The following is a 144,179-nucleotide window of genomic DNA, read 5'->3' as shown; positions in this document are numbered from 1 at the left end:
TTTGGGGTTTTTAGAGATGGTATCTCCTCCTGTGTGCAGCAATCATAATTCACTGCAACCTCCAACTCCCAGGCTCAAGCAATCCTCCCTCCTCAGTCTCCCAAGTAGCTGGTACTACAGGTGTACACCACTAAGCTCAGCTAAATTTGTTTTTTGATTTTTTGTTTGTTTGTTTGTTTGATTTTTAAGAGACAGGGTCTCACTATGTTGCCCAGGCTATTCTCAGATTCCTGGCCTCAAGCAGTCCCCTCACTGCAGCATTCCAAAGTGTTGAGATTACAGGCATGAGCCACCACATCCAGCCTAAAAATTTTGCTTAATTGACATTTAATGTGGGGCTAAAGCTGCATTCATGGTATTAACCATCAGCACATTTTAAATGTTTCAGTAACTGACTGTCTTTTTCTTTTATCCTCCACATATCTGGCACCTAAGGATCCAATACATATTTGTTTTGTTTTGTTTTGATTGTTTTGTTTTTGAGACGGAGTGTTCCTCTGTTGCCCAGGCTGGAGTGCAGTGGTGCGATCTTAGCTAACCACAACCTCTGCCTCCTGGGATTAAGTGATTCTCCTGCCTCAGCCTCCCTAGTAGCTGGGACTGCAGGCACGCACCACCATGCCCAGCTAATTTTTTTTTATTTATTTTTAATAGAGATGGGGTTTCACCACGTTGGCCGGGATGGACTCGATCTCCTGACCTCAGGTGATCCGCCCATCTTGGCCTCCCAAAGTGCTGGGATTACAGGGGTGAGCCACTGCACCCAGCCACATATTTGTTATATTAAGTAAAAAAAAATTCAATCTACATCAAGTTTATGATTAAAATACATTTGGGCTGAGCACAGTGGCTCACACCTGTAATCCCAACACTTTGGGAGGTCGAGGCAGGCAGATCACATGATGTCAGGAGTTGGAGAACAGCCTGGCCAACGTGGTGAAACCCTGTCTCTACTAAAAACACAAAAATTATCCCTGCATGGTGGAGCACGCCTGTAGTCCCCCACCTACTCAGGAGTCTGAGGCAGGAGAATTGCCTGAACCCAGGAAGTGGAGGTTTCATTGAGCCGAGACCATGTCATTGCACTCCAGCCTGTGTGATAGACTCTGTCTCAAAAAAAATAAAAAATATAGATGTAATTAAGACACTCAATAATTTAGTTGAAATACCCATACAAATGACTTTAAAAATACGTCTTAAAAATGCATATTTGAGAAATGCCATTCAATTTTTATTGTAAAAAGACAAACTAGGCAGAACTAGATCAACATTTTCAATAATTGTATATTGTCATTCATTTATTCATTTGTCATTCATTTATTCATTTGTTCATTTATGTATGCTAAAATTTTAGAGGTTAAAGGGACCTCAGAGGTCATCTACTATAAGGACTTCATTTTACAAATAGGTGTATCAGGACACATAACAGAGAATTGCCACACCTCACAGAATTGCACACCTGTTTTTCAGCAGAAGGTCTACAACTAGGAACCCGCAAGATCCAGCTTTCAACCCAATGCTTGTCCTGTACTGTAGATCTGTCTTAATAAAGCAGGAGAAAATAAAGGAGAGGAGAGAAGATATAGAAGGCAAGCTCTCAGCAATCTGTACAAATTGTTGATACATTCAGACATTTTGGCATATGAAGAAATGACAGGATGTTTCTACTACCTTCAATGCCCAGGGTATAATTTACGTAGTGTACTGAGGCTGATTGTATAAACATCAGAGGCCAGCCTCTTGGGAAAACTTCTCATTCTGTTAGATACATTTGGGACAAGAACTTTTTTTTTTCCCTAGTAAATGTTTTCTGTCATTCAATGTGGAGATTTAGAAACACACTCATTAACATTCATATAAAAAAGTATGATTTTAATGAAAACAGAAAATTATTTTAGGACTGAAGCAAAATTGGGCTAAGATGAGATCAGTCTCTGATAAAACATAAGCAGAAATGGGATTGGGATCATGAAGATTACATTTAAAGTAAGGAAGGCAATTCTCATGGACAAGTCATGATGTGAACATGTCATCATACAATTTCTAAGCCATGAAAAATAGTTTTTAGTTCTCACAGTTCTCTCAAACCCAGTCTGAAGTTATCCTGGTTAGCGTGAAGGGGTAGGGATTGGGAGAAAGTACTAGCATTTCTATGGGATACATTCTTCATTGCAGAAGCAGAAAAGCCTAAAAAGACATTTCAACTCAATTAAAATTGTAGCGACATTCAGTATCTTTGAGGATATAATTTCAAATTGAAAAATAAATCAGAACAGGTTTTATGTAAAAGAATGCCTAATGACTAGGAAGACTTTTCCAAAATAGAATCAGAAATATTGGTCAGATAAGAAGATATTTGAATACACACATATATGGATAATCTTAGTCATATTAGTAATATCTGACATTACAAGGGAGGGCAGGTTCTTTTTTCTGTATTTTGCACATAACCCATTATGTGGAAGAGCAGATCTAAGCCCAAGGTTGTGTTGTCAAGGGAGGCTGGGGACTCTCTCCTTGGGGGTCATAAATACAGTTTTCCATCTGCCTGAAACTGTTTAGGTGAAACATGCCTGAAGTCAGGGGCTAGATCAGATGATCTCTGGGGGTCTCTTCCAGCCTTTTGAGTCTTTGAGAGAAATTCCTAATCAGCATGTTAATGAGTACTTTAAATTTGTATTCTGATTTTCTTGAAGATAATTACCAGAAATACTAAATAGAGAACAGCATTTCTACATGCCCATTTAAAAGAAGAAAAATAAGAAAGAAAAAGAAATGGTTTCTGCTTACAAAGAAAAAAAGATGTGACCCACTTGATGTTACAAAAGGCAATTACCTGGAAGGTAGTATGGTTCAGTGGTCTTGGAAATGTCTAAGAAAGTCCAAGGCTACTGGATCTTTTCCCTTTTCTTATGATGTCTTTCTGTGTGACCCAGGGCAAGTCACTTGACCTTAGTTTCCTCATCTGAAAACACAAGAGTCTGGGAGTTGTGCTTGATTACCTGACTAATATCAAGGTACAGGAATTGAATGAAGAATGGAATTTCATTTTGGGTTTCATCACTGCTGCAGAGATGACAGATGGGAATCATATGAATTAGGTTAGCCCCTGCGCTTCATTAACTGACAGAAAGAAAGTCAGAACAACACGGATGGCAAACTAAACTTTGAAAATCCATTAATAAATCTTAATTTTAAAGGATAAATGTTGCAAAGATTTATTTTGCTCTGCATTATAGTAAATTAATTGATATATTATCCTATGTATTCAGTTAACTGAGTTAGTACAAAATTGGCCCTAGAAGAAAAGGAATTGGTAAAATGCATACTCAGACCAATACCTTTTCTTCCTGTACTTAGGTTTTTGGAAAAATACCTTTTTATTAATATTGATATATAGCTGTTTTATAAAAAGGAACAAAAGTATATCAGTCCAAATTATTTTTCTTCCTCTGTCCTTTCTTTATCAGTAGTCAAAATATATTTAATTTGAATTTTCATGTTTCTTGGCATAAGATGTGATTTACTCTGAATGATTAAGCTGACAGGTTTCCAAACCTGGCATGTAGGGTTAAGCATTTAACCTGAAAACAGAAACATTTTCTAACAATATTTAATTACCAAAATTTTCATATGATTTAACTTCATGCACGTTTCAAAACCTAAGAGGAACAACAAAGGAGAAAAACACATCCTGCCCCTTGAGAGTGTTTCAGTATCTGTTATGTGAGCGGTCAGCTAATACTGGATGCTCACTGTAAGCTTATGCAGTATTTATTATTGAATTATACCTTAATTAAAAGACTGAGCACTGTACTTTATGGAACATTCTATTTTCAACACGTTATTTCCACCAGAAATCACTGCTTGCTTTCAATAAACCTGCCCCAAACAAGAAATCAGACAAGAAAGGAATTAAACTTAAGCATAACACAGAAGATAATACTTTCTAAAATCAACCAAGAATTATGTTTCTGACATACTCTTTGAGGTAGGCAAAAAACAAATTTTAAAATAAACTAAGATGATAAAAAATGAATTGGCATTACATCTGTGACAAAGCTTGATAGAATCTTTGGTAACCTGATCTGATAAGATAATTGATAACATTACCTTTAGTGTACTGAAGTGAAAGACCAAACCCATTCTGAAAATGTAGTTGGCATTTTGATTTGAAATTGAAATTATATGCAGCCTTTTGTTCATGAACATTAAAGAGAGGGCAGGGATATCACAGAAAATATTGCTCTACGTGAGGTTTGGGGAATCATAAATTCTGGTTTCAACTCTGCTATTAAGCTTTTAGATGGCATTATACCTTAGTCCCACCATCTGTACAGTATGAATAATCATATTTTGTTAACTCACAGGTGTGTTGTAAAGAATAGAAAATAAAAAGTAACTCTGAACATACAAGCATTCTCTGAGCCAAGACAGTAAACAAATGGTTAAGAGATACAAATAAAATGGATTGAACTTTATAATGAAACTCTATGAAGGATTTAACCTGAAAAGAGCAACATTTTCTAACAATATTTAATTACCAAAATTTTCATACGATTTAACTTTTTGCACATTCCAAAACCTATGAGGAACAACAAAGGAGAAAAACACATTCTTCCCCTACAGAGCGTTACATGAGGGACCAGGTAATGCTAGATTATCTCTGTAAGTTTATGCAGTATTTATTATTGAATTACACCTTTAATTAAAAGATTGAGCACTGTATTGTATATCTGAAGAGGAGATGCTAGGGCAACTGTAAGCACTTTGAGGAACTCCTCTTTTTGTCTAGATACTGATATTTATTAGCAGGACCCAGATAAAATGCCCAGCAAACCTTTGTGTCACTTCCTTGTAAATGTCTAATTCCAAGATTAGCAAATCTGTATTCTTAATTTGGGTCAAATGTCTACCCCCGTTATTCAGGTCCACTCAGAATACAAAGCACTGAGTACAAATGTAGCCACTAAGTAATGGGCTATATCCAGTTATGAAAGAAATTATTGTGAATCAAGAAATCACTTCTGTTTGTGATTTCTAAAAGCATGTTACTAAATGTCCTTTTGCCTATAGGAGAAAGATAACATGCTCACTTTGTTGTCTTTATGCTTGAGAGAATATTTCTTACCTGATAAATGCCTTTTTGTCTTAACGCCTTTACCATGCATTAAAGAAAATCAATTTGGAAATAGAGAGTTGGAGAGCTATATGTTTCCAAATTATTTCTTTGTATGACTTCCTGGTAGGAATTTTCTTTCAATATACCATTTTCTTTTACCAACTTCTCTTAGTTTCTTCCTTTTGTAAAATTTGAGCTTATTACAAGAAAAATAAACAACACAAATAAGTAAGTTAAACTACCCTGATTTAGTGTTAGGAAAGTCAGAAGGAAACAGAATTTCAAGGATGAGTAGTCAAAACTGTTAAATATCATACAGAATGTATAAAAAATATGAAATGGAGAAAAAGACATTTTATTTTGTAACTATAACTGATGACCTTCAGAAATGCAGCTTCATTAATATAGGGGCAGGAAGTCAAAATGCACGGAATTAAAGACCAACTGATGGTGGGAAAGGAAGTGGAGGCAGCAAGGATCAAATACACTTCAAAAGTTTCAGAGTAAAATGAAAGGAAGTAGATAGTTTCCAAGACACTTGAAATGAAATATAACCTCACCATTGTGCCTTATGATGTCTGGTGGTGTGTATAGCTCCAGTAGCTCTCTTTTAATTTATTAGATTCAAACACACATAGCTTATGGAGAAAGGTAAGAAACTGTATTAGATTTTATCCACAGCTCCCTTTAGTCCATAGTCTACCAGCCTTCAATGAGTGCCCAGAAGTACCTTTACCTTTTATCATTCACAGATTTTTCTCTCATCTTTCTTCTTATTCTTCTCACCTTCAAAGGATTAAAGTCAATAGAGTATTTTGCAGTCAAGGCAACTAATACTCTTGTTTTAAAGTTTCATGGTGTCCTCAGTTTAGAATAGTTTAGAACATCTGTATTCTTTTGAGTGTAACATCAAAAAGACAAACAATTTTCTACTAATAGTGATTACCTTAAAGGAAGGGAACAGAAGGAACAGAAAACTTATATTGCCGCCTATGTATACTTATAACAAGATGATAACTCTCAGTGGAAAGATAGTAGCAACATTATTTATTAAACTGATCTGGAAACTACCTTCATCAGTCACCTGGGGTGTTAGCTATGTACACAGATTTGCCAGTCCAAGAGCCAAAGAGAGAGTTTATCCCTGGAAAGGAAAAAGAATATCTTTGCCTTTGAGATGTAAGCAAAGGAACAAAGGCCGGATGAGACACATGAGAACATAAGCAGCTTACTTATAACACCTCTAATCTCTATGTAATGTAGAAAGGGAAGTCATCCAGTGAGAAAGAAGTAAATGGGTGAAATTGTCAGTTGAGAAAAAAGTAAAGAATTTTTGGAATTTTCATGTTTCTGAGTTTTCTAGGAATCAACAATATTTTGTTGTTGTAAAGCACATTTTTTTTCTAACAGTTTAATAGCTGAGGGCAACTTACAATCACTGCTGGCTAAATCTTGATGGAATTGTTATTTCCAGCACATGTGGGAACTCCATTATAGCTATTCTATTGTCACTTAAGTTGAGTTATGTGCATTGCTAAAAATGTCATCAAAAAGATTACTCTGTGATTTGGCATTAAAACAATATGTTATTGTGTACTTAGAAGGACATGAAAACAGAGCAGTGGGGCATAGACTTGATAATAATGAAGCAAATATTCATTAGAGGAGGAATGAATACAAATCCATAATTTCTTGTAAAGAATAACCAAAGCTTTAATAGGATCCACATATATGAGATATTCACATATTTATTACTGAGATGTTTGTAAAAAGAATGGCTATCATATAAAAGGCAATGCAACCCAAGGTAAGGGAAATTGCTGTGTATCTCAGAGTAGATTGATGAAATATCAAAACAAATGAGAAGCTTGTGTGACTAATTCAATTGTAGCACAGGACCATCTTTAAGGTGTTTGATAGCAGCTTGTCAGAAATTTTCAGCTAATTGAGTAGTAGCATTTTTACTTTGAGCAACATGTGATTCAACTGAGGAAAACAATAAATATAAGTGTAGTCAAGTAGGATAAGCCAGTGAATCTTGGAGCTCTTTAATATGTCTCACAATGATCCTGTCAATATTAAAGACACTAAAAAGTTGAATATTATGAACATAGATGAAGAAAGGCAATGTTATCATTGTGAAGCTTTGCATAACTGCCAATCACCAAACATTTCTTCTATGTTGAATTTTTGACTTTAAAATACTTCTGAAGAATATCTTCCCCAAAATGTTATTCTGTATTTTCATGCACACACAAGTGCACACGCACACATACACACACAATTGGAGGATAATGACTGAGCTAATGAAGTGCCTATTGTTATCTGAAACAGGCACAATCCGCTTTTAACAGTTGTCATAATTTCACTTTTTGGTTGTAGTTAGATAGTGGATATACATCAGCTGTGTTTAAAAATAAATATACCCAAAACTATATAGTTGTTATTGCTGTTAGTAAGAGTGGACAACAGCAATCTCCAAGTTTTCAATCAACCAACCATCAAAGGACCATTGAGAAAGGGTGTAAGTCCTTGTTGTCAAAAGAAAAATACCTATTGATATCTTCCAGTAAGATTAATAAAGTGACAGATATCAAAACCTGTAGAACAGGGGTCAGAGTTAAGATGAAAATCTTGAAGAAAATAGTGAGGTCATAAGGAATAACTGTGCACCAAATAGTAATTGGTGGGAAAACATGGTCAGTGATGAGTGAGTCAAAAAGAGATTCAAAAGAGTGGGACTCTGACTGTGAATATATTGTAGGAATTTCATAACCAATTGAAATTGAAACTTAGAAAAGTCATGTAATCTGCCCAAGATGATATAGTCTGCTTGCATTTTTCTTTATGTGTATACATAAAATAATTAAAAGCTTTGTAATAAATAATTTTAAATAATATTTCAGAGTCTAAAAGACCTCTTTCACTGGGCATGGTGGCTCCTGCCTGTAATTCCAGCACTGTTTTTTGGGTTTTTTTGCTTTTTTTTTGAGACAGAGTCTCACTCTGTGCCCAGGCTGGAGTGCAATGGCACAATCTCGGCTGGCTGCAACCTCCACCTTCCCAGTTTAAGAAATTCTCTGCCTCAGCTTCCCGAATAGCTGGGATTATAGGCACGTGCCACCACACCCAGATAATTTTTTTGTATTTTTAGTAGAAACGAGGTTTCAGCATCTTGGCCAGGCTGGTCTTGAACTCCTAACCTCGTGATTCACCCGCCTCTGCCTCCCAAAGTGCTGGGATTACAGGCGTGAGCCTTTGCACCTGGCCAGTTCCAGGACTTTGGGAGGCCAAGGCGGGAGGATTGCTTGAGCCCAGGAGTTCTAGACCAGCCTCGGCAAAAGTGAAACCCTGTCTTTACAAAAATTACAACTGTTTGATAGCACAACAAGGTGACTGCAGTCAGTAATAACTTCATTGTACATTTAAAAATAACTAAGAGTGTAATTGGATAGCTTGAAACACACAGGATAAATGCTTGAGGGATGGCTACCCCATTCTCCATGATGTTACTATTAATACCTAGAATTTGATAGCATAACAGGATGACTATAGTCAAAATAATTTGATTATAGATTTAAAAATTGCTGAAAGAGTATAAATGAATTATGTTCAACACAAAGGATAAATGCTTGAGGGGATGGGTACCACATTTCCCATGATATGATTATTACACCTTGCATGCCTATGTCAAAACATCTCATGTACCTCACAAATATATAAACTGGCTATGTACCCACAAAAATTAAAAATTAATTTTTTAAAAGTTACAAAAATATTATCTAGGCATAGTGGTGCATGCCTGTGGTCCCAGTTACTCAGGAGGCTGAGGTGGGAGGATTACCTGAGCCTGGGAAGTCGAAGCTGCAGTGAGCTATGATTGCACCATTGCACTTCATCCAGCTTGGATGACACAGGGAGACTGTCTCAAAAAAAAGAGAAAAAAGGCTGGGTGTGGTGGCTCATGCCTGTAATCCCAGCACTTTGGGAGGCTGAGGCGGGTGGATCATCTGAGGTCAGGAGCTTGAGAACAGCGTGGCCAACGTGGTGAAACCGTGTCTCTACTAAAAATACAAAAATTAGCAGGGCGTGGTGGTGCATGCCTGTAGTCCCAGTTAGCTACTCAGGAGGCTGAGGCAGGAGAATTGCTTGAACCTGGGAAGCGGAGGTTGCAGTGAGCTGAGATCATGCCATTGCACTCCAGCTTGGGCAACAAGAGAGAGAAACTTTGTTTCAAAAAAAAAAAAAAAGAGAGAAACAAAAGAGAGAGCTCTTTCAGCAAATATAAATAAAATTCTTAAATCTGTAAGCTTTAGAAAAGCATATGTCGTGGCTTAATTGAGCTGGAGCTCTATCTGAAATATCTTATTTGCAATGATGAAGAGCTTGTAGTAGTGGGAACCACTAAAGACCACTAAATGTCCTCAGCATTTGAACCACTTTATTTATTTCATTTTTTATTGTATTAAAATACATACAACATAACATTTATCATTTGTAAGTGTACAGTTCATTAGTATTAAGTGCATTCATGTTGTAGTGCCAATATTTGATTTTTTTTTTTTTTCTGAGACAGAGTCTCACTCTGTCGTTCAGGCTGGAGGGCAGTGGCGCGATCTCGGCTAACTGCCAATATTTGATTTTTGAGAAGACAATTGTATGGAAGATAAGCTGGGAGTGCAAATCCACTAGATAAAAAGAAATGAATTGAATATTTCAGTTGAGTTATGATAGGTCCAAAATTAGAACTGCAGACTAGTAGATAGAGTAAATTAGGATAAAGATTGCAGAAGGCACATTATTTGAGGGGAATACAAATGAGTTCCACCCTAGACATGCTATGTTTCCTATGTATGTGAGACATCTGTGTGAAGCCCTCCAGCACAGAACTGAAAATAGTTCGGAGCTCAAGGAAGATGTGAAGCTGGAGTCATCAGCTTTGTTCAAGTAAACTCTCCTAAGGAACATTCAAGGAAGTGAGGAAAATGGAATCAAGGATGGAACTTTGATGAGATCCAGTATTTAGCAGCTCATTAAGAGCAAGTATTCAACAATGAACACAAATAAGGAATAAGTAGAGGGAAGAACTAAGAGAGAGGAAGACATTGTAAACATCAAATAAAGGAAGTATTCCAAGTGGCAAGAGCACCTAACGACATCAAATATTAGTAGTAAAGCAGAACAAAAACTTTTCATGTAGTTCATTGGATTTGACAAGGTTGTTGGTGACTCTCACAAGGGTGACTCCATAGAATTATGCAGGATGGGTTTATGGGCAGAAGTGGTTATAGTGGGTTGAAGAACAATAGTAAAAAAAAAAGAACAAAAATATTAAGGAATAATGATAGATAATATTTATGGGGCATTTATACTATATCAAGTATTGTGTCAAGTGTTTTATAATATTATGCTATTCAATTCCTCTACCAATTTTGCACAGTGGGTAACAACATTTTATAGAATAGGAAATTGGGACTTAGAAAACTTATGTAATCTGCCCAAGGACCTATAGCCTTCTATATATACTCAAGCCAGATTTTCGCTTCCCTATTTACCCCTTTACAAGAAATAAATAAAAATTTAGGATACAAATAAAAGGAAGTCTAAAGTATTCTTTCAAGAAGTTTGGCCAAATAGAGAAAGGGCATGAAGGGAGCTAAATCAGTAACTGCAGGAGGTAGTAACATGGAGATATGGTTTTTGTTGTTCTCTGGAAAAAGGAGTCAGAGTTGTTTTTGGATTGAGTACAATTTACCTATTTTAATTAGGTAAGTAAAAGAGAATCTGTATAATGCAAAAGAGAAAGAGGATAATTAGTGGAGTGAGATCAACAGAAAAGGAAAGAGAATATAATTTCTAGTTCATAGGTCAAAAGTTTGCTGTCTGAGAATTGGAGGAGTTTGATCTCAGACACAGAGAAGGAGAAAAGAAGTGGGTGTGCCGCTCTGGATGTGGATAACTGAGCCTGGTAGAGAAGTTATGGGATTTTTGACTGATGTGCATCTTTACCAACAGTGTGGGATAGGGATATGCTTGGGGATTTGAAGAGCATAGTAAATATTTGGAACAAATGTTTCAAACAATAGACAAAAATGTAATTGTAATAGGAAGCACCTTATTGATGTAGTTTAAAGTAGAAAACGCATTTTTGTGTGAATGCTAAGGGACGCTGTAATGTGATTCATCTTCACCAGTGGGTGAGACATCCATCATAAAAGAGGATTAAAGGTGGGGCTTGTATTGATTCATGGGGAGTAAATAGTTTTGAGAGTGTAGCAGAAAGATGACAAAACAAGAGAATCCAGGAAAGTGTGGCAAATGCCATTATGTTAAATTCAGCATTGAGCTGCAAAATAGAGTAGGATGAATTATTGAATTCCCAAGTTGAGGTTAAAGAAAATATGTAGTGTGGAGAAAGAGACTGAAAAGTCTGAAAATTTAGGTGGTTGTGAGGAGTAAACCACAATTTAAGAGTTGAAGCTTACAAGAGCACTCCTGACAGTTGACTAATTTGAGTGTTCCATCTTGAGAGAGTTTTGCTAAAGAAAAAAGAGTGAGAATTTCCCAAATTAAAATGATAGTAAAGTAAATAGAGGTTTTAAATAATGTGAAATTTTACTTCTGGTGGAGTAATTTTTCCAGCATATCATTCAACAGTGGCTTTGACAGAGAAGAGCAGTACTCAAGAATACAATTCCACTAAAACAGAAATTCCTAAGCCAAACTTTTTATTTCATTAAAATTAATGTGTTTTCTCACCACTCCCTGAAACAGACCCTCTTACCAGTATATAAGGTTGAGAGTAATTCCTCTTTGAACTCCAGTTCTTGTTAATACGGATGCTGCTGCGACTCTGTATCTCAGAGCCTGCATCTCCTTCCAGTTAAATTTTGGATCAATGAGAATGTGGCCATTGCTCTTTTCCTCAAGGGTTAGTTTTTTGTATTCATAATCAGCCACTGATGATTGGCAACCATTTTTGAAGAATTTTTTTCATGTTTTCATATCTCTTCATTACTAAGACTACATTTAAGTATTTGCATAGTATCAATTTGCATAATGTACTCCATCAGCATTTATGTGACATTTTACTGTTTCATCTCTTCTATTGTCTCGTTGCCCTCTGCCTTTCATTGTCACATGGTTAAAAAAAAGAAAAGCTCATTTCAATGACAAAGACATCTACAGTTGGAGCATAAACACATGTCCAGGCTTACTATTACTATTTTAGATAAAACTCTGGGTAATAAGGCAAGGATTTTTTTACTTGGTTGCATCTGGTTCACATTTTTTTTGGTGTTAATCAATAAATATTGAGCTACCTGAAGGTGATTGACGATCAGGTAACCTATATTTATAATTTTTCTTCAAAACTAAGTTACATTTTTGTAACTAACTTGTAGCAATATGGGCCCTTACAATGCTTCCTGACCCAGTTCAAATGCTACTTATCATAAAATCTTTTCTGATTTCCCCAGGCACAGTTAATTATTTCCTCGTCTGTGTTAGTAAAGAACTCTGCTCATATATGTCATTTATCATTTACCACATTGTGTTGTGCAATCTGTTTGCAGGTCTGAATCTTTCCTTAGACTTTGACTTGCTTGAGGGTTGAGGCTGTCTTCTTTATCTTTCCTGCAAAAGCAGTAAATGTGTGATTCATAAATGTGTGATTCATAACATTTCTTAAATATTTTATTATGTTGTAAAGTATATAAAGAAAAATATACAAATTATAAGTGTACAACTGGATGAGTCACAACGTGTATCCAGCTTTGCCATGAAATGGCTGCTCAGAATCACTCTGTCACTCTGAGCATCCCCTCAGACCCACCCGCTCAACTCCTCAGTCACTCTTCCTTCCCTGTGTGTCAGAGTAATCACATTCAGACTTTCAGTACCGAGACTAGTGTTTTAGTAAATAGTAAAAATACTATTTTACATAGTTTTTGGATCCTATATATTTTGGGTAGTTTTTTGATTTCTTTTTCTTTTTATTTTATATAAATATAAATAAAACACAAACTCATAAGTGGAAGACCCAGCATAATTTAAAATTAATCAATAAAAATGTCCAGTAGTGTTAATAATGCTTATGTAATCTGAACACACAACGAAGATATGTGATACACTAAAAAGTAATTGACAATTATTTATCTTATTCTTCCAGGAATATAGGAACAGATATTTTACTTCTTGTCTCAACCAACATGCAATTTCTAAGCTAGAAATTTAATGGTTGTTGTGAACCGAATATTTGTAACCCCAAAATTCGTATGTTGGTGCACTAACCCCCAATGTGGTATTGTTTGGAGCTGGGACTTTTGGGAGGTAACTAGGGTTAAATGAGCTGTCAGTGTGGCCCTCATAACGGGATTGCCTTTATAAGAATAGACACTAAAGAGGTTGTTTGTGCCCCCCACCCCCACCCCATTCACCAAGAAGAGATCATGTAAGTACACAAAGAAGAGGAAACTATCTGCCAGCTACAAAAAGAGCCCTTACCAGACCCCAACCATGTAGCTTATTGGCACCCTAATCTTGGACCTCCAGCCTTCAGAACTGTGAGAAAATAAATTTCTGTTGTTTAAGCCACTCACTTTATGGTATTTTGTTATGGGAGCCCAAACAGACTAGGACAATGGCATTTCAAAAGTTTTGTGATATTTGAATCATAAGTTTTTGATATATTTGTAATATTTCAATTTCCTAGAATGTATATAGGAAATATGTGAGAAGCCCAGCTCTATCTTGCTATCCATAATATGTATGTTGCAACTGAGAATTTGGTGATAGTTTCTTTTCCCAATGTTAATGATGTAATTACAATATTGTCAAATTTACATTAGGTTTTTCACTTAAAGCAGTGGTTCTCAATGAGGGTGCTTTTGTCCCCCCCCAGCGACGTTTTTGGTTATCACAATTCATGTTGTGTTTGTGGGGTGAGATGGGAGCGCTAATAAATCTAACAGGTAGAAGTCGAGGATGTTACTAAAAATCCACAATGCACAGGACAGCCTCCAATAACAAAGAACTAGACAACCCTAAATGTCAGTAGAGTAAAGGTTGAAAAAAATTGACCTAAAGAAATTTTCATAGATAAACAACATCTTATTTATCTTATAATTTTATACCCTAATATTATTTGTTGGATTTTATGATGCCTGACCTTTTAAAATTGTTGAGTGACATGCATATGCTGTTTTTTTGTTTTGCTTTGCATTTTTAATGTCAAGAGGATTAATATCAACTTAAGATAAATTAAACTCAAAACACCTGGAGACATTCAGTAACTAAAAATACTCAAACATCACTTGTGGTGCATTCCGTCTTGTAAGTTTCAAGGAAGAAGCTGTTTTTGCTTAAATTTACTTTGGACTATACTCAGTACCAGGTAGATATTATTATTTACAACAATAGTTATAGGTATTCTTAATCACAAAATAATAAGAGATGAAGATTCTTCAGTTATTAACACTGCTGCTTTTTGTTTCATAAATGATGATACCATAGTCTAAGTAATATTTGCATTCTCTGGCTGTGAAAATTAACAATATGTGAAAACACCTTTCGTATTGGAAAAGATACCAGATTTAATTTACTTTCTAAAGCATGAGTCATAGAATATTCTTATATTTGAATGTTGTGTTTGGCTTTTAAAAATGGTTACATATAAACGGTGATTTTTATATGACTTTGCCAAAGGTAAAACTCCAACTGAATAATGTCACTTTAGTAGAAAAATACTGTTGTTCACTTCTTATCATGATTTACAATAAGGCATGTATATTAGTAAAGAAGGAGAGGAGGACAGGCAAAGAAAGAGCAGCAGAGGAGACAGATTATACCCAGGCTGTATATATTATCACTCTGAAGTCAGTAGGGAAGGCTGCTAAATGCTCTTACAACTGTAATAGCCTATCTCATGTTAATTCTAGCCCGAAGCTTCCTGGCACTTCTTGTTCAGAGATAATGGGGACAAACCTACTCTTTTTTTTTTCTTGGTTGAACAGCAGATTTCTTTTTTCCCAAGGATGTCAAATAAATTAAGCAGTCTTTGCAAACAGCAACACAAAAGCCCTTTGCTTTGTAGAAATTCCCAGTAATAACATGCAAGAGTTATTACCCTTGATACTTAGTGGATTTTTTAATGGCTGGCAATAATCATTTTGATTGAATATTGGCTTATAATAGGCTTGTAAAGGAATTTAAGCACCCTTAACTGCTTTCAACTTTAGCTTCATGTGCCTAGGGAAAATCCCTGAAACAATAGATCTTGAAGTCATTAACATGGAAATATTTTATAAAAATGAAAGTCGTTATCTATTGACCTCAAAAGTAAAGCAATTAAAATGGACTATTTATATTATTTTTTAATAATTCAATATATTATTGATCCTCTTCTTTGAAAGAAGAAATTATTTTATAACAAGTTATAATTTAGTTCCTTTGGACATTCAACTTTCTTTTATGCAGATCTTTCATAATTTTCATAATTCTTGGCATACAAATCAACTGGGATTTTGTGTACTGAATCCTTAATCTAAATATTCCAGAATTCTTCAACCAGTTGGGAAAAAAATGTTGGGATGCTTATTAAAAGAAACCAACATTGTTTGAAATATTGGAAAGCAAGGCTACTTTAAAATTATTTTGTTTGATATTTATGTCTCCCTAGTGAGGATGCTTGTAGGCTATACTCTGTTTTACTAGACTTTGTGAGTAAAAAAGAAATACTCCAGAGGCTAATCTACTGAAAAATATGTGAAGTGATTCCACTCTGAGGCAATAGAATCCACTAAAACTCAGCTTCCATAGCATGAATGGACTGCAAGAGAAGCAGGTTTGAGGCTAGATTGGACTCTGAAGAATTATGAAAAATGATTTCTTACTTGTTGTTTTATCACTTCCTATCTCTCAGGGCAGGATAGTATTGGTAATTGAAAAATTCACTAGTTGAGACCCTGGAGTCCTACTGCCCAAAGGAGACCATAGCGTAAAGCTATGGGAAAGATGGTTATAAATTGTAGGTCTGCATCTGCTGCTCTTTTGCTGCTTTGATGAACTTGCTGGAGAAAAAATGACAAACTCCCTTAGATTGCCAAGGAATTTCCATTATTATCATTTTTTAAGCCACTGAATGAAGTACTTCTGGACAGCTCTTGCTATTTTACTATGTACATTTTAATGCTTCTTTATTTTCAGTGGTTGATTTCAATTTTATTGTATATGCGAAGCGCTTACTATGTCTTTATTATATAGAAAGAGTTTATTGCCTTCTTGCATATACACAATTTCATCAGTACATAAGCTTTATTAGGGCAGGAAACAATATAATAGACCTTTATTTAATAGTTACTGAATTAATAAGGAGAAGCTCACATCTTCTTGCACATTTAAACAGACCATATGATTGAAACAATGCTGAAAAAAGTATTAAACACCCATTGATTATAATTTTCAAATATACTTCTTGATTTTTATGTACAAAATGAACAGAAATGACCCACAATCTATAGAATGTGTATGTTGAATGACAGGAACATTTAATATATTGTACTGAATATGTTGGTTGTTTCAATATACCCAGCCCGATATGGGTTATGCCACTTTCTTTACTTATCACAAGGGCACATTTGTAAGATTGACTTCTGAGACCAACGGCAAGGTCTGTCACCTTAAAATATAACCAGTGGAGTAGGGAAACTACTCATGATATAAATCAAGCATATGGCTTTAAGCTAATTAGTATCATATTCCAAATAGGCATTTAAACATAACAGTAAATTTCAGATTATTCACAACATTCATATTAATGAGTGATCATCTGTCTTAACGTTCTCTTCCTCACCAGGATTGCTTCCCCCATCCCTCCTCAGTGGCTTTTCCCTGCCACTCTATAACTATCTTGGGATTACAAGCCTCTCTTCTCCTCACTACACACCCCCTACAACGATGTCTCAGGCCAGACTCTTTGCTGACACCTGCACTAATAGCAGGGTAGATTATGTACTGTTCTTAATTATCTCTCCCACAGCTTGCCTCCATTAGCTTGGATAATTGACTGTATGTATAACATTCATAAGCAGAACAATGTGCTATAGAAAAAAAATAAAGGAGAGAAAAAAATGAATCTTTAGTTTATATAAGATTAGCTGTGTATGGTGTCAGACATTGTACAGCATCTGGAGTTTTGGGGGGAGCATCTGTTTTCTTTTGTTGGGGAAGTCATTAAGAATTTTAAATGAGATTTTTCAATGGATAGGAGGAAGTTCTGTGTACATGTTTTCACTGGAAATGTATTCAAGAAAGAGAGTGTCTGTAATCCCAGCACTTTGGGAGGCCAAGGTGGGTGGATCACCTGAGGTCAGGAGTTCAAGACCATCCTGGCCAACATAGTGAAACCCCATCTCTACTAAAAATACAAAAATTAGCCAGGCATGGTGGCAGGCACCTGTAATCCCAGCTACTTGGGAGGCTGAGGCAGGAGAATCGCTTGAACCTGGGAGGCGAAGGTTGCAGTGAGCCTAGACGGTGCCACTGCACTCCAGCCTGGGCAACAGAGCAAGACTCCATCTCAAAAAAAAAAAAAAAAAGAAAAGAAAAGAAAAAGAAAAGAAAAGAAAGAAAGAAAGAAAGAAAGAGAATGTGAATGATGAGGGAAAATTATCTTCTCATGAGTGAGAGTACTCAGGAAGCAAGTAATGATGAAAACTGATGAAAATCAAAAAGATCGGCCACAAGTTCCAGAGCTGTTTGGAGGTCTACAGAAGGTAAGGGCATGAATTCAGGGGAAACGGATTATCAACCGAAAAATTATGAAAGAAGAACAAGTATCTTTTCTGTATTCTTTGACTCAGTCCTATAGATTGCTCCTGTAATTGCTATCTCTACAAGACAGGAATAACAGATTTCTCTACTGCATAACTAACAAAACTAAGTGTTGAATAGATTTAACAATTTCCCTTAGTTGACAAATGATGAGACTGAATTTCAAACCCAGGGAACATCATAGTTGAGGATGAACTGCGATCCAGAATTATATTTGTACCATCTGGACTATTTCAAAAATCAGAGATGAAAGTTGTATTGCTTTAAAAGTAAAAAAAAACAACAACAAATACATATATGTGAAATTATTACAAGTCTTAAGTATGTAAATGTTGAATACTATATAACATATCAGGATAATTAGAATGAAAATAAACTTCTGATTTAGTTGTCAGAGCACTTCTTTAAAAGCCAAGCAATCTCAGGATTAATTAGGTATAAACAGGATTAGGGAATTATTCAGCTATAAAGTTATGATACATTTTCCCTTTCTTTGCATTAAATAACGGTGCAAATTTCTTTAATTTTGCATATTTTCAAATTAATTTTCACAATCGAATAAAGGCTATTTCTATACTTATCTATCTGAGCACTAAGACTGCCTGGAATATTATTATTGAGGTTCTAGGAATAAAAGGCAGAATTTTGCTCTCTCATACCTATCATTCCTCTGATGGGTTGACCTCATAAAAACGAATGTGCAAAAAGGAAACTGTACTTTGAAGTGATTTATTAATTGAGCTTGTGTGAGACATAGTTGTTTAAAGCTGTTTTAAAAAATTCAGATTTCATCTTGCTTTGTTCAATTTTCATGCTGGTAGAAATGTTTAAAGCTGAAAGGTTTTCATTTGTGTTTCTGCTGACTTGCACATTTCACACAATAGGCCTTGTTATCAAGGGTCTGATCATGGTCAATGCAATTTGCAGTGTTAGCTAATTTTCTAAACTAGTAGTGAATTTAAAATTAATTACGGACCATTTTTAGTTCATTAGTGCCCATGTTTTATGCCTGTTTGTTTGTTTTTAATTGAGTACAGGGGACAAAGACAAAAGTGCTGCTTTCTCTCGTATGCAGAAATAAAGTGGTAAATCTTCAACTGAAACAATGAACATAGTAGCAGCAAAGACAATAGAGTCATATGATTTGGCAATGGGAGAACCTATGCATCTATCCTATTTGCTACTTGTACGTCTTAAAGCATGGAGTAAAGTGGGAGATAGTAAAATAATCAAGTGAAAAAAAGAATAAGTTTTGCAATTTCATGCATATTTACTAAAGGGGGTCAAAGTTCTAAGCATTCCATATAATCAAATAATTTATTAGGTTTGTGAGGTTAACTGCTTACAGCTAAGCAACTTGTAGCTTAATTGCTTCTCATACTACAGGAGAGTTAGAAATATCTTTCTGGCCCCTATCCCCAAAGCGGGAAACCCAGCCCGAGGCACTGAAAGTGCTATACAGGAAACAGTAGGTAGCATAATTCAGCCATGTCAAATTAATGTTGCTATCCTGGGAAAATAGATAGCATAATGAAGGAAGAATAAGGACATTTAGGAGAGAGAGTCCTTCAGTAGGACATCCCTATTGGTTTCTATTTATGTGCAGAAAATAAGGATTTGTCTCCCATTAAAAATAATATTCTGGAAATTAATTCTGAAAGACTAGATATACATTTTAGATTTACCCATTCCTACTTTGTCTTCATTATCTGGTTACTTTTCTCTATTGTAGCTAAGTTTCCAAAAGGAGACAGGGAAGGAACATTATACATAACTTGAGCAAGGAAATGTTGAGTTGAATATATTTCTCTGTGTGGAGTTCAACTTATAAATCTCCTTGTAAGTCAAATCTGTGACTGCTCTTTGCTCCTGTGGTTTGAAGCCATCCTCACTCCTGTAAGATGATAGATTATCAGCAGAGAAAAACGGCAGGTTTGTGTTCACAATGATAGATAATGGGTGGAATTAAAGTGTGTTCCTGAACTTGGTTGAACAACCAGCCTCATCACTTGAGACATTTAAAAATACCTTGTATAAAGAAAAAGAAAATGCCCTTCAGGGTAAATCATTTCCTCTGTGCATAGATAATCTGTCTTTTCAAGATTGTTCTTTGTATGAAAAGTGGAACTAATGGTATTTCAACAGAAGTATAAGAAATCTCTTTAAACTCACAAAAGAATAGCTAACAACTATGAAGTGAGTGACAGTGGAGAAATGACAGTCTGTCCTCTAACACTGGGCATGCAGTGACAGGCCTAGGAAAGGCTCAGTTTTACCCATTGCTTGTCACTTAACTGAACATCTAGTGGTGTGTTCTATACTAATTTTTAGCACCATTTTTACAGCTCATAGAAAAATAATAGAAACTAGAGGTCATGCCAATAATTACAAAATGATCTATTAATAAAATGGCAAATAGAGGGAATTTTATTTTTCTATAACTGATCATATTTTTCCATAGTGTGATGACGTGTCAGAATTACCTCCTTGATGTAACAAAATACATAGTCTTGATAAGTGAGAGTTCCTAAGTCACCACTGCAAAAATACTCAAAGTAACAGTTTTCAAACTATTTCATATGATCAGTACAACTAGAAAATTATATTTATTCAAGTATTAAAGTATTAGTTCTATTTCAAAAACAGTCTTAGACACAAGTGCAGTGATCAAATAGGCAGAAAGCCATCTTATCCTATTATTTGTTTTAATCAGCAATAGCAAATGAGATATGACCTGTTCCAGATATTTGGATTTCTTAATGTGTTGTAGTAAATAGATTGTTGTTCATATTATAATAGATTGGATTCATTGAGCAGGGAGGGGAGACTGCATTATAATTAACATGTTGCCAGAGGGGTTACCACAGAATATTTCCCCAGGTTCTTAAATTCCTTGACCCAGAGAGTTTATTGTGTTTTAAAAGATTTATTTATTATTAGTGAGAAAACTTCTCAGGGGGTTTGATGTTTTATTTTCCTTTCTGAGAAAAGCTCTAGGGCATTTTATATTACCTGTTCAAATACATGGAGTACCTATGGCTAAGAGGAGCTTAGTTCTATAGTCCAAGGAACCATCAAATGCTGCAAACGTATTTCATCAAATTTGTATAAATTTTAGAATTTTGTATATAACCACATTCTCAAAAAACTTTGTAGTGTTTCTGAGAAAGAAAGCTTGTATTAGAAAAACTTGTTGTAGCATCTTTTCCTGATTCCAAAACTTGCTTTTACTTCCCATTCTCACTTTCCACAGTTCTTTGCCAGGGAGATAAGGAGAATTTACCCAGGTCAAGGATCACCTTGCTGTTCCACACCCCTTCCTAACATTCATCTCTGGGATGGCCCTGACTCCCTTCCAGGTTAATGACTGAAAGAGGAGAGATGTAAGAAACAGGAAGGAGCTTATTGACAGGCAAAGGTGTAATCCAGTGGATGGTGCTCTCTAGATGTGGTTGTTTGCTAATACCAACACGCCCTGCTAGATGCCTTCCTGAGTTCCTCAGGTACATGCACAGCTGGGAACTTCTGATTGAGTTGCCTTTGAGGTGTGCAATACTGTTCTCACGTAGTCCATTTCACTCCACATATGACCCCTCCTTCAGGCCCCTACCATGAGCATCCAAAGGCCCATCACTCTATTGGGGTCATATAAACCTACTAGGTAGTCACCTGTAGTAGCACTTAAAAGGGCTTCAGGCTGCACATGATACTTATGTTACCAGCCAGAGAGCATCACATACCTTTTTTCTGCCTTTAATGAGATTTGTTTCCATTGTAGCCTCTTACCTCTGCCATTCAGTCTATTCCCTGTGGACTTTTTAAGGTACACATCTGGCATCAGCTTCTGTACCGAACAAACTTCAAGGGCCAAGTCCTATCACTTGACTTACATCAAGAGGGAAGAACCACCTCTTTTTCTTTCCCAGTGCATGGGGGTGTGTTTGTGTGTGGGTGTGTCTGTGTATATCCAGAAATGGAGGGAGGGTGGATGGTAAAGCACTCCAGAAAATTTATCTACACCCTCAGCTTGGAAGAGGGTGACAGGCTGAGAGTTGCAAATCCAGTCTTGCCACTCTCTTAGTAAGTCTACATACATAGTGCATCACCTCATATTGGAATGTGGCCACATATAGCATGACGGGAGGCACCTCTTCACAGAGCAGCAGGAGAGAGAATGAGTGCCAGCAGGGGAAATGCCAGATGCTTATAAAACCATCAGATCTTGTGAGAACTCACTATCACTAGAACAGCATGGGGGAAACCACCCCCATGATTCAATTGCCTCCACCTGGTCCCACCCTTGACACATGGGGATTATAACAACTCAAGGTGAGATGTGGGTGGGGACACAAAGCCAAATCATATAATTCCATCCCTCACCCCTCCCACATCTCATGTCCTCCCATTTCAGAAGACAATCATGCCCTTCCAACAGTCCCACAAAGTCTTAACTCATTCCAGCATTAACCCAAAAGTCCAAGTCCAAAGTCTCATCTGAGACAAGACATGTCCTTTCCACCTATGAGCCAGTGAAATCGAAACCAAGTTAGGTACTTCCTAGATACAATGGAGGTGCAGACATTGGGTAAACACAGCTGCTGCAAATGGGAGAAACTGGCCAAAACAAAGGGGCAGTCGTTAAACCTTAAAGTTCCAATATGATCTCCTTTGACTCCATATCTCACATCCAGGGCATGTTGATGCAAGAGTTGGACTCTCACAGCCTTGCATAGTTACACCCCTGTGGCTTTGCAGGGTAAAGCCCCCCCTCCTAGCTGCTTTCCCAGGTTGGCGTTGAGTGTCTGTGCTTTTCCAGATGCACAGTGCAAGCTGTCAGTGAATCTACCATTCTGGAGTCTGGAGGACGGTGGCCCTCTTTCACAACTCCACCAGGCCCTGCCCCAGTGGGGACTCTGCATGTGGGCTCCAGCCCCACATTTCCCTTATGCACTGCCCTAGCAGAGGTTTTCCATGAGGGCTCTGTCCCTTCAGCAGACTTCTGTCTGTATATCCAGGTGTTTCCATACATCCTCTGATATCTAGGCAGAGGTTCCCAAACCTCAATTATTTACTTCTCTGTACCTGCAGGTCAAATACTACATGCAAGCCACCAAGGCTTTGGGCTTACACCCTCTGAAGCAATGGCCTGAGCTATACCCTGGCCCCTTTTAGCCAATGCTGGGAGGCAGGACACCAATTCCTGAGGCTGCACAGAGCAGCAGGGAGGCCCTGGAGTCAGCACATAAAATCATTTTTCTCTCTTTGGCCTCCAGGCCTGGGACGGGAAGTGCTGCTGTGGTTTCTGACATGCCCCGGAGACATTTTCCCCTTTGTCTTGGTGATTAACATTGGGCTCCTTGTTACATATGCTAATTTCTGCAGCAGGCTTGAATTTCTCCCAAGAAAATCTTTATTTCTTTTCTATCGCATCATCAGACTGCAAATTTTCCAAACTTTTATGCTCTGCTTCCTCTTGAATGCTTTGTTGTTTAGAAATTTCTTCTGCCAGTTACCCTAAATCATCTCTCTTAAATTCAAAGTTCCAGAGATCTCTAGGGTGGGGCAAAATGCTGCCAGCCTCTTTGCTAAAGCATAGCAAGAGTGACTTTCACTCCAGTTCCTAACAAATTCCTTATCTCCATTTGAGACCCCCTCAGTCTAGACTTCATTGTACATGTCACTATTAGCATTTTGGTCAAAGCCATTCAACGAGTCTCTAGGAAGTTCCAAACTTTCCCACATTTTCCTCTCTTCTTCTGAGCCCTCAAAACTGTTTCAACCTCTGCCTGTTACCCAGTTCCAAAGTCACTTCCATGTTTTGAGGCATCCTTATAGCAGCACCCAACTTCTGGTACCAATTTGCTGTACTAGCCCATTCTCATACTGCTCTGAAGAAATATCCAAGACTGGGTAATTTATAGAGAAAAGAGATTTAATTGGCTCACAGTTCCACATGGCTGAGGAGGCCTCAGGAAACTTACAATCATGGTAGAAGGCACCTCTTCCTGGGGCAGCAGGAGAGACAATTTGTGCCAGCAGGGGAAATGTCAGATGCTTATAAAACCAAATCTTGTGAGAACTCATTATCATGAGAACAGCATGGGTGAAACCACCCCCATGATTAAATTATCTCCACCTGATCCCACCCTTGACACATGGGGATTATTACAATTCAAGGTGAGATTTGGGTGGGGAAACATAGCCAAACCATATCACTAGGTTATTCATTATAGACAGGGAATAAATGAGAGGAGACATTAAGAAAGAGTTCTAGGTTTCTGTCTTAAGTAACAAAACAAAAAGTGGTGCCATTAATTGAGACATGAAATATAGGAGGAGGAACAAGCTTGTGTGAAAGATGATAGTCAAGGATCCTTTTCATTGTGTAACAAAGACAGATATGTGTCTATATACATATATGTGTGTAATCTACACTCACATTAACTGTATATGATATAGATTTTTCTCAACTAATTCTTTCTGTCACTTTTATAGAGATCCAAAGTTGAAAGACTTTCACAAAGAAGCACAGGAATTGGAGTCTTATCTTCATTGCAAACTGCAGGTAAGATTCTGGTGCTTAGAACAGAAAAACAAATAGTAAGCACTTACTACATTTCAATAGAAGTGACTGGAGCCTTCTAAATTGTTGCATAAAGACTTTTAGCTATGGATTATAGGCACATAGCTGAAATACTAGCTTAATACATTATTTTGCTTCAGATTGGGAGGGCAACTCAACTGAAGCTCGACAGAGTCAGTATTTTTAAATGAACACACTTTACCATTGCAATGGCTATTTCCATTCAGCTAATTTTAAGTAAAGGAAGTATAGGAAGTTGACTTATTAACCTGGAATCAACAGTCTTTAGTCTGGAAATCTTTTCTTGTGAATTAACAATTAAGTGATTTAGTTGAACCATGGCTAAAAAATCTCAGGGCATTCTGAAGACAAGGGGATTGGCCCCTTTTTTCATACTTCCATCACCTGACTAACATTGCATATGGTTTTTGACTTACAGTGGTTTGATTTAAAATTTTTTACTTTACGATGGTGTGAAAGCAATATGCATTCATTAGAACCACACTCTGAGTACCCATACAACCATTCTGCTTTTTTACTTTAAATATAGTATTTCATAAATTATATAAGATATTCAACACTATTATAAAATAGATTTTGTATTGGGTAATTTTGTCCACCTCCACGTTAATGTAAGTGTTCTGAGCATGTTTAAGTTAGGCAAGGCTAAGCTATGATGCTGAGTAGTTTAGGTAAATAAAATCCAATTATGATGTTTTATATTTTCAGTTTATGATTGGTTTATTGGGACATAAACTCCTCATAAGTTGAGGAGCATCAGTATATAGAGAAGGTCTCAGAGGCAAAAACAAAAAGAGCAGTTTGTTGATTATAGAGTTCACTGTACTTAGATTAGGAATGAGCTCAGTTAAAAAATAATATTTATTCCTGAATTACCCAACATGTCAGTGCCTGATTGCAGAAATGACCTTAATTCTTTATAGCTACTCCATTCAAGTGGTGAAGTTTATTCTTCCATTCCTCTAATCTGGTTGGCTTTGTAATTTGCTTTGGTCAACAGAATTTGGCAGAAGTGATGTACTGGTTCTGAGCTCAGCCATCACGACATTGTGTGTGTTTTCTCTCCTTTCACTATTGACTAGCATTTGAACAAGCCTAAACTAATTTCTATATGGTGAGAGAATGGGTTAGTTATTCTTGCTGCCCCCAGGAGATGTCAGTGGTCCAATATTCAGACATGAGTGCTACACTATCCCAGCTAGTCAGAACTGGCCATCACACTGGCTGACTGCAGATACATGCATGAACCTAGCTAAGATCAGCAAAGGCCAGCCTAGATCAGCAGAATCATTCAGCCAACCTGTGTAGACTCATGAGCAATAATAAACAGTTGTTTTAAGCCACTAAATTTGGGCATGGTTTGTAACACAGCAAAAGCTAACTGATATAGGAATTATTCTTACCACATTATTGCGTTGCTTAATTTGCCCCAGTCTGCTGCTTTTGGAGGCATTTAGACTAGGTCTTATTGCATGTGTATATAAATGACAGCTATATGATCCAGTTATCAGAATAGGTACAAAGTGGCAGTTCTCATGTAAATAAAACATTCTTATTTTGACCACAACTCTAGCTTTTTAAATTTGTGTTTTATTTATAATTTATTATAAATTCAGCAGATATAAATAATTGGGATGCTATTTTCTAACTTTAGAAACTTAGAAATATAATTTGACTATTAACAAATATCAATGGTATCAATATCCTTAAAACATGAAATAAGATAATTTGTTTTACTGTTTGCTTTATATTTTAGAATTTATTTCAAAAACTGGGGAAAATTAAGGAATTTTTTCCCATATTATTTATTACAGCTATGTGATAATACATTTCATCCTAAAATTGTATTTTGACCAATATTTAAGAAAAAAATGTACATTGAAAGACATTTTTGAAAGAATAGATGAAGAGATACAGAGTAATAGGGCCACTATTTACACTCGTGTTATTCTGTTCCTTATTAGTAGTTTCGATTTAGCTAATTTATATTGGGATCAGCAAAGAGCACACTGTGACTAATTATCTAATCTATACCTCCAGGGTTTTAGTTATGGTCTCTTGTTCAATTAAAAATACTCACATGCAATTCAAGATTTTTTTGTAGCTTTTCAAAAAAGTATTTGGTACATTGACTAATAAGCACAGTCAGTTATATCAATTGATACAAGTCTTATTTGGAAAACTTCCAAAAAGCAATTGCCAGTATTAAAACAGATATTCTCTTTCGGCGGAAAGCATTCCTTTTTATTTATGACAAAACTGTGGATCAAATTCAACTGAATTCATTCTGACATTATTAACACTTAGTAAAATTATTTTGGAAATAATAAAGCAATAAAGATTTTATGATTAATTAGCATGAGCATATATTTGGTCATCTTTCACAGTTTCAAGCCTAAAATGAGCTAACATAAGCATATTATAATTTATTCCATGGGAGACACTATTATAAGTGTTATTAATATTAGCTGATTTAATTCTCATCAACAACCTTACAGTTACTATTATTATGTTCATGTTACAGATGCAAAAGTTAAGACAAGAGAGAGAAAAATTAAGGCAAAGAGAGATAAAGAAACTTGACCAAGGTTACATGGCTGACAAATAGCAGAACATGGACTTTAACTCAGGAAGTCAGAGTCTATCATCCATATTTTTAATGACTATTCCTCAAGCATGTTTGCTTCCTGAGTTCATCACATTGTGGGTGTCATTAAATATTTGGTCTCCCATTCCAGAAATGAGACAACATTTCTTTTTAAAACTATGAGATAATATTTTATGTGTGGGCTGCTTTTACTCTTTCAGCTTTTTAATGATAGTGTTCTCACAATACTCAGAATTTATTTTATTATCTTTATAGACATAAAAGGAATGCTAGATATTAGATGAAGCCTGGAAATATGTTTCAAACGTTTGAATATTTAGTCTAACCCATGTTAGGTACAGAAAAGTTCTTGTGTGCTTGAGTAAATAGCATTATCTATTTACTGTAGTATATAATGTATATGCATATGTATACACATGTATTTATTTAAAACAAAATCTAACAGCACTAAAACATCCAAATACTCAAATATTCGATTTGCCTAAAACTGAAAATGAAGCAACAGATGGAGGGGAGGATATGGAGAGTTGCCAGGGGTGCTTACTAATTATCATGTACTACTCTAGTCACCAGCACTGTATATAAATTGTCAGTTGTGTATTATATTTATCACTAATGGCATCCTTTATCTGCAGGCTATTTTCAGAAGCTAAATACTCTGCCCAAACTATTAGCCACTTCATTTAGCCCAAAGTGGAAAGGGGGCTTTTATGAGTACAAATATATAGAGGTAGCAGTCAAATTCATAATTTAGTAATGCATCATGAATCCTTAACTTTCCCATTTAAATATTCTACTTTGAGGGCAAATATAGGTTCTCTTTCAAAAGTACGACCATAAAATATTATCTCCAGGAAATAAAAAATTATTCTAATGTGGAATAGCACCAAGGTATTATTTCTCAGTCAACTTTTAGCTACATTTTTCCTTAGGGCAATATTTAATGTTGTCATTATAAAATATTTGACAGAACATAATTTATGTAAACGTAAATGCTGCAAGGGATTTTTTAAAAAGATATACTCAACTTTATTGTGGAAAAATCAAATTGGCTTTTTTAAACATAGGAAGTTATGTATAATAGAAGGAAATATGACTAATATCTAGAAAAAACAATACATTTTTGGTTGAAACAACATGGTTCCTGCCGTATTATATTCAGAACACATCCAAACTTCGTATGTTAAAGTGGAAAATGTAGCCAGACGATGGCTAGAAATACAAATGTGGAATCATTTAGAAACTAAATATTTTTTAAGAGATTGATATTAAATAGCAAAAGAAGTAGTGCTTGGAACAGTGGGTATTCTGGAAACAAGTGTTCGAAGACTCTACTTGGTAAAAGTAAGAGCAATAAAGATCCTGTTTGGGTGGTACAATAACAGTGGTGGAGGGATGTCTGTCTGTTCTGCCACCTGTGGCAGGAACAGCCTCAGAGTTCTTACCTCTTTTCCTGTGACTTATCTCCTGACTTGCACCTTTGAGATCAGAATTAGGAGGAAAGAATGAGAAGTTTGCTTACCTTTAGGGACATTATACGTCCCAAACACTTGGAGAGAAGTTAAGCAGATTGTCAGTGTTTCAGAATTTCTTTTTTTTCTGGTAGTATTTGTAGGTTACACAAGGATCAGCTGTGGCTTATATGAAGTCGATTGGGTTTATTCTGATGGTTTACAAGCTTATACTCTGCCAGAGCAGTCAATAACAAGTAATATAAATTTGCTACAGCAAGCTGGAGAGAAAACAAAAAGCAAAGTTGTTATTGTCTACATTTCAAGAGAAAACCTGAAGAAAGATTTTGAAATGAACAATGAGAAAATATGAAAGATAAAGAAATCAGCATGAGGAGGGAAACTCACTAAAAGGGAGACACAAATAGCTAGGATTCAAGTAAATGCAAATTAAATCATAAATGATATATTGTCTTTGCCCATCAATATGAAAATATTTTTAAATGGTAAATTAAAATATTAAGAATGGTATAGTACAGGGGTTCTCAATGATTGATCCAGGAACCTTTGGGGATCCCCAAGAACTTTTCAGGAAGACTATATGGTCAAAGTATTTTCACAATTATATCATGACACTATCTGCCCTCTCACTCTCATCTTTTCCCAAAATGTTTTGTAGAGTTTTCCAGAGGTTACCTAATGTGTGATGGGTCATCACTCCGATAACTAACAGAACGTGAGCTTGTGTGTTTATATTTTTCTAATTTTAATTTCTATAATGGTAAACAAAGACAGTAAAATCTCACATAAACAAAAGCCCCCTGGGGTCTTCAATAAATTTTGAGTATGTAAGAGACCAAAAAGATTGAGGGCTGCTAGTGTAGTTATAATGAACACATGATTTTGTAGAGAGTGTAAACTACTTAATTTGAATCAGGAATCTTAAAAATAATGATTTACTTGGCCAGGCATGGTGGCTCATGCCTGTAATCCCAGTACTTTGGGAGGCCGAGGCAGGTGGCTCACCTGAGGACAGGAGTTTGAGACTAGCCTCAACATGGAGAAACCCTGTCTATACTAAAAATACAAAATTAGCTGGGCATGGTGGTGCATGCCTGTAATCCCAGCTACTCAGGAGGCTGAGGCAGGAGAATTGCTTGAAGCTGGGAGGCGGAGGTTGTGGTGAGCTGAGATCGCACCATTGGACCCCAGCCTGGGCAACAAGAGCGAAACTCTGTCTCAAAAAATAATAATAATAATAATAATAATTTCCTTGACCTAACGTTCACTTATAGCAATCACATCTAACATAATAATCAGAACGTAGACTAAATATTATTTATAATAAAGACAACACAATATTAAAATAGTAAAGTACTGAGATTATCAAAAAAAAGGAAATGTTTTAAGAAATGTTACTAACAGAGAAATCAAACTTTCAGGGATTTAGGAAATGATTTAAACAATTGTTTTAAAATAATTATGCATTAGTAAAATTATTGTAGTTTATTTGCCTATCAAGGAAACAGAATTCTATAGTGGTTAGAAGCATGCCCTTGGTAGGCGGGGTGCCTGGGAGCTTACCATAGCTTAAACAGTTGGCTCTAATGTGACATTTAACACGCAACAATCTCTTTAAAGCTCAGACTCTGTATCTGCTAATTGGGAACTGTCATCATAGTGCCTACCAAACAGGGTTGTATTAGATGAGATGCTGCATGTAGCATTTAGCATGAAGCTTGATATATTGTTCAATAAATGTTAACTATTGTAAATACCCATGTAAAATATTGGAAACTAAACTAAAAAAAGTTACTCATTCGGTAAATGTTTATTAAATACCACCAATGTTCCGTGCACTGTTCTAGGCACTTGGCTCAGATCTTTGAACGAAAGAAACAAACTGCTATGTTGGAACACACATTAAATACAATTTTCTTTGAATGATGGGGTTGTAAGTAATTTTCTTTTTCCTATTGACATTAGCATATTTTCCAAATTTTCTTCAATGAACAATATTAATTTTAGCAGAAACTAGAAACATATATCCAACATAGAAGAGGTGAGTAGCTTCTGTTCCTGATCCATTTTTCCATTTTTAAGTTCAAAAACCTAAATCTGTAAAAAAATTATGTGGTTTATTTTCAGAAAAAGAAAAAAATATATATATATAGAGAGAGAGAAAGTAAGGAATTATGATTGCTAATACTACAGTCTCTAGTCCTTTCAAAATGTTAAAACCAGTGGAATTAAAATAATTATATCAGACAAATCCAATTTAGTGATAGTTGTATTCTATGTTAAATAAAAATCATATGGCTAATTAAATAAGAACATGGTATTTTAAGCTTTCTGGAAAACAGTTTTCAATATTCATGAGATACGAGAAAAGTTTATACCCTCTGACAAAGTAATTCAACTTCTAGGAATTTATGACAAGTAAATTATCAGAAAAGTTTGAAAACACTTGGGTAAAAAGATATTTATCAAAGCACTGACGTCTAAATGGAACCAAAACACATGCACACACAAAACAGCAGTAGGTAAAGAAACAACCGAAATATCAAACAAAGAGGGAAAAGTTAAATTAATTATGGGTCAGCCATAAAACAATCTAATATAGCCACTAAAATAAACTTTGATGATGCTGAGGAACATTTCTAAAGATAGGTAAATGTTCATGATATAATATTAAATAGAAACTCAGATTGCAGTATGGTATAAAATGGGATCTCTATTATACAGAGACATAGAGATAGATATGCATACTCATTAACTGTCCCAGCCCCATATGCTTGGAAAGAAAACCTGAAAGAAAATGCTCTCAAATATAACAACAACTTTATTTTCAAATGTTTTAATGTAAGCATATATTATTTTTATAATCTGTGGGCATAAGAACGAAACTACCTTTAATACATCATTTATCCTGAAGACTATGTAGTTCTCTGATTTTTATGTTAGAACTATGCAATAGATCTTTTTGAAAGAAAAACAACATCAGGATTGCAGTTCCCATGACAAGACTGTTACCTACAATCCGTCTTTCATTCTAGACATCCATAGCCAACATGCCAGTACGTCCTGTCATAACCTTCTACATATTTTCAAGTAGCTCCCAGTTTTGTTCTCTCCCCACCCTATATTCTCCTGCTTAGCATGGATCTAAATCCTCAGCCTTTTTCATCTGGTATATTGCATCTAACTACTCTCCCTATCACATTCTCACCCTCTTCCATCCCCAACACCAAGCCCTCCTCCATAGAGTTCTCAAGATGACTTCTAAAACACACCCATCCACTCATGGCTCTTCTTCACTCCCTTGACTAAAACTCTTCAAACATCCTAATTACATCTAGAATAATATTCATGCAACATACAAGGCTCTTCATAATCTGATCCCTGCCTACTTCCCCAGCTTCATGTCTCTCCTTCCCTACCTGCAGTCTACCAAATTATTTGCTTACCCAATCAAGCCATATCTTTCACTCTTCCATGCCTTTGTCCTGTTTATTACTTCTCCTGGAATGTGTGTCAGCACCAATTTAGCTTAATTAACAACAGCTTAGTGTCTAAGATTCAGGGAAAACTCCCTTCTCCATAAACGCTTCTGGGACGCCTCCTAGGAGTAATGTGGGTGTTCTTTCTCTACGCTCACAAAACACCACCATCATAACTTGGCATTTTCCCTGTGGCATTATGATTATTTACTTAGCCATCTCTCTTACAGCATGTTTAAGCTTCTTTATCTCTAGAACTGGGAAAAGTATCTGGTGCTTCGAAGGTGCTCATGAAGTATTTTGACTTCATAAATATTTTACATTTTCTCTGCTTTCTTTGTCTTCTGAGCCTCTTCCTCTGGGAGAAGATACTGCTATCAAAATATACCAAGAATATGGGTGCGTGGTTAAAACAAGCTAGCTCCCTTTAAATGTGCAGTACCACTGAGGAGGGGAGAAAACGGAGGGACTTCTTAGTGAGTAGGGACTAGAGGCTCCAGAGACACTGGGGTGAAAACTTTAGATACACAAAAATAAACAGACAAGTTTAGACAATTCTAAATAGGGAAATAATATTCACAGGAAATATGATAAAGATTTTATATACTCAATCTTAAAACCACTTAGTACTTAGAAGAATATAGAGCAGCAAGCCCTTAAAAAACTGGTAAGATGCCGCCATAAACACTTTACATTAAAAAAAGAATTAGTAAACATATGGAAATACATTGACTCTCAATAGTGATAAAAGAAATGCATTTTTAAAAAATCATAATTTTTTGGTAAGATACCAAAAATCTGAAATAATTAGTATGTTCTTTGTTTATGGGAATGGATTGAAATTTTTAACTAATACATTTTAAATTGATAGAACTCTTTGGCAAAGCAATTTAGTCTTGTGTTTAACATTAAAAAAAATGTTTAGTCTCTTACCCAATAATCTTAGTCTTCAGAAGTTCCTTGCTTGAGAAGGGGTGAAAAAGAGTCTCAATATATACTTATTAAGTATTCTAACTAAAGATGTTTCTTTTATAGAGTATATGCATTATGCCTTTGTCAAATGACAAGAGAACGTCCTGTTTTCCTTATTTTTTTACAGGCATACCTTGTTTTCTTGTGGTTTGCTTTATTGTGCTTCACAGAGCCCATTCTTTGTTTTTTTAAAATTTTTTTAAGTAGAAAATAAATGATAAAAATATTTTTTAAAATGTATAGACCTGGGTGAAGGGGGCGGGGGGGTCTCATTATGTTGCCTGGGCTGGGCTCACAATCCTGTGGTTAAGCAATCTTCCTGCCTCAGACTCCGGAGTAGCTAGAACTACAGGCAAACACCACTGTACCTGGCCAGATACTGTTTTTTACAAACTAAAGGTTTGTGGCAACCCTGCATAGCCAGTCCGTTGACATCTGATATGGTTTGCTCCGCTTCCTCAGTGATGATGTTGAATTGCAATACTCCGTGTTGGGGGAGGGACATGGTGGGATTGGATTATGGGGGTGGATTTTCCCCTTGCTGTTCTCATGATAGTGAGTGGTTTCTAATGAGATCTGGTTGTTTACAAATGTGTAGCATTCCCCGCTTTGCTGTCTCTCCTGCTGACCATGTGAATATGTGGTAGCTTCCTCTTCACCTTCCACCATAATTATAAGGTTCCTGAGGCCTCCCCAGCCATTCCTCTTGTACAGCCTGTGGAACCATGAGCCAACTGAACCTCTTTTATTTATAAATTACCCAGTCTCAGGTAGTTCTTTATAGCCATGTGAGAATGGACTAATATAGCACCATTTTTTTCAACAGCATGTGCTCAATTTATGTCTCTGTGTCACATTTTGGTAATTCTTGCAATATTTCCAACTTTTTCTTGTTATATCTGTTATGGTGATCTGTGATCAGTGATCTTCAAGGTTACTACTGTAATTGTTTTGAGGCACCACAAACTACACCCACATAAGATGTCTAACTTAATTGATAAATATTGTGTGTTCTGAGTGCTCCACCAACAAGTGGTCCCCTATTTCTCTTCTTCTCCTCAGGTCTCCATATTCTCTGAGACACAACTGTATTGAAATTAGGCTGCTTAATTACCTTACAATGGCCTCTATGTGTTCAAATGAAAGGAAGAGTAGCACATGTCTCACTTGAAATCAAAAGCTGGAAATGATTAAGCTTAGTGAGGAAGGCATGTTAAAAGTCAAGACAGGCTAAAAGCTAAGCCTCTTGTGCTAAATATTTAGAGAAGTTGTGAATGCAAAAGAAAAGTTCTTGAAGAGAGTTAAACATGCTGCTCCAGAGAACACTTGAATGATAAAAATGCAAAACAGCCTATTACTAATATGGAGAAAGTTTTAGTGATCTCAACAGAAGATCAAACCAGCCACACCATTTGCTTAAGACAAGCCTAATCCAGAGCAAGGCTCTAACTTTCTTCATGTTCTATGAAGTTCTGTGAAGGCTGAGAGAAGTAAAGAAGTTGCAGGAAGAAAGCTGGGAGCTAGCAGAGGTTGGTTCATGAGGTTTAAGGAAAGAAACCTTCTCTATAGCATAATATTGCAAGGTGAAGCAGCAAATGCTAATGTAGAAACTGTGGCACATTATACAGAAGATCTAGCTAAGATCATTGATGAAGGTGGCTACACTAAACTACAGATTATTTGTATTTTTATTTTCTTTAAGACACAATCTTGCTCTGTAGCCCAGGCTAGAGTACAGTGGCGTGATCATAGCTCACTGCAGCTTCAAACTGCTGAGTTCCAGGGATCCTCCTGCCTCAGCCTCCCGAATAGCTGGGGCTACAGGTACACATTACCACACTGGGCTAATTAAAAAAAAAAATTGTAGAGATAGGATCTCTTCGTCTTACTTAGGCTGGTCTTGAATTTCTGAGCTCAAGCAATTCTCCCTTTTTGGCCTCCCAAAGTTTCTGGCCAGCAACAGGTTTTGAATGTGGATGAAAGAAGCTTAAGATGGAAGAAAATGCTATCTAACACTTTCAGGGCTAGGGAGGGGGTCATTGCCTGGCTTCGAAGCTTCAAGCACATGCTTACTCTTTTGTTGGGGTTAGCAAAGCTGGTGACTTTAAGGTGAAGTCAATGCTCATTTACCATTTTGAGAATCCTGAGGACCTTAAAACTTATCCTAAATCTACTCTGCCTGTGCTCTGTAAATGGAACAACAAAGCCTGGATGGCAGAGCATCTTTCTAGAGCAGGGTTTATTAAATATTTTAAGTCCTTTGTTGAGGCCTACTGCTCAGAAGAAAAGATTCCTTTCAAAATATTACTGCTTACTGACAATATACCCGGTAACCAAAGAACTCTTACGGAGAAGTACAAAGAGAAAAATGTGATTTTTATGCCTGCTAATACAACATCCATTCTTCAGCCCACGGATCAAGAAGCCATTTTGACTTTCAAGTCTTATTATTTAAAAAAGGCTATAGTTGCCATAGATATCGATTCCTCTTATGGATAGAGGCAAAGTAAATTGAAAACCTTCTGGAAAGGATTCACCATTCTATCACAGATGTCATTAAGAACATTCATGATTTATTGGGGGAGTTCAAAATATTAACATTAATAGGAGTTTAGCAGTTGATTGCAAATATTATGAATGACTTTGAGGGGTTGAAGATTTCAGTGGAGAAAGTAACTATAGATGTGGTAGAAATAGCAAGAAAACTAAAATTTGGAGTGAAGCCTGAAGATGGGACTGAATTTTTGCAACTCATGATTAAACTTGAGTAAATGAGGAGTTGCTTTTTATGGATGAGCAAAGAAAGTGGTTTCTTGGGATGGAATCTGCTCCTGGTGAAGATGCTGTGAACATTGTTGAAAGGACAACAAACAATTTAGAATATTACATTAACCTAGTTGATAAAGCAGAGTTTGAAAGGATTGAACTCTAAATTTGAAAGAATTTGTACTGAGGGTAGTTCCATCTAACAGCATTGTGTGCTATGAAGCAATCTTGAAAGAGGCTATCGATGGCAGTGTTGTCTTATTTTAAGAAACTGCCACAGCAATAAAGTTTTCTTTAGAAATAAAGTATTTTAAATTAAGGTTACACATTTTTTTAGACATAATGCTATTGCATGCTTACTAAACTAAAGGATAGTGTAAACATAACTTTTATATGCACTGGGAAACCAAAAAAATTTTGTGTAACTTGCTTTATTGTGATATTTGCTTTATTGCAGTGGTCTGTGATCCACCTCACAAAATCTTTCAGATATGCCTGTAATTTAATTTGTCATTATTTCAGATTAGTATTCAAGTGGCTTAATTAGACTTTTCTAATAAATTCTGGATGAAAATAGGTTTTTTTAATGTTTTTAAATTATCTATAAATTTCCATTTGAGGACTATACTATTACAGATTGAATTTCTTTTTTGTAACATTTTAAGAAATCATCATAATTGTATTTCTAAACTAGATTGTGAGCTCATTGCCAGACTATTCCCCTCCGGACAACAAAGTTTCTCTCATTTATCCTTAACCTTCTGTGCCTAGCCAGCTGTCATGGAGAACACACATAATACATGTTTGTTGACTAACATATGAAGAAACAATTTCTAAATATTAATCTCTTCCATTTGGAAATTTTGCTTCCTATTTTCTTCTTACAATATATGTTTGTATTTTAGAGTGGCTGTTCCTATTTAAATATACTCAGTCCCTAAGGGATTAGTTCTACCTAATTTTATTCAGATGGTTCCAATCTTAAAAACAAACACAATTTTTCAAGTCATCTACCGTTACTGATTTTTGGTAATTTTCCATATTTCCTTTTCTTTATCTTAACTTCTGAGATATTTTAAGGCCTAGTTTTTTTAAGCCAGAGCTTTGTCGATAGAATGAAGATTTGGGAAGGATTTTAGAGTCCCAGTAATTCACATTTAGAGATGTAATAACTGGGTGTCAAATAATTTGTTCACAATTTACAAACAACTTGTGGCAAAGTCAGAGCTAGTGCCCAGATCTAGACAGCATTGCTGCAGTCTTCTTCCCACTAGAATCCTAAATTTTGAGTTGTTCTCTAATTTTTTTCTTTTAACTGTTCTTTTATTCCAGAACAATATATTGAGGACATATTATTGCTTGGCCCTGTGAGGGTCCCCAGTGTTAAGCAAGAGCAGATGGGAAGGTCAGCATTTATGTGAAGTGACCCACTTGGCAGTGAGGTATATGGAAATGTTCTCTCTCTCATGTGTCATACTTCTCAGATCTTTTCAGATCTGTTGTTTGGTGTCTTAAACAAGCTGATTTAGCATAGTGTTCTACACTGAGTTTCTTCACTATTTTTTAAATTATAGCCTTCCCTTGAGAAACTTGATTAATTCCTGTTGCTGAAATTATCACCTTAGTGCAAATGACATATGGTTTCATTCTGTTTCTAGTCTCCCTGGTTTGGAACATATTTTTGAAACACTAATAGATTTTTTATATTAGAAGCCTCTTAATACTTTGACATTAAACATAGGCATTAAAAAATGTAGCAGTGTTAATTGAGAATGGTAATCAGGATGTCACCACTGGGTCCTATTTCCTGCGAGTTAATGTTACTCAATTATGTCTGCTGTCCTTAGAATGAAACTTTAACAATGAGCTATTGTTTTAATTTCATATTATTTCTACATAAAACTGTGCTCTTTATAGACTCACAGTATTTAAAATTTTCAAAATATAAGAAATACTTAACTGCTACTACAGTTGATGTTAGTGTCTATCAACATTCTTAATGTCTTTATTTTTAAGCTTCATCTTTTTAAAGGGGTATTTTGATTGTTAAAGGCACAGACTTATTGTAATATTCACATTTTTATTATTTTATTGTATCTATACTATTTGAAGAATAAAGTTTGCTCTTAAGTTTGAGAATTCAATTAAATATTTTTTAAATGTCAACCAAAAAAACACCAAATAGTAATAATAATAGCTGATTGCTATTATTTTTTAAATATGCAATTTAAAAATTAGAACTTAAATATAAGACCCTTCTATAAGAAATTCACTTTATCTTTCCCTACTCTACCTTACTGTTTATATCTCTGAAGTATAAAACTGGTGCCAAGGGTAGAAACATCAGTGCAGTTGAGAGGACTGTTCAAAAGAGACATTGAGTTCATTGTAATGAAAATCATCAAGGTCAATGCTATTTGACTATAGTAGAATATTCTACAACCTGTATCTTTAAAACCAGTGATGACAATGGAAATGGTGGGTGCAAAATCCACTCCTGGAATTCTGTGAAAACGGAGTTTGATCCCAGAAAATCATTTGGGCTGATTTTTCCTTTCAATATTTGACCGTGGCTCTTGCCCATGTTTTTCCTCCCTTCCATTTTTGTTTTGTTTTGTTTTTAGAGGGGGACTTGGGCATCTCATGCTCTGTTTCCTCAGTGATCATTTTCTTTCCTCTCATCATTATTCCTCTACTTATTGCCATTTGGAGTTGGTCTCTCTGTTTACTTGCCCCAGTTCAACTCATGCAATGTTTTCTAGCTTTGTGCCTTCAAAGACCTGTCTTTTATTTAGCAAAATTAACCTAGAGAACAAATACTTTGATTCAGGTCCCGGACTGTGTATCAGTTCAGAAACCTTCAGCTACAAGTTACAGAATACACCAATTTATAGTGGCTCAAACATTAAGGAATCAAGAATGTATTTCACATAACCACGGTTCCTAAATAGAACAAGACATGGTGCAGCATGATCAGATGCCTAGGTATCTGTGTTTGCTCCAACATTCTGTCATGCTCAATGTCTACTTCACACTGAGGCTAATTTCCTTTGTGATTGCATAATAAAAGAGAATGATGGTAATATTTTTGGAAAGAAAAACTTTCACCAATATGCTCATCTGACTTCTCATGTCTCACAAATCTAGGCTGGACATTGGACATAGGATTTCCATGATTGATTTAGAAAATTCATTGGGGTATCAACCAATAGCATAAGGACTCCCAAGAATAGACAATGTCTGACTAGTTTGTGACTATATTCTCAATGCTGAGATTTTTCTGGCACATTGCAGGGCTTCAACATATCATCTTGAATAGATATTCAGATCCCCATGACTACTACATATGGTAGGTAACTACAAGACTTGCAGATAGATGATAATGCTCTCAGGAAATCAGCTGAAAGCCATCTGTCAGTTGTCTCTCTGTGCAATCCTTAGCTTTTCAGATCCCTATTCAAACATTAAGCCCTGCCTTGATTCCTAGACCAATAAGGTCTTAAGAGTTTAAGCCAGCCTTTATTTTGTATTTAACTCCTTCATCATCATAATGGAAGTAATAATGCCCACCCAAAAAGTGCTTGTGAGGATTAGAAAAAAAATGTGTGCAAAGCAATTGGCACAGCATATAGAATGTAGCATTCTGATAGATGGTAGATTTCCTCTCTGAATTTTTTAGTATTGAACTAGGCAAGATCACTATGTCCCCACAAGCTCAATCTCATATTACCAGTAATATTTGTGGGAAACTTGACTTGAGACCATGGACGACAGAACTGACACTTGGGCCTCACATAGTTTTGAGCCTTCTGTGATGTTGTTGCTCCAAAGATGTTTTTGGTGCCAGAGCATCTACAGCCAAGGTCCTGGATATACTTGTCATTGACCTCAGCTTCTGATTTTGTTTCCATTTTAATTCATGCTTTCATTGCCTGTCTAATTCCCTAGTTCCTCTGGGACAATAGCCTTGCTTTGCTCCTATCTGCTCTATTATGTGGGAGCTGGACACTGCCTCAGAACTCAGTTGGTGACTTGGGCTTCATATTTAAGGACTGATTTCCTGAAAGCCATATCTTCTTCTCTACCTGTTCTTTCAAGTGCCATCTAGCTAGATTTCTCATCCTTTTGAGTGTCTATCTTGCTGGTATATCTTATGACTAAAGCGTCAAACCTCAAGCCTAGGTATTGTTTGAAAACCACCATAGTTTGTAACTCTAAGCACTACGGACCCTGCACAATGGTTAATAGGTACCAAACTGAATTGTTGCATTCAGCTTTCCATTGGGGATATTTAATATTTCAGTTTTTGGCTCTGTCTCAGTTTGGGTTGTTATCTAGGCATTCACAGCTGTGTCTTATCCCCAATTTTGCATACTTAACACACCTCACTCTTTCTTTAAATGTGCATTGATGTAAAGTTATAGAAATTACTTCTCAAGGCTTACTTTTTAGAGAAAATATGTAAGACTTCAAGTATGGAAGAAAAAAACATAGAAAGAGACAGAGGGAGAGGAAGGTAGAAGGAAAAAGGGAGAAAGCTTATAGTTACAAACCTTGTAGTTTTTTTCTTTTTTTTTCTGTTGTTGTTGATGTTGAGACAGGGTCTCACTCTGTTGCCCAGGCTGGAGAGCAATGGTGGCTATAGCTCAATGAAGCGTCAAACTTCTGGGCTCAAGAGATACTCCCAACTCAGCCTCCCAAGTAGCTGGGACTACAGGAGCACACCACCACTTTGGGCTATTATTTTGTAGTTTTTGTATAGAAGGGGTCTTGCTTTCTTCCCCAGGTTGGTCTCAAATTCCTGGGCTCACGTGATCCTCCTGCCTTGGCCTCCCAAACTGCTGGGATTACAGGTGTGAGTCACAGCACTTGGTGGTAAGGCTTGTGGTTTTTAGTATTAACAATTATGATTGGTAATCTCCAATATAAGGCAGTTTTTAATTATTTCTATCAATGTCTTTCTTGAAGTTTTTTTGGAAGTGAAGACAATGCTGAAAAAATAATTCTGCATATCTTAGTTACAAATAGCTGAGCTTTTCTTACTGTGCAGGGAAAGCAGATTTAGGGTTTGTCTAGTAGTAAATAGCTGATAACTAAAGGGCATCTCATCAGGTATAGTACTAACTACGGGGACTTTCTGCTCAGTACTAAGGACAGAAATATTTGCTATATCTTCATGGTATCTGATAATGTATTGATTTGCATTTTATGTATCCCTCTCCATCTACTTTTATTTTTCTTTATTATCTTGTCAGGAATCTGTTTCTGTGGTTTGACTAAAAGTATCTTTTGGATTGCTATCGGTTATAAGAATTATGAGAGAGCTTCAGGAAAATCCCCTACATGTGTCATAAGAGCCTTTCTTATTATGAAAGGTAGACTAAATTGACAAGCTCATGACTCTTGTTCTCAAATAAGATGACTTCTATTTGTCTTCTAAGATAGTCTATACAGAAACCACACATACTCTGTGAACATAGCTGCATGTATGCATATATATAAATTATATATGAATGTACATGAATAATATATATTAATTGGCATGCTTCGATTGCATATACATCCATATGCTATTTCTGTAGTTAGACCTATTTATATATGAAGCTGCCTTAAATTCTGTTTCTTTCTTTTGTATATATTTGCTTTCTTGCCCATGCTAGTCTCAACTCCTGGGCTCATGTGATCCTCCTGCCTTGGCCTCCCAAAGTGCTAGGATTACGGGTGTGAGCCACAGCACCCAGTGGTAAAGCTTGTGGAAACACACTGAGTAAGAAGCAAATAGTTCCAAATAGTTCCAAAACTATTCCGTGAAACACACTGAATAAAAAGCAGCTGAGGCGAGGCGTGGTGGCTCACGCCTGTAATCCCAGCACTTTGGGAGGCCGAGGTGGGCGTATCTTGAGGTCAGAAGATCGAGACCATCCTGGCTAACATGATGAAATCCTGTCTGTACTAAAAACACAAAAAAATTAGCCGAGAGTGGTGGCACACCCCTGTAGTCCCAGTTACTCAGGAGGCTGGGGCAGGAGAATCGCTTGAACCCAGGAGGCGGAGGTTGTCGTGAGCCAAGATCACGCCACTGCACTTCAGCCTGGGCAACACTAAATCTACATCATTTTTAATATAAGTACTCTATGGAGGTCAAGAGTCTTGCTATCTTTGTTCATTAATAAATCCAAAATACCTAAGTAAGTGATTTATGTACTTTGATTGAAGGAAAGAATGTTGTTGGTGCTTTATAAAATGTTTGGAAAAGCTTGTCTATCTGTGTTCTAATAAAAGAAAAAGGAGGTTGTGATTGATATATTTTTACTTTTAGTGAAATGGTAGTAGTGGTTAGAACATCTCTTCCCTCATCCCAGCCATCCAGTCTTCTCACAGGAGCTTAACCTATAGGTCTAGGGGAAAACCCACTGCTGTCAGCCTGTAGTGCACTTGGAACCCACAGGATCTTGGATCTTGAGGCTCTTTAGAGAGTGACTGACTCTTACTCTCACGGACAAATCTGAAATCTGTGTGGGACATGCCTGTCTCTATGTTTAGTAGAAAACAAAGGGAAACTAAAATCTCCTGATTTTTCTATTTAATTATAAATGATTTTTGTTGATTATGATTAAACAATCAAAGTAAAGTCTAACTCAGGGTAGATAGCCCTAATATTGTTAAATTTATAAGTAAATTCATATATAAAAACAAAAGGTTTGCATTTTTGAATGGGTGATGGAGTATCCAGGTATTTCTTAATAATGGCTATGGATTTCAGAATATTCCAGATCTAATTGTGTGATGGGAAAAAAAAAACAGACAGAAAAGAGTGTCAAAAGTCTAAGTGCAACATTAGAAAAGCAAAGCTAGTAAAAATAATGCACATATGAGTTCCTGGGACTTCTGGTGCCAATTGAAAAGAAAACAAAGTGGATAAATATGTGATTGGAATAGTCAGCTGCTTTTTATTCAGTGTGTTTTTTTTAATTTAATGTACAAACTTAGTTCCAATTACAATACCAGAATGAAATTAAATATAGGTCACTCTTGGTGGTGGGAATTTAACTGGTAAGCTTATGTCTAACTTTTCATTTTCAATACAGGAATTTGGAGTATTTAAATAACCCTTTTCCTTACTCATATATTGCTCAATTACTAACTTTATTTGCAGAGGTCAACCCACTTCTGGTTATACAGATAGAAAATGGTACAGTGCTGCCTGCAAGCTTGCATTCTTGATATGCAGTGACTGCACCCTCTTCCTTTTTTTACGGCTGAGGACATTGCTGGGCATTCTACAAAAAATTCAACTGGAACCGATCTTCAATCGGCTGTCTATATTTGACTTTAGTAACACACCCTGATTCCAAAAAAAAATGCTGACATGTGGAAGATTAGCATGAAGGTGAGAGGGAGGAAAGAAATCAAGCCAGTAAGCCCTAAACTTGTGTGTGTTGAATATTTCATGGGGAGCTGCATATGGGATTGTGTTTTTTTTTAAGTATGTGTAACATCTGGTTCTTTTTTCCACTGAAATCATGTGCGGTGATTTTTTTTCCTACTTAAAAGCAGATTTTCTATTGTTTCATAAATAATTTTGCATTTGTACCAAAGGCATTTCTATTAATTCAATATGGTGCAATAAAAGTATTCTGTGGAATGGATTTGACCATATTGTTTATTGATCTCTTCTCTTATTGGCTTTATGTTCATCTTTTGCCAAATATCACATTAAGTTTTTTATATTCCTCTGAACACAGACATTAGATATTAAAGGAACCCCTACTATTTATGTCCTTACCTCCCCCTCCCACACACCCGGGGTTTTGGAAATCAGTAAGTGGGAGGAGAGAAATAGAATTTGAGGCAGCTTCATTTTTGCAAAGCAAGAACATATATACATACACACACACACACACACACACACACACACACACACACATATGTTTCTGCTGCTACTCTCCACCTAACAAAGGAACAACATTCTTGTATCTGAGACTCTCTAGGAAATAAAAGACCGGCAGAAGAACTCAGTTCCATCCTTGAGGTTGCATTTTTGTCACTCAAATTGACTTAAAATGGACTTGAAGTCTTTTTGAATATGTGGGAAGAAAAAAATGGATTTAAAGTTCAACTTGTCAGTTTTTAAATTAAAAGATCTATTATTGTTTCAATTTCATGATAACTCTGACTTCTTTTTACACTTTCAGTCTTAACTTCCATTATGATTCAAGATGAGGACCTGAATCAAATGGCTTTGCTCCATGATCAAGCTGAAGACATGTAGAGGTTGCTAGGGCTATAGTGTACACGTAGGCACCCTTGGGGATGCCAGTCCTATATGTCCACCTGTATGCTAAACTTCTCTTCTGCTCCACTGTTAACTCAAAATTAGCAGGCCTTAAACTGAAATCAACATTATTTCCCACTAAACTAATATTTTCTTCAACCTTCCTTAATTCTAACAATGGCCTCATTACTTCACTGTTTCTGCTGCCACCACACTTCATCTAATCCTCATGACTTTAAGGCTTGAAAAATTCACCTAATTCATACATTCTTTACTGACCACCTAATCCCATTCTACTATGTAATATTTATTGTCAAGAATCACGTATTTAGCGTTACAACTTGTTGTCATGAATTGCTATTTATTTTTATACTGATGTGTGCTATTGATTAGATTGTTCATCTTGAGTAATAGGATTATGTCTTATATCATTTTGCTACCCTCCATTTTGTACAATCACTTTGCACTATGCCTATTGCAGATATCCTGTAAATGTTTGTTGATGATGTTAATGATCCTTTAACTTCATCTGTGGGACTCATGGTCAGCTTTTGATGACTTGTCAGATCTGCCTTCTACACCAAATGTTGCTTTACTATGAAGCCTAAGTAGTTCCTATGTCCTCTGAATTTTTTTAATACTTTTAACCAGTCTAACCTTTTCTTGACACCACTCTTGCATTATAAATAATCTCTCCCTCTCTCTGTTCTTTTAAGTACTCTGGGCACACAGTGTAGTAGTCTGTTCTCACACTGCTCTAAGGAATACTGAGACTGGGTAATTATAAAGGAAAGAGTTTCAATTGACTTCACAGTTCTGTAGGCTTCACAGGAGGCATGGCTAGGAGGCCTCAGGAAACTTACAATCATGGCAGAAGGAGAAGGGGAAGCAGGCACCTTCTTCACAAGGCGGCAGGAGGGGTGTGCAAGAATGAGGAAGTGCCACAGTTGAAAACCATCAGCTGTCATGAGAACTCACTCACTATCATAAGAACAGCATGGGGAAACCGCCCCCATAATCCAATCACCTCCCACCTAGTCACTCCTCTGAGACATGGGGATTACCATTAGAGATGAGATTTGAGTGGGGATACCTAGCCAAACCATATCACGTAGTGAGTGCTTATAAAAAGTATTTATGATTAACTGGCAGCTACTCCCTTGAAAACATCTAAATCTTTTTCTCGTTCTCCAGTCTGTAGACAAATTGAAGAGTTGTGCTGCGATACGATATCTGAAAAGTAACAGGAGTGTATACGAAACCATTGTGTATAGTCCATAATTCCAAGAAAGTATGTCTAGATAAAACTCAAATTAAGGGCTATTTGGAAAGCTCAATGAGAGTTTGCCAACCAGCTGGAGAGGGTGACCTATCTCCACTATGGGTCATTACTTCATGTACTGTGCTCCTATCCTGTACACATCACTCCTAGGTATGTGAAGCTTGATACACATTTTTCAGGCTAACCACTAACCTGTATATAGAGAAGACAATTCGAAACCAGTAGGACATACTAACAGATTAACAGTCTCCATCATCACAGACCTAGGCATCCCAGTGACTAGACGGACATTTTTGCATGACTTCATTCACTAGTTCGTGCCAAAGAAAGACAACAGAAGGAAAGATCCCATGTAGACAGCTATGCCAAATGGATGTGGCGCCACTGCTACCCAGGAGTGTCATCCTGGTAAACAGTCCTATGAAGACAGCCAAAGGGTGGGAGAGCCTAACATAAATACAGATAATATTTGTGGTTTGACTCCCACACAGTTATGCAGAGGACATTATGGATTGGCTTGCCATTTGGTCTGGTATTTTTAAAATTACTAAGACATAAATAAACATATGACCTAAATGCAGAAATAGCGGTCTCTGTCCACCATGTGCTAGAAAAATATCTCAGGGTCTCAGGACTAAAATAAACAGAATTTCTACCATATGTAGAATTGAAAAACTATTGAATTTTGCCCAATTCAGAATAAGGCAAAGCATGAGTAATTACTTTTTTCTCTCTTTTCATTATAGCTACAGGGCAAGAGTATGAAAGATGAACAATTATACGATGCTCTTAATTGATACAAGAAGTCAACTGAGTTAACGCATAGAAAACCAGTTTCTATTCTTTCCCCCACACTTCTTTGTAGAAGAAATTTGTATATTGAAGATAATTACTTGAACTCTCATTTTCATTTCTATACTATAAAAAATCAATAGATTTTTAAAAATGTTTTGAGAAGACGCGTAAATAGAAAAAGGAGCAGTAAAGAAACAAATATCTCCATGTAGAAAGACTTTAAAATGTTTGTGTTGGTATTGTTTAAGTTATTGTAAAGAGTATCTTTTCAAAAGAAAAACTAAGAATAAAATGGAATAAACTGGGGGGTGAGCATAGGCATCAATTAAGTATGGTTTGCTAACAGATTAACAATAAATATATCAATTAGTATTTAGGAGGGTTATTTTGCTCTAAAGGAATAAATGATTTTTTCATTAAAGTTCAAAGAATATATGTAACATCTCTAAAGCAAAATTACATTTCCCTACATAGTTTGTAAGTAATTGGAGTATGTATAGTATCTCCACTCTTATCCCCCTAATCCATCTTCCTAATTTAGTCCTCATGTTTAGATCTCTTCTGCCTTAAAGAAATACCACTTTTTTTTTCTTTGGTGGTGACTAGTCTGAGCACGTTATCTTTCCTAGGGCCTGAAACAGCACAGAGAATGTTGGCATTTTCAAGTTATAGATTAGATAATTACCACAAAATAGTATAGTGAGAAAAGTTCAAGTTTTGCACCACACAGATAAGAGTTCAAATACAAACATCACACTGTGGCTTTCAGCATATCATTCCAATTCTCTGAATCCTAATTTTTTAATTTGTACAATGATGATAATAATTTGCAGCTTTGTTGAGATAATTTATAAAGTGTATGGTACATGATAGGCCCAAATAAACAGTAGCTGTTACTATGATATCAGAGAGAAGTATGCTGTAATTATTTGCTTTATGTGTGGCTGTGGGAAATTTTCTCATTATTCCTAATTTCTGTGTTTATACAAACAGGAAAAATATATTAATACCACGTGAAATACAAAGCTGTTTGTAGAAATTCAATAGGAATACAGACAAATCAACTGGCGAATAGTCCTATTAATTAATACAATCAAAAAAAGAAAAGAAGTTACATGTTAAAAGTAGAAAGAGTAAGAAATTAACTATGAAAGTCATGACTAAGAATTCATTTTAGGGATGGAGTAACCCAGTTTTTATACTATACAATCTAAACCTTTCAGAAAATCATTTAGTTTTTTCCCTTGTATTTTCTACTGGTCTAAGATTCCTTTTTTATTTTTCAACCCCCCAAAAGAGTAGATATTAAGATGATGGTTATGTTATCAATGTGTGAGAGAGAACTTTTTAAGAAGTATAGCAAAATTTATGCTACTGAGGAGAGAAGATAAAGCCTTTTAAATTATTCATATTGATAGAAGTTTGGCTATGCAAAAACTTTGCCAAAATAAATTTAGAGGCATTAAATCTAAGATTCTTTATTGCAATTTTAGAATTAAAATTCCACAAGAAAAATATTAGAAAATTTAGACTTCCTTTTGGAGATAAAGAAGTTCCTTTTGGTTTGCCATTCCTATTCATCCTTCTGTTTTTTGGTCACTTATATTCTGTTGGTATTACACTATTTTTGTGTTTTGAAAGTATTATTTCACAAATGAACACATTAAAAGTGTCACCTGATAACTATATTATTTCACTATGCATTCAAATAACAGTGAGAAATATTATGACAATATGTGAGGTGTTTCTAGAGTTGCAGAGATAAATTGATCAAAACAAAGAGATCTCTGCATCTGCCCAGCATGAAAACACCTTTTAATTTAAGCTGAACCGATCTTCTAAGCATACCTGAGACAATTTGTTCTACTCAGATCTCAGTCATGCTCTCATACCAATTAAAACGATGAATGACATAAGTTTTACAGTTGTGAAAATATATATATATTGTAAAACAATATATGTCTATGGTATGTTTTTATTACAGTAAAAAAGCCTTTAAAATACTTAGTGCAATATGACATGGCTTTTTTCCATAATTGTTTGGAACTTGTGTTTGTGTTATTCTTCTCTGTTGGCACACTAAAGTATTCATATCAACTTGACTTAACCTGTGGGCAATGTATCAGCAGGTGTAGGCTTTCACACAGTGAGTGCAACCTTTAATGGGGAGTTATTATCAACATTCTTATTAGTAATATTTATATAGTGTAATAAATATGCTTATTTCTAAACTGGTGTCAGCAAAGTAAGTCCTTGCCCTGATGATCTAGCTTTAGGGTGCTGTTATTCATTAGAAATCACATTTGTATACATGATTTGGACCAAGCCATGCAAATACTTCTCTATTTATCCTTCTGATTCAAGTATCCAGCAGCCAGTTATTTGAGGTGCACACAAAGTAACTTGAATGGAACCCGCTACTTCTAAATACCCTAACTCACTAAGAATGAAGCCCAGTTCTGATTGTTTATGAATTATCCTGGTTAGCTTACTACATGGAGATGAACTATGTTTTATTGTTCAAGCCAGGACAATGTTGATAGTGCAAGGGGCCCTCATTAACAACCTGGAAGAAAAACCATAAATCAGACTGTCTCATGCAAATCAGGCACCTTTTTTGTCAGCTTTGTTATCTTTGCAGCAACTTTATTAATAAATGCTTCTTCACCTCTCCTACTAGTCATCCATGTGAATTCAAATTAGGAAGCTTCAGCTCCACCATTTACTGGTTGTACAACATTGAGAGCTCAAGTCTTCTAAGATCTCTTCACTCATCTTTAAAATTGACATGATAGACTGAAATTGATGGCTCATGCCCATAATCCCAGCACTTTGGTAGGCCAAGGTGGAAGGATTGCTTGAGGCCAGGAGTTCAAGACCAGCCTGGGCAACATAGTGAGATTTCGTCTCTGCTAAAATAATAATAGCAAAATGAACATAATAAGGTGGATGTTGTTGTATGCAAAGGGCTTATCACAGTACCTGAGATACAGTGAGTACTCAACTGATAGTGATTACGATTATGACCATTTCCCTTGAGGGTGTCCAAATTGGAGGTATTGATGCTGTCATTGAGCAATGTAGTTTATGAAAGTTGTATACCATGGCACTTGCCTGAAAGATAGGAGGTAAAATCTGGATGGTATTACTTTAGAAAGCACTCATTTCTTTGTGTAACATTAACAAAACAATAGATGTGTAAAAATTTTTTATCAAATACAGATATTCCTAGAGAATTCCTATAGCTTTTCCCCACATTTTCAAGACACATATGTTTTCTAATATCTCAGGAGGCTGGCGCTTAATAACACAGCAAGATAAGGTAAGCACTCACTAAGCATCTTTCCAAAATAATAGTTTATGATGAAAAATATGAATCTAACATTTACAATTCATACAGTTACATGGAAAGTTTATTTAACTGGCCCTAGTTTCTGTCTATAAAATGTGGCTTATTAGAGTGCCTCTCATGATTCAGTATAGCAATGCATGCACTTATCATAGCATCTAGAATATAATAAGTAATCAGCAAATATTAGCTATTCTTTATTATCTGTTCTATGTTTCATCTCATGGCTCTGTTTAACAAAATGATGCTTACTATATTTCAACATTTCTTTAATTGAAGACACATCATTATGCTATATGCCACTAAAGTAAAATAAAAACCACTATTACTAACTAAATTATCTGACACTATAGATTACAGTACACATCACACTTTCAAAAATGTTAAATATAAATTTAAAATGTGCATTTTTGAATCAATGAATGTAATAGACAATTATGCCAAACAATCTGTTTCAATGCATTAATGAAATCAAACTAGAATATCTTCTTAAGCATATGTGAATATATATATATATATGTGCTTATATTAAGTGCATCTGAGATCTTTTAAAAATGCAGATTAGGAATCTGAAAAATCAATTTCTAAATTAGATTCCGACTTTGGGGTTGACTATGATGTTCTGCTTAAAAATGCAGATTAACAATCTGAAAAAAAAACCTATTTCTAAATTAGATTCTGGCTTTAGAATTGACTCTGATGTTCTGCATTCTTAACAAGCAGCCAGGTGCTGCTGATACAGTTGGTTGGGGTCTACACCTTGAGTAACAAGGAACAACAATTCTGGCCTCCTAGCTAATGGTCATTTTCTGAAGATAATGCTCTCATCAGAATGATGGAAAGGGTGTTTTCAAACTGCTTGTGCCTTATAGGTAGAATATCTACTACATATGTTCTTATCCTCCATCCCTTTCTTCCACTCATCTCTTTCTCTGCCTCCCTGTCTCGGTCCCTGTGTGCCTCCCTGTCCCTTTGTCTGTCTCTCCTGCTCTCTTGCACCCACGCCTGCATCCACACACACACACCCCACACAGCATATACATACAAATACACACACGTGAAAACATAATGACTCACAGATACTTCAGTTCTGAGCTACATTGTTTTTGCAGATCCCTTTGTGTCAAGATGTGAACATCCTCCCTTTCTTAAACAGAAAACACTAGGAAAGAACAATGCACTGGGCAGAAAGTTTATTTTAACAGTAGCCTTTTGTTTGGTATTTAGTTGATATTCTAACAGAATCTGGTTTATCCAGAGATAGCTAAACTGGGGTTACTACAAGTCCTTTGCACGCTTTCAAAGGTTTTGCCTAACAGCAAGGCGATCAGTTGACCAGAGCTGACGATGTTTTATTTGACCAACAGATGGCAGTAGCAGTCTCTTTTTTTTCCCCTGTTGAAATCAGAAAATTGAAACTAACCTGTTCATAAGGTTTTTCGAAGAGCACTCAGCAACGTTTTCTAGGTTCTTTGAATTCTTACCTGATTTCAAAATGTTATCTCATTCTTTGAGCACTGGACCACTTAATCACTCTTATAAAATGTAACCATATTTTCAGGAGACATGTTACCTACTTGATTCATATTTGTCTAATTCAAATGGAAAACTAGGAGACCGAGACTGTCTCATTTCGCATATGCATAATTTTTTACTTTATGCATCGGGATAGTCTGACTACACTAAAAATACATTTCTTTAAAGCAAAAAGGATAACTTACATTTCTGAAAATTACATATATTTGCAAATGAGCCAGAGTAAATCATTTCACCAATCTCCATCAAGATCAAATTTTCAGATCTAATCAGCTGTAAACTTCAAGGATATCTAATGTGTTTACCTCTGTAGTGTGTCTGAGAATACGTGTTACTTTTATTAGTAAATTTTGACTTGATGTATCTTTACTGAAGCATTCTCATACTCATTTCACCATATCTTTTATGTAAAATTTGGCAGGACTATATTTGAATATCTTTTTGTGGAGTTTCACATAAGAGATATAGAAAACATTTTTTAATCCTCACTGTTCTATAAAATGGGGCATGTGTAAATACAAATGTTTATAATTGTAGAATGCTGTATATATACATATAGATAGGGTGTTTTAAGTTAAAAATAGCAATTTTTTAAAATTACAGAGGGTTGAAATAAATTATACATATATACAGAATTCCAGAATTACATACATATAAAACAGTTTTCTATTTAACATTTAACTACCACATTTAAGAGCATCATAATTTGCCTGCTAGCCTTAAATTTAAACTCAGAATATCATTAATACATTTAGATTCATTTTCATTCTCTCCTTTAAGCAAACCAGTAAATATTTATAATTTACCTGTCTTGATACCTTCTCTCCTTGATACCCTCCCTAATTCCTGGCTAGGGCTTTGTGTTATGCAGTTTTTGTTTTCTACATTTTCCATGACTTTATGCACTTGTCTGTTTTGGGGCTCAGTCTTGCTTTTAGATACTTAATTCAGAAATGAAAATAACACAGAAACTCTTATATTTATTCTCCATGGATATCTAAGTATAGGTTAATAGACTGAATGTTGTCTTCTGAAATTGTGAATAAGATAAGGCTGTTCATTTTCACCTCTCTCTCAACTTAGTACTGGAACATCTAATCATGGCAATAAAGCAAGAAAAAGGAATAAAAAATACACAGATTAGAACAGAAGAAATAAAATTGTCTTTATTTACAGATGCCATGTTTGTCTACATCGAAAATTCCAAAGGAACTATAAAAAATGCTCCTAGAACTAACAAGTGAGTTCCACAAAGTTGCAGAATAAAAAGTCAACACACATTTCTCTGTTCTACAATTACTATGAGGAAGCTAAAATTAAAATACAGTGTCATTTATAATTACTCCAAGGAAAGTAAAAAAAAAATTTTTATGGTAACAAATCAAAGAGACATACTATGTTCATGGATTGGACAGCTCAACATAATAAAGATGTCTATTATTCCCAAATAAATTTATACATTTAATAGAATTTCTGTAACAATCTCAGCAAAGTTTTGTATACATTTAGACAAATTCTTTGTAAAATTTACATGGAAAAGGCACAGGGTCTAGATTAGCTAAAATCATCTTCAAAAAGAAGAATAAAGTGGGAGAAATTACTCTACCTAATACATAAGGCTTATTGCCAGACTGTGTGGTACTAACAGAAGGATAGACACATAGATACATAAAAAGAATAGAGAACACTGAAAAAGACAGACAAAAATATGCCAAACTGACTTACACCAAAGGTGCAAAAGAATTCAATGAAGTAAGGATAGACTTCTCAACAAATTATACTGGAGAAATTGGACATCCATAGGCAAGGAAATGAATCTCAACCTAAAAATCACACCTTTTACCAAAAATGAAATCAAAATTAGCCATGGGCCTAAATGTAAAATTGAAAAGTATAGAACCACTAGAAAAAAAATAGATGAAAATTACTGGGATCTATAGCTAGGCAGAGTCATCTTAGATTTAATACCCAAACATAAACTGTCAAAAAAGATTGGTACATTGAACCTCATCAAAATTTAAAACATTTTCTCTACGAAAGACACTTTAAAAGGATGAAAAGAGAAGCACCAGACTGGAAAAAAAAAAAAAAAACTGGTATGTGGAATACAAGAACTTTCAAAATTCAGCAGTAAAAACAATCCAATTAGAAAAAGCCAAAATCAATAAACAGACATTTCACTGAACAGGATATATAATTCTATGATTATCTCAGAATTAAAAGTTTAATTTTAAAAAGTTACAGGAAAAAAAGGAATTTAGCTAGGGAAGGTCAATTTTTTTCTAAATAAAAAAATCACAGAAACAACAACAAGAAAACTGATTAATGATACAACAGGCATAATATTAAAACCTTGGTTATAATAATAAAAATAATAACTTTCATGATCTTCATGATTTATAAATGTATTCACATAAAAGATCTCATTCTAATTTTTACAGCAACCCTAAAAGTTATATGGATTTTTCCTATTGAAACAGAACATTGGAAAGGTTAAGGTCAAGAATCTTGTCATGAAGTCAGCAAGTAAAAGAGCTGAGATTAAATCTCAAAAAATTTTGGTCCATATGTTCTTCCTAGAATAAAATGAAGGTATTTCCACTTCAAATTTAGTTGCTTTTGAATCAAGAGGGAAGATACTAATATTAAATTGAAACCTATGAAATAATTAATAAGTTAGGTACAAGCATCCTTCTCCAAAAAGTATATCTGTATTAAGTTATTTTTACAAAAACATCAGACATCTATTATCTATTATTGTATGGATGCTGTGGCCAAGTCAAAAAATAAGTATAAAATAATTTGCAGTCTATATAAAATAATTTAAGGAGAAAAAATAGATCGTTTCACACAAAATATCTTTTTACTATCCTATTATTATTTGTAAAAATCCTACCATTCTATGTACACTTTTGATTATAACACTGAAGTCTTCTCCAAAAAATAATGTCCTCATAAATGTTACTTGTGTCTCACACATTTATCTCTTGGGAAGGGTAATGTGATATACCAGTAGTGTTAGTTAGTATTCTCAGAAGAATTTATTTTTTTCTGTAAAAGAGTAGGGTATTAAAAAAATAAGTCATAGAATTGATAAGTTGGTTTGGGGAAGGAGCCAGAACATTTCCATAAAGCAAACTAAGTTTAGGAAGATTGGCAGAAGCAGAATGGACCAATGCGAAGACTTAAGATCTGCGGCTTTCAAAATACTGTCCTCAACTCCAAAAATCGAAGTCTTTATTTGATTCATGTAGGCCAGTAAAGAGTAACTCCATAGAATTTCATTTGTTTGTATCCTAACGGCAGCATACTTACTGTTAAGGACAATTAAGGGAGATATGTTGAATTGAGGAGGATAATTACCAGTCTTCGAAATAGGATTACCAAACTACTTTACAAAGCTCCTGCTACAAATACTTATCGATCTTCGGAACTACCATTTTCTGGAAGCACAGTTTGTTTTATTAGTCATCTTGGCCTTTAGCTGGCTAGGGTCTTTAATTTTTTACAAAATGTGTTTGTGTGTGTCTGTGAATGTGTTAGGTTATAGTGAGCTTAGCTTTCTCCTTATCAGTTTAGGCTTATTGTGGATTATCTTTTGATTAACAATACATGGTGAGAATTGCATATTTTTGACTTTATAGTAATTGAAATTTAAGACATATACATTGTGGTTAGAATATATATACATAAAATATACATTACAGTGCCAAGGTAAATAGATACATCATCTCTTCCACTTCTACCTCTATGAATTTTTGCCACTTAAAATGTACTATGAAGATAATTAAAATAAAATTCTTGAGTTTTTAAAAAATTTTTATAGAACACTGTTTCATAAAATAAATGCATGTGGTATGGTTTGGCTGTGTCCCCACCCACATCTCATCTTGAATTGTAGCTCCCACAATCCCCACATGTTGCGGGAGGGACCCAGTGGGAAGTAATTGAATCATGAGGGTGGGTCTTTCCCGTGCTTTTCTTATGACAGTGAATAAGCCTCACGAGATCTGATGGTTTTATAAAAGGGAGTTTCACTGCAGATGTTCTCTCTTTCCTGCCACCATGTAAGACGTCCCTTGCTCTTCCACCGTGATTGTGAGGCTTACCCAGCTATGTGGAACAATGAGTCCATTAAACCTCTTTTTCTTTGTAAATTACCCAGTCTCAGGTTTGTCTTTATCAACAGCGTGAAAACGGACTAATATAGCAGCACGTAAACAGAGTTGAAATCTTCCCTTGTAAATTAAATAATGATTAAGTAAAAATAAGCAAAAAAAAAAAACAACAACAACAACAACAACCACTGAAATGAGTTGTTAGGAACAAACTTCTTACAATTTCTTTCATCTCTCTTCTTTATACTGGAAAATGAGAACATGTAGAGTAGGCAGGTCTCAGAGTCTTTTACTGTCCTTCATTGGACAGTGGTCAAAACTTTTGAGACTTCTCTCGTCCCAGGAAGCCAGGAGGCAACAAAATGATACCCGCAGAGAAAAAGGAAGCTTTCAAAGGGAAAAGGGTGAACACAGCACAGAAGAAAAGTCTACATAAGACAAACATGAATGACCTTCTGGTTTGATACGGGGTTGACTGATCACTTATTTCTAAACTTTCATATTATATTGTAATTTCCATTTGACTTTTACTTAATACCGTGCAGAACATTAAAAATTGAGATTGCCTTGTGGATATAGGAAAAGGAGATTTATAGTCCAGGTTAGGGAAGTTAAAATGGATTTTGATAGAGTATGAGGATGCTATAAAATACATTTAGGATTGAATATTATACAATGACATTAGAAAAGCAAACCTGTGTACATGTATGTAGATAGCCCTAAAGCTTTATATGCATATATATGTAGATCGAAAGAAGGAATTCTGTTAAATATTTAATTCCTGTTTTCAAAATATATAGCAAGTTCTATTTTATGCATAAGAAAAGTGAGGCAAGGACCTCTATTAATATAGATGTTATTTGTTGACATTATCAATTCTAGAACAGTGTCACTCAGGGCCACTAAGCACCTCTAGCTCTCAAGCACATTTGTCATATAATTTGACTTTTAACTCCCACAGGTAGTGAGTTCTTATGGATATGGATTGAGAAAAGTATAAAACAATACTTTGTCACACAAATTTCCATTTGTCAAAGATGGAAATAGCTCTGTGTGTTGTAAAACTTGCTTTGCCTTGGAAACTAGTTCAACAATGCTTTCATGTTAGCATTCTTTTTATATCTGCTGAATGGAAATATAGGGCTTAATAACTTGAGCAAGATTCAAACATGGTTTTTAAAAGAAGTGGTGCTTATGGCATTTAAGAGTTTCTTGCTACTAATGAACTTGAATCAGAAAGTTCTGCCATACCAAAAATTTTCAAGCATAGTGCATTTTATCAAAGATATGAGAATTTAACTATGTCAAATTAATATCTATCCTGGTAATTGAAAAAAATTAAATCAGAGTAATTAAAAGAAAAGCAACACAGAAAAATGACTAGGCTGAGGTAAAATTAAATCTTCCTTGCCATTTTCTTCTTTTTTTTTTTCATTTTGGGGCAGAGAAAGTGCTGAAGAAAAGAGAAACTATAACTTCTTATTCATTGACAGGTAATAGGTATTTTTATTCTAATTGTACATTAAATCCAGTTACTCTGGAAATAAGAGGATTGTCATTTAACTTTTAGAAGAAATCTAAAAATTAAATAATATCTGAACAGCAGATGGTCTTGTATAACATGGTTCTTTAGGGTTATCAACTTGAAAAGGAAGTATAATGGAAGCGAGGGAGGATAAAGGGAGGAGGGGTGGATAGTAGGTGAAGGTCCTTGGAGTATTGTTTTCCCTTAGTCATAAATCTCCAGGACTAGCAATGTGGTATTACTGCTTTAAACATGCTATTGAAAATATTCTCTCTGCATCACAAAAATGACAAAATCCAACTTAGAAGAAAGAGCCGTTGAGAAGGTTGATTAATGATTTATCTTCCTGCGTACAATGTGAAATCGTATTGAGATAGGGACTTCTATGATGAGAGCATCTTATCAAAGGAAAGTTCTATCAGAAAGTAATTGATTTTCACTTGTTCAGGGAAAGAAACTGCTCTCTGCATGAGGCCAGATCCTTCACCTTTCAGCAGATCATTATGTTCTTTATTATTTATGCCTATCTAGACTGGCAAACTTGCCCTAGGGTGAATGTGTAAAAAGGTCTTTCGTTTGCCTTAGCAAAACAGCCAGGAATTGTGGTATTCAGAGTCCTGAAGATGCTGAGGCCATTCACTTTGTATGACAAACCTTAAGATGAATCCTCAGAGCTAGAAGGGAAAATACCACTCCAGCTTACCTCCTCCCCTCTCCTCCTCTCCATTCACAGCACAAACACAGATATATAAATACTTCAGGAGAACTGAGGGATGAGGGACTTGTGGTCTGTCCCTAGCATTGTCAGAAGAGAAGAAAGTGTGTGTGTGTGTGTGTCTGTGTCTCTGTGTGTGTAGGGTAGGGGGGCTGGAAGTGGGTTGGTTCAGACTTAATCCTTCTGGGGTCATCTTGTACCTCGGAAGGGGCAGGGGCTGGAACCAAAAGTCTTCATTATTAGGGGTTAAAAATAACTAATGACTCAGAGGGTCTGGAGCCAGCGTGGCAGAGCATTACTGAAACACATAATTTCCTTGACAGTTGTTCCTTCCTGACAATGGACTCCCCTTGCTTCTCCGAGGCAGCCTCACATCACACAGGTTTAGGCAGTAGAATGTTTTAAAAGCTTGTATTCGCTGGCCAATCAGCACAAGAGCTCCCCTTGGTGAGAGTAAACACAGGGGGCACACAAGTCCACTCTAGATACTGCAGGTTTCAGGGCAGCATCTCACCTGAACTTCTCTGTACACTGGGTACACTGGGAAGAAGTTGTAAAGGAGAGCATGATGCCATAATAGTAAATTTAGGCAATTTGGCATTTTAGACAAACAGCAATATCCATTTGTCGGGATATAACTTTCATAACTGGGTTATAGAATCCATAACTAGTTACAATCCATAACTGGGAGAAGCCAAATTGTAACTGGAGACAATACAATCAGAGATTAAATTGAAAGCCACCAGGACTCTGCTATTTCCTCCAGCTTTGCTTCTTTTGTGTGGTGATTTCAGCCTCATCTGCTGCCGCCTTTGTGAGGCAGTTTCTAGACACCATTTTTCAAGCTTTATCACACAGGGAGACTGAGCTTTGTTCTCCAGCTTTTACATACATAAACACAAAAACAAAACCCAACAAAGTCTTGAGAAAGAACTGTGATTGCCTTTGCTTCATTTGTCTTTAGGCCAGGGTTTCTCACATCAGCACTATTGAGCACAATTGACATTCTGGGTGAGATAATTGTGTGTTGTAGGTGGTTGTGTCCTGTGTATTGTAACGGGGTTAGCAGCATCCCTGGCCTCTACCCACTAGATGCCAGTGGCAACCCTCTTACCCCAAGTTGTGCAACCAAAACTATCCCTAGAAATTGTCAAATGTCCCCAGGTACCCAGGGATCAGCCAGTTCCCTGATTGAGAACTATCGCCTTAGACTTATCACCATGGTCACAAATAGAGGATCACATTACATCAAGCCAGCATGTTGAGATGAAATTGGGAAGCAAGATCAAATTCTCAGTTTGTTGTGAGCTAGGTGGCCATCCCAATTTGAGTCTTCTGTATACCTTAAATTTTCCAGCCTTGTTTTTATTTCCACCCTTTTGTCACACAGTTATTTCATTACCATAAAGGCTATTACAAGATTTCAAAGGAGTGAGAAATGAGAATTAGGACTAGGTTCCCATTTTCATAATATTTACCCAAATTGAAACATCATAATATGCATGTTCAAGCAATTCATCTCAAATGTAACATAAGAAAAGTCATTGGCTATAATTGGGTTTATACTTAACATTTTTCTTTTCATGGGGGGGAAAATTATTCAATGTGGCATTTTTATCTTTATTATTTATTTATATATATATTTTTGAGACAGACACTTGTTCTTTTGCCCAGGTTGGAGTGCAGTGGAGCAATCTTGGCTCACTGCAACCTCTACCCACTGGGTTCAAATTGTTCTCATGCCTCTGCCTCCCAAGTAGCTGGGACTGCAGGTGTGCACCACCACACCCAGCTAATTTTTTCTATTTTTTAGTAGAGATGGGGTTTCAGTCTTGGCAAGGCTGGTCTTGAACTTCTGGCCTCAAGTGATCCACATTCCTGGGCCTCCCATATTCATTGTTTTAAAGTTTTCAATAAATCAAGGAAAATCAATTTTTATTGGCTAAAAGGGAGGCATAAGAAAGCCTACTTCTTATGATTGCAAAAGTTAAGTAAATTTGTAATATAACATAGAATAAACATTCTTATGGTTATTCATAACCTCTGAACAAGCTCAGTTGTTGTTTATGTATCATTTTCCATGTTAAGGTCTATTTATTAAGTAAGTTTGTAAGATCCTACTTGATTTCTTATTCATAGATTTTGCAATTTAATCTTAGGAGTTCATACCATATCATTTCATTATGTGTATTTATTAGACCTTGTGATTATGGACATAACAAGGAATAGAAAAAGATAAGCACTAGAATTCTGGCTTACTGGCTTAATAGAATCAAGGAAAAAACCTGACCCACCCAGGAAGGCCTCAGAAAATGAGTAGAGCGTGTGTTTTGTCCTTGAAATTTCTGCTATTTTTTTGATTTATAAGCAGTCCAAAAAAGAATCCTATAAATTAAAACATATACTCCTGCATCTTAATTTTCATACGGACCCCAGTGGTAGATTTACAGTCATTCAGGACCTACTCCATCATCATTAAATTGTGCTTGTCAGCATTTTATTGCTCTTCTTGAAGATAAATTCTTATCTCAGAGGTTCCCACAGTGATTATCATCATGGCCTCTTGCTTTTATCATGCATGGGGATTTTGACAGAGCCATTACTCCTGCAGATCTTACATGTTTTACCTTCTTCACAAGATATCATTATTTAGTTATCTAAAAATATTCTGATTGCTTTTGTTCCTTCAGAGTTTTCCACAGCTTTTTTCTCTCTTCCTTCCTCTCTCTTTCTTCTTTTCTATCTTTTCTTCTTTCCTTCTTTCTGTTTCCTTAAAAATAATGTTAGTTTTTCTAGACCTTATTTTTAATTACATAATTTTGCATTCTGCCATATTTGGTAACAATTTGCCTTCATGTTACTCATTAGAGAGAAATAAATATTCTCCCTAAAAATGTAATATTCAGTGACGAATAAAAATATTCTGTATCCCTAACCTGTCATTCATAAAATTAAAACTACATATGCACTGTTTTTATTCCTTTTTGCTTCTAAAAGACAGACTTTTAAGACTTTTGATAATATTTTGATATATTTCCAAGAGAATCTCATGTTGGTCGTGGTGGTGATGGTGGTTGTAATTTGACAATCTATTCTTCTTAAGTAAAAATATTCTACAAACATAAAATTATTTCTGTTTATTTTATATATTTAGGAAGTAAGTTATAGGAAACCAAAAACTAGAGAAAAACATTTGTAATTAATGTGATGGATAAAAAGTGACATTCATAATATATTGATTAAAAAGAACACTAATGTTACAATAACTGAGAAAAACATATAAAAACATTGTGAGAAAATTGATAGAAGTAAATGTCTAGTATTTAAGACAAATTTTTAACTTCAATGAAAATCAGAACACTTGAATACAATCTTCATGTTTTAAGTCAGCAGATATTTTTGAAAATCAGAACAATTAAAAACCAATGTTGTCTTATAAATTAGCAGCACTTTGAAAATAATGGTGTATTAATTTCCTAGGGCTGCCATAACAACGTATCACAAACTGGATGGCTTAAAACTGCGTAAATTTATTTTCTCATTTAACATAGTGGCTCACGCCTGTAATCCCAACACTTTGGGAGGTCGAGGCAGGAGGGTCACTTGAGACAAAGAGTTTGAGACCAGTCTGGGCAACACTGAAAGACTGTCTTTAGAAAAAAATAAATTTAGCTGGGTGTGGTGGCGCATGACTGTAGTCCTAGCTACTCGGGAGGCTGAAGTGGAAGGATCTCTTGAGCTGGGGAGTTTGAGGTTGCATTTAGTTATGATCATGCCACTGCATTCAAACCTGGGTGACGAACAAGACCGTCTCTAAAAAAAAAAAAAAAAAACAAACAATGTTTTTAAGAGTTTGACATTTCTAATAGGATTCTGTAGAGGGATAGAACTAATGGAATATATATTCCATTACGTATTAATATATAAATATTAATTTATTATTAAGTTCATTAAGTATTAACTCACATGATCTCAAGGTCCCACAATAGGCTGTCTGCAGGCTGAGGAGCAAGGAGAGCCAGTGTGAGTTCCAAAATTGAAGGACTTAAGAGTCTGATGTTCAAGGACAGGACGCATCTAGCACAGGATAGAGATGTAGGCTGGGAGTCTAGGCCAGTCTCTCTTTTTCACATTTTTCTGCCTGCTTATATTCTAGTCATGCTAGCAGCTTAGATTTTGCCCACCCAGATTAAGGGTGGGTCTGCCTTTCCATCCCACTGACTCAAATGTTAATCTCCTTTGGCACAGACACACCCAGGATCAATACTTTGTATCCTTCAACCCAATCAAGTTGACACTCAGTATTAACCATCACAACATTAGAAGTCAATTTGTTGAGAGGGACATATTTCCTTTGAAGCTCCTAAAGGACATTAATCCTCCCTTGTCTCCTCCAGCTTCTGGTAGTGCCAGGCATTCCTTGGCTTGTAGCAATGTAACTCCAATCCTTGCCCCATCTTCATATGGCAGTCTTTCCTCTGTGTCTGTGTCTCTTCTCCTCTTATAAGGACAGTCATACTTAATTCGATATGACTTCATCTTAATTTGATAATATTAGCAAAGACCCTATTTCCAAATAAGATTACATTCAAAGTTCCCAGTGGCTATTACCCCAGCATATCTTTTTGGAGACACAATTTAACTCATAACAGATACTATTTATTGCTGACAAATGAGTAAAGTCTTTCTGAAAAGAAATTTAGCAAAATTCTTTCTTCTACTAATTTCTTTTGTGTGAATCCACCCTGAAGATAAACAGAAACATAAATTTTAGTCATATGCAAAAGGTTACTTGCCACATTATTCATTATTTAGAAGCAATTCAAAGTAAAAAATGGGGAATTACTGAGTCATTTTGATACATCCCAATAATATTATGAAGCCACTAGAAATGTTTAAGTGCTTAGCATTGCAGAAAATCCAAGAGATACTAACAAATAGCAATTAGGTTACATTTGCTACTATAAAATTAACCAAAATTAAAACAAACAAACAAGCAAACATACAGCCTCAACAAAAAAACACCACTGGTGAATGTATGAGAAAATGAGCATTCTTTTCCACTGCTGGTGGGAATCTAAAGTGTTCAAAAGCTTCCTGGAAGGTCATTTGGCAATACATGTCAATGCCTTAGCAATGGTCCTGTATTTGGCTTACCAATTCCACTTCCAGGAATTTACTTTAAAGAGATAATCTTGGATATGCACAAAAATGTATCAATGAGAATGTTTGCTGGAGTTTATCACATGTAAAAATAGCTACCTAGATGTTCAATACCAGGATATTGCTTAAATAAATAATAAGACATCTAGGTGATAAAATACCATATATTTAGTGACATGGAAAGATATTGCATATTTCCATTTAAAAAAAAGAAAATGGATTATAAAACAGTGTTCATGGCATCATCCCATTGGCATGAAGTTTAAGCCACTCCCTGAATGTAGAACTAACCACTATGGACTTACAAATCAACTTTTACAAGAGTGGTGAGGTTATAGGTGCTACACAGTGCTCTTGTGAATTAAATAAGTTAAAACAGTTTTCAAAATTTCTCATTTTCTCTTTTGAAGTTGTTCACTGACTCAAAAAAGGATTTTGTCACAATTTCATCTTGGATACGTCTGCAATATTGAAGTAGATGAATTCTTGAAGTATCCTGATATTCAGAATTAGGGAAGACCTAGAAAAAATTGTACTGCTGCCAGTCCTCATGAAGACACATGAGATTCAGTCAGGAAATGGGAAATTTTATGCACATAAAATTTCCTTTTACATATATAGACACAAATAAATAATAATATAAATCTGACTAGTATTATATTGAAAAGACTGCCCTATTGCTAAATATCTGAATGTTAGAAAAAGACATTTTAGAAATAAACCTGTAATAGAGTACAAAAATTAAAATATATTAGCCTAAAAATTACAAAGTTTTCTGGGGAGTTGGAGATTACTTGATTAAAAAGTTGTATTCACAGAAAAAAATGCAAAAATGCAAGAATTTTTTTGGAATAACCAAGTTGGCAATGTGTAATATCATCACAATGTTGGAACTTCTTTTTCTGTTTTGGTAAATTTGTGGCTCAATCATTATACTTCCCAATATGTTATACTTTATTTTTATTCTAAAGCCCTTTCTGTGTGGTTATGGTTTTAACATTACTCTCTTGTTCCAAGACACATAAGCTCCAACAAAATTAAATAACTCTTTAGAAGACAGTTTCACTATTCTTATTCTCTATCCCTTGCCCTTAAATAACAAATCCCTTCTCCTAAAATCAGGAAGTTGGCAACATATATTTTAGAACAAGCCAAAAGATGGCTCAGTAGATGCATATAGCAAATTTTTACACACACAGAAGTTTTATTTCTTCTAACAATTTGTTTTGTGGGTAGTTGCTGTACTTTTTAATACGGTTTGCTTGTGTAGACATGTCCTTTCATAAAATGAGAGCAAGAAGTGAGCATTCCTTATTGAACCTGTTAATCCTGATTCCTGCCTAAGTAGTCCAATGAGATGTTTATGCTCAGGTAAGGCTTATCTTATTTTTTCCAACTACTTGGTTTACGGCAGTTGGTCTCTTACCAGGTGGGCTTTTCCATAGGCCTGCCTCTTGACATGGCTGTCATATGTTTTTGAGTAAGTAATTCAAGAGATTGGATGAGAAATATTGCCAAGGTGAAAGCCATGGTCTTTTCATAACTTCCTAACATCTTAGTACTGCTGTCATTTACTATAAATCAGAACTGACTCAACAAGTCCAGTTCACACTCAATATGAAGGAATTACACAAAGGTGTGACTTCTAAAACCAGTGAATCATTGAGGTCATCTTAAAGGTTGCTTACCACATCAACCAAAGTTTGAGAACACTGCTTTACAGGTGGCATTCAAAAATCAAGTGGAATGGATAAATTGCTTAAAAGGTATTTAGATGGAAATAAATTTCAGTGGATATATTTCAGGAACCAGGCAGAGGGACTAGCCAGAAGAAGGTGTAACTCTGGTTGCAGAGCTCACATTGTGGAGAAAAGCCTCATGTCTAGGTTACTGAAGAGAGTACTAAAGAAGTAAGAAACTTAGCCTAGCCTGGGAACTGGGCACGTGGACAGGAAGAAGTTATGATTCAGGAACTCACATAGAAGCCATTTGAATCTGGAAAGGCAACTTCTGCTAGATTCCATCGTTCCAGCTCAGGACCTAGGTAAGAAAGGAAGACTTGAATCTGGAAAGCTTCATGAGCTCACCTTTGAGAACCAAAAATGGGAAGAGCTGAAATAAGTCGTAGAACAGCGGTTCTCAAACTTTTCTTGGTGTCTGAAGCACTTAGCAACTTGATAAAAATACAAAGATTTGGGCCCTATTTTACTTCAACAAGCCTGCCTCTGTGTGCTTCACAAACATTCTAGGTGTTCTAATACAGACCAAAGTTTGAGAACCACTGCCTTAGAAGGACTGCTTACGTTCCCGAAGGAATCTGCTATGTACTGATTTATGATAATTGACTCACTAAATTAAAAAACCAGTGCTAAACTCTAACACAGTTCATGGCATAAATATGAATGTGCACACTTGTAGACATAAGTGAAGTAAAAGATTATTGCAACTAAAAACATTCCAAGGAAAAGGACTGTGCTTTTATGTTGAAAGAACAAATCATGGCTGGCACTGATTAATAGATTCTGTTCTCTCAGGCTGGCAAAATGCAAGAGTTTTCTTTGCCAGAAATAGGAAAATGTACACCCAGGCCAGCATCTGGAAGTTATTCTTAAAGAAATGTGACATTAGATAAAATGAGAGTGGTGGGTCAATTTCTATTTACCCATTTCACTGGTCCATGCTGACTAAAGTTTAATGCAACTTTAAACTAAAATCTTCACCCTGTTTTTCATTCTCTTCCTTCTTGTTGTGTCATGTTTATTTCCAAATCCATTTAAAAAAGAGATACTGGTGGCATTCTATTAAGACTTAGGTGAACTATGGACCTTAATTATTCTTTTTATAAAATTTGCTTAAGTAAAAAGGATCCTAGAGTGGAATATATATAATATTTGAATTCAGAGTCACCTGGCTGTAAATGCAAGTGACTATGAAACCTTAAGCAAGTGTTTCAACTTTTCTAAAGTTCTTTATGTGTACATGGGTAGATCACCTGACCACTTTGAAAAATTATAATTGGAGTAATAAATGATGTATACGAAATACTCAACTCTAGTAGGCACTCGATAAACTGAACTATTATTACTACTAATCACTGATACTTCCTAATTCTGTAAAGATCAAAAGACATTAGTAACACAATGTTATGTTCAGAATCAGGTGCAGGTTATATCTAGTAGGTATTTCTGATTTTCTGTTTTGAAGTTAGTATTGTAGGGTAGTGGTCAAGAGCACAGATTCAGAATCCAGCCAAGTTCAAATTTAACATTGCCATTCATTAATAGTGTATTCTTCGATGATTATGTAGATAATTTACTTAACCTCTACCTTGCTTTCCTAATCTGTAAAATGGAGAAAATAATGATGCACCAACCTAATGGGAATTTGTAAGAATGAGGTTACTATTTGTAAAGCAATTACAAGAAAATATACCATGTGTGTTAGTTGTTGTTCATAATAATCACTTTAAAAAAAAAACTTCGTCCTTTACCTCAGCTACGAATTTTGGATGTTGTTTACAAAAGAAAACAATGGGTTGAATTTTCTCTTTGTGCAGGTTTCAGCTTTTTGATGGGATGATATTACCATATCCCTCTAAATTGTTTTATAAGGTTTTATCCTGATTATATGATATAGCTCTTCCAAGGAGGTGAGCTGCTCCTTGGGGTGCCAGACACTTTTGGGAGCTGCAATTAATTATTTGAGGGAAGATAGCTCCATCCATAGAATTACTCTCCTTTCAATAAACTAATTAGTACCCATGTGATCTGAGCATGTGAAGGCACTAACCAAACGTGCCTGTCTGGCTCTCAAGGAGTGACATTCCTTATGAAAACTTTGCTCAGAATTGAAATAATGGGAGAGAGTGGTCCAATTTTTTTCCCTCTCTGACAGCACATAGTAGTAGGATATTCTGTGTAGTGGATGACAAATATATGTGATTAATGATAATAGTAAAAATAGAAAAATATTTTCCTATATGTTTGAGAAAGTGTCATATTAATTCACTTGTTTTCTCAGGTTGTTTAAAAGACTTGTTTACTTCGAAGGCTGTCTTCATCTTAAAATGAAAACTGGTATGCCAGTACTGATGGAGAGAGAAGCTTTGGAGATACGTATATTTGTTATGGTTATTTGGGGAAAATAAAGGTGACCTCAGGTAACCTCAGATGTGGGAATGTTTTTCCTGACTATACTATTACTGATATTAATTTATTTGCTAGGCTGGCGGGTGAAAAATCTGCTACCTTGAGAGGACTTTATATAAAGCATCTTCCCTATTCCAGTGTGTTTTTGGGCATTCACTCTTTGAAACTATTAAGATGCATGTATAACACACATCAAGTTGATGTCAAGTATCAAAGTTTGTCTGATGTCTGCACAGCCCTAGGGACAGAGAGCCACTTTGATTTTATCTCATAGCTGTGACCTGAGCACTTCAAATGAATGGAAAATGAAAGTATCATGTGTGGAGAGTTGTTTGGATTCCCAACTCCCAGGAAGAGATTTGGTGGCTCTCACTAAGAATTCATAGGCTTCTTTCTATGAACACTGAATTATCCATGATTGAGAATCCCCTGCAATTCAAACATGGAAAAAGTCTGAATAGGGAAGGTGGAGAACAGTATGGAAAGGGTCAGATCACTGAGTGGGAACAATACCTTGCTGCTTGTTTCCTGGGGGGACGTAGCCACAGAGAGAGGCACTAGTACCAGAACAGGAGGCACCAGAAGGGCAAGGAAAGTAATGACAGTATTACAGAGACCAAAGGCACAGACAGAGAAACTCAAAAGGAGGAAACAGGCTTGTTAGAAGTGTATCATACTGTCCAGAATGTGCAACTGCAGAAGAGATAGACTGTAAAAGGAGAAGAGCAAGAGAACAAAAGTACAGAGGTAGTTTATCTTGAGTCACCTCCAAAACTACAGGACCCTGTTGATATGGTTTGGCTCTGTGTCCCCACCCAAATCTCATGTCAAATTGTAATCCCGACATGTTGAGAGAGGGACCTAGTAGGAGGTGACTGAATCGTGGGGGTGTTTTCCTTCATGCTGTTCTTGTGATAGTGAGTTCTCATGAGATCTGGTGGTCTAAAAGTGTTTGGCAGTCTCGCACCTCGCTCTCTCTCCTGCCGCTATGTAAGACACGCCTTGCTTCCCCTTTGCCTTCTGCCATGATTATGTTTCCTGAGGCCTCCCAAGCAATGCAGAGCTGTGAGTCAATTAAATCTCTTTTCTTTATAAATTATCCAATCTCAGGTAGTTCTTTATAGCAGTGTGAAAATGGACTAACACAGAAAGTTGGTATGTAGAGAAGTGGGACATTGCTATAAAGATACCTGAAAATGTGGAAGCAACTTTGGAACTGGGAAACAGGCAGAGGTTGGAACAGTTTAGAGGGCTCAGAAGAAGACAGGAAGATGTGGGAAAGTTTGGAACTTCCTGTAGACTTGCTGAATGTTCTTGATCAAATGCTGATAGTGATATGGACAATGAAATCCAGGCTGAGGTGGTCTCAAATGGAGATGAGGAGCTTATTGGGAACTGGAGCAAAGCTCACTCTTGCTATACTTTAGCAAAGAGACTGGTGGCATTTTGCCCCCACCCTAGTGATCTGTGGAAATTTGCACTTGAGAGAGATGATTTAAGGTATCTGGTCGAAGACATTTCTAAGCAGTAAAGCATTAGAGATGTGACCGGGCTTTTTCTGAAAACGTACAGTCCTATGTGTTCAGAGATGGTCTAAAATTGGAACTTATGTTTAAAAGGGAAGCAGAGTGTAAACATTTGGAAAACTTGCAGCCTGACCATGTATAGAAAAAAAAACTATTTTGGGGGGGAGGAATTTAAGCCCAAGTGCATTTAAGCAGAAATGCGCATAAGTAACAAGGAGCCAAATGTTAATAGCCAACACAATGGGAAAAATGTCTCCAGGGCATTTCAGAGCTCTTCGAGGCAGCTCTTCCCATCACATGCCCAGAGGACTACGAGGGAAAAATGGTTTTATGGGCCAGGCTGTGGGCCCAGCTGCTCTGTGCAGCCTTGGGCCACAGCAACCTGTGTCTCAGCATTCCAGCTTCAGTCATGGCTAAAGGGGCCAAGGTAAAGCTTGGGCCACTGCTTCAGAGGGTTCAAACCCCATGCTTTGGTGGCTTCCATGTGGTGTTGGGCCTGGGGGTGCACAGAAGGCAAAGGTTTAGGAACCTCCACCTAGATTTCAGAAGATGTAGGGAAACACCTAGGTGGCCAGGCAGAAGTCTGTTGCAGGGGCAGAGACCTCATGGTGAACTTTTACTAGGGCAATAAAGAGGGAAAATGTGGGACTGGAGCCCCCACACAGAGTCCTTAGTGGGGCACTGCCTATTGGAGCTGTGAGAAGAAGGCCATCGTCCTCCAGACCCCAGAATGGTAAATCCACCAACAGCTTGCAGCATGCAGCTGGAAAAGACAGAGACACTCAATACCTGTTCGTGAGAGCAGCCACAGGGGTGGTACCCTTCAGAGCCACAGTGGGGGAGCTGCCAAAGGCCTTAGGAGCCCAGCTTTTGCATCAGCATGGCCTGGATGTGAGACATGGAGTCAAACAAGATTATTTTCAAGCTTTAAAATTTAATGACTGCCCTGTTGAGTTCCAGACTTGCATGGGGCATGTAGCCCCTTTGTTTTGGCCCATTTATCTCATTTGGAATGGGAGCATTTAACCAATGCCTGTACCCTCATTGTATCTTGGAAGTAACTAACTTGCTTTTGATTTTACAGGCTAATAGGCAGAAGGAACTTGTGTTATCTCAGATGAGACTTTTGGGAACAAAAGACTTTTGGATTAATGCAGGAATGAGTTAAGACTTTGGTAGGCTGTTGGGAAAGCATGATTGTGTTTTGAAATGTGAGAAGGACATGAGATTTGGGACGGACCAACAGCAGAATGATATGATTTGGCTCTGTGTCCCCACCCAAATCCCATCTTGAATTGCAATTCCCATGTGTCAAGGAAGCAACCTAGTGGGAAGTGACTGGATCATGGGGGTGGATTTTTCCCTTGCTGTTCTCCTGATAGTGAGTGAGCTGTCATGAGATCTGGTTGTTTGAAAGTGTGTAGCACTTCCCAATTTGCTCTCTCTCTCTCCTGCTGGCCATGTGAATATGTGCCTGCTTCCCCTTTGCCTTCCACCATGATTGTAGGTTTCCTGAGCCCTCCCCAGCCTTGTGGAACTGTGATTCAATTAAACCTCCTTTCTTTAGCAATGTGAAAAGGGACTAGTTCACCTGGTAATATTGTAACTGAATATCGAGTAGATACAATGGATTCTCAATCCTGTGGAGACACATATACAGATTCAATAGAAAAGGAGAGTACATGACTGCTTTTCAAGAGCAGGAATGACATACTGACCTAGTTAATCATGGCCAGATGACATTTACAAACTCTCCTTATGAAGCAGGTTTAGTATACAAAGGTAAACTCACATTATCTGATATGTTTATAATCATGGGTGAGGTTTGATTTAACTATCCAGTAAAATCAGTCAATTATTTATTTTTAGTATATAATTAAGTCACTTTTAACAAATCCCATTGGTTTTACAAGTTTAAATAAAGTGCTATACCAAAAAGTTATGCATATATAATGAATGTTTCATCATCAGCACCCTCACCAGTAAAAACTGGTTGTTAAACTTGACTGCAGTGTGACTCTATGTTAAAATACAGGTGTTCAAATATAACAAGCAGCATGGGAATATCTACATTTCTAAAACTTCTCAAGGGGTGTTCTCTGAAGTAGAGGTGTTTAATATTTCCAAGAGCTCTGTGGGAAAAGAATATACTATCTAGTACTGTTACCAGGGGACGGTTTTCAGATTCTTGGTGTTTTGAACAAAGAATTGGACAAAAATGCACAAATAAAGCAAGGAAAGAATGGAGCAACAAAAGCAGAGATTTTTTGAAAATGAAAGTACACTCCACAGGGTGGGACCAGTGGAGCAACCACTCAAGGACCCGAATACAGAATCTTTCTGGGTCCAAATACACCCTAGAGGTTTCCCATTGGCCACTTGGTGTTCACCCCGTGTAAATGAAGTGGTGGTCTGCAATCAGCCTGGTTGTGGAAAGCAAACAATTAGAGGCTGAAGTGAAGTTACAAAGGTCACACTCCTATGCAAACATCTGAAATGAAGTTACAAAATTAAGTTACAAAGTTGCACTTCTATGCAAACGAAGACTTGGCCTGCAATCAGTCTGATGGGTTGCAAACCACAACCGATTAGAGGCTGAAGTGAAGTTACAATGTTACACTCTTTTTTGTTTTTGTTTTTGTTTTTTCTTTTCTTTTCTTTTTGAGATGGAGTCTCCCTCTGTCACCCAGGCTGGAGTGCAGTGGTGCAGTCTTGGCTCACTGCAACTTCCACCTCCCAGGTTCAAGTGATTGTCCTGCCTCAGCCTCCCGAGTTGCTAAGACTACAGGCAGATGCCACCGCGCCTGGCTAATTTTTTTGTATTTTTAGTAGAGACGAGGTTTCACCACATTAGCCAGGATGGTCTCCATCTCCTGACCTCGTGATCCACCAGCGGCAGCCTCCCAAAGTGCTGGGATTGCAGGTGCCAGCTTGGTTGCAAAATGCAATTGCAAAAAGCAAACCAGTCAGAGATACTTTTAATTTCCCATCTGCTGCACAGAAAAGGTGGCCGTGCAGAACCGGTGCCATGCAGAAGAGTTGGCCACGCAGAAGAGCAAAAGCAAAAAGCCACCACTCAGAGGTACTTTCAATTTTCCATCTGCTGCACAGAAAATATGGGGGTTTGCAAAGGGAGTAGCCTCTGGTCCTTTTGTTACTTAGCTGTGGAAAGTTAGGGTTTTCCTTTCAATTTAGTTCTAGGAAGTCAGAGTGAAATGGCTTTAACTTCCTGTCTCCAGACCCTATTCTCCTACCTCAGTACATTCCGCTCTCACTGTATGAAAATGGCTAGAGGAGACACCTATTTGTGATGAGCAGATTTCCTTCCAATGATTCATCATATCATTAGCATATTATAAGAAACAACCTTTTAAACGTTTTATCTTTACTTATGAGGTCTGCTTATGAGAGAACATTATATGTAACTTTACACAAAGTCTTACGGGAAACATTTTTCTCAGCACTCAGTACCCAGCAAAGTACTGAGTAACTAGTTGGACTTTATCTTGTGGACAATTGAATCACATAATGTATTGTGTTTCCCATTTTTCTTTGGCTTCTAGAGAGGTTTGAAAACAATATTGGGGTCCATCTATATCAAATTCAACAGATCTTATTGTATGCATTTCATGTACTAACCTTACCCCGATTTCATTTTTTCTACCCTCATTTGTTCTTTCTTCTAATTTCCTCTAATTAAAAAAAAAATGTTGAACACTCTCATTCTTCTTGGGAGCAAGGTAGACAAAAATAGAATAGATTAATTTATAGATATATTTATTAAATTCTAGGTGGATGCCAGCATCCTATTTTCAGGGCTCCTGGTGTGGAGGAAGAGGGTGAGGGTTAGCAGTCCAGAAAATGTCAATTCTACGTCCATTGAAGTTGTGTTCATTGATACTATTTCTGTTGTCACCCTCCCCGTAACTCACCACCCTCATTGCTGTGGCTTTTTCATTGTTAGCTTACCATGTAACTTGCATTTTTAGAGTAGATTTTGCTGACCTTTGGTTACCTGGAGATGACTGTGTTTCTTTCTGAAGTGAAATAGTCATGGGTTTTGATGAGAGGCCCTTTTCATCTCATAAGCATTTGCCCATAAAAGAATTAGGAAAAACAAAAATCAATGCTACTCTCCTCCCTTTTCATATAACATTAAAATGCTATCAAAACAAAGTAATGTATCTTTGATCTAACAAACTTCATAATTCAAATTCACTTAAATAGATGTAGATTTGATACATGTCTTAAGTAAATAAAAGGAAAATATGTCCAGGCTTATGAAACAGGTGGCCAGGGGGAATAAAAGTTAATATAATGGAGTAAAATGTATTTGGTGAATTTTTCCTCAGCAAATTCAATTGATAGCACCAAGCTTAGATAATCATAGTTCAGCAAATAAAACCATTTTACTTAATGGTAATAGATTTAGTAGAGTTACTCTGAGGACCAAACAAAACTAGGTTGCTTAAGTATTTGTTTAAAAACAAAGAAAAACAGAGTCCCAACTGTGTTGTCCTGCTCTACAGAATACCTTTAGGATGCTAAGAAAGCATATACATAATGTGTTCCTGTTACAGGACTTTCCCTTAATTCAGCTAAAGGTGGGGTTCTTTGTTCCATCACGAAAATTCAGGCTCACAGACAATTTGGGTGGTGAGTGAGACAGAGTTTTATTGGGTGGAAAGGAAGAAAGGGGAAAAACAGGGACTCTCGCTAGGCCAGTGTTCCTGCTAGAGTGCTTCCCGCCCAGAGCTTGAATCCCGGGTTCCACCCAGGAAGAGGAGAAACCAGGCTCCTCCCTGCTGCAAATGTCATTAACTTCCCGAGGCTCCACCTCAGTGGGAAGGCTGGTTGGAGTTTCTCCAGGGACACCCTCCCACCTGGCTGTCTCTTTCCCGCCTGCACAGAAGTACATCTAACTGCCCTTCGAATAAGGATAAGGATGAAGACCTATCTTAACTGCTTCCTGCCGACAGAGGGCACTGTTTTGGGGAAACCAGTCAGAGCTTCCCCAGAGGTCTACCAACAGGTTCCCAGCAGAAGGGACCATTGTCAGAGGCTCTGGTTGCATGACTGTTTGGAGTTTGATGGCCTGAAGGCAAGAACAGACAAACCAGATTATTAGAAAACATGTATCAAAACAAAACAAAGGGGACATAAGGACAGCTCAAAAATTATGAGGCCTTTTACCAGTTTGCATGGGGAGACGGAAACCAAAAACCTGACTGGTTAAAAAAAACTTGTACCCTTTTGCTGGCATGTTGGGCTTCTGGGTTCCCTTCCCCTGAGCCCAGTCCTAAGCCAACCAGTTTAAGGTTTGAGAAATTAACTCTTTCCAGTTTGGAGGATGCATCTGAGGGGAGTGTCTCATAGTACAGATACACAATTACCTATCAGTGAAGACAGAACCTAGGAGGAGAGAGGAAAAAAGAAGGTGTTTATTTTTTTCAAAGAAGTCCCAGGGGTTCCGGATGCACTTTAAAGGGATACAGACTGAAGATGAATGGCTACCCATCTAGCAAGAGGGGATCAGATGTCCCCGGTTTGCTTCTCTTCCTAGCAGATACCCAAGGTACATGAGGGAGAGAGGGAAGAGTATCTTCTTTTCCCTCTTCCGTCCTTGCATCCCCGATTTCTGGTGACACTGGCAGGTCCTGCCATGAGTGCCAAAGCGGCTTGAAACCATGAAGCAGGGTGCCTAGAGAATAGGAATTATCTGTTCTCACCTAGGTCTCTTTTCCACCTACTGTCAGTAGCCTCGGAGCTCCCTAGACCTCATGTATGCCACGGATACTAACATGGCTTTTATCTGTGAAACAGAAAGCTTGGGGTTGGTTTAATCAGTAGGAATCCGCTATGCTTATCTGGGATGTGCCTTTTAACTTCTGTTGTCATCTGCCTCTGGATCCCTTATATCCAGTTTTCTTTCCTACGGCTTTGGCCTGAAGCTTGAAATTGAGTCTGGGACAAAAATGTGTCTCAGGGTGGGGGGCAGGGGGTTGCATGGACCCTTTATCATAAGCCAAATGCTAAGTTGAAACTGTGGAACTGAGTCCTACTCCAACAAAGGAGAGGAAAGGATGTCTTGTGACACACTCAGATACCTGGCGGCTATAGTTATGCCTGCTGGGATTTGGGTACCTGGTGCTTGGTTTAGGTTAGCTCCCTTGGTTTTACTTTCCCAAAAGGAAATCTCCAAGTGATGAGCATCCTATTTATTCCCATCACCTGGCAGGATTTGCAGGATAATTGCTCAGAAGTAGAATATTGACCTGGATTTCTACATTACCTATCCCTCTTGTTCTTTCTGAGCTGCAGCCAGAGATTGCTGGTAGTTTCATAGGAACAAGCAGGGTAAGTCTAAAATGTAGGCATAAACTTAAAAACAAGTAGTGAGTTTAGAATTTAAAAATATATGCAAGTTTTGGTACATAATTTCTCTCTTTTCAGTCCTCATTTTTGTTAAAAAAACAAAGTATAATAGCACTGAGCTCTTTGCAAAATAGACTTTAGTTTTATGCTTGGCCTGATTATTTGCTAAAAGTGTATTAAGAATAATTATTTCTATATAGGCGTTTTGGATTGGCTTTGATGGAAGTTTGTTCCACAAGGAATCTCAGATAAGACCTTTTAAAGCCAAGCCCAACCATGAGTTTTTATCCTCAAACAGCTGTGAGTTGGGTAATCCTTTCCTCTTAAGGTCCCACAATAAACTTGGAGCTCCTGGACCTGTTAGAAAGTGACATTCTTACTGACAACAAGTCAAGAACCCTGTACAGGGACTGTGTAGATGAGGGTATGAGGCCAGCCTCCCATGGGTCTTTTATCAGCTCTGTAAGTCAAGCTTTACTCCTTAAAGGGAAACATACCCTTCCAGTCAAAGCCTTGGTAAAATAACTATTTTTCCAATTGTGTCCTTTTGCAAAAGAAAAATGGATTTTTATTGCATTGATGCAAACAACTACATTGCCGTAAGTTATGAATACTCACAGATATTCTCCAAATTCTAGAGGAACCAGGCAGAGAGAAACAAACATGTTCTAAATTTTAATCACAGGAGTGTATACCTTACTTAATTATTAAAGTCTGCAAATAGTTCAAAATAAGTTTCCTTTACTCTGAAAAACAAAACAAGGATCAGCAATATTCCAAACAAGTTTAAAAGGATTGCTTCAGTTTCTGAGTTTAGTCCATTTAGTTTTTGTTTTGCTTGTATTCATGAACATTTCAGCTCTTTATGAGTCCTATATGTTTTTCTTTATTCCAATTTCACAATCTCCAAAGTTATCAGAAACCTGTATTTGAGAGCACCTGTTATAGTTCTATAGCTTATTATAAACCATCTTTTGAAAAGGATTAAAACAAAACAACAATTTTTGAATAGCAAAATATCCAGGGTAGTTACAGTTAGAAACATGATTGACAGAGAAGTTTGATTAGCTCTGTGATTTACAATAACTTAACAAAAAACCTTAATTATGATTGATAGCTATACTCAGATATTAGAATTTTAGAAACCCCATACAATTTTGGAACATATATTGGCATTCTTCACCAAGATATAACCTAACCTAAAGAAGATCATTTTGTCAATCCCATGTACCTAAACATGTTAAATAATTCTGTTTATCTCTTTTTCTCTGGACATTCCAGGGGCCCTCTGGACTTTCCACAAACCCAGGTGTCAAGGAAGAAAATTTTAAAACTGAAGTTTGATTTTGGGAAGGCTGTTAAATGTTCAAGGTTTAAAACACTTGATATTATGAAATAGAATTCCTGATTACTGTAAGTTATTTATTTTGCCAAAATGATGACTCAGAAATTTTAAAGAGCCAAAAACCTTTTATAAACCTTTATAAATTTTGCCAAAGAGATTAGCATTTTAAGAATTTCTTGTTGTGTTTTTATTTCAATGCTCAATTTACAGAAAAAACCATTTAATACCCTTTTGAATTTAGCAAAAATATTTACATAGAGACCTTCTTCTGCAAGATTAATTTCCACAATTCTTCCACCACTTCTTTGAACCTTTAGCTTTTTCCTAATTTAACTCAAAACAATCATTTAACTCTAGGCAAAAGTTTACGTTTTCATGCCTTCTTATAACCTTTTACTAAAAAAACACATTTTACTGTTCTTACACACCTTGCATGTAAATCTATTTCTAGTAGTTTCAATTAACTCCTAGCAATTTGGTAAAACTTGGTACGTTGCCTTAATTGTGTGATAAGTGCAGCCAAGATTTGACTCCAGCATAATTAAGGGTGTGGTTAGTTCCATATGTCCCCAGACCCTACCAATGATGTAGCTGACAAGTAAAATAGCTCTCAAAACCCAAAAAGCAGTTTGTAACCTCAAAACAATTAGCAAACTTTGCATCTGACCTGCATTTTACGAATAGTCTTTAGGGCTGTTTTTATTTCTTAAAGATTAAAGTCATGTGAAATGAAAGGTACCACAGCTTTTAACTTTAAAAAATATTAGATCCAAGCACTTTTCTTTAGGCCAAATTAATTAGAGTTATTTTTACAGACATCACATATAGTACACACAGACAGGCAGAAGAAAACCCAGTTGCTGGGTAGGGCCTTTTAAGAGACAGGGTTAGGAAAACATGTAGATTACTTAACCTGAGAGGGGCATCCCCTAAGGTAGGGTTGCTAAACAAATCCTTGCCAGGCAGTAACTGGACACACCCCCCAGATGTAAAACAAGATGGAGGCTTGATTTCACAACCAAAACTTTGCAGAGAATACAGTCGTAGTTGGTGGGTGGATTGGGGGGAGGTGCAGGGCTGGCCTAGTAAAACATCTTCTAAAAGAAAAAACAAAAACTATAAAAGTTAACTTGCTGACAGGGTGGAGAAGAGGAAAAAAGAGAAACAGTTTTCAAATGCCTGGGGGAGAACCTCCCATTCTTAGGCAAGTTGTTCTTCCACCAGAGAGAAAAGTTTAATTACTGTCTGATGGAGCTGAACCCCTTGGGTGGGGAAGGGAAAGGCTGCAGCAGCTTCTGGATGGGAACCAGCCACCCGGCTATGTGAGACTCTTGAGCCATGTGTCCCAGCCCCAGCATGGAGGGGAGGGGGAGCAAGAAGCCCCTGCTCCCCTGTCCTGAAAAAGGAAGGAAAGGGCCTTTCCCCCAACCCCAGGGAGCCACAGGGTTTGGGGGTATGTATTCCCAACCCTCAGAAGTCCAAGGATAAATGTGCTTAGAAGCAATGGTGAGAGGTTCTGAGTCCTCATTTCACTCACTGCTTCCTGAGCCCCACGTTGGGTGCCAAAAATGTTGCAGGACTTTTCCTTAGTTCAGCTAAGGGCAGAGTTCTTTGTCCCACAGCCATGAAAACTCAGGCTTGCAGACAATTTGAATGGTGAGTGAGACAGGATTTTATTGGGTGAAAATGAAGAAAAGGGGGAAACAGGGACTCTCACTAGGCCAGCGTCCCTGCTAGAGTGCTTCCAGCCTGTAGCTTGAATGCCAGATTCCACACAGGAAGAGGTGGGGCCAGGCTCCTCCCTGCTGCAAATGTCATGAACTTCCCAAGGCTCCACCTCAGCAGGTAGGCTGGTTGGAGTTTCTCTGGGGACTCCCACCAACATGGCTGTCTCATTCCCAATTTTGGTTTAACCCTGAAATTTTAGCCTCTTATTTCCAAGTAATTACATGACTTTCTCACTGTCACAATTGTGCCTGATATTCAAGTCTATATACTTCTTATCCCTTAAAAAAAAGGCACCCCTTCTACAGTTCCTTGGGAATTCTGGTTGCCTACTGTGGACAATAGAATAGATTGAAATGGAAATATATTCACATTGGGACAATATTTCCAGTGGTTTCATTGACAGACATTGATGTGTGTCTCTCACCAAAGGTTTTGCTATGAGAGAGAAACCCTTAGGATGGAGGGACTTTTTTGATCTGTCTATCAAGAAACAGGTAGTGAAGAGCTAGAATGGTCTATTTTTTGTCAGGAAGTTTTGAGGGATCAGTTTGACACATGTACTGCAATAAGTGCAAGCAGTCCCATTTTTAATATGGAGTCGATAATCACAGATAGAAACATACCAGAGACATAGGGATGGAGTCAGGGATTCAGAAAGACAGGCATTAAAATAAGTTTCATGTATACAAATAGATTTAAATACTGTATGAAACAATGTCAAAAGGAAAATCTGGGGACTTGTGAGGCCATCAAAAGGGAGACAATCCATGTGGAAAAGAGCAAAAGGAGCTCTTTCTTATCACCCTACCTTCTCTACTCCAACTTTGACAAAAGTGCTTAAGTACAGTCTGAGAAAAGTTGAGTTGAGGATCTGGGAGATGAGACCTACTCAGAGATTCATCATGGTGGGTTCTAAGGTCAAAAAAATAGCATGGCTTATGAGAAAATCCCCATCTCTTCCCAACAGCTATGTCCATTTCTTCCTTGAGTTTATCCCCTAGATGGAGGCAGAGATATTAATGAAAAGATCTAAAATTATGACAGACATTACAACCTCTTTGGTTTGATTGAAAATAGGGTAACAGACAGCAGGAACAGAAAAGCTGCAAGGGAAGTCTATGAGGGTTCCAGGTTTCACTTATTCATGTTTCCTGAGGCCAATTCATCTTCATTAGTTTGATTAATATTTATTGAGCAGACACTATATGTTTTAGGTACTGTTTTAGGCACTGGTATACAACAGAGAAAAACAGATAAAGTAACTTATCTGATGTGGTTTATGTTTCAGGAGGAGGAACAAGCAATATACAGATAAATATGATGTGAGTAGGGATGTGTTATGAAGAAAAATAAAGCAGAGCAAAAAAATAAAAATGAGACAGGAGGATGAAGTAAGAAATGTTCTTTGATAAGGTGACTTTTGAAACTTAAAAGAGGGACCAATCTTTGGGGAAAAAAACATTCAAAGCAGGATGTACATTACTGCAAGGGCACCAATTGCAAGTCCTTCAGTAAAAGCTGAGCACAGGGTTGGTGTTCTATGGAATTGTGTATGTTATGCAGGTGATAAGAGAGAAATGGTGAGAAACTTTCACTTGCACATATTTGTATAGATTGTCAACCTGAAAAAATACAGCCAAATTTGTTTTAAATGTGAACTTCTTTGAAAGCTCATTTGTTACCCAATGAATCATCCTTTCCCCAATTAGCCATTTGCACCTTGCATTTCCAAACATATAAAGTGAAAACACAATTTATGGGGAGACAGAGCAACCAGGAAAGGAAAAAAACTGTAGCATTTTGTGATATTCATGAACTAACATCCTGAATTTCTTCAAATTTTGAATAAAAACTGCAAATACCCCTAAAGTGACATTAAATAACATTTTCATGACCATTAACCCCTTTAGTTGATCCTGGTGATCAGAGTCAGGGCCCCAAATATATTTAGTATATCTGCGACAGTGAACCTGCAGAGCTAAATCACATTTGTTATGTTCAGAGAATGATTTAAAATGCAATTAGGTAAATCCAACATTTATGCAACTCCTCTGGTTCTTCTTTCCAGAAGCTTAATCAAGGTAACAAATTTATCTGCAGGGGGCCATATGTATATTATGGTTCACACAGTGCATGCCTGGGCTAGGAACATGAAACTCAGTAACAGATGTCCCCAATATCACAACTTACTGACTTTGTATCTCTTTTCCCAAGAAGGCTGGCGGTCATGTTTCTTTTAGTGTGAGTTGCAAGGGCTCCCACATTTCTACAAGTCGGATATCCATCTGTCAGACTGAATTGAACCAGATTTCCATGATGTGGAAAAAAATGCTCAGGAGAGGTATAGATAAAGCCATCAAATTATGCCACCTGTGACTAGAGCCAAGCAGAACCTGCCAATTTTATCCCATGGCAGATCTACTGACAGCTCTCATCACTTGGATTTGCCTGCTTTGTTCTGCCCTCCTAAATTTCACTCCGAGCTGGATTTTCTTCAGGACTGCATGAGCTCAAACATCAGGTGAATCCAAAGGATGGGAAATTTGCTAAAAGAAATTTGAGCCTATTTCACATGCATAATTCCCATTTGTAACAGTTTCATTTAGGGGGCTTATTGAATTCTTTTGAATATATTAGGGTTTGTGTGTGTGTATGCCTTAACAGAAATGGATTTTTCTTACACTATATAAATATTCTAAATAAACTATCAAAAATTGTCTCAAACTAACAAAAATAATTCTAAAATATGCAGGGCAAAGTGTTAGAGAGAATACACAATTTAGAACTCATGGATTTTGCTCTTTAATTTTTATCTTTTGAGAGGAAACTTAGGGATTTTGTATTTTTTTCCTGTCATTGATATTATATTAATAACTTGCCAAGCAAGAGAAAGATTAAGAATATTGAATATAGTTGTTTTTTATAGCATTTGGGAATCATAAAGAGTCTAAAATTCTAAGGTTGAAAGATAAAATTAATTCAATTGCAGAACTCTTTTTGTTAATGAGTATGTTATTTAACACACACACTCACACAAACACTTATAAGGCCAGTGTGGTCTGATAAATAAATAGGAGACAAACACCTTAGGAATATTTAATTCTGGTTCTGTCTTTAATGCTAAGCTTTCTATTGACATGTTCTAATTGCTTATGCCTTATTTCTTTTATCTTGTAAACTAGAACTAAAGGAATGGAGTGCTATTGTAGGGATCAGTATTATTACATAGGCATATAAGTTGATAAATATTGATGGGGTATTTTAAAGGCCATACTATTATGTATGAGTGTCTGCTGATTATCCTACCACTATGAAGCTGAATCTTAAACTCCAAAGATGAAACAAAATTCAAATGTTATCATTTATTATCTTCAGGTAAGTTTCAGTTCTCTATTATTCACAGATGTCTTCTTAAACTCTGCTGGAACAAAGAACAAAATAAATAAACACATCCACAGATACAGATCCTTCTGAACTTAAAAGAATTTCAGGCAAGAGGCCAATTTGGGATTTGGACTGGAATTGACAATATGTCCCTGATAATGTTAATAACTAACATTTATTGAGTTTTTACTATGTGCCAGAGACTGTTCTAAATGCCACATCATGTTTACCCATTTAATCCACACAAAAACAATTTATCTCTATTTTATAAATGAAGAAACTATGGCCTAGAGAATTTCTATATAGCTCTATATAACCCAACATTCCCGTTTATATGTATTTACCCTGAAGAAATGAAAACATAGGTTACCATAAAAAACTTACCTGAATACTTGTAGATACTTTATTCATAATCACCCCAAACTAGAAATAACCCAAAAGTTCATCAACAGGAAAATGGATAAAAAATTGTGGTACGTCTATAAAATACTATATTTCTCAGCAACTAGGAATGAATTCTTGATACATAGTTTGTATAGTATTGATAGAATAATAAGGATGACTCTCCAAAACACTATACTAAGAGAAATAAATCAGACATAAAAGGCTACATACTGTAAGATTCCATTTATTTGAAATTCTGGGAAAACAGAAAACTGTAGGGACAGAAATCAGATCAGCAGTTGCTAATGTCTGGTACTTGAGTTTGGTGGAGGGAACTGATTATAAATGGCCGCCAATAAATTTTTTGGTTTGATGGGAATATTCTATATCTTAATTTTGGTGGGGGTAACATGACTATATATGTTAGTCAAAACTCAGAACTATACACCCAAACAAGGTGAATACTACTATTTGTAAATTAAAGCTCAAGAAACCTGATGTTAAAAAGTATTTAGCCAAGTTCTAAGTATCTAATAAGGACACTAAGCCTAATATATTCTTATTTTTCTTTTATAGTTAGCCTTCCTTTTATAACACTAATATACAAAGACTGAATCTAAATTAAAGTAAAATGTTTGATTAAGTGAGTGCTATGAAATCGTGAGGCCCTCCAAAGTACTTGGTATAGGACACTTTGAACAACCACAAATTGATTTTGATTTTATTTCTTGTAAGTTTTGAGCCTACATCCTGAAATTCTTACTCTACTAAATACCTTTAATTGCCTGACTTTCATCTTCAAACGGTGACATTTCTGTTTCTTCAGGCTGCACACTGCATTGTTATTGTTCAGAAAATCTTTCTTAATAATAATCAGGTAAAATATGCTTCTCTGTATTCTCTACTTTCTGCTCAATCAGATTTTATTGACTACTTCTTTCCCATCTTCCAGGTTTACCGTCTCAGTCAGGGACTTAAAGACACCACCAAGAGCATGCCGTACTCTAGGGTTAACAACAACACAGAGCCATCATCACTGCTAGATCTGAAGGGGGAAGGGGAAGAGGTGGTTCCTGGAAGAAAAGTATAAAGAGAGGGCCAATAGCCTGATGAGAAGGAGTCATTTGAGGAACTTCACAGCCAAGCCACAAGAATCTAGCAGTAAGGGAACCAGGGGCATAAATACCTGACATAGCACTCTTATCCTCCAAAGCCTGCTGGTAACTTCCATTGACAGAGGAAAAAGAACCCATGTGTGAAGAATGAATTTGGAGGATGTCTGGATCAGTTTGGGCTGCCACAACAATAATGCCATAGATGGTGTGACTGAAATAACAAACATTTATGTCTCACAATTCTGCAGGCTGGGAAATTCAAGATCAGGTGTCTGGTGATGAACTACATCATAGCTTACAGACAGCTGCCTTGTAGCTGTATCTTTGCATGGCCTAGATCCAAGGGAGAGGAAACAAGTTCTCTCCTGTCTTTTTTTATAAAGGCTCTAATCCAATCTTGAGGGCTCCACTCTCATGACCTAATTATCTCTCAAAGACCCTATCTCCAAATACCATTGTTTTGGGGGAATAGGATTTCAACATATAAATTGTTGGTGGGTAGATGGAACAAACATTCAGTCATAGTAGAGAGGCAACTAGAATATAACCAATATATCATTCCCCAAATATTGAAATCCAGAAAATTTTCTCTTCTTCTAAAGATAGTCTCTTTTGCAGATTAATTTCCCCCATTCTCCCCTTTTATGTTTGCAAGATGTCTCCCTCTCCTCATTATTTATCTGTCTCTTTTTCAGATTCTGTTGTTGATCTAAAACTGTCACTCTCTGGCCTAGCCCGTATACTTCAGAACCTTTCTACTTTGGCCAAATGGCCTAAACCAAAGTCAAGGTACACCGGGAATGTTGCCCAAGGCTGACCTGTGGATGAAGCAAATAAAATATTGGGCCCCTGGAGAAAGGCACAGGTTTTCCAAGGGGGCAATTAGAACAAGAAAAGTGGAAATCTATGATACTGAGAGAAAAATAACTTTGCACAACTTATTTTAACTCAGTGGATCTTGGCCTCCTTATCTATAAAAGAAGAGCCACCAGATGTTCTATAGCAAGGACAGTATAGCGTAGAGGTTCAGTGTAGGGGTACAAAAGCCAGTCTGGCTGTATTTTAATCCTGATTCTGCCACTTACCAGTTTTATAACATTGTGCAAATTACTTAGCTTCTATGAACCTAAGTTATCACAAAGTATTCATCTGGCATATAGCAAGCACTTAATGAAAATTTTATTAATGTCCCACACCTAAAGGTTGGTTACAGTCATGCTAATCACTAGCAACATAACTTAGATCACAAATGCTGATGTAATAATTATTTGGTAAATGATGAATAGCATTTGGACTGTGAATTATTACCTGCTACTTTTTTAAGTTATAGAGTATTTCTTATGAATAAAGTCTTCAAATATTCAGGTGTTTAGCAATAAAAATTTTTGATAAAATGTTGTTCTTTAATATAAAAAATTACTTCCAACTTTTAGGATTTAACAGTTGGAGAGACAGAGAATAGGAGAAAGATGGAGGGAGAGACTGTCAGGACCCAGGTGAGGGGGTAAAGGATGGGATAGAGTGCTATTTTGTACACTTTCATGGTAATTCTATTAGATTTCTTTTAGCAGTGAAATATTTCACTGTTACAATGGCATAAAATGTTCCCCAAAATTTACTATGTGTCTCTCATATATTTATAGTAAAAACATCTATGTACTATAGTGCATGCTTTTCTAACTGGGGATCTAAAGATCTATATGAATAAAGCCAAGAAAACCTATTTATAACCTCCATTTTGGCAGTTTGTTTCTCCCCATTCCTCAGAAATATGGCTCCATGCAGATATATGAATATGTTCATAAATTTCCTGTGGTTCATTATACAAGATTTGAATTTCATCTTAGTACTAATAGGTTACAGTGCATTTTTCAGGAAGAATGAATAAAATATTTATTTTTACTTTATTAAAGAAAAATGGCTCCTCTTTGAATTACATCTCTTTACACTTTTCTCAAGATATTTGGGAATCAAATCAGGTCTGTTCTACATGCAGACTATAATAAAATTATAAGAGATAGAATGATTACTCTAGATACTATTACAATTGACACAATTATTATTAATTGGTGCAACCGGAATTATTGGAAAGAATTTGCTCATTTTTTGCACTTAAGAGTAATAATAGTTAACAAAATAAGGCTAATTTCATGTTTGCTTACTAATTTATAGAATAAAACTATTAAGACCTTTTTGTAAGCTCTTATTTCAAAAAAAATTATGAATTTTCCCTGAATAATAGTCTATAGCAATGTTATATTTAGTACTTTATATATGGCTATAAATATCTGTGAATTAACAAATTTATTTTACTTGTTCTTGTCTTAGCATTCTAGACATTGGGGGTTCATTTTCTGAAGTTCTGATATTAATTTCAACACTTTTTATGTGGTATTTATACATATCAACATTTGTTTTATTTGCTTTTGAAATTAAGCTAACTTTGTATGTGTTTTATGAAGTATACACTCAAAATTTCACTTTCAAGTTTATTTAAATGACTACAGATGATCCACACCTGTTTTATATTTTCTAAAACAAATTCCAAAAACAAAACAACAAAACAGTCCCAAGAAAACATCTTGCTGCAAAAAGGGCTTTCAATAAAATTCAGCATCCCTTCATAGTAAAAACCCTCAACAAACTAGGCATTGAAGGAACATATCTCGAAATAATAAGAGTCATCTATGACAAACCCACAGCCAGTATTATTATACTGAATGGGCAATAGCTGGAAGCATCCCCCTTGAGAACTGGAACAAGAAAAGGATATCTTCTCTCACCACTCTTATTCAACATAGTACTGGAAGTCCTAGCCAGAGCAATCAGGCAAGAGAAAGAAAGAAAAGGCATCCAAATAATAATAAGAAGTCAAACTATATCTGTTTGCAGATAATATGATTTTATAACTAGAAAACCCCATAGTCTCTGCCCAAAAGCTCCTAGATCTGATAAACAACTTCAGAAAGTTTCAGGATACAAAAATCGATGTACAAAAATCAGTAATATTTTTATTCACCAGCAACATTCAAGCTGAGTCCAAACCAAGAGTGCAATCTCATTCACAATAGCCACATAAAAATTAAATGCCTAGAAATACAGCTAATAAGGCAGATGAAATATCTCTACAATGAGAATTACAAGACACTGCTGAAAGAAACCAGAGATGACACAAACAAATGGGAAACATTTCATGCTCATAGGAAGAATCAATATTATTAAAATAGTCATACTGCCCAAAGCAATATACAGATCCAATGCTATTCTTATCAAACTACCAATGACATTCTTCATAGAATTAGAAAATTCTAAAAATCACATGGACCAAAAAAAGAGACTGAATAACCAAAGCATTCCTAAGCAAAACAAACAACGTTGGAGGTATCGCATTACCCAACTTCAAGCTATACTACAAGGCTACTGTAACCAAAACAACATGGTACTGGTACAAAAGCAGACACATAGGCCAATGGGACAGAATAGAGAACCCAGAAAAAAGGCCACACATCTACCACTATCTGATCTTCAACAAAGTCAAGAAAAACAAGCAATGGGGAAAAGAATCCCTATTCAATAACTGGTGCTGGGATAACTGGCTAGAAATATGCATATTAAAACTGGACCCCTTCCTTACACCATATTCAAAAATCAACTCAAGATGGATTAAATACTTAAATGTCATGTCTAAAACTATAAAAACTCTTGAAGAAAACCTAGGAAATACTATTCCAGACTTAGGAAGGAGCAAAGATTTCATGATGAAAAGGCCAAAAGCAATTGCAACAAAAACAAAATAGATACATGAAACCTAGTTAAACTAAACAACTTCTGCACAACAAAAGAAGCTATCAACATAGTAAACAGAAAACCCACAGAATTGAAGCAAATATTCTTAAACTATGTATCTGACAAGGTCTAATATCCAGAATCTATAAGGACCTTAAACTAGCAAGCAAACAACAAACAACACCCTTAAAAAGTGGGCAAAAGACATCCTAGTGACTCACTAGCATAATACTCGTGATGGTTAATATTGTGTGTCAACTTGATTGGATTGAAGGATGTAAAATATTGTTCCTGGGTGTGTGTGTGAGGGTGTTGCTAAAGGAGATTAACATTTGAGTCAATGGACTGGGAGAGGCAGACCCACCCCCAATCTGGAAGGGCACCATCTAATCAGCTGCCAGTGCAACTAGAATAAAGCAGGCAGAAGAAAGTGGAATGAACAGACTTGCTGAGTCTTCCTGACTTCATCATTCTCCCATGCTGGATGCGTCTTGCCCTCAAACATCAGACTCCAAGTTCCTCAGCTTTTGAATTATTGGACTTACACTAGTGGTTTGCCAGGGGTTCTCGAGCCTCTGGCCACAGACTGAAGGCTATACTGTTGGCTTCCCTACTTTTGTGGTTTTGGGACTCAGACTGGCTTCCTTGCTCCTCAGCTAGCAGGTGGTCTATTGTGGGACTTCACCTTGTGATCCTGTGAGTCAATACTCCTTAATAAACTCCCCTTATATATACATCTGTCTTATTCGTTCTGTCCCTCTAGAGAACCCTACTACAGACAAGAACAGACGCTTTTCAAAAGAAGACACACATGTGATCAACAAGAATAGGAAAAATTGCTCAACATCACTAATCATTAGAGAAATGCAAATCATGACCACAATGAGATACCGTCTCACGCCTATCAGAATGGTTATTATTAGAAAGTCAAAAAATGAGAGATGTTAGTGAGGCTACAGAGAAAAGGGAATGCTCTTACACTGCTGGTGGGAATGTGAATTAGTTCAGCTACTGTGGAAAGCAGTGGTGATTTCTCAAAGAACTTAAAATAGAACTGCCATTCAACCCATCAGTCCCATTATTCAGTATATACCCAAAGGAATATAAATCATTCTACCATAAAGATACATGCATATGTTCATTGCACCACTATTCACAGTAGCAAATACTTGGAATCAACCAAATGCCCAAAAATGGGAGACCAGATAAAGAAAATGTGGTACGTATATACTATGGAATACTATGCAGCCATAAAACATGAGATCATGTCCTTTTCAGCAACATGGCCTCCACTTAGGCCATTATCCTAAGTGGAGTAACACAGGAACAGAAAACCAAATACCGAATGTTCTCACTTATACATCGGAGCTAAACAATGAGTACACACAGACACAAAGAAGGGAATTATAGACTCCAGAGGCTACTTGGGGGTGGAGGGTGTGAGGAGGGTGAGGATAGAAAAACTACCTATCTGGTACTATACTTATTACTTGGGTGACAAAATAATCTGAACATCAAATCCTTGTGACATGCAATTTACCTGTATAACAAACCTGCATGTGAACTCCTGAAACCAAAATAAAAGTTAAAAAAAAGAAAAGATCTTGTCTTATGGGTATAGGAAATAAAAAGAGTAACTTTACATCAAAAAATAATGTTAGAGCTTTCCTGCATAATTTAGAAAATTACTACACCTTTAAAGTCAACCGATTGCTTATTGTATGCTTACCTTGTTAATTATAAGAAAGAACATTCTTAAGCCAATTTATCCCTGAGCTGAGAATAAAAGCTAACATTTATGAATTCATTCATGTATTCATTCAACAGGCATTTTTCGAACACTCATTATATGCCAGACATTATTTTAGGCACTGAGGTAGGGAGATGAATCACTCTATTCTTGAAGAACCCACAGTCTAGTTGCATAGACAGACAAAAATGATAGAATTATTGAAAGTGTTTTAGGGACCACAAAGGACAGCAATTATCTCAAGCAAGGGAAGTGAAAACTGAGCTGAGCCCTGAAGGATAAACAAAAATATGTAGTAAGAGAAATGAGACTTAGTAGTTATATGAACTAAATAGTTTTATTTTTTTTTTCCTGCACTAAATCACCTTGTGACATTCTTTAGCCTAAATGCTAAATTCTAGCTATGGTGAGATATTATCCAATCTGATTTTCTGGACTTGGCTATGTATCTTAATAAAATTTAACCTAGTCTGCCAACATGTTGAATGGGTAAAAAGTAAGTCTTCATTTTGTTGCAGTATACTGCTAACAATTTTTATGGAATAAAACTTTTATGAATCTTATGTATCATGTTGACCTCTCAGTATATCTTGTTTCAAAATCTCTAGTCTTTTATTTCAATATAAATGTTATAGAAATGATTCCAAAATCAATTAATGTAAAAGAGGCAGTTTAACATTAATATTGAAAACATATACCTAATTAATATAAAATCAGTCATCACTGTCAATGTATCAGCCCTTTTTCCTTTAGTCTCACTAAAAAAATTCATTATTTTTTAAAACTGTTTTTCATCATAATATGACAATGCAATTTAAAATAAAATGCCTATTATACAGAGATAGTTAATAATGAAATGATCTTTGATAAAACATTTTTACTATCAAAATCACTTAAAATTATAAATTACAAATATACAGTGTCTTTGTTTAGATTATTTGTGTTGACTCTGCATTTTAAGCATTAAAGAAAAATAATGTGCTAAAATAAATAGGATCCACTATATTCACTCAAAAAAATTAGTCTACTAAGAAATTTTTTTTTTTTTTTTTTTTTTTTTTTTTGAGATGGAGCTTCGCTCTGTCGCCCAGGCTGGAGTGCAATGCCAAAATCTCAGCTTATTGCAACCTCTACCTCTCGGGTTCATGCCATTCTCCTGCCTCAGCCTCTCGAGTAGCTGGGACTACAGGCGCCTGCCACCACTCCCCGGCTAATTTTTTGTATTTTTAGTAGAGACAGGGTTTCACCGTGTTAGCCAGGATCCTCTCTATCTCCTGACCTCATGATCCACCCGCCTCGGCCTCCCAAAGTGTTGGGATTACAGACGTGAGCCACCGTGCCTGGCCCCTACTAAGATATTTTTTGAAGAAATTTTAAGAAAGCAGCTTCTGACCCAGGAATTGGTCTGACACTCACATCTAGGCCATGTTGTTCTGCTGTTGGACAGAAGCTGGATATAAACAATCATACAGAACATTAACATTAGACAATGAGATCGTGATAAAGTGAAATAAAAACAAACATTTAATAATTTTGCCTAAACACAGAGAAAAACAAGGTCACTGTGCAAACCACCAAATACTAAGAATCACTGTTTCTTGGCTAGTGTGAGTGACTGCTATTTCTTTACCTTAATTACAGCTTTATCCTTCCTGAAGTTTTCGTTTCTTATAGATAATATTTCATGAGATACCCAATCATATTATTGCCACCACTTTCTTATGGCATTGAATCTAGAGCAAATCACTGCTTTCTTAGAACCTAGCAAAACTCACCCAATCAAAGCCCAAATCCTATAATAGGTTCTTTCTAAAACCGTCTTACTGAGACATTCCATGTTTCCACATTGGGTGTTCTTCAGTGCCTCAATGTGTAATACGCCCAGCTTGCTCTACTACACGTGTTCCTGGTCTTTGGCTGGAGGGAATAGACATTACTTAAAACTCTAACCCAGATTCCATTGCAGGGTAACATGATCACATTTGTACTTGTTGAGATATTTTGTAGCCGCTATTATATTTAAGAGTACGAGGTCTGGATCCAGATTCCCTGGTACCAAGTTGCAGCTCTGTCACTCATTAGCAATAAGATTATTAGTCAATTCTTAATATTTGAGCCTTTGTCTTCATCTATAAAGTGAGGATATTAATAGTACTTCTTTTATAGATTTGTTATGGGATTAATATACCAAAAGCATGACAATTTCTACAACTTTGTTAATCCTCAGTAAACACTAGCCATTATTATTGGAAATGATCAATATTGAAAAAGGAAAACTTATCCCTAGTATAAGTATTGCAGTAATGATAGTAATGTGAAATCTTATTTACTAAAACATATGTATGTTAATATGTATTCATAAATACAAAATCCAATATAGTTGGGTATTATGTAAAGTAATCTTAGACACTGAATTAAATTATATGTTTTAAAACAAACTGGACCCTGAATCTGTAAATTCTTTAAGTTTGAATATTTTTTATATAAAATTTCTCTCTGGCTTTTCATATAAGGTTTTAATTTGAGGTCTGGTATCTACTCTTCAATGGTGTATTCCTTCCTTTCCTCCCAAAGAGACATGCCACCTTGTATTCAGGTCCTTGTGTGATCCTACCTCTTCAATTTAGGTTGACACAGTGACTCACTTTTTGAACAGTAAAATATGACAGAAGTGATGCCACATGATTTCTGAATCTGAGTCATTAAAAAACTTGTCATTTTTTGTCTGAGTATTATGGACACTCTCTCTTGAAACCAAACTACCATACCATCAGAAGTCCAAGCCACTAGGAGGGGCTGGTCTAAGTGCTAAAATTTGCAGCCCCAGCTGAACTCCCAACCAACAGCGTTCATCAACTCTCAGTGATATGAATGGGCCACTGTGGTTATCTAGTCCTGTCGAGTCATCAGATGGCTGCACTTCCAGCCAATATCTCATTGAAATGCACAAGAGACTCCAACTGAGACCACCACCTAGTTGAGCGTAGTCAGTCACAGATCCATTAGGATAATTATAAAATGTTATTTTAAGTCAAAAACTTTTGGGGTGTTTTGTTGTTCAGCAATAAATAACTGGAAATGAGGTATGGTTTTACCTCTTTGCACCTATTTGAATTTTGAATAGGATGATATAAAGGAAAAATTTTACCAGCTAACATTTTTGATATGGTCACTACTTTAATAACAAAAACACAGAAATCCCAACACCTTTGAACGTACTTCTTAAGTACTTCCTTCGTGGTCAGTGTTCAAAGAGTTTCATTCTCGTTTCTCTAGTACTCTGATATTTTAGGTTCTGGTATTTATCTTTTCCATATGGCAGAAAAGAAGCACATTAACTGTTGGAGAAAAGAAGGAAAAAATCCATGACTTAAGCAACACAAGAAGTTGCTTATCGTTCTTGATAGTTCTACAAGAAACAGATGTCACCACAGCGACTTCCTGCCAGGGAGAGTGAGAAGCGAAAGGAATTCTGGGAAGGCAAATTAGATAACAAACTTGTGTTTGCAAAAGCATGCTAATGAATCAAGTGATAACCTGCGTATTAATTGCTAATGAACATAACAAATTCTTATTTCTTCTTGTGGAATAACTTGATTGAAATATTTCATGTCTAATAACCTCAATCAATTTCATGTGTGCCTTCTAGATGCTGAGGGGAACAAAGTACTTTGCAGATGTATTTAAACACAATTGGGCTTTCTCTGAAAACTACTTCTTAAATTGTTGGTCTGATTTACTAACAAATTATATGAGATTCATTTTGACATCAGAGACCTCCTTATGTTGCATGGATAGGAATCTGGCTAAGAGTAATGCAGTACGAAAGAGCCTGTAAAACCTCAGAAATTAGACGAATAGGAATTAGTAAAACAAGATGAAGATATTTAATAGTAAAAATATATTGGAGATCATTATTAAAATATTATTTTCAGTAATCACCACAGAAGTAATAAACTCTAGGATCTTTCTGTCTCTCTCTGAAAGCAAAGTTTGGAAACGTGACAATAGGTAAAGGAGATTTTGTGTTCTTAAAGTGACAATTTTTAAAATAAATATTTCCTCTTATTTTATCTCCTGTATCTTTGTTATATTTATCAAAATTGACAATCTCTCAGTTACAAACCTTTCTCAAATAAGTAGCATTTTTCATGATTCCATCATTGGTACTATTCCTCTATTTCTCTTTCTTAGAAAATCATGTTGCTTTAATCTAGTTTGGTTTTGCCAAACCGTATATTTATTTTATTTTTTTGGCTCACCCCTTGGATTCTCTATATCTGTGAAACACTTTCCTTTTTACAAGCCCCAAGTATAATTAAAGGAACTATGGGTACTTTCAGGAATGCAGAAATTCTGGCTTCAGTTTTCAGTCATAGGTTCACTTATTTTCCATGTTTCTTGAATGTTGCGTGAGAGCTGATGTGTTCTTTTAGAGGGATCTCGGACTGAGAATCATATCCACATGAAAATCAGCTAGGTAAGGAAAATAACACAGGCTTACTCCTTTTCACAAGAGCTGGGCGCCTGTGCTCTTTCAGATGAATGACAGTTCTTAAAACATCTGACAGCAACCACTTCTCTCCTTCTCCTCTTGTTTCGCCCTCCCTTTTATTATCACACAGATGAGCTTGCTCACCTGGTCCCCATTCTCAGTCCATGGGTCATAAAGACTTAGATATGACACTGTGTTTTTCCCTCTGGACTGGATTACCATTATGTCACACAGTGAGAAAAATCAAAACCCACACACCACTGAAAATTTGGCCAAATTTATTGAGGTCTGGTCTTTTTGAGTGTTTCAGGCCACACATGGCCTTAATAATGAAACAAGTCCTAGCTTGATGCTTGTTTGCAAAGATTAAAGATTTGGTCTCACTAGGATACATGTCATTCTCAAATCTTCTCCCCCGATTTATGTCCCCAGTGCCCACGGTATCTTTCAAAGCACGTGTGTATACTGCTTTGCATTTGGAAATTACAACATTTTACAGATTTGCAATCCATCAAATACTGATGCCTGAGTTATTTTTAAAAACACAGATCTTATTTTTTTTCTCTTCCAAAATCAAAGTCCATTATTGATGCTTCCTATAAACCCCTTACTTGGGCTGTTAAGACTTGATATACTACAGTGATGGTAGATCTTCTCTTTATTGTCCAAACCAGGACATATTTAAGAGTAAAGCAGGCATTCCCAATTATTACAACAGGACAGTAGGTTTAAACTTGGAATTACAAACATGCTAACTATTTAGGCTACCATGCATCCCATAATCTAACACTGGACTTCTTACTGTTCTACAACCAGACATTTCAACTTCCCTGGTAGTTGTTCTTTTTCTCAAAGCAACTATCTTTGCTAATATTAATGTACTGATTTATTTTATCTTGCACCAATTCTGTGAAATAAGTGCTCTTATTATTCTTTCTGTACATATGGGAAAACTGGGGCACACAGAAGCTAAGTAACTTGCCTAATTCATGATAGACCCAGAATTTGAAGAGGCATGTATCTGGCCCCAGGGCCTTTGCTTGTAAACACTACTCCATATCATGCATTCTGTTTCTTCTCCTGGAATGTATTTACATTGATCTACTTTCTAAATTCCCATTCTTTAGGAAGAATAGCATAGTATTTGAGAACAAGCCTTGACGTTAGAGTCCCTGGTTTGGACTCCGCTATCTCCTCGGTCTTGGGTAAGTTACTTTTTCTGTAACTTGGTTTTCTCAGTTGTTAAAAAAGGGATTATAGCATCTATTTCAGGGTTTTTTTTGTGATAATTAAGTGAATTAACTCATGTAAAGTATCTGCTATACAATAAGTTCATGAGCATTCTCCATTAACATTCAATGCTCCCTATTCCTCAAAACCATTTCTTTCCTCATTGTCATAGAACTTTTATTGCTATTAGAACATAAATTAAAGTTGTGCTTCCCAGTCCCAGAGACACATTAGAGACATTTGCGTGGGGAGCACGTGAGAAATTCTGATGCAGTTCTTGCGGAACCCTGATGCAGTTCTGGGGCCAGCCATCAACATTTTTTTAAAACTCTCCAGGTGATTCTAATGTACAGCCAGTGTTGAAAAAAACTGCATTAAAACCTTTCTGATACTAAAATATCTTTGCACATGAATTTGTCTCTTTTCACAAATTTCAAGCTCCTTGACTGCAAACACTATATCCAACTCACCTTTGTATTTCCAGTAGCAGCTAGGCTGATGCCTCATATACACTGGCATAAATAAGTATTTTTTTTTAAAAAATTAAGCATAAATCTCCCAAATATGGTAATTGTTATAAAAAGGGAGAATCTTTTTGTCATCATGAATGCACTGATATGTGCATGTACTAATGCTCAATAGGTGTCTTAATCAGAGGTTGGCAGGATCCAGGTAAAATGGGTTGGATGGGTGGTGGCAAGAATATAGTAGTAAGAAAATACACCTACTTGTTGATTTAAAGCAATGGTCTGCAAACTTAGCTGCATTTTATAATCACTTGAAAAGATTTTACAAAAAACATTCTGAGCCCTTCTGTTCTCCAGGAAATTCCAATGTGCAATTAAGGCTGAGAGCCACTGACTTAGATGAATCAGGATAGACCCAAGATCTTCCTCCTTCTACCATGATATCTGAAACTCAATTTCTGAGTTTCACAGTTAGGTACCATGAGAATGAAAAGAATGAAGAACGCCCACACATGTAAAAGTATCTGAGAGAAGCAGGGCTCAGGATGAGGAAATATGTACACTCACATATACAGACACATATAAGCTTATTGGTTTTAGGTTAATCTTTGTAACAATTATGTATTGAGAAAAGGCATATAATATCAGTCTATAATGCTAATATGTCCCTAGACACTGTATTTTTGAGATAATTCTTTTTTGATGAAGAAATAAAGGAGATAGTTTGGCCAAAACAGCAATAAAATATGCAGAATCATCTTTTAAGATGGGGCTTGTCTCTTTCTCATATAATAAAGTGGCCTGAATCCAGATAATTTAGAAATATAACATTTAGTATTTGTAAGTACTAAGCACCATTTTAGCCATGTTTCAATTACAATTAATTGCCAAGTGGAAGAATTTTATTATATTATTTTATTGGCCTTGTTTAATGCTCTTTGATATTTTAACAAATAATAATGGCTAAAGGTTTAAAGATTCAAAACAAGTGTAAAACAAGGACTTGAATGTTCTATAATGTACAGATTGTTAGCATATTCATAATAGTGCTTATATTTTCAAACTAAGATAAAACACTGCTCATTTTTTATTATCCATGCTGTTTTAAATTTTGGTAAACTTTTACAACCCATCACAATATTTATCCAAATATCTATTTAAACTATTCTTTATACTACTTATTTTATCTTTCTCAATAAGATAAAGGAAAGCAAAGGGGATAAACATGTTTAAGTAATATGTTTTAGTCTTAAAAATTGTAATTTTTAAATTCATTTTCAAAAATATTCAAATGCATTACCAAAAATTACTGGTCTTAAAATAATGCTTTTGGATAACAGACCAACTATACTTTGTATGAAGATGATGTTATTGATCTATCTGTAAAATAATAACTCAGCTATGTTTAGTAACTTCTATCTACCAGATACTTCTCAGTGCATTAACTGAATTTATGCATTAAATCCTCAAAATAATCCTATAAAAGAGTTACCACATTAGTTTGCACCTTAACAGCTAAGAAATCCAATATTTGAATCTAGGGAATCAGGCCCAAAGCTGTGGGTCTGTGGTATTCCATTTAAATTGATATTTCCCCTCAGTATTGACTACAGGAAATTGCTTTTATCTGCTTCATTCTCATCATTCCATTGAAACCCCTTTCTGAACAAATGATCTGGTTACACTTAATACAGTCTGTGGCTATGAGAACATGATCAGTAGATACATGTGGCAGCAAATGTCTAGTGCTCTGATGATGACATTCTAGCATTTTGGAGTCATGGATAGAGAGAGAGATCATCAGCTTCTGCACATTTTTTCCTTCACTTTTGTCCCTCTCACTTTCTCCATTACACCACTTTCAGAGGTTTATCTGAAATTTTCGTTCCTTATTTTGATTTTTTAAAATAAATTCTATCATGAAGTATATAAAAGCAGAAATCTGAGTAAAGAATAGACACTGAAATTACTGAAGTGATGGATATAAAGTACCAATAAAATAGTTGAAGCTGAATAACACTGATCTGTAATGGGATATTCTAACCACATTACTTATTTATTAAGAATAAAAACAAGTAATACATAATTTTAATTAACTTTCCAAAGTCAGCTTCAGATTTGACATAAAAAAAATCACTATTTGATTATGTTTCCTTCCTCTGTGTATCCCAAATAACATTATTCGCACTGTTTTAGTCCTTCTTTAATGATTGTAGGTTTTATACTAAGTTATTGTCATGCTAAATCCCTATCAACTCCAACTGGTATGGGACCAGCTTCAAGAGGCTGAAGAAGAGGTGCAGAGCCAGTGAATGACACATGGGTTTTTTTGGGGCAATTATGTACAGGAGAGTCCAGTGGCAGCAGGCTGGACAGGATAATTGCATGGCCCAGTGGTGGTAGGCTGGGCAAAAGAACTGCAGTCCCTTACAAAAATCATGCACTTTGTATAGCATTTTCACTTAACACCCTTACCCTAACAACCTCCACCTAGAAAACTTCATTTAACCCAAAACACATGGCCTCCATTCCCTGCATGGCCCGCGTTCCACAGAATGGTGGTTGTGGTGAGGGGCTCAGATGTTCCTCACAGATAAGTAATGGATCTCCGGGTTGGCCACTCCCAGATTCCTGAGCTTGGAACTCAACACACATTCAGTTGTGTCTGCCATACAAGATCATTCTCAGAGAATGTGTAAGTCAAGTCATAGCTGTCAGGCATGTCTACTGTGTTATTAATTTAAAACCCTTTGAGAAGAGAGACCATATTTTAATAATTGCAGGATTTCTTGAAATTTCCAACAGGGTGATTTATAGATATTATGTGGCCAATAAATGTTTTGTTGAATCAAAGTATGAAGCAGCTTTAAAAGACTGACACATTCTGACTTTTTACTAAAGCAACGTAACTAAAAATGAAGGGCGGCTTCAGCATGCGTGTGAGTTTGTTAGAAATATAAGTTTTCATGTCCCACTTCAGATCTACTGAATCAGAATCACTGGAGTAAGACCCAGGAAACTATGTTTAAGTGGCTCACCAGGTGATGTTTACATCCTTTGAGGTTAGAGAAAGACTGTTTTACAACAAATTTTACATCAATTATTTGTAATAATAGTTAATGCATAGAAAATTTGCAGATGATCCAAAAGCTGGGAGTAATAACTCAGAGACCCAGAATTATGTCTGTGGGGGAAAAAAATTAAAACTAGAACAATTGATGCATTTAACAGAATGCTAGTTAACATGGATAAACACAGGGCCATTATACATTAACTATGCATTTATTCAACAGCAAAAGTAGATCAAATACTATTTCATATAATGGAATGAACACAAACGTATTTTCTGCCTTCAAAGAGAAATTTTTAGGCTGAAAAGGCAGTTATTTATGCAAATAATTAAAAACACAGTAAAGTAAGTGTGCCAGTTATTAAGCTATTATCTCTCAGTTTCAAAACCCACCCCATATGCTTCTCCATAAAGCTTGGGCTGCGCCTCTGCAAACCACATTTCTGGTTTGGCAGCTGGCTCCCTGTTAGACCCTATGAGTTGGGATGCTAAAGGAAGGCTGAAAGGCTAGAAAAAGAAAAGGGGATTCTGTTTGCTCCTGTTGTTTTTCTGTTGCTGTCCCTGTCTCTCCAGCTTTGCTACTTCACCCTGCGGTGATGGTTTGTTCCAATAGCAGCAGCTGTTGGACGGTTTGCAGTTTCTTCAATACTTATAAAGCCAGCCTCTTCAAAAACACCAAGCTAGTAGGCTAGGACTCCCTCCTTAGAGGTCTGAATTCCAGCTCCCTGAGGTCCCTCCCCTAAGCTAAGAATTGGTGCCTGCTCTAAAGCCCTTTCCTGAAACTTTTGAGCTGCTAAGTTTTAATAACTCCATGCTCTTTTGTTTGTTTCTCCACTCATGCGGGTGGCAGCCACTTTCTGCAATCGCTGGCTCCATGATGACTTAGTGTTCTATTTTTGCCTTTTACCTTCATCGCTTTATGCCTATTTAGAATTCTTAGGATTAAATTATCTGTTAGTATAACTAGTGAGTTCTCTCTTTTCTCACTGAACATTGACAAATACAGTAAGTGATAGTGGATAGTGACAGTGAGGTGGTTAAACAGCAGGCAAATTTCTAAACTGTTTCAATCAGGGAGCATGCTCAACTGAATTAGATTCTAAGACTCATGATCATCACATTTGTGGCCAGTTGGGAAGCCACTTTTGATTCTGACCTCAATTTGGAAACTGCTTTCCTTGCCAAATGCAGAAAACACCCACAAAATAAGCAATGTACTGTAGGTGAAGCAGACAGGCCAGTGTTTGTTTTTCTGGTATGTAAAAAAGGGAATAATAGAAAAAAATGGCTTATTTTATGTTTCTTCAGAGGGCAAAACTTGAACCAATAGGCTGAAGTTAAAAGAAGAAAGACCTTTCTAAAAATCAACCACATCTAAAGATAAAATTGGCTTCTGGGGAAGGAGCAAATTACCCCTCATAAGATGTGCTTTAATACAGATTGAGAAATTACTATATGATATTATTATAAGGGACATTCTTCAATTGGAAAGATCATTGAATGAGATAGCTTATTACACTGTGGCTCTATGGTGTTGGCTTTAGTGTATTAATTTTATTATGCCCCTTTCCAATGAGAGAAGTGTTTACTAAAGTGGGTAAAACATGCAAATGAAAGTCAGGTAAGGGAGCAAGGAAAAAGAGACGAGCATTGGAACATGTGATTGACTGAAGGCATCAGAGGTAACAAGGTACTGGATCAGTGCAATGTATTAGGAAAGTAATTGTAAAGAACTTGGACAAATAGGCTGGAAGAAATCCCCCCTATTCCTGGACCCTTCAATCCTAGTAAATGAGCAAGGTCAAAACCTGCTGCAGCTGAGGTTTTGTCCTTGCCTCAGGTTTCATAGACCACATTTGAAATGCTCTGTTCCAGAACATCATGTACACATGAAAAGGGCTTATTCCTGAGATGGTTACTTTTTCAGTCTTGGGTTTTTTTTCAAAGTTTGCTAAGATATTTGTAATAACTTTGAAACTTTATGTTATATTAGAACATGATACAAAATGCTATTGACATTTCTAACAAAAATATTAGAAAATTCTCTGTAATATTATCATCAGTCATGACAACAGCACAGCTTATTGAAATACAGCCTTTTAAAAATTTACTCAAACCTAATAAATAAACAGCAGCCTGAATTCTTGGTGTTTATGAGCTATTAGAAACACATGGATGCCAATTTCTATAAATGATGTCAAAAGAAGAATCTTATATAAGATTGGCAAGTGTTCTGGGATGAATTCGAAAAATCTGCTAAGTTTTAGATGTAGTAATTTTGGAGTCTTCACATGTAAATATATTAGAAGGAGTGAATTCATATTTAGAGAAGTTGTATTATTATTATTTTTACTTTTTGACCTAGACAATACAAAAATATGTATATTAAGATGAGGGGGACAGTCCTCTCAGTTGTCTATAGTATATCAAATGTCACATTACCTAGAAATATCTACATGTTTAATGTCACTTAGACCCTAATGCACAGTTAATAAACAAACTTTTTATATCTCAGTGTTCCAACCTTATACATATAAAATTATTGAAGCAAAGTTTTAATTTTCCAAAAACCAGAGTGTATAGGTGAGGTTGGATTACTTCTACATGTAAGAAAGGGTAATAATTTTTGTTATAATTAGGACCCAGGATAGAATTTTCCAGATACTGGATATTTATTGCTATACATACAATTTTTCCACCAATCAAATCCTCCAACATGAATTAATGACAATAGGTACAGAATTATTTCACTTGTATAGATAAAAATTTAATACCCAGAAAGAATTTCAAGAGATAGGATTGAATATTTTCACAACAGCTCCTAAAAACTGCCTAATCAATATATTAGGAAGAAAAGTCATCTTTTCCAGTTTACGTAAAAGTGTAATGCATATTCTAAAGATTCATGGAAATGATGTCACCTGGGCTATGGCCAGGAACCTGTTTATTTAATTTCAGTTAGCATTATTTTTAATGTAAAATTATTTTGATACTGAGATGTCTTTGCCGCCAGGTAGAGATCTGGAGTGAACAATTATATACTTTGGCTATATTGGTCATTTTACCATACATTCCTAATCAAATAATAGAATAGAATTAGTTTTCTAGACTTCTATAGAGTACTGAATCAAACCGAGAAACTTTTTCAATCTCTGTGTCAATGGTTAAAATGAAGCATAACTTGACAAAGTCTGTGATAGAACTGGAAGTATATTCCAGTGAATCTAACTTGGCATAAATCTTTCAAGACAATACAAATATAATAGAAATGAATTGTTTTTTACTTTTGCATGGATTCTGATTACAAAAGTACCAAACATGTTTACTTCTCAATGGGAGATCTGGTTTCCATGGGGACCAAGCCAACCTCATCTGCTGTTTTGCAGACCATGCTCCATGCACCACCTCCACTTTGGCAGAACTAAAGAGGGGCTGAACACAGTTACCCTGGCAAGTGTGCGCAGCCATCTATACAGTTTCTACTCATTTTCCACCCCCTTTCAACAACAGAACCCAGGAGGGGGTTTCAAGGATGTGCAGCTTTCCTCCCACTTTCAAGTTACATCACTTGTGATGCTCTTTGAAACTGGAACATTCTACATGATTGTGATAAACATCCGCCATGTGTCACAATGTTCCTTCAAGTTAAGTGTCAAATTAGCTGGCAATATAAATAGGTGCCTATTTTTTATTGTTTCATTGCCGTTATCATACATTCTGTACAGATCAATGGTATTTCTTACACAGTTGATCAAATATCTGTTACATACTGGAATTTGTCCTATTTAATATACACATATTCATGTGCTTATCGTGTGCTTATCAACAGGTTGACATATGCCAAGCACTGGGCTGAGCATGAGGGGTACAGAGATGAGCAAAACGGAGCTCTTACTCTCAAGTAGCTCAGAATTGAGTGTAGAAGAATCTGTTAGAAGCATTATTTGTAAATCACTGTGGTGAATATAATGTTAAGATATTTGCACTGGATGATATGGGGTAATAAGAAGAGACAATCTCATCTGGAGGTCAGAGAGGGCTTCCTTAGAGGTAATGCTTTGGTTGTTGCTTAAATAATGACTATAGATTAGCCTGGTGAAGAAGCACCAGCTTGAACTAGTAAATGAAAGAAACAGCAGCTTCTGGCTTAGGAACCAGAGACAATTCCGTGCTTTACCAAAAACTGGAAGGTAGAGAGTAGCAAAAGTGTGAGCTAAAGACAGGTGACCAGTTCCCCTGTGAAATATTAGAAACTTTGGATTTTATCCAGAACAATTTAAGAGATACAAAGAGAATACATAATGAGGACAATTGTTCAGTTGTGTATTTCTGAATAATTATTCTGAAGGCTGTGTGGAATATGTGTTTGAAGAAAATGAGATGTTTAAGTAAATAGCTTTTTTTGTTTGTTTAGGGCAAAACAGCTCTAATGAAATCTTCAATATCTAAAATTTACTATTTTACTCAATGCAATCCATGTGTTTTCATTAAAATGGATGTATTACATTTTTATTTATTTTTACTTTTATTTATTTATTTTTTATTTATTTTTATTTTTACTCCACTTTGGCAGAACTAACTTAGCTTATAAAAGAGAAGACTTGTGGGGGAAAGGACACATTAGCAAACTTACAGATATGTAAAAGATTCTAAGAGAGAGTACGCTTAGTGTTTCCTGAGTCACTGACAGAAACAACTGATGGATAAAAATACAGGAAGCCAAGAATATTATCAAAATTTGAATTTTATGGCAAACTATAAAAAATGTAATGAGTTTACCACTACTAGAAGCAGAAAGGCAGAAAGCTAGATATTTGAAGGGACTCAGAGATTTCTAGATCAATTATTTTATAGAAATGAAAACAAAAGCCAAAATGGTGAAATGACTTAACAAAATTCAGTCAGTGACCATTGCCGTTTGCTTAGAGTTCTTTCCCCCTACCATAAAATATAGAAGATTAATACTAATAATTTTTTTCCATTGTGTGTCTGTGAGTTATATCCCTTTCATGGTATTTTCTTAGTCTAAAAGTCTATGTTTCTTCTGAAGAAGATATTCTATTTTAACAAATTCAAGATAAAATTTTAGCAAATGAGTTGGAAACTTTCTGACTCCTCTCAAGTTAAAGTTAATATATTTGAAATAACTACATTTTCCACCACTTCATCCTCAATACCTTTTTATATGCCATTACCATGAGCTTATTGAGTGTTTAGCATTCTGTTTAGTAAGTACGCGTGGAGGGCCTGCATTGATAAAGTAGTGTCTTTGTTCTAGAGGACAATATGGCCTAATAGTGTGATCATACATTATTAACATAACATAAATTTCATTCCTTAGGAAACTGACTTTAAATCACTCTGCTAATCACTTGCTTCAATGTTTTATAATAAAGTAAGTAGAAACATTAAAAAAGCATAATCAAAGATCACGAGTAGTTTAAGATAGTTTTAAGAAGATTTTTGGCTAATGTTGCTAGAATATTAACTGAAATGAAAAGGTAAAACATTTGTCTTTTATCCAGAATAGTAATAACTATTATTCAATTTTTTAAGTTACAAAATGTGTAGACATTTGTGTGTGTGGGGGTGCCATTCAATCAGTCCTAGGCAATTGAGATGGCTAAATAACACCCATATGGTAAACAGCTTGGTACGCCCAGTATAAAGGAAAAGGTATTGGCAGTGAATCTGTGAAGGAGGCATTATTATTTTCACTCCTAGAGGTGATGTAAATGTCCAGCCTCCAGGGCTTTATTTCTTTTCTTTAGTTTTTCTTTCTTCTTTCCTATCCTTATGTTCTAGACTTTAGCTGGGTTAATTATAGAATGAAATATTTTTCAATATGAAATGCTCATTCCTAGGGAAAAAATAGTTGTCTTGGAGAGTGATGTAAAACACAATCTAAATATTTAGCTTCATATATTAAAAAGCAATTCCATTTCAAAGGAGATGAAAAAACACAATATGTGACTTCTATCTGACAAAAATTTTGGCTTTTTTTCATGGAAAAGTGACATGTGAAGAAAAGATAACTTGATAATAGTAGTTACATTAACAACATACATTATTTATTATGTTCTAAGGCTCTTTTTTAGTAATCTGTATGTATTGTTGGATAGGTTTCATTTCATAACCATAATAGGTTTATAAAATTAGCATTATAATTACACCAATTTTGCAGATGTATAAACTGAAGAATGGAGAGATTAAGTAATTTAGACCACTGGTTTGTGGGATCAGGAATCTGCTCCACAGCCCACACTTGTAACTACAATGATATTGTGCCTTTATTTAGTAAGAAGCCGATGTTTTAAAATTTTGTGTAACATTTCACAAGTTGTAGTACTAGGGAAGACATTTAAGACCATGATAGTTGTAAGGGATGATGACTGTAGGGGGTAAAGCTCAAAATTGGGAGTCAAGAGGACTGCAGCTGAAATCTCCATCCTGCCAGTGGTGTGAGTATTTCATCTCTAAAAGCTTCACTTTCTTCATCAGTAAAATGACATCACTCATAGAGTCATTTTAAGGATGAAGTGAGATTATACATGTAATATATTTAGCCAATAGTGAGCATATAGTATGTTTTAAATATATGTGGAATTATTTTTTTCATAAAGCAAAGATCTAGTGTCTAAAGAAAAAAGTAACAGATCTAGTGTCTGAAGAAAATATGTTGTGATAGATGAGTCGTCTTCGTTTAAGAAGAATTAAGAAGTTTCAAATATCAAAGAACTTTTGAAGTTTATTTTTCTGAAAAAGAAGTAAGCATTTAGAAAACACTGTTTTATTTTTATATTATTTTATAATTTACTGGTATACAGTCATCCCTTGGTATCTATGGGGGATAGGTTCCAGGACTCCTTATGGATACCCAAATCCACATGCTCAAGTCCCTTATATAAAATGACATAGTATTTGCTTATTACCTGTGTACATCCTCTCGTATATTTTAAATTATATCTAGATTATGGATAATACTTACTATGGGGTCTACACATCACTTCATTTGCATGGATTCAATGTAGTACACAGTGTGCATCAAATTTAAGTTTTGTTTTTTAGAACTTTGTGACATTTTTTCAAAGTATATTTGATTTAAGATTAGTTGAATCCATGGATGTGGAACACACTGATATGAAGGGTTGACTGCATATAATTAATTCTAGTGTACTGTGATAACTTTGAGTCTAAATTTGTGAGCTTAGAGACTTCACACTGATGTTTATCAAAAGAGTAGAAAGTGAATTATTTGTCTATGTGACATAAAGCATGGTTTTGTACATACAACCTTGGACTCCTGATATCAAGGGACTTGAATATTAGACTTATAACGTATCTATAACTTTTTTTGAGTTTTTAAGTGACTTTTTCCATAGGACTTATGTTTTTTTCAATTAAATGTTCATCTCTAAAAAAGTTCCTTGATAATTTCCAAAGACAGTGATGTGCAAGACAGCTTTTTGTGTGTTGTTTTTATATACTAGCAATCAAAATTTAATATATCACAGAAAGTTGATCTAGACTGCTCATTTTTATGTTTTAAAATATAACATTTCTAAAAATGATATGCCTTTGAAAATGAATACTATTCATTATTGAAAATTATCTAAACCGTTCATACAATATCATCTTAAAAGTACGTTTTGCATTTTATTGTATGATATTGGTTTGGCTGTGTCCCCACCCAAATCTCATACAGAATTGTAACTGCCACAATTCCCATAATGTGTTGTGGGAGGAACCCAGTGGGAGGTAATTGACTCATGGGAGCGAGTCTTTCCCATGCTGTTCTTGTGATAGTGAATAAGTCTTACAAGATCTGATGGTTTTAAAAATGGGAGTTTCCCTGCACACACTCTTCACTTTGCCTGCTGCCATTCATGTAAGATGTGACTTGCTCCTCCTTGCTTTCCACTGTAATTGTGAAAACTTCCCAGCCACATGGAACTGTGAGTCCAATAAGTTGCCCGGTCTTGGGTATGTCTTTATCAGCAGCATAAAAACGGACTAATACATTCTATTTTTGTGAATTTTTATACATTTTTTAAAAAGCTCATTGAGGCCAAATCAGGTAATGATGTCTGTGCTATAGAAACTATTTCTTAACATGTAAGTAAAAGATTATGCATTATATTTAGTGGAAATAGTCTGTTATAGGCAATCTGAACAATGAACCAACTTTAAAATGATACTCTATAAGTGTGCTAAGGAAATGAAAATCTGGGTAAAGTTGATGCCAAGTGTAAACAGAAAAAAATGACATTTCATTTTAGCTTTATTAACGTATAGGCTTTTAATGTATTTTACATTTATACGAAATAAATAATCACTGTCGAATTTATAAGCATTTAAGGATTTTTACACACAAATAGTCAAAATCCTGGCACTTTTCAGAATCATCTGTCTTTTGACATAGATTTGGAAATTTCAAATAACTTCTCACTCAAGTCTATGGAAACAAGGAAATAATTACTGCATGCAGAATTATCAATATTATTTAACTAATCTTTTGGACACATATAGAAGCAGGCTGTGATGTGGCTGAGGCAGCTGGATCCCTTGCAGCTTGTTTTCAGCATTTGTCACTGAGGTGGATGGGTGTTGCCTTGAAATGCAGCCAGAATAGTCTCTTCACTTAGTGTGCAGAAAGGCTATGTGGCAGGCTGAAATCAATATTCACACATGGCCTGTGAAACCAAATTGATTCAAACTTTTCCCTTCATGATATTAGCAATGGTAAAGGATGATTTTTCAAGCTTCATAACGACTTAGAATTTATAAAATTCCAATTAAAATATGAGTCTTCTGTAGTAAATAAATTGATCTTTGGATTCTTATGCCATTCACAATCTGGAGCCCATGGATGGACTTCAGGGGACCCAGGAACCTGGGATCCTAGGAGTTGTATTTTGTATTAGGTATATGTACATTTTTCTATATTGAGGACCCTTTATTTTCATTACATTCTCAAAGGGATCCATAAACAACAAAAAAGAAAAATTTAAGAATCACTGCACTGACAAAAAAAGGAACTAAAAACTTTTGTAAGTTTTAAAGAGACTTTGAAGCACTGACTTAAATTGAAATTTTGTGTGCAAAAAAAATTATTTTGTAGTAGTGTTTCCAAACAGTATTTAGAAATGCCATGATGGGGTAATCTGAGAACTATTCTCCTTTTTATGGATAAAAGAATACTGATTATATGAACAAGAGACAGGGAAATATTGGGTAAAAGAGGGTGATTTCTCAGCAAAGGCCCCACCCTCAAGCCTGGAAAACCACCACCCTAAATGAGAACACATTTGGCTTTAGAAAGAAAGGATGGAAGAGAAGGAAATTTGCGTTTACTATATATTTCAGACATTGCTTAGCAAAATCATACTACTTACTTCCCTTGTTTACTATATTCTTTTAATGTAAATTTCCACCAATTGAAAGGAAAGAGATTGTTGGGTAATGTTAGATGTTTTGTATCTTACCAAAATATATCGTATCAATCAATGTTTAAATAGCTGAATCAGACTATGCCTGTGTGCCACCCAAAGGGTTGGCTAAATATATGTGTTTGATAACCCAGTAATTACTGAGAGAGAGACAACTCTAAGAAAGAAGTCATACCCACTGGGCGTGGTGGTACATGCCTGTAATCTCGGCAGTTTGGGAGGCCAAGGCGGGCTGATCACCTGAGGCCAGGAGTTCGACACCAGCCTGGCCAATATGGTGAAACTCTGTCTCTACTAAATATACAAAAATTTAGTTGGGCATGTGGTGGCATGTGCCTGTAATCCCAGCTACTTGGGAGGCTGAAACATGAGAATCACTTGATCCGGGAGGCAGAAGTTGCAGTGAGCCAAGACGGTGCCATTGCCCTCTGGTCTGGGTGAAAGAGCAAGATTCTGTCTCCAAAAAAAATAATAATAATAAAATTTAAAAAAAGAAAAAGAAAGAAATAAGTCATACAATGAGTGCGGCATTAGCCCCTTAACAAGAGTCCTTGATGTTTGCAGATGTCCTGCAACTCTGAATTCCCATTATGTTTTAAATTATTATTGCTTCCCTAGCACCTATCTGGGCTGCTATCAGCAGAGGCTTATCACTTCCAGGGAATAATAAATATAGAGATATATGAATTATTTGGAAGCTCCAATTCTGCCTTCATGCATATTTCTCCATAATAAAATAATGGAGTGAAGCATTAAAAAGAATTCCACTGAAGCAAATATCTTTAAATAGATTATTTCCCACAAAGAATCAGTGGGTGCTGATGTTCCCTTGTTGGCTATAAAATCACTGGGAGAGAAATTACAATTACATCAATCACAACATAGTTTAACCTTATGAACTTAGATACTGAGAAAAAAATGAAAAAAAAAACCTTTTAAAAGACCATCTTTAAGAAAGGAACACAATTGAGATTTCCATTCACAGCAGCTTTCAGCTACTTCACTCTCTCTCCAGAAGGGGCTCCACAGTGTCTATGGATACCCTTCAAGGCATAACCGTATGCTTTTCTATTCATGGATTTTAGGGATTGAATATGTTATCAATCAAAAGAGTCACTGTGGTTTCATTGCTTCTAGAATCTCCTGAGGCATTGTATACAGCTGCATTCAAAGAAAATGAACTGTTATAAACTTGATCATATTCATCCCTTGGGCTCATCTGATTACGAAATTGCCCAATGAGCTGTTACGGTATTTTCAACTAATTAGTTAACCCATACATCAGGATTTCTTTCCTTATTTTCTTTTTTGCCTTTAAGTATATATTTTCCTTTTCTTTCATAGTTTACTTGTCTCAGTGTTTGCTGCGTGGCCAGAACACTCAATCACATCACTAAACGTACCCTTTCTCATACCATTCTTCATGTGATGGAAATAAATGGTGCACATTTCTCTTGCCATTTTATTGATTTTAAATCTGAGACATTAAAGAGCAATGTGATTCAACTGGGAAACTCAGAGAGCTACGCTTGACTCCCAGAGCAGACCTAATCAATGGGTGAAGATCCAAGGTTCCTTCTGGACATAACTATGCTGAAGAAAAGAAACAGAGATGCATTTTCAATAAAAGAAATTGTCATATAAAGGTTCAACTGAATTCTTCAGAAAGTGTATTTCTGCCTTTGTGCAAATTTCTTCATAGAATTAAGAAATGAAGCATTAAAGAAAGGATTCAACAGAACCCAAGCATTATGGATGGACTGTGTCCCTCTAGTTCATATGTTGGAGCCTTAACCCCCAATGTGACTTTCCTATATTTTGATATAGAGCCTTTAATGACACAATTAAGGTTACTGAGGTCATAAGAGATGGTCTTTGATCAGATAGGATTGACATCCTTATAAGAATTGGAAGAGATACCCAGAACTCCTGCTCTCTCCTTCCCCCCACCACCCCAGCCATGAGCATACAGAAGAAAGGCCGTGTGAGAATGCATTGAGAAGACAGCTATCTGTAAGCCAGAGAAAGGACCTTCAGCAGTTTACAAGCCTGACAACACCTTGATCTTGGACTTCTGGCTTCCAGTGCTGTGTGAAAATAACGTTTAGATTGTTTAATTCACTCAGTCTGCAGTATTTTGCTATGTCAGTCCTGGCAGACAAATACAAGTTTCTCCAAATAGATTATTCCACAGGACAGCAAGCATGGTTTTCCTAATAAAAAGAAATAGGGAGTGAGAGGTAGAAGAAGTATATAATTTCAAAATAAGTAAATAGAAATGAAGTAAGAGCCAAAATGGTTTATACATGTTATATTCTTGCCAGGATAATAGTAAGAATAGGGTGCTGTATATTACTGCCTGTTTCACTCAAGTCAGCAGTGAAAACAAAGGGCTGTGATGGCACATGTCACAGAGCTTTTCAGAATCCAGCATACTTCTCTGGTGTGTTTTAACTGCCTGCAAATGACACCATGCTCTTCTTTTGTGCATTTTGAATGAGATGCTGTGATGGACAGCATGATAATGGCCAAAAAGCTCTTGCTGCATTCTGGGGCTGTTAACTAGTTTAGAGAAGCCTGGGTGCCTGGGAGGTCACGAGCCACCAAGGGACAATAGTTACATCATGAGTTCACACTGTTACATATGGAATGATGTTATGTTTAATCTGCTATCAGATGCTGAAGTGGATTTTTATGTCGAGTTAAAAACAACATTCCAATAAAATGGTAAGTGTGAAAGTTGCAAAGGTGTGTAAAAGTAAAGAATATGATTGCTAGAATTAGATCTATATAAATGCATATCCCAATAAGATATATTTGACTTCATGGAAAAAATTCTACTGTATAAAGGAGTTTAGATATCAAATAATTTAAATGATGAGAATAATGTTTGTGATGCCCACAGTGATTATCATTGGCATAATTCAGAAAGAGTAAATTAGAATTAGGTTTTGTAGTTACATATGTGTAACCCAAGGGTCTCCAGATCCCCTAGCCTTTTTGGGCTACCTTTCCCTTGACTAGATGTAAATGTGCTCATTTTATGGGAGATGCAACATTCATCAAAGTGTTGTGGAGGATTCCTTGGGAGGAGGAGTAGTTATTTTCCATGCCCTTTTTGCTACTCTATATTCTCAATTCTCTCTCACCATCTCATTTCTTTCAGCTGCTGTTCTATGCACGTCTCTGGCAGCTAGCTACCATAAGTGGACAGAGGCCATTTCTTCTATATTCATTAAAGTAACTAACACAAAACTTCTGCTCAAAGTAGAATTTTCATTAAATAAGTGGAAGTAATAAAAGGGAGATATCAATAACAAAAGAGGAAGAAATTTACAATCTGATAGTTTTGTGTTGGTTACTCTTGCAGCAAGGAATTTTCTCTGAGCAAATTTCTTCTTAGGCCCTGGCCTGTCCCATATTGCTGCCTTGTTTTTTTTTGTCAGTCCTTTCTTCTCTCATCTCCTTTTCAAGTCTTCCAATGTTTCACTTATGCAGCTGGAAGATAACTACCAAATCCCAATTGTTGTATTATACATAGCAATTTAGCTCTAACTATTTTCTTATCCAGTCTAGCCCAAAAACATATTCTTTTAATTCAGTAAAATTACCTTTTTGGGATGTACAATTTTATGCATATGTGTGTGTGTGGGTGGTGCATATCTGTGTGTATGTATGTATGCATGTGCACACACACACACAAAACTATAGTCAGGATACCACTACAGTCAGGATACAAAACAATTTCATCATCCCAAAAACTCTCTTGTGCTATTTCTTTATCGGTACCCCTTCCCCATCCCTAAGTCCTGTCAACTATTGATCTATTCTCCATCACTATGTCTTTTCGAGAATGTCATTTAAATGGAATTGCATTGCTCTGTTCTCACACTGCTGATAAAGACATGCTCAAGACTGCATAATTTACAAAGAAAAAGAGGCTTAATGGACTCACAGTTACATATGGTTGGGCAGGTCTCACAATCATGGCAGAAGTGAAAGGCACATCTTACATGGTGGCAGGCAAGAGTGAATGAGAGCCAAGCAAAAGGGGAAACACCTTATAAAATTATCAGATCTTGTGAGACTTATTCACTACCATGAGAACAGTATGGTGGAAAACAGCCTCCATTATTCAATTACCTCCCGCCAGTCCCTCCCACAACACATGGGAATTATGGAAGCTACAATTCAAGGTGAGATTTGGGTGGGGACACAGCCAAACCATATCATTCCATCCCTGGGCCTCCCAAATCTCATGTCCTCACAATTCAAAACCAATCATACCTTCCCAACAGTCCCCCAAAGTCTTAACTCATTTCAGCATTAACTCAAAAGTCCACAGTCCAAAGTCTTATTTGAGACAAGGTAAGTCTCTTCCACCTATGAGCATGTAAAATCAAAAGCAAGCTAGTTACTTCCTAGATACAATGAGGGTACAGGCATTGGGTAAATACAGCCATTCTAAATGGGAGGAATTGGCCAAAACAAAGGGGCTACAGGCCCTATGCAAGTCTGATATCCAGTGGGGCAGTCAAGTCTTAAAGCTCCAAAATGACCTCCTTTGACTTCATGTCTCATCTCACATCCAGGTCATGCTGAGGCAAGAGGTAGGTTCCCATGGTCTTGGGCAGCTCTGCCCCTGTGGCTTTGCAGGGTACAGACCCCTCCTGGCTTCTTTCACATTGAGTGTCTGCAGCTTTTCCAGGAACATGATGCAAGTTGTCAGTGGATCTACCATTCTGGGGTCTGGAGGATGGTGACTGTCTTCTCACAGCTTTACTAGGCAGTGCCCCAGAGGGCACTCTTTGTGGGGGCTTCAACCCCACATTTCCCTTCTATACTGCCCTAGCAGAGGTTCTCCATGAGGGGCCTGCCCCTGCAGCAAACTTCTGCCTGGACATCCAGGCATTTCAATACATCCTCTGAAATCTAGGCAGAGGTTCCCAAACTTCAATTCCTGGCTTCTGTGTACTTGCAGGCTTGATACCATGTGGAAGCCAACAGCACTTGGAGCTTGCACCCTCTGAAGCCATGGCTTGAGGTGTACCTTGGCTCCTTTTAGCCAGGGCTAAGATGCAGTGTACCAAGTCCTGAGGCTGCTCACAGCAGGAGGGACTTGGGGCTGGCTCATGAAACCATTTTTTCTTTCTAGGCCTCTGGGCCTGTGATGGGAGGGACTGCCACAAAGGTCTCTGACATGCCCTCAAGACATTTTCCCCACTGTCTTGGCAATTAACATTTGGTTCCTCATTACTTATGCAAATATCTGCAGCCTGCTTGAATTTCTCCTCATAAAATTGGTTTTTATTTTCCATCACATCATCAGGTTGCAAATTTTCTGAACTTTTATGGTCTATTTCCCATTTAAAACTGAATGCTTTGTTACAGCACCCAAATCACCTCTTGAATGCTTTGCTGCTTAGAAATTTCTTCCACCAGATACCCAAAATCATCCCCTTCAAGTTCAAAGTTCCACATATGTCTAAGGCAGGGGCAAAATGCCACCAGTCTCTTTGCTGTTTTAACAAGAGTCACCTTTGCTCCAGTTCCCAAGTTCCTCATCTCCATTTGAGACCACTTCAGCCTGGATTCCATTGTCTATTATCAGCATTTTGGCCAAAGCCATTTAGCAAGTCTCTACGAAGTTCCAAACTTTCCCACATTTTCCTGTCTTCTTCTGAGCCATCCAAATGATTCCAACCTCGGTCTGTTACCCAGTTCCAAAGTTGCTTCCACATTTTTGGTTATCTTTACAGCAATGCCCCACTCCACTGGTACCACTTTACTGTATTAGTCTGTTCTCACACTGCTGATAAAGACATACCTGAGACTGGGTAATTAATAAAGAAAAAAGGTTTAATGGACTCACAGTTCCATGTGGCTGGGGATGCCTCACAATCATGGTGGAAGGTGAAAGGCATGTCTTACATGGTGGCAGGCTAGAATGAATAAGAGCCAAGTGAAAGGGGAAACCCCTTATATACTAATCAGATCTTGTGAGAATTATTCACTACCATGAGAACATTTGGGGGAAACTGCCCCAAATGATTCCATTATCTCTCACCAGGTCCCTCCCACAACATGTGAGAATTATGGGAGCTATAATTCAAGATGAGATTTGGATGGGGACACAGGCAGACAATAATCAGGAATTATAGATTATATTAATATAATATTTTGAGACTTTTTTTATATTCAGCATAATGCCTTGAAATTAATCTAAGTTGTTGCATAAATTAATAGTTTGAGCTTTTTATTGCCAAATAATATTCCAATGCATAGATGTACCATAGTTTTTCAGTTCATATGTTAAAGGATATTTTCATTGTTTCCAGTTTAGGATGGTTATAAAAACTGCTATAAAAATTTGCTTCTGTGTGAAGATAAATATTTATTTCTCTAAAATAAATACCCAGTGGTGGGATCACTGGGTCATGTGATAAGTGAATATGTAACTTTATTTTTTTAAAAACTGCCAAACTGTTTTCCAAAGTGGGTATACTATTTTCGTATTCGCGCCAACAATGTATGGAAGTTCCAGTTGCTCTGCATCCTCAACAGCACTCAGTATTGTCAGAATTATTTTTAAGTCATCGAAAAAGGTATGTAATGGCATCTCATCATGGATTTAAATTGTATTTCCCTAACAGCTAATGATTTCAAACAGTTTTTCAAGTGCTTATTAGACATCCTTATACCTTCTTTGGTGAAATATCCACTCAAATTTTTTGCCCATTTAAAAACTTGTAAATTGGGCTGCTTTCTTTGCAATAAGTTTTGAGGTGTCTTTATACATTTAAATTGGTCCCATGTACAATATTTTCTGAAGATTAATCTCAAAAAAACAGTGATTCTGATGTTTTTCTTCATTACCATTATCTCTAAAACTTCTAGCACAACAGAAATAAACCTGCTACTTTCTAAACCCGTATCTGTTGTTTCATCTTTATCCTTTTACTTGGCTCTGCTTTTATCCTTAACCCTCTATTATGTATTTTCTTTTTGGTATCTCCAGACCTGCTTTTGCATAATCCATTCTTTCCTTTAATTTATACATGTTGAAGTCTCTGTATTTAATTTTTAAGAAGAAGCTAATCTATGACTCCTCTCTAAATTACTACCTGTCTACTTTCCATTGCTACTCTGCTTCTTGAAAAATGTTCTATATTTGCTAACTTAACCTGTCAGTCTCCAACCTGGACTATTTTTTCATTATCATTCTGAAAATATTCTCACAATTGTCACCAGTGACCCCAGTTGCCTCTAATGGTGGCCTCTTTGTGTTCATTTTATTTACCTTTGTGATACTATGGCATTTTTGCCCACCACTTTTCTCCAGATAATAACATCATGCACACAAAAAAATCTTTATCATTATAGTCACAAAGGTAAAGTAATATATATTTTTGGAAGCAGATTATTTTATTATGTTTTTTGGAAAAAAGTATAAGAAATTTCATGAGAATAAAGGATGCGGAAACACTCTGAATTTAGCATCCGCATATAATTTAACTGGGTTATTTATATAACATGAAAGAAATTTGTATTCATAGTATCTTGTTTCATTTGAGTTCTGCCTTATTTTTGAAATATGTGAATTCGTCTACTAGTCTTTCAGTGCTCCATTTTCATAATTTGTAAAATAGAGATAAAAATAGTAGTTGACTCCCAAATTTTTTGCAAACATTATGTGAGATGGTGGACACAAAGCATTTAGTAGAGTATCTGAAATATAGAGTAATTAATAAATAAACTAGTTTTTAAAAATCCTTTCCCTCCACATTTCTGTAATTAAATTTTAAAAATGAATTTTAAAGACAAAGCAATTTATTCAGCTTGAAATATCATTCAGTTTTAATACTGGAAGCTTATAAAACAAATTTATGGAGCTTTAGGCACAGTTTTTCTTTTGATTGTGCATGTCTGAACACAGAGTTGATGATCTGTGGTGTGTCTCTTACCTAATTTGGGTAAATAATCTCCTTGTGTCTCTGCAGAGAACCTTCACACAAGCCAGATATATGGAGTTTAACCAAGTCAATGGGATTCTGCCCTATGAGTGTAATCTTACTGATACAGAATCATGAAGAATTAGTTCAACCATTACTTGGAGTGCTAATTAACAGCAAGCTAATACAAAATGCCTCTGCTTAATGATCTTTTCTTTATTAAAAATAAGTTACTTATAACAAATTATTGCATAAGAGCTTGTGCATATAGTTTAGTTCCCAAGATTTCCCTTGATCTTTCTTTCCACATAATTCTATAAAACATTCTGCATTAACAACTTAAGGTATTATTGATTTATTCTCTATTATGCACTATACATTAAAATACTTTCATTTTATCTTGCTTTCTTCCATAAACTCTACTGCCCAAATAATTTAGTTAAGAGCCTTTTGCATAATCCACATCAAGGTTTTCTTTATTTTTGTTGTTGAATATCCATCTATGCTCTTATAATTGCAGTTTTGCAAAGAAACAAGGGCTATTAACCAGATTCAACTATAATGACTTCTTTGGACAATCTTTTGGCAACAGCAAAGAAGTAAACCATGGAAAATGAATCTATTAGAATCATCATACTTAGGAAATAACATGGTTATAGCTAATTATAATAATGTCTCTTGGTAATGTCTTGATTTTTATACTGGAACTCATAGTAGAAAATTGCTCAATGTTCCTATTTGTCTTCATCCACTAAAGATGGAACAGTTATTTCAAACTGACTTTTGTGTGCTTATGCAGTATTGTGTATGTGGGTGTAGAGAGGATGCAGTCTTCTTTCTTTCTAAAAATGTTATATGGCGTATGTTTATGTAAAAATTGTTTTCAGCGTAAGTTTGGTTTGTTTTTTAAAGTTGTACAAAGATTCTTATGATATATGGCATAATCTCTGAGTCAATTAAAATCTTCAAGTTTTAATTAGTGTTAATGTTGCTTTCAAAATTTGCACAATGGAATTTAGTTCCTTGTTTCAGTGAAAATGTCTTTGTTATGTAATAAATTTCGTCCATGCTTATTGTAAAATATTTAAACAATACAGAGTAGACGAAACCAATGGGTTTTATTACATCAATTGGAGATAATAGTATATGGCTCCATCTATGTCCACACATTAAAGTTGATGAACTGCAGTAGGAATGTTCTCACCATTTAGCTGCTCCCTCAGATATGAAAAACTCAAGTGGGCCAATATTGATTTGAAATTAAAGGTACCTCACCTAGGTAGTAGGGATCTCAGGTCAAACCTTCTCTACCCCTTCTTTTTCAAAATTTAATGTGTATATTTACCACTCTGGGATCTTGTTCAATGAAAGATTGTGATTCAATATGTTTGGAGTAGCATCTGAAATGCTGTATTTCTAACAGGCTCCCAGGTATACTGATACTGCGCTATTAAGTGGGGGAAAGAACTACACAGAGGGAAAATGAAAAACTAGTTTACAAAAGGTGAGGGAAGGGACTTCCCTGACCTCTACTGAAAAATAGAAAGCAAGAAATATTGAAAGCTAGTAATGCTCTTGCTATGCCTGAGGTATTTCTTTTATTTTTGTTGCTGTTCTATTTTGCTTTGTTTTCCCAGAATGGTTTGTTATTTGTGAGCAGTTGTCTGGAAACGATAGGAAATTCTTTTATATTGTATACATGAATATGCTACAAAGCTTTTCATTAGGCACTGATTTATCTAAATTTCTTTAAAACTATTGAAAAGGAGCCAAACTCAGAGTTTGAACTATCCAAACATTTCAAATAGTCAGAAAATCAGAGGGTCTTTCACTTGTAAACACAAGGACTTGCTTAATAGACTTTGTTTTGCATGAGGTTACTGCATAATTTACTCTCTAGTAGAATTTAGAGAAAGATACGTTCTACCCTTCTCTGTAGGAAAGTTTTAAAGAAAAAATAATCAACAGTACCTTTCAAATACCACAAAACTACAGGAACATCAGAATGTCATCATCTATGGCAGACACATTCCATGTGCTTTCTATACTAAGCTTATCTCTGATGAGATGTAGGAGAGAATGTAAGGGGCACCCTGCTTGGGATTTTTGTTAAACGATTTGTGAGAAACAGTGCATTTGCCTCCCACACAGCCCACATCCTGGGCCTTCGTATTTCAAAGATGAGTAAATAGTAACTAAATAAATAGAAAACGAATAAGAAAGGAAATGAACATATGCTGACAAAAACAAATTTAACCAATATACATACATTAAATAAATCAATTACTAGCACTGCCATTTCTAAAAAGAAATGACATGACAACACAAAAATGTAGATAGGGAAAATGTCTAGTATGGTATAATACCAAAACTCAACCAGCCTAGTATCTTTCACTTATAGATAAATTGTTCTTCTTGAACCATGTAAAAGATTTATGCTTTATCTTTGCCTATTTTTATTGGTTTGTTTGTACATTTGTTGGTGTTTTCCAAATGGAATATAACTAACTGGTTATATTCCTGGTAAATGCTTAATTACAGACCATAGTTCCAGAATAACACATCAGGAACTTTTGTTTGTTAAAGTGGTCAAATGGCTAAACTTTCTTTACTCATTTTAGAATTAAGGCTATGGATACTCTAGAAAACTAAAAGTTAGCATAGTTTGTGGTATAAATCGTAAATTCAGGGAGAGTTATGGATTTTATATTTTTTTCTTTATAATGAAGGTCTCTTCAGAACACTTTTCTAAATCAATAATAAAATAAATTTATCATTAATAAAATGTACACACAAAGACCAACATCTTCCATGGAGCCTTATGCATCACCTTGTTAGAGAATCCCAGAGTCATGCTTACCTGGAGGATGCTGGCATTTCTCGAGTTAACCATGAACCTCAACTGCATTATGAAATATTAATGCTAAATCATGTTCTCAGTTGTTGTTATACTGGCTCCTTCTTAAAACTTCTTCTGCAAAGAATACAGGCACTTTCAAAAGGGTAAAGAAAATGTCATTGCAATTTTTTCACTGATAAGTGTATTATATGTATATTTAATTAGTCATCATCATTTGAGTTATCAGAAGTAATAATTATGCAATAATGTTTGATTCATATAAGAATAGATCCCTTGAGGTCTCATAAAATATGATCCAATTTAAAGTATATTAAATATATTTATCTTCCCAGAATAAGAAAACATACTGCAAAACCCAAGCTTAAAGCAAAGGCCTGTTAAAGAAATTAGTCTTTAGAATAAAATTCAACTCTACATGCTCAATGTAAAAGATAACTAAAAGTAAAACTTGAGGAAGAAGAATAAACACTGACATTCTTTTATAGAATAGTTTTTTGATATGAGGAAAATAAATAAAATAATATTACATGTTTTAAATAAATTATGATATTTGAAACACACATTTAAAAATGATAACCCATTTGGTTCCATTATTATGAAACTTATAAAAATCAGTAAATTATTGAATAAGGATAAGGTGGTACAATGACTATTATTTGGCTGGATTTAACATCTAGGTCAGTGCTGGGCATTTAGTACTTATTCTTTAAATGCTGAATGAATATATGAATTAAAAAGGCAACAGAGTCATTGAGCTTCTGACTTATCTGTAGTGGTTCTGAGTGTATGGATATAACATTATATAAATGATCTGGAATTTAAAGTTTATTTTCAAAGTTTATTTATTTATTTAATTTTATTATTTTTATTTTTTTTTTTGAGATGGAGTCTTGCTCTGTCACCCAGGCTGGAGTGCAGTGGCGTGATCTCAACTCACTGCAAACTCCGCCTCCCGGGTTCACGCCATTCTCCTGCCTCAGCCTCCCAAGTAGCTGGGACTACAGGCACCCGCCACCAGGCCTGGCTAATTTTTTGTATTTTTAGTAGAGACAGAGTTTCACCATGTTAGCCAGGATCGTCTCGATCTCCTGAGACCTCGTGATCCACCAGCCTTGGCCTTCCAAAGTACTGGGATTACAGGCGTGAGCCACTGCGCCCCGCCGATGAGCATGTAGATACACCTATTCATAAGGAAAATATTATACAATTTGTAAGAGTGGAATTGACAAAGTAGGGAAGTAATGTATTGCTGTTATCAAAAACTTAGGGAATTCTCAGTCCATAATATATATCATGTGATAGGTGTTTTTATGTCTATATCCAGTAAACTACATAAGCAAATGTATGTACATCGCAAAATTAAAAATTCAGAATTTGTTTAGAAAAGTTGATCACATGGTAAACTCCACATTAAAAAGAGACAAAGGAAGCAAAATAAGAAAAACAATTCCTGCACTCTCGAGTAGGGTAAGAAGTGGTTTATTGCCAACAGAAATATCAATTATAAGATGTATGTATATATTATTCCCTAGGACATATAGATTGGTTTGCTAAAAACAGCAATCATAAAAATCATAAAGTCCTCAACTAGCACAGCTTTTGAATGCAAAGTGAGAGATTTTTTTCCATGAGAAAACATTTCTAATTTCATCTGGGTCAGGGGTTACCTTTCCAAAGCAGCTTTGTTATAAGAATGTACCTTGAAGAAAACTTTACAGGGAACATGAAAGCAATTTGTCACAATGCAATGACTGCTTATAGACTGATAACTGCATTTTGATACACGGCCTACTGATGTGTAATAATATATATTAAACTTTGGATGAAAGTGGCTAGAAAGATTGAAATCACTCTTACAGATTACTTCTACATGATACAGGCATAATATATGTCAAGAATAATAATAGATATTATATCAATTAATATTTTATTTCAAGCAATATTGCTTTTTTATTATTATATTTTAAGTGGCCATATATCTAATATCAAGTATTTAAATATAAACTAAATCTATATCATATATTACTATACTAGACTTTTTATAAAATTTGTAAAATTTTTTTTTTTTTTTTTTTTTTTTTTGAGATGGAGTCTCGCTCTGTCACCTAGGCTGGAGTGCAGTGGCGTGATCTCGGCTCACTGCAAGCTCCACCTCCTGGGTTCACGCCGTTCTCCTGCCTCAGCCTCCCGAGCAGCTGAGACTACAGGTGCCCGCCACCACGCACACCTAATTTTTTGTATTTTTAGTAGAGACAGGGTTTCACCATGTTAGCCAGGATGGTCTCAATCTCCTGACCTCGTGATCCACCTGCCTTGGCCCCCCAAAGTGCTGGGTGGGGGGTGTGCAAAATGTTTTATTTATAATTACCAGCAGCAATCAGGTAAGCAGAGTGTTTTTGTAAAGAATTCTAAAGGGTCAATTCATACTTACTAATTTTATTTTCAAGTAGATCAGGGATCAGCAAAATTGTTTTAAGGGGCCAGATACTACATATTTTAGGTTTCCAGGCTGAAGGCAAAATTAAGGATAATATGCAGATCCTTGTATAACAAGAAAAATTCTTGCTAGTATTATAGATGAAACACAAAATAGAAATCAAGTACAATTTGATAATTATTTTATTAACATTTTATGTAATCAGTGTTCAAAGTTGTGCTCATCATAAATAATTGCTCATCTGTTAATGCTGATCTGAAACAAGATTTTACAGATTTTGTCTTTGAAATAGCTTTTCACATTTAAGAGAACGGCCAAATACTGATATCAATTAGCATATAATTTCGATTGCACATATTTATCCCTTAAAAGGCAGATAGAATTCTGTCAGACTATTTTCTTGATATTTGTATTTTATTCTGTCATTTTTGCTTTACAGAGTAATCATTTCCAGTTGAAAAGTTAGGTGGCAGTGAGGGTGGAGCCAAGATGGCCAAATAGGAGCAGCTCCAGTCTACAGCTCCCAGCGTGAGCGACGGAGAAGACGGGTGATTTCTGCATTTCCGACTGAGGTACCAGGTTCATCTCACTGGGGAGTGTCAGAGAGTGGGTGCAGGACAGTGGGTGCAGTGCACCGAGTGTGAGCCAAAGCAGGGTGAGGCATCACCTCACCTGGGAAGTGCAGGAGGTCAGGGAATTCCCTTTCCTAGTCAAAGAAAGGGGTGACAGATGGCACTTGAAAAATCGGGTCACTCCCACCCTAATACTGTGCTTTTGCAATGGTCTTAGCAAATGGCACACCAGGAGATTATATCCAGTGCATGGCTCAGAGGGTCCTAGCCCACAGAGCCTTGCTCATTGCTAGCACAGCAGTCTGAGATCAAACTGCAAGGTGGCAGCAAGGCTGGTGGAGGGGCGCCCGCCATTGCCGAGCCTTGAGTAGGTAAACAAAGCGGGGGAGAAGCTCGAACCGGGTGGAGCCCACTGCAGCTCAAGGAGGACTGCCTGCCTCTGTAGACTCCACCTCTGGGAGCAGGGCATAGACAAACAAAAGGCAGCAGAAACCTCTGAAGACTTGAATATCCCTGTCTGACAGCTTTGAAGAGAGTAGGGGTTCTCCCAGCACCCAGCTGGAGATCTGAGAACAGACACACTGCCTCCTCAAGGGTGTCCCTGACCCCCAAGTAGCTTAACTGGGAGGCACCCCCCAGTAGGGGCAGACTGACACGTCACACGGCCGGGTACTCCTCTGAGACAAAATTTCCAGAGGAACAATCAGGCAGCAACATTTGCTGTTCACCAATATTCACTGTTCTGCAGCCTCCGCTGCTGATACCCAGGCAAACAGCGTCTGGGGTGGACCTCCAGCAAACTCCATCAGACCTGCAGCTGAGGGTCCTGACTGTTAGAAGGAAAACTAACAAACAGAAAGGACATTCACACCAAAACCCCATCTGCACGTCACCATCATCAAAGACCAAAGGTAGATTAAACCACAAAGATGGGGAAAAAACAGAGCAGAAAAACAGGAAACTTTAAAAATCAGAGTGCTTCTCCTCCTCCAAAGGAACACAGCTCCTCACCAGCAATGGAACAAAGCTGGATGGAGAATGACTTTGACGAGTTGAGAGAAGAAGGCTTCAGATGATCAAACTAATCTGAGCTAAAGGAGGAAGTTCGAACCCATGGAAAAGAAGCTAAAAACCTTGAAAAAAAAGTAGACGAATGGCTAACTAGAATAACCAATGTGGAGAAGTCCTTAAAGGACCTGATGGAGCTGAAAACCAAGGCATGAGAACTACGTGGCGAATGCACAAGCCTCAGTAGCTGATTCGATCAACTGGAAGAAAGGGTATCAGTGATGGAAGATCAAATGAATGAAATGAAGTGAGAAGAGAAGTTTAAAGAAAAAAGAATAAAAAGAAACGAACAAAGCCTCCAAGAAATATGGGACTACGTGAAAAGACCAAATCTACATCTAATTGGTGTACCTGAAAGTGATGAAGAGAATGGAATCAAGTTGGAAAACACTCTAAAGGATATTATCCAGGAGAACTTCCCCAATCTAGCAAGGCAGGCCAACATTCAAATTCAGGAAATACAGAGAACACCACAAAGATACTCCTTGAGAACAGCAACTCCAAGACACATAATTGTCAGATTCACCAAAGTTGAAATGAAGGAAAAAATGTTAAGGGCAGCCAGAGAGAAAGGTCGGGTTACCCACAAAGGGAAGCCCATCAGACTAACAGCTGATCTCTCGGCAGAAAATCTACAAGTCAGAAGAGAGTGGGGACCAATATTCAACATTCTCAAAGAAAAGAATTTTTAACCCAGAATTTCATATCCAGCCAAACTAAGCTTCATAAGTGAAGGAGAAATAAAATCCTTTACAGACAAGCAAATGCTGAGAGATTTTGTCACCACCAGGCCTGCCCTACAAGAGCTCCTGAAGGAAGCACTAAACATGGAAAAGAACAACCAGTACCAGCCACTGCAAAAACATGCCAAATTTTAAAGACCATCGAGGCTAGGAAGAAACTGCATCAACTAACGAGCAAAATAACCAGCTAACATCATAATGACAGGATCAAATTCACACATAACAATATTCACCTTAAATGTAAATGGGCTAAATGCTCCAATTAAAAGACACAGACTGGCAAATTGGATAAAGGGTCAAGACCCATCAGTGTGCTGTATTCAGGAAACCCATCTCATGTGCAAAGACACACATAGGCTCAAAATAAAGGGATGGAGGAAGATCTATCAAGCAAATGGAAAACAAAAAAAGGCAGGGGCTGCAATCTTAGTCTCTGATAAAACAGACTTTAAACCAACAAAATCAAAAGAGACAAAGAAGGCCATTACATAATGGTAAAGGGATCAATTCAACAAGAAGAGCTAACTATCCTAAATATATATGCACCCAATACAGGAGCACCCAGATTCATAAAGCAAGTCCTTAGAGACCTACAAAGAGACTTAGGCTCCCACACAATAATAACGGGAGATTTTAACACTCCACTGTCAACATTAGACAGATCAATGAGACAGAAAGTTAACAAGGATATCCAGGAATTGAACTCAGCTCTGCACCAAGCAGACCTAATAGATATCTACAGAACTCTCCACCCAAAAGCAGCAGAATACACATTCTTTTCAGCACCACACCACACCTATTCCAAAATTGACCACATAGTTGGAAGTAAAGCACTCCTCAGCAAATGTAAAAGAAGAGAAATTATAACAAACTGTCTCTCAGACCACAGTGCAATCAAACTAGAACCCAGGATTAAGAAACTCACTCAAAACTGCTCAACTACATGGAAACTGAACAACCTGCTCCTGAATGACTACTGGGTAATAAGAAAACGAAGGCAGAAATAAAGATGTTCTTTGAAACCAATGAGAGCAAAGACACAACATACCAGAATCTCTGGGACACATTCAAAGCAGTGTGTAGAGGGAAATTTACAGCACTAAATGCCCACAACAGGTAGCGGGAAAGATCTAAAATTGACACCCTAACATCACAATTAAAAGAACTAGAGAAGCAAGAGCAAACACATTCAAAAGCTAGCAGAAGGCAAGAAATAACAAAGATCAGAGCAAAAGTGAAGGAGATAGAGACACAAAAAACCTTCAAAAAATCAATGAATCCAAGAGCTGGTTTTCTTGAAAAGATCAACAAAATTGATAGACTGCTAGCAAGACTAATAAAGAAGAAAAGAGAGAAGAATCAAATAGATGCAATAAAAAATTATAAAGGGGATATCACCACTGATCCCACAGAAATACCAACTACCATCAGAGAATACTATAAACACTTCTATGCAAATAAACTAGAAAATCTAGAAGAAATGGATAAATTCCTCGACACATACACTTCCCAAGACTAAACCAGGAAGAAGTTGAATCTCTGAATAGACCGGCTCTGAAATTGAGGCAATAATTAATAGCTTACCAGCCAAAAAAAGTCCAGGACCAGATGGATTCACAGGCGAATTCTACCAGAGATACAAGGAACAGCTGATACCTTTCCTTCTGAAACTATTCCAATCAACAGAAAAACAGGGAATCCTCTCTAACTCATTTTATGAGGCCAGCATCATCCTGACACCAAAGCCTTGCAGAGACACAACAAAAAAAGAGAATTTTAGACCAATATCCCTGATGAACACCGATGCAAAAATCTCAGTAAAATCCTGCAAACCAAATGCAGCAGCACCATCAAAAAGCTTATCCACCATGATCAAGTGGGCTTCATCCCTGGGATGCAAGGCTGGTTCAACATATGCAAATCATAAATGTAATCCAGCATATAAACAGAACCAATGATAAAAACCAAATGATTATCTCAATAGATGCTGAAAAGGCCTTTGACAAAATTCAACAGCCCTTCATGCTAAAAACTCTCAATAAATTAGGTATTGATTGGACGTATCTCAAAATAATAAAAGCTATCTATGACAAACCCACAGCCAATATCATTCAGAATGGGCAAAAACTGGAAGCATTCCCTTTGAAAACTAGCACAAGACAGGGATGCCCTCTCTCACCACTCCTGTTCAACATAGTGTTGGAAGTTCTGGCCAGGGCAATCAGGCAGGAGAAGGAAATAAAGGGTATTCAATTAGGAAAAGAGGAAGTCAAATTGTCCCTGTTTGCAGATGACATGATTGTATATCTAGAAAACCCCATCGTCACAGCCCAAAATCTCCTTAAGCTGATAAGCAACTTCAGCAAAGTCTAAGCATACAAAATCAATGTGCAAAAATCACAAGCATTCTTATACACCAATAACAGACAAACAGAGAGCCAAATCATGAGTGATCTCCCATTCACAATTGCTTCAAAGAGAATAAAATACCTAGGAATCCAACTTACAAGGGATGTGAAGGACCTCTTCAAGGAGAACTACAAACCACCGCTCAATGAAATAAAAGAGGATACAAACAAATGGAAGAACATTCCATGCTCATGGGTAGGAAGAATCAATATCATGAAAATGGCCATACTGCCCAAGGTAATTTATAGATTCAATGCCATCCCCATCAAGCTACCAATGACTTTCTTCACAGAATTGGAAAAAAATACTTTAAAGTTCATATGGAACCAAGAAAGAGCCAACATTGCCAAGTCAATCCTAAGCCAAAAGAACAAAGCTGGAGGTATCATGCTACCTGACTTCAAACTATACTACAAGGCTAGAGTAACCAAAACAGCATGGTACTGGTACCAAAACAGAGATATAGACCAATGGAACAGAACAGAGCCCTCAGAAGTAATGCCGCATATCTACAACTATCTGATCTTTGACAAACCTGACAAAAACAAGAAATGCGGAAAGGATTCCCTATTTAATAAATGGTGCTGGGAAAACTGGCTAGCCATATGTAGAAAGCTGAAAGTGGATCTCTTCCTTACACCTTATACAAAAATTAATTCAAGATGGATTAAAGACTTAAATGTTAGACCTAAAACCATAAAAATCCTAGAAGAAAACCTAGGCAATACCATTCAGGACATAGGCATGGGCAAGGACTTCATGTCTAAAACACCAAAAGCAATGGCAACAAAAGACAAAATTGACAAATGGGATCTAATTAAGCTAAAGACTTCTACACAGCAAAAGAAACTACCATCAGAGTGAACAGGCAACCTACAGAATGGGAGAAAATTTTTGCAATCTACTCATCTGACAAAGGGCTAATATCCAGAATCTACAATGAACTCAAATTTACAAGAAAAAAACAACCCCACCAACAAGTGGGCAAAGGATATGAACAGACACTTCTCAAGAGAAGACATTTATGCAGCTAAAAGACACATGAAAAATGCTCATCATCACTGGCCATCAGAGAAATGCAAATCAAAACCACAATGAGATACCATCTCACAGCAGTTAGAATGGCGATCATTTGAAAGTCAGGAAAGAACAGGTGCTGGAGAGGATGTGGAGAAATAGGAACACTTTTACACTGTTGGTGGGACTGTAAACTAGTTCAACCATTGTGGAAGTCGGTGTGGCGATTCCTCAGGGATCCAGAACTAGAAATACCATTTGCCCCAGGCATCCCATTACTGGGTATATAACCAAAGGATTGTAAATCATGCTGCTATAAAGACACATGCACGCGTATGTTTATTGTGGCACTATTCACAATAGCAAAGACTTGGAACCAACCCAAATGTCCAACAATGATAGACTGGATTAAGAAAATGTGGCACATATACACCATGGAATACTATGCAGCCATAAAAGATGATGAGATCATGTCCTTTGTAGGGATGTGGATGAAGCTGGAAACCATTATTCTCAACAAACTATTGCAAGGACAAAAAACCAAACACCACATGTTCTTACTCATAGGTGGGAATTGAACAATGAGAACACATGGACACAGGAAGGGGAACATCACACACCAGGGCCTGTTGTGGGGTGGGGGGAGGGTGGAGGGATAGCATTAGGAGATATACCTAATGTTAAATGACGAGTTAATGGGTGTAGCACACCAACATGGCACATGTATACATATGTAACAAACCTGCACGTTGTGCACATGTACCCTAAAACTTAAAGTATAATAATAATAAAAAAGATACTATGTGAAAAATAAAATAAAAAAAAGAGAAGAAAAGTTAGGTGGCAGCTTCTCAATTGGAAAATTAAACAGATTCTGAGATATGGGAATTTCCTCTGTCCTTTCCTAAAGATGAGAAAAATGTAATTGAAGCTGTAGCTTGATCTGGGAAATTATAGCTGCTTCAAATAGTGTGGGAATGGAGTTCATTTTGTTTTCACTTTTTCCAACATAAGAAATTTATAGATCAACTCAACATTACTAGGGATTTATATAACATTCGTTATCTAAAGGATATATTGCAGTATAACTTCCATATATAAGCACCATCTTGCCTTGTATATGTACAGGTTGAATTCATTAAGAAACATTATCAAGGCCGGCCATGGTGGCTTATGCCTGTAATCCCAGCACTTTGGGAGGCCGAGGCGGGCAGATCACGAGGTCAGGAGTTTGAGACCAGCCTGACCAACATGGTGAAACACCATCTCTACTAAAAATACAAAAATTAGCTGGGCGTGGTGGCACGTGCCTGTAATCGCAGCTACTCAGGAGGCTGAAGCAGGAGAATCACTTGAATCCAGGAGGTGGAGGTTGCAGTGAGCTGAGATCGAGCCACTGTACTCCAGCCTGGGTGACAGAGCGAGATTCCATCTCAAAAAAAAAAAAAAAAAAAAAAAAAAAAGAAAGAAAGATATTAGAAGCATTATCAAGTCTGCAGCAAAAGCTAATTTCCAGAGTCATTCAGTGGTTGTTAGTACAGGCCAAGGGAAATCCTTTTCATACAGAAAAATATTTTGATCTCTTCCTTAAGCTCAAAAATTTCAAAAAATTTGAGTCCTAACCCATCAAACTGCCATGCAGTAGGACGAGCTCAGGGTATTCATCTTTCATTTCTAGTTGTCTGAACTGTTCACCAGAGTGAATGTAGTTCAGCAATGACAATGCTGGTTTAAATAACAAATGGTAGATTAAAATGTTTTATGCAAAGTACTGCTGATGAATAATAAAATGAATAAATAAATAAACAACGTATTTTTCACAAGCTTTGTAAATTTTTTCAAACTAGACTTTTTCTGTTCCACATACTGTCTCAGATTCGATTGAAAGATACCTTAGCAGATTGTACTTCAGGTTGTAATGAATTCATATTTTCACAACTTCTTTAAAAATATTCTCATGTATAGTTGTTCCCAGCAGATTATTCATAGGAGATGATTCTTTAGTGACTTCAAACTCAACATTAACTCCTCAAGGAAATAACAGCATTGCTGCCAACTCATCTAAACATACTGGATATTTGCTTTGTTCTTTAGTTGTCTGTTGTTGCTACTGCCAATACTCTCAACTCTTCAAGCAACTGTTCATGTGGAAAAGATAATGGTCTTTACAGTATAAATGTGTAAAATCCATACATAGCTCTCTGGCAGTACAAAACCAGGTGGCAAGCTAGAGAGATCTAGCCTATTGGCAGTAGTTAGCTGACACTTGCACTGGATGATAATGATTCTGAGAGATGTACATTTCTGTCAGAGTAGGCCCTCTGTAACATGACTGTTAATTAAAAGTATATATACAGATACATGCATATATTAAAAATATATGTAAAAACATATACATAAAGTATATATACATATATACATATATTAAAGTGTGTATACACATATATATGTACACATATAAAAGTGTATATATTTATATATGACAGTATATGTTAATTTTGGTGGGATTTTGTTCTGTATTTGAGTTCCAGTAAACTTACATATATCTAAAAATATAAGCCATAAAACTTCTCTTCATGGGACACGATTATGTGCTGGAGCTAGCTCACACCCTAACTAGCATCAATTGTTCAAATTCTAAAATTTTGAGTTAAAATTCAATTGCATACACTTGTTTGTAATACACTTGTTAGATGAATTTTACTGGAAAAGTAATGGAGACACAAAATTCATTTCTTCCTAATTAGTTGCTACATTTTGCTGTTATATGTGTTTTTAGAGTTATGTCTATTGTACCTTTTAGGTGGAAAAATATAAAAGAGTGTGCAATTGTGACTCTCTCCAAATCTGTATTCAACGACTACACATTGTAACTTAAAATCGCCTATGATGGGTAATTTAAACACTGAAGTCAGCAAATGCTACAAATCAGGATTTGGTTTATGGCTTTGTTGATTGTCTAGGCTAAGACATTTACGGAGTGAAATGCCAATAATGAAGAAGAGATGTAAATACGTGTTGGGTCAGTAGCCATTGCCTTGTGAATAGCACATATACACTCACAAATAATTTTTGAAAACTATTATCCAAATGAGGATAAAAGTCACTCAAGTCAGAGTGAAGTTCTGTTGTCCATCTTCGTTTTTTAATTTCCTCTTACTTGTTAATACGTATGTTAGAAAATATCAGGAGGCCTGTTGATCATGCCCTGTCCTACCAGTGGCCTCTGAGCTGCCTGCTTGGCACTGCTAAGCTGCCCCTGGATTGGTTACAATGTGGGGTTTTGTCTGGATTACAGGCGGAGGAAGAATGGGGAAGCCGCAAAGCAAGAGCCTTGCTGGAGTTGGCCACTCCTCTGTGCAACAGCCTAAATAGCGCAGCACCCAGGACGCACTAGGCCCTCCATAAATGTCAGCTTAACAGAAAGTGACTATTAATCCAAACCTGAGGCGAGTGAGAGGCGCAGCTGCAGGATCAGTGGGTCCTAGGGCTTCCTGAAACGCAGTCTTGAGGCCCCTGTAGGAAATTTTCTCCCTCTCCCCGCAGGCATGGCTTTTGTACGAGACGGAATGAATGTCAAGCTCAGGTTCAACTCGCGCTTTGGAACCCAGGAGGTATCCTCAGCGAGGCCTGATGGAGGACAGGAGGGGTTGGCCGAGGGTGGAGAGGGAAGGGATCGCCGGAGCGGAGCGAGGGTCTCATCCCCCCTGCAGGACCCTGGCAGACCCACACGTGCCCTCCTTTCGCACAAGTCGGTTGCTGCCCTCTACTCTTTGGCAGGGCATAAGAATGACTTCCGCCGCGGAGATCCAGCGCTTTCTTCCATTTTGCCTCCTGGCCCCTCCTGGAGACCGCAACCGGTTTCTTGGCAGCTTCGCGCCCCAGAGCAGGAAGGCACCGGGACGCGGTCACATTTCAGCTTTGGTGGCTGCGCCCGCTTCCCCGTACTCCGGGCAGGAGATCTGGGCTGCGGGCGCCAGGCAGAGCTGGCATCTTCCGGGACCTGGATGGTTGTTGCGTAGGGGCTCCCAAGCTAAGCTGGTGTAGGAGCTCTCAAAACTCCCTTTCTGGCATCCCACGGAAAAACACATGAATCAGAAATTCCTCTGCTTGGTCCTCCTGTGGGGGCCGAATGGCGGGGAACTCCCAGGTACTCGCGTGGGGATCATAACCCAGAGACTGCGGGGCGACCCTCGGAGAGAAGCCCCCTGCAGCTGCACTTGGCTTCCTTTTGAGCCCGACTGCCTGTCAGGGACCCCGAAGACTGCGAGGCCAGGGGTACAGACCTGGGGTGTGCTGGCGTCCCCTTTCCATCCCAAAGTGCTATTTTATTTTCCTTTCGCTTCACTCTGGGTCTCAAGCCCTTTCAGTTTCTCAGCAGAGCAGGCCATTTCGTCTGTTCCCAAATAGCTTTTAAAAGTTCATTTGTCTCGCAATCTCCCCACAATGCAGAATCTTGGACTTATCCTTTGGTACTATTAAAATAAGATAACATTCACCATTAAATTGGTCCAAAATATCTTTAATGTTAATATTTAGGTCGAGGAGGGTTGATGGCTCTTGCACAGTCTTGTGTACAAGGGAGGAAAAAGTAGTACAACTTCTCTGGAGAATAATTTGACAAAATATGTAAATAACTTTAAAAATACTTTTGAACTTGATCCATCTTTTTCTAGGATCTTTCAAAAAATTATATGAAGTCTTGATAACCTACAAAGATCTTCATCACATTATTATTTGTAAAAGAAAAAAATGAAAACAACTTTATCCACAACAAGAAACATTAGATAAGTTATGATATGTTCATCTTATAGACTATAAATTGTCATTAAAAAGATTGACTGATGCTGTCAAAGAAAAGTACAAGAAATAAAAAACATGTAAAAATAGAAACAAAAACAACCACAAAAACAAAAAAACAAGAAACAAACAACAACAAAACCTCTGCTTGTCAAAATATTCAAACCATTTAAAAACAAGCTGGTAAATGGTTAAATTATATATGGCAAGAGTATCACAGATTTAAAAATAAAACATAAAAGAAAAAATAAAAAAAACACAGCCTCCAAGAAAAGTAAATTAGGTATTTGTACTTAGATTGTTAATATAGAAAGCCCTTTTATCAATGCTAATAACACTCCCAAATATTGTGTACGTTATTAAAACCATTCTGGACGACAATTTGTCAAAGTAAGTTTATTCACAATACCTAGTTAGTCATTATTGTCTAGCAGGCACTAGGAAGGGTTCTCTATAGGAGCAGGGTAAGGGGAGAAGAGTTTTGCTATCAGCCCCGTAGGGAACTATATGAATGTAGGGTATTGACAAGTGGGTGGTTTAGCTCCCTCCTTCACATGACCTGATTTGATTAGTGGGAGTGAGCAGACATGAGAATATGTCAATTCAAGTTGAGGCTTTAAGAAGTGTGCTGTCTTCTGCTTGCTCTAGTGTGCTTAGGGTACCCCTCGTGAGAAGAAGATGATTCAGTAGCTATTATTCAAAATATTAGCCTGGGCTCTTGAATAAAAAACAGACCAGACCGATGACAGCAAACTTGAAACTCAGACCTAGCAAAGCCCAGAGGAACAAGTGCTGATCAACAGAACTGCAATTAAAAAGTAAATCTTTGTCATCGTAGCCCCTAAGTTTTGAAGGTCATTTGTTATGCATGGGTATTGCACAAAACCTACCTAATACGCATGCACAAGGTAGAACTGTCCTATCCAAATGCCCTACGCACCCTTCATCCCCTGCCCTAAAAACACTGGAAATAGTGAATGAAGAAAAAAGCTACAGTCCCTGACTATGTGGAGATGTGGGATGGATATGTACATCCAACACATAATCGCATACATAGTTATATAATTACAAATTGTCATAAATGGTAGCCAAGAAATTTGGAAAAGCATAGGATGAAAAGAGGAACAGGAGGAATTAATTTCAATTGGGAAATTTAATTGAAATTAATTTCAATTGGAAAATGGGCAGAGTATAAGCAGAAAAGGATTTCAGTTCGAAAGAACAGAGTGAACAAAAGAGAAGAGCAGCGTGGGGCCTTGGAGCTTCTGGTAGGTGGTCAGGGTGCCCAGAGCACAGAGAGCTCCAGATGAGGTCTGGGGGAACAGCAGGGTCCAGCTCACACAGGGCCTTATAGGCCATAATGGGGATTTGGATCCTATGAGAAGCTCAATAAGAGACATAGATATGTATTTCTTTCAAACTAAAATTTATTCATGTAAACATATTAGTCTGAAAACTAGAGCAAATTCAGCCCTTGGCATACACAAATGGACATTGAATTTTGAAAATATCCAAAAGTGAGACTGTTCCTATAAAACCCTTACTACAGTGCACATTACAGGGGGCTTTTTAAACACCATCAATTGAAATACTATCTATACACTAGCTACAAAATAGAAGAAAAGGGAATAATTTACTCATGAAATTCACTTTTAAATAAATGAGATATATAAAATATTCTCAACAATTAACATTTTTGTCACCTTTCCATTTGCTTGTATAATAACAGTGAAACTAAACAAAAGGAAATTCTTCTTTTGGAAGAGAGGCAAAAAAAACTGCTGTGTTTCTGAGCCATAGAAGAGTCTTGCTAAATATCAACCAAAAAATAATATAATTACATGATCTAAAATTAAAGTAAAATAGAAAGAATTTACAATCAGATTCACATATAAATATTTATGCATTATAGATTTACATTTATAATATAAATATAAAATATGTATACATTAATAAAGTACTATGCTAAGAATTATAACCTTTAAAATTTCTATTTGCACTATCATCTAATCCCTTAAACAGTGGTCCTTAATATTGCCAAGATAGAAAAACATTAAAATTGTTTTAGAAGATTAAAGAAAAAAACCATTTGCTGTAGACTCATTGAGTAGACTAGTTGAAGACTAGCCTCTCCATTTCATTTGGGAGAGTTAAATCAAAAGAAGGTCCCCAGCAAACGCCAGTACAAGGAGCATCATGATGTACTCTGTCTTTCCCTTGTGGAGCCCCTGGTGCATCTCCTTCTCCTAGGGTTCTAACACTGGGGCAGGGGAGGGGGGCGGCATCTTGTCTTTAATAGCCACTAGACCCTCATTTTCTACACCATCACACCTTCCTTGGGATCTAGAGAGCATTCCCTGGTGGACTTCTTGGGCCTCTGCCAAATGTCAAATTTAGAACACCAGGGATATCAAGATACTTCTCAAAATGTTCATTCAATTCTAACTCGAAAACTTCCCTTCTAAAGTTGCCATTTTTCCTTCCTGAACTCATCAGTTACTCTTCGTTATCAGTATTCTCAACCTGCTAGCATGAGCTTTTCTCTCATGGGAAACATGCTGACGATGATACTTGCCAGTGATCATTTACACTGTTTCTGAAAGATTTTGGCGTGTCTAGCTCTTAACATGAAAGGCTGTTTTTATCAATTGGTTTGGTAAGATTCTTCTTTATTTTTTTGTGGTAAATTTACTCTAAATTGTGTATTTCATGAAAATCCATTTGTTTTTCTTGATGTAGCTGAAGAAGGACATGAAAGATCTCTGGAACTATTGCTTTTTACTTTCTGACCATGATTTCTTGGTTGCAGCAAATCTGCTCAGTTTAATACTTTTAATATAATATTTAGGTACATTGATTATTTTATCTTCTTCAGTTATTTTAACGTACATTTCATTTATTTCTTCTCTGTTAAAATAAGTATGTTTTCTATGCTTGCTGTAACAAATTACCACAAACCGTGGCTTAAAACAACGTAAATTTATTATCTTGCGTTCTGGACATCAGCAGTCTGAAATCAGTTTCCCTGGGGTAAAATCAGTCTATCAACAGGGCTGCAGTTCTTCGAGCAGCACTATCGGAGAATCCATCCCTTCTCTCTCACAGCTTCTGGAGGTGGCCTACGTTGCTTGATTCATAACCACATCTCTTCAACCTCTGCTTTCATTGCGTCATTTCCTTCCTGGACTTGGATCTTTCTGCCTCCCTTTTACAAGAACCTGTGTGATTAGTTTGGAGCTCACCCAGGTAACCCAGGGTACTCTCCCCATCTCAAGATACTTAAATTAATTATATCTACGAAGTCTCTTTTGACATGTAAGTGAATAGAATACATTTACATTTTTGTTCTGGGACTTAGGACATGGATACCTTTGCCAGGGAGAGTAGGGGATATTATTCAGCTTCCACAGTAAGTTTTACTAGGCCACATCAGTCCATTTCTTCAAAACTTCTAAGAAATCTCCATTTCCTGAAACATTTGTTTTAGGAAATTCCAAGTTCCCACCATCCATGTCGTCTTCTCCAATAACAGCAGTCAGATCACTGAGCTTCAGCAAGGGTTCACCTAGAAATTTGATCTGATTTTTACTTTTAGAACTTGTTCCATACCACTTTTGCATTTTATAGCATTGCATTTCATTTAGTGTTCACTAACTCTTCTTTCCCATCTTTCTGCTTATAAAAAAGTCTTCATACTTTCTTCATGATTAGAATTTTTATCAAAGCATTTTAATGTCTGAAGTTGTGCTTCATTTTGCTGATGTATAATGAAGAGTGTTTTAGCTGAAATGTAGTTGAAGCAGCTACTTGAAATTTTAAATGTTTTGATGCACCATTTGCCATTAAAACACTGAATCTTTCTTGTTACATTTATTATCAGCCCAGCTTGTTCTAAACATTGAGATTTCTCTTCTTTCAGTCTTTTTTCTAGGTAACTTTTAAAAAGCCAACATAAAGAATTGGAGATTTCCAGGTCTTTGTATTTCTGTTAAAGTGTTCTCAGGTCTGGCTTTCATTAAAGTTGCTTCAATTCCTGAAAATTCCTTTTTATGAACCTCAAGCATCTCAAAGATGTGCTCTCTTTCCTTCAGAAGGGCAGAAACTTCAATGGCCAGTCAGGGATGCCACCAGGATGGACCAGGGTGATGTAGAGATTCATGGTCATCAGTGGATCTATGGCTGAGCCCCATCATGTTGCCAGACTGGAGAACTCTATGAACATTCTGTCTGGAACCATACCAGTGTCTGGCAACTAGGGTAGACCTTAGCGGAGGTAAGAGAGAAGGAACAAGCACTGTAGAAGAAAACCTTCCAACCTTCCTCAAGCAATGACAAACATAGATGGGATAATATCACATTACCCTGGGAGATATGGACTGGGCCTCTAGAGGCACGTGATGATGGCTGGGGGCTCTGAACACCCTAGCCCTGCCATTGGTGCCTCAAAGGCTCAGGGAATCTGTCTTGTCTCATGTATAAATCATTTAGAATCACTGGTTGAGATCTCCACCAGCTGTAGAGCACTAGTTGAGAGCATTTACAGGCTGCTAAACCTGGCCAATATTTCATTTTCTCTTAAACTTTTCATTCTGTGATCCTTCTAAGATTGTCAGATTTAGTAAATGAAAATACATGTGCTCAGTTAAATGTGAATCTCAAAAAAAATTAATATAAAGACATCTCATGTAATAGCTGTGATATACTTATAATAAAAAAATTGCCATTTTGTTTGCTATTCAAATTTACCTGGGGATCCTGTATTTATCCAGCCACTCTCCTTCCTGGAGGCATTGTTCTCTCCGTAATGATAACAGAAAACTCACTGCTGTCAGTGCTCCTGCTCATTTGTTTGTTTGACTAGCTTTGAATATGTATCAAGGAGAGGGTTACAAAGGGCCCCCAAAAAGGGTTTCAACCAATGGTGTGCTGGAACCAGATTGCACCCACTGGCTAAAGCTGATGATAACCAGTTTTTTCCAACGCTGTGTTCAGGAATGTCTCATTGACATGGCTTGAAATGCCATGGTTGGCATTTACACCAAAGACATTTTGCACCCAATAAATAAGCGAATACTAGAGACGAAGGTTTCTTCTGCCTTCTGCGTCTCCACCCCCAACCCCCAAAAAGCAGGTTAAACATTGACTTACTTATGACTGATTATGACTGATTCTCTTGAACTATAAACTCTGTCAGTCTTAGAATGTGGAAAGCAATCTTGGAAGCCAGTTTTCTCCCCTTTAGAGTAAGGGTGAATGAGAAATACCATTGCCACCAGAGGTCACTCTTAACCTCTTGAATCCAAAAGCACTCAAGCTACACGGAATCACCTCTTGACACAGAATCAGGAAGGACATTTTCTATACCATAAAGTAAGTGACTTGAAATTCATTCTACATTTTAACCTGTCTAACTCTATGGAGTTTCCATAGAACATAAACATAGAATATAAAATAGTTAAAGCACTAGTAACATAGGTATTATTTATTATCACTTTTCTATTAATTGCCAAGCACAGAAACTTATTTTATTTAGTGAAGATCTCCTTATTTCAGTGCTATCAGAAGAAATATAGAATGTGAAGAGATGGAGGAAATGGTACTTTATTAAGTTTTATCTTTACATACACATTCTTGGACATAGAGTAAGTTCAAAGAACTAAGAAAATTTTAGTAGAAGTAAAACACCTTGAAGACCACATGATCAGTGAGAGGTAATTATTCATATAATTTGGCTTAAAACACAGCTCTGCTTAAAACATAGCTATGTTCAACTACATTTTGTTAAAGATGTAATAAAACTACAAATATTTGGTGGACACTGTCTATACAGTATATGAAATGAATAGAATATTACCATTCTTTAAGGTAAGGGTCTAATGGAATAATTTATATGTATATATAAAATATTAGATATATATGTTTCCAAATAGTAAATTATATAGTAGAATTTTCAACAAGTTGCTATGAGAACTTAGAAAAACACAGTCTTTTAAAATGCCTCTTTTCTCTTAAATTTATTGGCTGATTTATGGCCTAGATGTTACCTTGGTGGTGAACAAGAGGCTTACATTCTGTTAAAGAAATAAATAAATTATAGAATTATTTCAAATGGTCCTAAGCATTATGAAAAACATAATAGAAGATGATGAAGTATGGGAAAACTGGGGTGCAATTGGCATGATCAGGTAAGATTCTCCTGGGGGAAACTGAACTGAGTCCTGAATAAGGAGTTGGCCTTATGAGATTTAAAGAGAGAATATTCCAGGCAGAAGAGTGGAAATTTAAAAGGCCCATGTGATGAGGCTTCTGAAACTCTACAGACATATAAATTAACAGAGTCAGTACAACAGTTAAAATACAGGATTTGTTGGTAGGCTTGCCTGAAGGAACATCTTTTCACATGTAATGGATGGACCTATTGAATGATCCATCCTCTTTGCAATCTGGACTGCACAGATTATTTTGTTCCTAGGTACAGCCAATCTCCTGGAGGAGCTGAGAGGGGAGTTCAAATGCCCCTGAAAGGAAAGGTAGAGACACCGTTGTAAGAGAACAGCTTGCTCCAAAGCACACCAACCATGAGATCTCAGCATGGAAGACTTATTTCTTTTTAAACAACATGTGGAGGGCTCGGTGTGGTGGCTTACACTCGTAATCCCAGCACTTTGGGAGGCTGAGGCTGGAGGTCTGCTTGGAGCCAGGAGTTCAAGACCAGCCTGGGCAATATGATAAGAACCTGTGTCTACACAAATTTTAAAAAATTAACCTGGCATGGTGGTGCGCACTTGTTGTCCCAGCTACTCACAAGGCTGAGGCAGGAGAATCACTTGAACTCAGAAGTCGGAGGCTACAGTGAGCTATAATTACACTACTGCACACCAGCCTGGGTAACAGAGTAAGACCCTGTCTCAAAGAAAGAAAAAAAGGAAATCATACAGAGCCTCAAAACCATCAAAATTTGCCTACCAACTCTGGGAACAAGTCTAACTTTGCACCAAAACATAATGACATTTTAGTTAGAAAAGGATTTTGCCGAATATTTGAAGTGATGAAAGATTTTTAAATTTTTCAATCCTTGAGAGTGTAATTATATAAGTCTATAAAACTGATTAGACATTTTAAGACACTGTAGAGAAGGAACTTAAAAAGCAATCATAAGTAAGTGGCTTTTAAGTTTTTTTTTTTTTTTTTTTTTTGTGATGGAGTCTTGCTCTGTCGCCCAGGCTGGAGTGCAATGATGCGATCTTGGCTCACTGCAACCTCCGCCTCCCGGGTTCAAGCGATTCTCCTGCCTCAGCCTCCTGAGTGGCTGGGATTACAGGCATGTGCCAACATGCCTGGCTAATTTTTGTATTTTTAGTAAAGATGAGGTTTCACCATGTTGGCCAGGATGACCTCGAACTCCTGACCTCGTGATCTGCCTGCCTCGGCCTCCCAAAGTGCTGGGATTACAGGCATGAACAACTGAGCCCGGCCTAGATTATTTTTAAGAGATATATAAAAGTGAATTGTTTACTTGATTACAGCTGACGAGGCATTTTTTTAAAAAAGAGGAAACAATATAATTTTTTTTGTTGTTTAGACTAGATTTCATGAATACGCTTCTGGAAACAAACATTTTCTTTGTACTTCCATGTGATGTGTGGTGCAAGTCATTCTTTCCATCTTTCCTGGTCCAAGAGGGCTAGAATGTGAGTAAAAGAGACTTCACACACGAAAAGCACATACCTAGAAGCCAGACAGCAGGATCCGTTGTAGGATCTGGCTATCTCTTCCTCTGTCATGTGTGGGCTTAACTTGATTGAATAACCCATTTGTTTCATTCATTCATTTATTCATTCAGTTTTGGCATCAGACTAACATGAGCTCATATTCATCATATGATGCAGTACAAGCTATTTAACTCCAAAATTCAGCAATATCAACAATAAAATGAAGATACTCCATAAATTATTTAATGGTTATTGAGGTTAAATAAGATTGTGCAATTGCTAACACACGCCATGGGCCAGTGGCCTTAGTAAATAATAGACTGCTATTACTGTTGTTTTTATTGTTTGTTTACTAATTCAGAAAACTATTTATTAGCTACATTCTTTATTATGAGGACTGTGTTAGATTCTGGGGATGGGGACAATACAGGATTGAGTTTATTTGTCTAATATATGCATATATGTGCCTAATATTTGTCTAACGTATTATATATACGTACATATATATGATTACTAATCAGATGCTATGTAGAAATGTATACAAAACAATAGCTATAATATTGATATCTATCTTGAGCAAGCTGAGGCTCAGAGAGGGTAATGACTTCCTCAAGATGGCACAGCTCATATCAGAGCCAGGCTTTGATGGTGGCTCACCAGCCTCATTCTGTTCCTTTAACAACTAACACCAAAGTGCCTGTCACCTTGGCACAGTCAAGAGTGGTTAGTTTTTTTGTAAGCTAACTGTTGTTGGGTGTTAGAGAAGGCTCTAAAGAGTGATGTCCTCTAAGTTGGCTTTGGAAAGAAAAGTATGTGTTTATCAGATGGGGAATGAGGAAGAGAGATTGGGAGAATAAGTAGCAGAAAGGGAGGTTAGCATTTTTTTTCCCCAGAAGTGAAAAACAAAAAGCCTAGTTTCAGTAGTAGCCATGGCATATAATTATATATTAATGTCTTTTTAACTAAAGAAAAGCAGAACACTATTAAACTATAAAAATCAGTTATAAAGTTATCTTTTACACTCTTGTTAAAAATCTTGTAGAAAAGCACGCAGTAAATTCGTATAATAAAAGACAAACTCATGATTTTTAAGAGTATAGAAAAATAAAAAGGGGATTTTTTTAAAAAATTAGAGTTTGCTTTACTGAATGGTTAATAAGGACAAAAATAGAGCTCATATTTCATCCATTTTTAGTATGTGCATTTTTTTGTGTTGGTTGGGGCTGCAAAATGACAACTTGCTGACTGGTAGTTCAATGTAATATGTTATTTACTTTTATATTGCGAATTCTAATCGGTTATGTGAGAACTCTGTGGAGGAAAAATTGTTGTTGCTGTTGGTGAAGGATTTTAAATCATTTGTTTAAACAAGAAATGCCTATGATTGTAGAGCTAAAGCAAAAATGTGAAATGTTTTGTCAGAAATATCTTTTTGATAAAGATTATTCCTTTCGTGTTTCTGTAACCTGTCAGTTCTTCATACTTTTACATGATTCCTACCCAACTGAGAATACATGGTCAACTATTCCAACATTGTCTGCTCTTATATCCTCTTTGATTTTTCTGTGAATATCTTGAAAATATCCAGTCTGGATTGCTGTCACCCTTTATTCTGTTCTTTAGATAAGAAGTATTACCACAGCATATTAATATAGCCTCCCAAATAGATCCACTGGAATCTCATATTCTCTGATCACAGATGGGTTCTCCTTATCAGTATGGCCCATTTATTTCTGTTTAACTCCAATCTATTACCCAAACTAATCTTTGCCAGATGTGTTCATTGAACCCAAGCCCCTTACTCTTTCCTTCCCATTTCTGCTTCTGTTACTCCTCTCACTCCATTGGTTTTTACATTTTTATCAGAAATCTTTCAGGGTATGTTTCACTATCAACCATTTTCTCTTTAATAACTATAATTTGGCTCCCACATATTTCATGGCGAGTGAGAGGCAGCATAAGATAGAAACTTTACCTGGATATTAACTGCAGCCCCACCCTCTCTGGCTCAGGCTTTTGGGCCCTAAATCATCTCATGTATAGAATAATAGTAGTAAAAATGCACTTCATGATTTGTTGTGAGAGTGAAATCAGATATAGCATGTAGAGGATCTATCATATGGCTGATAGGCACAAGGTGTACAATAAATATTAAATTCTTTCTTTTTCCCCTGTTGGGTAATACATGTTTTGTTTCTTTTCTTACTAGTCTAAGCTTGTATCTCCTTTGTGGATTTCCTCTCTCGCCTCAATGTTTTTCTTATAATCTTCATCTCTTCATTGTTTTCTATAATAATTTTACTTGCCAAAACTTCACACCTCATTTTATGCATATCTACCCCAATTATATATTTTTGATTTATCAAACTTTGAGTTTGAAAGTAGCCTTATTGATCATCTGATTAAACTTTAGTATTTTGATGAGAGACCCAAGTTTCGGAAGCATTAAGGTACTTTTCCAGAAACACAAGAATCAGTGACAATAGAACTTCCATCTTTTGACTTTTGGACAACTGATCTGCCAGTTCTTTCTCCAAAGCTCAATGTTTCATTTGAATCAACTGTTCATACTGCAGGAATCTTACATTTTTCACAATTATCAAAGAGTTTTTCACACCTATTATCTCAGCATCTCCAATTTTCACTTGAGCATACTGAAGCTCAGTAAATGTAAATACTTTCTCAGGTTGTATGATTAGTTGCGACAGAGCAAGGATTAGATTCCAGCCTTTCACTTTGTTTCTATGAAGTCCAGGTACTTCATTTGCAAGAACTTAGGCCTAAGATCTCCGCTTCATACTTGTCATGCCTTTTACATGGTTTAGTCATTGTTCTCAACACTGAGAAAATTATTTCTTACTACTACTCTGCTTGGCTGTAAATTTAAAAGATTACGCCAAAATCACATGTAAATGTGTTATTAAAATACTTTAAGAGGCTTCTGATTATAATGCATTATTCTCTATACATGAGCACAAATATACTATTTTTCATTTCATTAGTAATCACTTTGTATAATATATACCATGTCAATTTATTCTAAGTGAAAGGAAGCATGTTATTCCTTTTTTTTTTTTCTTTTGCCGAGATTCCTTTGCAGGCAATGTAAACAATGAGTTGCTATGTGGTAAATCTTCTCAGGGATGACTTAACTACCCAATTCCCAGACACTTTCATGTAGCACTCAGATACATCATAATGTGAAGGAATGGCAAAGATATCTCTACACAAGCTGTTATAAGGTGGCACGAACGAAATATAGCTAACCGTGGGGACTATATTGGGATGGTTTATGACTAGAAGGAGGTTGTAAAAATTATAAGTAGTAGAACCTGTTTGCATTGGAATAGACAAGCTAGCTTCAACAAAAAATGTCTTTAATATAAATATACCTAAGAGTAATATGACATTCATTAGCATCGTGTTCTCCAAATACACCTGCTATTATGTTCAGGGTGAAAGCTTAGAGTCATTTTATTTGAAAATATTTTTATTCTCTCCAAACTAAAGTTGTATGTATTATATTCCCTATCATTTACATTTCACTAAACATGATAAAATATTACGTAACTTGAGATCATTTTCTCAGGTAGATTATTATACATATGCACATAAAATAATATATGATAATAAATATAATTTTGTCATTAATGTATTACTTATGATTTTAACTAAATAATTTATATATTTGACATATAATTTATATAATTTACTCCAAATAAGTATTGATTCATTATTGATGTACTTATATACTTTATTATTATTACTATAATAATTAGTATATATTATAACATACTAATAGTAATGTATTACTATAATATTATAGTAATAATTATACTATATTCATTTATGTATTTGTGAAATATATAATCTGACTATTTACAATCAGAAAAATTATTCTAACATGGAATATGGGATTTGTCAAGAAAGTAATAGCATTCAATTTCACATATTAATTACACAGGCACCTACATAATGTGTTATGCTTGCCGATGAAGCAAACATGATATTAAACCACATTAATAAATGCATTCAAAGTTTTAAATAAGGTAGGCAATAGTGTCACTCTATACAGCACATAGACCATGTCTAGGTCGTATTGTCTCCAGAAACCACAGTTTTAAAGAAACATTGAGCAAATTGTAATGACTTCTGGGAAAAGTAATGAGAATAAGATATTTTCTTATTAGAAGTGATGGATGGAATGGAAAATATTAAGCCTAAGCAAAAATTAATTCTAAGGTGGGTGGGCAGGGAGGAGACAGGATTGAGAACATACTGGGTATAGTTAGCTTCAGAGATTTTAAAGGCATAACATGAAATGAGAAATTAACCTTATTTGTATAGCTCCAGAAGACAGATTAGGATCACAGGAGTTTTGGATCATCTTAGGAAGTCAGACTTCAGCTCAATCATATAAAGATGCTTTTGACAATTAGTGATGCCTTAAAAAGAATAGGCTCCATATGAAATTACTAGTTTTTTACTGTTGATTGTTTTAGACAGAGTTTTTTATACAACATGGACTAGGGTACAGGAGAGGATCAACATGTACTGGATTTAAATTTAGTGTAATAAACTTTTAAAGAAGGTGATCATATGTCTTATAATCCCAACAGGACACATTTAAGAATGAAAGAGGACACTAATAATATGCAGGTTGGAGCTGAGGGTAGTGGGTCATGCCTGTAATCCCAGCAGTTTGGAAGGCTGAGGTAGGCTGATTGCTTGAGCTCAGGAGTTTGACACCAGCCTGGGTAACATGGCAACACCCTGTCTCTACAAAAAAAAACAAAAATAAATCTAAAAATTAGCCGAGCATGGTGGTGAGCACCGAGCATGGTCCCAGCTACTCTGGAGGCTGAGGTGAGAGGATCACTTAAGTCCCAGAGGCAGAGGTTGCAATGGGTCAAGATTGTGCCACTGCACTTCAGCCTGGGTGAAAGAGTGAGAACCTGTCTCAATAATAATAATAATTAATAACAATAATAAAGCAGGTTGGGACAAGAGTCCTAAACAGTAACTGTCTCTGAAAAACTGTTACTCTAAGGCAAATTCCGAATCAATGCTTCCATAAATCATGGAATTCATAATCTTGATAATGATGATGTTGATGATAAAAACATTTTACTAGAACATCTTATATGTCAGAAAATGTATTAAATTATTTACATGTGACATAAGGAGTATTATTATCTACATTTTGTAGATAAGGATAACTGCAGTTCAATTTCCTGGATTTATCCAAGGTCATACAGCTGGTAAGAAATGAAACGAACTGGTAAAAGATAAAGCCAGGTTTCCAATCCAGGCAATCTGTTTCTAGAGCTCATGAACTCAACTACTACACTATATTACATCAATTATAGTTTTAAAACTTTATTTTGAATATTATTATTTTGAAATAATAATTATAGATTTATGGGAATTACAAAAGTAGTACAGAGAGGTCTCATGTTGCCTTCTACCAATTTTCCCCCATGGTTACATCCTACAGAAGCAGAGTAGACATAAGCCAGGAAATTGATATTGTACAATGTGTGTGTGTAGTTGCTATGCTGTTTTATCATATGTGTAGATTCAGATAACCACAACTGCAGTCATGATACAGATCCAGTCAATCACCACAAAGACTTTCTTCATGATTAGCCTTTTATAGTCACACATGTCCTCCTTCCCTCACCATTCCTAACACCTGGCAACTACTAGCCTGTTCATTTCTATAATTTTGTCATTTGAGAATGT

The 144,179-nt window shown here is 36.3% G+C and overlaps 1 long non-coding RNA gene across 1 annotated transcript; it reads right to left on the bottom strand.

Moving 5' to 3' along the window:
• Positions 1-61,916: 61,916 nt before the first annotated feature.
• On the bottom strand, positions 61,917-129,766 carry LOC129532350 (uncharacterized). The gene is made up of 3 exons (XR_008678045.2): positions 129,367-129,766; positions 64,591-64,652; positions 61,917-62,194 (listed from the first exon to the last, which is right to left on the bottom strand). It is a non-coding gene; the product is annotated as an uncharacterized lncRNA (long non-coding RNA).
• Between the last annotated feature and the right edge of the window lie 14,413 nt (positions 129,767-144,179).

Source organism: Gorilla gorilla, chromosome 2 (assembly GCF_029281585.2).
Source record: "Gorilla gorilla gorilla isolate KB3781 chromosome 2, NHGRI_mGorGor1-v2.1_pri, whole genome shotgun sequence".
In the NCBI taxonomy this organism is placed as follows: domain Eukaryota; kingdom Metazoa; phylum Chordata; class Mammalia; order Primates; family Hominidae; genus Gorilla; species Gorilla gorilla.
This window is presented reverse-complemented; position numbering and strand designations above follow the sequence as displayed.